Here is a 128,760-nt window from a genome sequence, read left to right as displayed (position 1 = left end):
GGCAATCTGTTTAGTGCACTCCCAAATACTGATGATGGTGATGATGATGATGGTGATGATGATGATGATGATGGAGAAGCAAATCATGTTTTGCAACCTGGTCCTAATACATTATTAGCTTTTTTTAAAATTGAGGGCACAATCTGGCTGAAGTAAAACAGTTTTGGGGCCCACTGAATGCAATGGGAGATATCAATAATGCAAGAGATGCCTGCAGGCAGAGTCTGGTCAAAAAAGTCCAGATGTCTGCTGTGATGTTGTGGTCAAAGCTTTGCTTGTCTGCATGTGCAATGCAGCGTTGTGGCCACCATTGTGACTTCTTTGACCACACAACCCTAACCTTAACCCTGTCAGACGGCAGAACTTTCTCCCTTTTAATTGCATTTAAATTGAATGCCAGCGGAGTGGGGGTTCACGAGCCAAGTAGGCTGGTAGGATTGTGCACCAAAGCAAATACTTAATGCTGGGGAGCAGTGGAGGGTGGAACAAGGGGGCGGAGGCTGCATCCTCTACACCAGGGGAAAACTATATCTTGCCAGGGCTTGGGAGTTTTGTAATCCAACAAGACAAGGAAGCACTTTAAGTTTAAGATACCTCTCAAGCAATAAAAGTTGAGATACATCTTCCTATGGGGAGTTGGATCCCACCCAATATTCTGCGCGTGACCCTCTGCATATTCTTTGGGTTGCAAAGGAGACTCAGAGGAGCAGAAAACGTCCTACATTAGCCAAGACTCCCTATCAAGAATCTAGCCTAACGGGTTTAGCCAGCAAAAAAAAAAAAGATTTCTCTTTCTCTTTCTTCCCTCCCACCCCCATTGTCTCCATTTTCATTGTCTCTCCCTGTGCTGCTCAGCCAGTTTAATGGCGCACCGGATCATAAAACTGTCCGGCATTTTTATAGTCCCAAACTGGCATTTGTGGCCTTTGTATAGTCCCAGTTGTGAGTTCATCCCACCAACCGCCTTGCCTCATTTTTCAGACAGAAGAAATCACCGGACAAATGTCACATCCACCTTTGCCCCAACAGGGTTTTCAGGGGCTGTAGCAGTGCGTGTGTTTACATGACCTGACATGGATGTGCTATTCAGAATCCGATCCATCAGAACTGAGATGAACAACTGCTCCCCCTATTACTCTTTCTTCTGTCCCTTCCCATTTTGGGTGTCTCTAGCCAATCTGTGTTCAATCATTCACAAGAAGACATTATACCAGATGAAGCACTAAGAAGGAAGACAAAATTTGAATATTTTGGACATGAAATGCAAAGGCAAGAGTCCCTTGGATAGTACCTAGTCAAGATGGCTAGATGCTATCACCGAGGTCACTAACATGACCATAGAAGCAGTTGCTAACACAGTCCCAATGCCTATCTGATCATGAAGAGTCAAAAGTGACCGAGTAATTCAACAAGAACTCTTCCTATTTTTGTCTCTTGGAGAAGCAGGTGGGAGACAAGGTTATTTTGGATTGATTTGATCATGGGCCATCAATTCGGTGTTGACTGTTAGCAACCACAGAGATAGATTTTCTCCATAATGATCTGTCCCTAGCCTGGTTTTCAAGTCTTCCAGCAATGCCACTGTAACTGAGTCCCTCCACCTTGCTGCTGGGCGTCCTCTTCTTCTCTTTCCTTCCACCTTTCCCAGCATCAGAGCCTTCTCCAGAGAGCTGGGTCTTCGCATCATGTGTCCGAAGTTGGATAATTGGAGCCTGGTCACTTGTGCCTCAAGTGAGAACTCTGGGTTGATTTGTTCGATGATCCATCAGTTTGTTTTCTTGACTGTCCATGGTATTCTCAGGAGACTTTTCCAACACCAAAGTTCAAAAGCACCAATACTCTTCCTCTCCTGCTTCTTCAAAGTCCAATTTTCCCTTCCATGGAATGTCACAGGGAATACCATGACTTGCACAGTTCCGATCTTCGTAGGTATAGACACATCCCGCCATCTAAATATTTTTTCCAAGGCCTTCTTGGCTGCTCTACAAGTGCTAGTCTTTCTTGACTGCTGGTTCCTTTACTGTTGAAGAGAAGGTTATACAGCTCACTTTTTAATTCTATGTCTTTCCATCACCAATCACTGGAGATAGCCCAGCATTAACCAAAGGCATCGATGGAGGGGGTGGAGCCACAGCATCTGAGCATCAGTGGCCGAAGCAGCACCGTGTCATTGCACGACAAGCTCCACCCCTTTGGGGAAGGCAGCACATAGAGAGGGGTGGGGCTTGTGTCCTAACATTACAACATTCTAACCCAGTGTTTCTCAACCTTGGCCACTTGAAGATGTGTGGACTTTGTGAGAAGAAACTCACAATACACTAAAGAATAATGAATTTTAAACAAATAAGATGAAACTTGGTGATCCAGGCTTTTGAGGAATCAGACTGTGTCTCATTTGACATAAGCCTTGTAGTCCAACTGTATGTGGGTTTACATAAATTACAACAAATTCTGTTGTGTGCTGTGGGTCTTGCTCACAAGTAATGTGCAAAGGGTACATGACAAAAAGGTGTGTTTGTTCTGTCTAATTGTTAAAAAATAAATTGGTCAATTTTAGTTTCTCCAAGTTTCTTATTGTTCCAGTAACCTTTGCATCAAATTTTAAAAAACATATTTCTATACAGGCATACACATTTCTTCTAAAATGCAAATTATATTAGATTTTTTCTTCTAAAATGCACATTATATTTGATTTTTCCTAATATTAGACTGTCTTTTTAAAATAAACTTCCTTTTGGTAGTTGATTTTTATTCTTTCCATTGTTTTGTTTAATAATAGATAGTTTTTATTGTTCATTAGTTTATCAAACTGTTTTAATGAGGATGTTTTAACAGAGTTTTCTGCACATGGTCTGGACTCCTTTGAGAGAAATAACAGTGTAAATAGGATGTTGCTATTATTATTATTATTATTATTTAGCATAAACATTTGCAAAACATGAATATTTTCGTGCCCAATTTCTCTCATATAGGATGTCCACAGGGAAGGGGTCAAAAAGTCAAGATGGTGATGCTAATAAAAAGAGCAAGGCTTAGTCTGCATGGTTGTGGCCACCATCTTGACTTTTTTGACCCCTGTGGACTCCCCTTGCCCTCATCTGTATATTTTTATGCAGCTGTTGTTAGCTGGATCACAAAACATTGGATAGCTAAGATTCAGCTAGCAAGGGGATTCATGATTGCATGAAAACATGAACCCAATGCGTTCCTTCACCACCCCTAAATCTGTTAAACCATGGTTTACCAATGAAGCCATGTTAGCTGCTTTCTGGCCACTGTTGCTTTTTAGGAAATGTAATTAAACAGGTGTTGATTGCTTGGATGGGAAGATTTATCGCTGTTATCGTTCCTTGTTATGTTGACTGCTTTTAATAACAAGCCACTGGGTGAAAAATCACATTGCTGCCTCCCTCCCTTTCTGTCTGCGTTTTTCTAATGAATGGCCACCTTCCGCTGCCAACCTTTTGACTCCTGGAAGGGGGAAAAGAGAAGTTGAGAGTCTGTTCGAAAGGCTTGGGTGGGCTTTGGCCAACACACCCAAAATCAGTTTCATTTGGATCTTTTTCTCTCTCTTTCTCTTAAACAGCAACAGTTCCTCTCCTCTTTTTTATCTTCTTTCTACTGAAAACAAAGAACAGCCCCAGCACAAGAGAGCAGTTCTCAACAAATTCCCATCAGGGTTATTAACCAGAATCCCCTCTTCATTTAGACGGATGATGACTAATGGCTGTTGCAAGGTACGAGAAAGAAGGGGCGGGGGGAATTTGTGTAACAAAGATCCATAAATCATCTTGGAAAACCCAGGGAGAATCCATCACTGGCCAGTGAAATACAGTCAGAGGGCCAAGGGAGTGCAGAGAACCCCTTAATTGTCTCTCAGATCAGCTGGTTTGGGGGGTTGGCCCCCTATTCACAGTTTGGGTGGATCAGTCCTGTTTCAGACGTCCCAGCTGTAAGAAAGAGAGCCTGGATTTTGAAGGGGGTTTGGGGCGTGTATATTTAATTTGTGGGCAGTAGCATGCAGGAAACACAACAGCGGGTCAAAAGCATGAGGAAAGACTTGTCCCCTAACAAAGAAGTTCAAACATACAGAGGGAATACAAAAATCGAAGAAAAAAATGGGGAAACCAACACATTTCTTGTAGAGTTCCCCCTCCCCAGCTGCTTTACAAGCCATGCTGCCAACAAGAATGCCTTCATGCAGGTCCCCAGGGGAGTCAAAAAAGTCAAGACCGGGCTATCTTCCATGAAAGTCACTCGTGCCCTTGTCAGCTCACACCTCAACTACTGCAATGCGTGGGGCTGCCCTTGAAGACCACTCAGAAGCTTCCATTGGTCCAGAATGCAGCGGTGCAAGCACTGATGAGCTTTCCCAGTATGGCCACATGATACTTCTGCTTTATGAGTTGCACTGGCTGCCAGTATGGGTTCTGGGTGTGATTCAAGGTGCTGGTCATCACCTATAAAGCCCTATGTGGCATAGGGCACAGTTATTTGAGGGACCACCTATCTCATGGGTTTTTGCCCAGCCAGCACAAGCCAACAGAGCAGGCACACTCCGGATCTCTTCCATTACACTGTGTCATCTAGGAGAACCCAGGAACTGCCCTTTCTTTGTAGTAGCACCTGCCCTTTGGAATAAGGATTCCCCTGAGATCTGTGTGGCTTGCACCTGATGGCATTCTGGAAGGCTATAAAGACCTGGCTGTTCTCCTGGGCCTCAGGCTAGGATGGATGGAGCGCCTTGTTGGTTGTGTTTTGTGTATGTTTTTCTGGGTTGCTTGGCCGGATTTTCCATGTTGTTCATGATTTATTCTGTACTGCATTTTTTATCTTGAGTTATATTGTGGGCCACCCAGATTCGGTTTGGAGTCTGAAATCAGATAAATAAATAAATGAAAATGAAGACAATGGTCATGACTGTGAGATCAAAGACTTGATCCTTTTTGGCAGGTGTGGCATGTAAAGTAGGAGAAATGGCTCTCTCAAAAACCAGGGAGAGAACCTGTATTAGCATGCAACTTCTCAAGGTGACCTGCCAGCTGTTCGGCAGCTGCAGGGAAGAGTTCCCCTTGGTTCTGCCCTGCTCTTCTCTCCCAGAACAAAAATAAAAGGTGCCAGAGGTAGGGTTAGGCTACCAGATATCTGAACAGGCAAAGGAGGACATGGACAATTGGAAAGGAAGCCAAATGGTGGGGGGCGGGGAGGAAGGACACCCCAACTGTTTGACATTCTTGGCAACAAAAATTACAGAGAAAAGTACTTAGGTCTACCTGTTGATGAACTTACTTTTTCTAGCATCAGAAATACTGGCTTTTCAATCACAATATTTTTCCAACCAATCTTTATTTTCAAGAAAAAATGCTAGTGATAATATAGAATCAACAATGAAGTGCTTTTCAAATTTCACCATAGAAACATATGAGGAGTCATGAGATTTTCAGATTCTGGTGATCATAGATTTGAAGGGGCTGGATTGAAGCCATTGGCTGGATTCAGGAAATAAATGAAATAAAGTAAATCTAGGCTGTTGCGTCTGTCGACGGATGAGGGAAAGAAAGAAGCAGCCAATTTACAAGGTCACAATACACAAAAGTTTCATTAACTACCAAGACACTCAAAAAACCAGACAATATTTGTTTTTAAGGCTGTGTCTGCTGGCCAGAGGACATGAGGACAAAAAGGAGGACATGTCCTCCTTGTGCTGGACATTGGTAACCCTAGCCCAGTGTTTCTCACCCCTCTCAACTTGAAGATGTGTGGACTTCAACTCCCAGAATTCCCTAGCCAGCATGGCTGGCTGGGGAATTCTGGGAGTTGAAGTCCATACATTTTAAAGTTGAAAAGGTTGAGAAACACTGCCCTAGCCAGTGGAGAGGGCCCTGGAACCAAGGGGATGGGGCATGGACAACACTACCCAAAGTAAGATCCGGGCTCATACCCCCACCCCACCAGTCCCTGACTGTGCCACTGCCAACATGGGCAGCCAGGGCTGTCTGCAGGGTGTGGTCAAAAAAGTCAAGATGGCAGAGCTTCAATTGCATTGATGTGACTGCCATCTTAACTTTTTTGACCATGCCCTGCAGACAACCCTGTGGGCTGCAAAGCATGGCAGATTTTATATCCCAACACTGCCACTCATTTCAACCCTGGTGCAGCCAACCTTGACTTAAGGCCATCTCACACCTGGGCTGAAAACACAACATAGGCAACATCACAGGGACACCGCAGAAAAAAAAGAGATTGTCAGGGCATGTTTGTGCCACTGTGAGCTGCAAGTGGGGTGAGGCCTCTTCAGGCAATGCTGGGATACACAATTTGCCTTTAAGCCTGTTTTCTTCCCACAGTGGCTGTGGAACAGCATGAGAAATAATTATATATATGTATAAATAATAATTATATTTAGTTTGGTCCTAAACAGGAACACTGTTTCCAGTTCATTGCAAATTGCTTCCCTAGTCTGGCCTCTTATTTTTGATTCAATACTACCCCTAAAAACATAAGGGGATTATGAGACATTTCTTTTGAGGTATTGGTCTGAGCAGATAAGTATCTAGGAGGAGAAGAGAGTATTATATAATAATAATTATTATTATATACACAAAACCTGAAATCACAGCTGCCAGTTCTTTAGCTGGTGTTGGCCTTTATTCACATCGAGTTCTTCCCAAGAACCTGGGATGTCGTAATGTATTGGCGTAGTATATGTGTGGATCCAAGCAATGTGGCCTTTTGTAATTGACAGATGGAAATTTTGTCAATATGCAGATTTTCTAAGTGCTGTCCAAGGTTTTTTGGTATGGCACACAGTGTGCTGATAACCACTGGGAACACCACGAACACCTATTATTATTATTATTATGCAAATTCTGTTTACAATGTGTAATGAACATCTTCCAATTACAACCCTTTGGCTTATGATACTTATTTGTCAAACCATAATCCAATTTGTGCTCAAGAAATGGAAGGACCATTTTGTAAATTAATATGTGATGACTCAAGCTATTAAAAGGTTAATGGCTGGAGAAATTCCTGCTTTTTCAGCAGAGTTAAGTTTGTTGTATGCCTCAGGTGCCCCCTCCTGGTGCTCAGAAGACTAGTACCAAGAAATGCTTTGCACGAGGCTGCAGCCCTTGAAAATAAGGGGAAACTATCTCCATGAAACCATAAGAGTCCCTCTTTTGGGGGAGATGGACGGTGATTAAATTTGAATAATAAACAAACAAACAAACTTGATTCTTCTGGGTCTCAGTTTAAAGTAGCTGAGGATGTTGCTGTTTATTTTAGATATTCTTGCCACCTTTTCTTGATCTCTTCTTCTTCTGTTAGGTCCTTGCCATCTTTGTTTTTGATCATACCCATCTTGGCCTGGAATTTACCTCCAATGTTTCTAATTTTCTGGAAGAGGTCTCTTGTCCTTCCTATTCTATTGTCTTCTTCCACTTCCACGCATTGCTTGTTTAAAAATAATTCCTTATCTCTTCTGGCTAGCCTCTGGAATTTTGCTTTAATTGGGCATATCTCCCCCTATCACTGTTGCCTTTTGCTTTCCTTCTTTCTTGGGCTACTTCTAGTGTCTCAGCAGACAGCCATTTTGCCTTCTTGGTTTTCTCTTTCTTTGGGATGTATTTTGTTGCCGCCTCCTGGACAATGTTGCGAACTTCTGTCCATAGTTCTTCCAGGACCCTATCTACTAAGTCCAGTCCCTTAAATCTATTCTTCACCTCCACTGCATATTCCTTAGGAATATTAGTGAGCTCATATCTAGCTGATCTGTGGGTCTTCCCTAATCTCTTTAGTCTGATCCTAAATTGTGCAAGAAGAAGTTCGTGATCTGAACTACAGTCAGCTCCAGGTCTTGTTTTTACCGACTGTATAGATGTCCGCCACCTTTGGCTGCAAAGGATGTAGTCAATCTGATTTCAGTGTTGTCCATCTGGTGAAGTCCACGTATAAAGCCATCTCTTAGGTTGTTGGAAGAGAGTGTTTGTTATGCAGAGTGAGTTGTCTTGGCAAAATTCTATCAGCCTATGTCCTGCTTCGTTTTGTTCTCCCGGGCCATGCTTACCTGTAATTCCAGGTGTCATTTGACTGCTCACCTTAGCATTCCAGTCTCCCGTGATGAAAATAACGTCTCTTTTAGGCGTGTTGTCCAGTAGGTGCTGCAGATCCTCATAGAACTGCTCTACTTCAGCTTCTTCAGCATCTGTGGTTGGGGCGTATATTTGGATCACGGTGATGTTAAATGGCTTGCCCTGAATTCGAATTGAGATCATTCTATCGTTTTTTGGATTGTATCCAAGCACTGCTTTAGCCACTTTACTATTAATTATGAAGGCTACTCCATTTCTTCTGTGGTCCTCTTGTCCACAGTAGTAGATCTGGTGGTCATTTGATGTGAAGTGGCCCATTCCAGTCCATTTCAGTTCACTGACGCCCAAAATGTCTGTCTTTAATCTTGACATCTCACCAATAACCACCTCCAATTTGCCCTGGCTCATAGATCTTACATTCCAGGTTCCAGTGGTGTGTTGATCCTTAGAACATCGGATTCGCCGTTCACCACCAGCACCGTCGGCCGCTAGCCGTCCTTTCGGCTTTGAGCTAGCTGCGTCATCACGTCTGGGGCTAGTTGAGCTCATCCTCTGTTCCTCCCCAGTAGCATTTTGACCATCTTCCGACCTGGGGGTCTCATCTTCCGATGGTATACTGACATATCTCTGGTTGTACTGATCCATTGAGTTTTCACGGCAAGAATACTGGGGTGGGTTGCCATTACCTTCCCCAGGGATCGCATTTAGTCTGACCTCTCTGTCATGACCTTCCCGTCTTGGGTGGCCCTTCACGGTTTAGCTCATGGCATCATTGAGGTGCTCAAGCTCCAGCACCACGACAAGGTAACGATAGAGGAATCCAAACAAGAGTCCATTGGAATTGGGCGGCTAATAAGTTCAAATAAATAATAAAATAAAAAAATAAATAAAAAGTAATTAAATTAAATTAAATTAAATTAAATTAAATTAAATTAAATTAAATTAAATTAAATTAAATTAAATTAAATTAAATTAAATTAAATTAATAAAGGGCAGGGCAGCCTAGATGGAGCTGGATAGGTTCATTCTTTCTATATTTGCTTTCAAAGAGAAAGTTAGGAGGTCTTTAACAATTCCTGAAGATGTTTTAGGAGTAAGCCCCACTGAATTCAATTGAGACTTTATAGTTTTACAGGCATACACAGCATTGCACTCTGAATCTGTATCCCTATCCTGTATACCAGTGTTTCCCAACTTCAGCAACTTTTAAGATGTGTGGACTTCAACTCCCAGAATTCCTCAGCCAGCATGTTGGCTAGGGAGCTCTTGGAGTTGAAGTCCACACATCTTAAAGTTGCTGAGCTTGAGCAACACTGCTTTATATACTTGCTTGGTGGGAATAAATCCCATTAAATTTCCATTCATAATTTCCATTCATAAGTGCGTGTCTGAATAGGATTACACGGTGAAATACTTCTCAAGACCTTCCAATGGAAACCGGAAGTCTAAAACTGCCTTGATTATCAATAAGCCTAAGCAGGACGGAAGCCTATTAGGAAGGGGTGGCTCTCTCCCTCACCCTCTCTATGGCTCTTTTCGCGTCGCTTCCTCTTCCAATTGGTCCTTCGAGTTCCCGGTTGCCGGGCAACGCGAGTGCGCTCTCGCGGCCGCGCGATGCATGCCGGGAGGGGGAGAGAGGCAGCATGGATGCCCACGAGCTCTTCCGGAGACTTGGAGCGGGAGCCAAGTTCGACGTGAGGCGCTTCAGGCGGGACGCGGAGCGTTTCGGGGTGAGGGGCAGAGGCCACGGCTTCGGTAGTTGGGCAGACGTGCATAGCTGAGCGAGGGAGGCTGTGGGGCTGGTAAAGCTGTGAATACCCCCCTGAAGCTCATTGGTTGCAGTTCAGTCCTAAAGAGAACGAACTCTCCCCTCCTCAGAAACGGTTTTGCTGCTGCTGCTGCTGCTGCTGCTATTATTATTATTATTATTATTATTATTATTATTATTATTTGACAGCTGTCTTTTCTAAGAGAATCGAAGCGGGGCAGTTAACTTCTCTCCTTCCCCTTAGTTTTGGGTCGCCAACAAAATGGGAGTATTTTTCTTTTTAGAAATAATGTTTTAAAATATTCCCAGCAACCCTGTGAGGTAGGCTAGTCTGAGGCAGAGACTGGCCCATATTTGCCCACTGAGCTTGATGGCTGATTGGGGAGATAAAGAACAGTGGAGCTCTTGGTGGTCTCTTGAGTTTGGTGGTTTGCTTGCAAATGTTTCATGACCCAACTAGGTAACATCACTGGTGCGTGGGAATGTGGGGTTTGCTGCCTGTTTCTGTGCAGTAGCTTGCCCTGCCAGTTTTGGTGGAGGTATAGTTTCCTTCTTGGTGGTTCCTTAATTATTTTTTTCTGTGGAGTTCTTGGTGCTCCTGCACCAAGCAACCTGCAGGCCCCCAAATTATTTTGTTGTGAACGTCTCTCAACCACAACTCAATCGATGTTTGCTGTCCATTGCCTTGCCATTTTGAGGCAGTAAACCTACATGTAAAAATAACATATACCTGGACAGAGACATAACATTTATAAAACAGGGACAGCATGCTAGAGGGCATGACTTAACTTAAAAACTGGTACCTGAATTCACCTTTTTTTCTTTTATGCCATGTCTTCTAAACGGTAACTGGGCAGGAATGTCTTTCTTGTTATTGATCTCACTTAAGCTGCTTCTGTTGAAATGCCTCAAATACACAATGCTTGTGTGAATGAGCTTGTCAGCTTTTGGATTAAGAACTCTCATCGAGGAACCACCAAGGAGGAAACCACACCCCCACCAAAACTGGCAGAGCATGCAACTGCATATAAACAGGTCCCACACTCATTCCTGCTGAACATGCTACCTAGTTGGGTAATCAAATGTCTACAAGCAAACAAGCTCAGAGACCACCAAGAACCCTGAGCTACAGATATTCCCTGCTATTGTTATAGAGAACAGTGTAAGATAAAAATCTCCCCCAAATTGATCTTGACTTCTGGTGGCTTCTTAGACACGTTCATGAAAATTTTCTGTCAAGAAGTGATTGGACATTTCTTTCTTGGGTATGCTTTTTTTCCCCCCACTTCACACTCTTCTGCAGCCCTGGGATTTCCTCCTGGCCTTCCATCCAAGTAGTAATCAGACCTTGCATAACATCATCATCATCATTTTGTTATGATGCCTTTATCTTATATTTATGTATTGTTAACTGCCCAAAGTCATGGATTTGAGATGGGTGGCCGTATTAATTGAAGGAATAAATAAATAATGAACTTCCAAGCACATGCAGAAGAGACTTTACAGGATCACTCATAATTTATGTATGTCTGTGGATATTAATTTGCATCTATATTCTCTTGTCAGGAGTGCTGGGAGATTTGTTACTGTGCACCCCAGTATGTGCAGGAAAAAAATTTTTATGGGAGGGAAAGGTATAATATAAATTCTTAGATATATTGCTAAATTTCCAGTCCGCTGCTAGATAGGAACTCTTAACTCCAAAGGGCTCAGGATGTTTGGACTTGCACCATGTTTTAGATTAGACTGAAAGGGATTTGGAAGATAAGTGATTCAGCTGCTGTGTGGACCAGACCCTCATGTTAAATTATAATATGGACCATTTGTTTGGGGATAGCATGTCATGTGACACAGTAATTTTATTTTGTTCATCTGAGTGTAAGATTAAGTGTCTTGAATGAATCCAGCTAGAGCATTTTTTTTAATCTGTCCAGTTGTGTCTGATTCTCAGAGACTGCCTGGTCAAGTCGCTGCAGTTTTCTTGGCAAAGTTTTTCAGAAGTGGTTTGCCATTGCGTCCTTCCTGGGGCTGAGAGAGAGTGACTGGCACAAGGTCACCCAGCTGGCTTTGTGCATAAGGCGGGACTAGAACTCACAGTCTCCTGGTTTCTAGCCTGATGCTTTAACCACTACGCCAAACTGGTTCTCAGAGCATATACACACATGCAAATACAAAATAATGCTCTAAGGGCAATAAAGTAGGGCAAAGGTGAACTGTTTTGTTGTTGTTGTTGTTTGTTTTGCTCATGCATATTATTAGTCCTTATTTCTCCCTGGGAATAGCAGCTAAGTGGAAACTGCAATTAAGGACTCCTGTAAGTTTTACATTGAAGAGACTGTGTGACTCTGTTTAATTTCAGGTACTCAGAACTAAAGATGAAGCAATTGGAACATCAGAGATTTTTGGATCTCTTGATTTTTTTGGAAAGAAAAGAAAAGAAAATGAGCTCCATGAAGCTCAGACCGAAACACTGGAACTTCCTAATTTGCACCTTGAAGAGGTAGCAGTAGCACAGAAAACACAGGCTGCAAAGAAGAGAAAAGGAAATGGACAAAGCACTGAAGGGAGGAAAAAAAAGAAAAAAGGCCAAGGTACTAAAGGGGTAGCTACCCATTATCTTAAAAAATGCGAAATTACTTTTTATTTTCATTGAGATGTATGGCTGACCTTAATGTTTTGGAAGCTTCTATTAGTGGACCACCAATTTTGAAAGAATTACATTGGCTATTTGCTGTTGAATTTGATTTAAGATGTTGATGCTTAGCTTGAAAACCTTAAGCAGCCTGGTATCAAATACCTCACAAGCCTGTAGTTTCATTCTTGTTCTGTAATCTTAACCTCTTCAGATGAGTCCTTTGTCTAAGTACCTTCAGTATGATAGAAAAGATCATGTATCCATTAAGGAGATGACCTTTTTTGTGCATACATCCCAGCTCTGAAATACTTTTCCCAAACATGTTAGACTAATGGCAGAAGTATTAGTATATTTGGCACCAGGCCAAAACATTTTTCACAGCCCAGGTATTTCATATTAACTATGTATTTTTTGCTTATGGTATGCATTATTTATTGCTTGCTATCCTCCCTTCCCTTCCACCTACCTACTTTATTTTATTACAGTTTTGACCCATGTGGCTTGGAGTTTATTTTGGATGAGGGGTGGTTAGAGTTCTGTTTTATATAAATGTATATCTAGAAGTTGACCAGAACTTATAGGTTACACATTTTCACAGAGCTAGAACCACCACCTAAGCCATTCAATCCCAAAATTGGTGTCTTACACACACACAGAGTATAAAATGTATAGGTAAAGGTAAAGGTTTCCCTTGACATTAAGTCCAGTCGTGTCCGACTCTAGGGGGTGGTGCTCATCTCTATTTCAAAGCCGAAGAGCCAGTGTTTGTCCGTAGACAGTTCCGTGGTCATGTGGCCAGCATGACTAAACGGAACGCCATTACCTGCTCGCCGAAGCGGTACCTATTAATCTACTCACATTGGCAAGTTTTTGAACTGCTAGGTTGGCAGGAGCTGGGACTAGCAACGGGAGCTCACCCTGTCACACGGATTCGAACCGCCGACTTTCTGATCGGCAAGCTCAGCAGCTCAGCGGTTTAACCCGCAGTGCCACCGCGTCCCCCTATAAAATCTATACACCTGTATAAAATGAAGTTCAAGTCCATTAAATCCCAACCAACTTGTGTTGAAGTCCAATGTACTTGAAGGAGACCAGGTTGCAAAGGCTGATAGAAAATATCTTAAATGGTGGCCATGCAACAAATTAGTTTTCATTCTTATTTCAAGTTTAGATGGTGGTGTTCTTGTAACTTTCAGAAACAGTTCCAGTGATTCCTGGTACTGAAAATGATGGCATATTGTGGATGTCCACTCTGGAGGCGAAACTCGACATTCCAAAAACCAAGGGTGAGAAGGAACCCATAGCAGAGAAATTAAAACGTGTCAGACAAGAAAAGGTGAGATGCTTCTCTTTGGCATGTTCTCTGAAAATAAATGATTAGCGAATGAAGATAGATGTTACTGTTTTTTTTTCAAAAGAATACATTGGTTGGTTTACTTGGATGATTTTTAGAAAGAGCGAGATATATTTTATGGAAAAAACCCAGAGATTTGGGTTATGAAAGATATCACAAGCTATGAAAAATGCTTAATTTCTATCATTTTGTAGCCTCCTAAGTGTTTTGAAATTGGTGGCTGTGGAAATTGTAACCAAAAGGGAGTTGCAAAATCAAAGCCCTGAATGAGCTTTGAGGGCATGCTTTCTTTAGTTTTTAATTTGTGATGAATGTATGCAACACACACACATACCAGGTGAATAATACTCAACATTATATAGGGATTGGACAATATATATTGCAGGGGTTATTAAACTTTGCGGCATTGCAGCCCTCCACCACAATTTTGTTGTTGTTTATTCGTTCAGTCGCTTCCGACTCTTCATGACTTCATGGACCAGCCCACACCAGAGCTTCCTGTTGGTCATCAACACCCCCAGCTCCCCCAGGGATGAGTCCGTCACCTCTAGAATATCATCCATCCATCTTGCCCTTGGTCGGCCCCTCTTCCTTTTGCCTTCCACTCTCCCTAGCATCAGCATCTTCTCCAGGGTGTCCTGTCTTCTCATTATGTGGCCAAAGTACTTCAGTTTTGCCTTTAATATCATTCCCTCAAGTGAGCAGTCTGGCTTTATTTCCTGGAGGATGGACTGGTTTGATCTTGCAGTCCAAGGCACTCTCAGGATTTTCCTCCAACACCACAGTTCCAAAGCATCTATCTTCCTTCTCTCAGCCTTCCTTATGGTCCAGCTCTCGCAGCCATATGTTACTACGGGGAACACCATTGCTTTAACTATGCGGACCTTTGTTGTCAGTGTGATGTCTCTGCTCTTCACTATTTTATCGAGATTTGTCATTGCTCTTCTCCTAAGGATTAAGCGTCTTCTGATTTCCTGACTGCAGTCAGCATCTGCAGTAATCTTCGCACCTAGAAATACAAAGTCTTTCACTGCTTCGACATTTTCTCCCTCTATTTGCCAGTTCTCAATCAAGCTGGTTGCCATAATCTTGGTGTTTTTGAGGTTTAGCTGCAAGCCAGCTTTTGCACTTTCTTCTTTCACCTTCATCATAAGGCTCCTCAGTTCCTCTTCGCTTTCAGCCATCAAAGTGGTATCATCTGCATATCTGAGATTGTTAGTGTTTCTTCCAGCGATTTTAACTCCAGCCTTGGATTCCTCAAGCCCAGCATGTTGCATGATGTGTTCTGCGTACAAGTTGAACAGGTAGGGTGAGAGTAGACAGCCCTGCCGTACTCCTTTCCCAATCTTAAACCAGTCCGTTGTTCCGTGGTCTGTTCTTACTGTTGCTACTTGGTCGTTATACAGATTCTTCAGGAGGCAGACAAGATGACTTGGTATCCCCATACCGCTAAGAACTTGCCACAATTTGTTATGGTCCACACAGTCAAAGGCTTTTGAATAGTCAAGAAAACAGAAATAGATGTTTTTCTGAAACACCCTGGCTTTTTCCATTATCCAGCGGATATTGGCAATTTGGTCCCTAGTTCCTCTGCCTTTTCTAAACCCAGCTTGTTCATCTGGCAATTCTCGCTCCATGAATTGCTGAAGTCTACCTTGCAGGATCTTGAGCATTACCTTACTGGCATGTGTAATGAGTGCCACTGTTGTCTTGGCAAAATTCTATCAGCCTATGTCCTGCTTCATTTTGTTCTCCCAGGCCATGCTTACCTGTAATTCCAGGTGTCATTTGACTGCCCACCTTAGCATTCCAGTCTCCCGTGATGAAAATAACATCTCTTTTAGGCGTGTTATCCAGTAGGTGCTGCAGATCCTCATAGAACTGCTCTACTTCAGCTTCTTCAGCATCTGTGGTTGGGGCGTATATTTGGATCACTGTGATGTTAGATGGCTTGCCCTGAATTCGAATTGAGATCATTCTATCATTTTTTGGATTGTATCCAAGCATTGCTTTAGCCACTTTACGATTAATTATGAAGGCTACTCCATTTCTTCTGTGGTCCTCTTGTCCACAGTAGTAGATCTGGTGGTCATTTGATGTGAAGTGGCCCATTCCAGTCCATTTCAGTTTACTGATGCCCAAAATGTCTGTCTTTAATCTTGACATCTCACCAATAACCACATCCAATTTGCCCTGGCTCATAGATCTTACATTCCAGGTTCCAGTGGTGTGTTGATCCTTAGAACATCAGATTCGCCGTTCACCACCAGCACCGTCGGCTGCTAGCCGTCCTTTCGGCTTTGAGCTAGCTGCGTCATCACGTCTGGGGCTAGCTGAGCTCATCCTCTGTTCCTCCCCAGTAGCATTTTGACCATCTTCCGACCTGGGGGTCTCATCTTCCGATGGTATAACAACATATCTCTGGTTGTACTGATCCATTTAGTTTTCACGGGAAGAATACTGGGGTGGGTTGCCATGACCTTCCCCAGGGATCGCACTTAGTCTGACCTCTCTGTCATGACCTTCCTGTCTTGGGTGGCCCTTCACAGTTTAGCTCATGGCATCGTTGAGGTGCTCAAGCTCCAGCACCACGACAAGGTAACAATCCTTTGCTGAAGACCACAATTTTACCCAGGCAAAATAAGGAGGAAATCATGGAGCCAATTCTGATTGCCGTCAACCTGAAATGGACACCAGTACTACTGCAAAGTTTGAGGCCCCCTGTGATGCGTAAGGTTAAAATGTAATTATTAAAAGTAAATTGTGTTTTTTTTGCCTAACCCTAACCCAAATGAAATTACAAGTTTCATTCAAGGGGGAGGGGTTGCATACTTCAATAATTTTAGGGGGTCACAAAGTATGAGTTGAAGGTGTTTTAGAGGAGGATAAACAGCTCCCACTTGAGGGTGGTTTAATTGGTTCTCCTACATATCACAAAGGCTTGGACTAGATGATCCTTGGGGTACCTTCCAAGTCCACAATTCGATGATTCTAGCCCCTGCTGTAGCCAGTCTTAATGACTTAAAATGTCTGAAGTTAGAGATACTTGTTAAATACAAACTACATTTATTAGAGCAGGAACCCAATACTTTAATACACCTTGTGCTTTAATAAGACATTCATCTAAAATGGAGGTGCAATTTTTTTCCTAAGTTACTGATAATATTTAATGTGTAAATTATATTTAACTGAATAATATTTAATATTTATCTTGCCTTTCCCAGATAAATCATTTCAGAAATAAACACAAAATCTACATTCAAGGAACAGATCTTCCAGACCCAGTTGCTTCCTTCGAACAACTTGGAAGAGAATACAACATCCACTCCAAGATCATGCAGAATATTGAAGCTGCTGGATTCCAGATCCCCACACCGATTCAGATGCAAGCTATTCCTGCCATGCTTCATGTGTGTCCCAGATATATTTCACTCTGAGAGAAAATGGTGATGTGGTTGCAAGTGACATGCTTTAGGTTATGAAAGAGGAATTGCACACTTGTGTGCCCACACACATGTGCACACTCACATGTGCTTATAGTAATTTATGCACGAGGAAAGATGGTTCTGCATACCCTTGTTGTGTGTGCAAAGCTGCTGCTGTTCATGGGCCCTGTTCACACCACATGCTTGGCTGAGTAATGTGAACTCCAGAATGAGGTCAGTCCTGGGATGTTAGCTTTAACTATGAGCAAACCAATTTTTGTTTAGAGTTAACCTAACTGCCTGGTCAGTTAACTCCCTGTTGTCTGGACGTTTTACTGCAAGGTTAACTGCTTCCCCTAATATCTGTGATCAAGAGAAAATCCCAGAGCAATTCTGCAGAAATAAAATCCCAGTTTTTTTGTTTCTGTAGTCAGCCCCACACTCACACGCAGTCACTTGAAGTCCCTTTTAAAACCTGACTGCTGCAGTGCCAGCTCCATTTATGCCCTTCATGCATGAATGCACGCTCGCTGCAGCAGAGGAAAGATAGGCAGGCAATCAGACAAACAGCAGCCTCCTTGCACTGGCTTTTTGCATTATGGACTGAGCTATCCCTGATCATGTCCTGTTGGCATGCAAAGATGACACGACCAGGAGAGCGGATGGCTAAATTGCTCGCGTTGAATGAAAGAGGGCATTGAAACGAACAGGGAAAACCCTCCATGTATTGGATCTCTGAGCACCTACTGGGGTTTCTAAACTTGGATCTCACATATGAGCAGCGGGATTAACCTGTCCTTTAATGAAGGAAGACGTTCTGCATGAACGCATCAGTCCGTAGCTGGAAGGATCCTGCACTCCTCCAGCAGAATTGCTCTCTGCCATGCGCGCGCTCCTAGGTCTGTTGTTGTATTTGGCTACCACACCCAGGAGATCTTGTTTTGAAGAAGAAGACTCCTGCGTGTTTGCACTGCACGTTCAATCTGGGTACCGAATACACCCATTTTCTATGTCCATCCTGTACATGGAACTGTAAACTAGCCAAATACATTGAGTTTGCACAACCCACTAAGCTGCAAAATAATCACAGTTGACACTATCCAAGCTTAGTGTGCAACTGATAGGATAAGTGTGTGCTGAAGCCTTTCTTCAACTGAAAGAGGTTCTGGCCAGCAAACCTTTGGGTAAAATTTGTGCTTGATTACAGATGTCCTTGTTCTGACAAATCACATCCTACACTTCCACTGTTAAACATCAAAGAAATATACATACAGCCATGTTAGCTGCCACTGAGCAAACATGGCTACAATAAATATCTCACTGTTGCATTTCTCCTAGTGGAAAGATTGACAGGATCTACAATGCAGGACTGAATTCAGGTTGATTGGCATAATTGCTGCAAGTGCTTGGTGCCCTGTAGAGGATGTTAGAAATGATTACCAGCCTGGAGAACTGAAATCTGCCTGCCTGGTGTGGCCCTTTCTTTGCCACTTTTGGCACACCATTTATATGCACTTTGTGTTCGTCTGAGTCTTGCTGCTTTCGTTTTGCATCCTAGGGCCGTGAGCTCCTGGCTTGTGCTCCCACCGGCTCAGGGAAGACATTGGCTTTTAGCATTCCCATTTTAACCCACCTCAAGCAGCCCATGAATAAAGGTTTCAGAGCTCTTGTGCTGTCACCCACGCGGGAACTTGCTAGTCAGGTAAGGTGACTTTAATCTTCTAAAGTTGGCTCAAGGACATGTTCAAATACGCAGTAGGCTGTTCAGGCGAAGCACAGTAAGAATAGCGGGGTGATGAAGGTGTTAGGCTAGGAGCAGGAAGGCCCAGGTTCATGACCATCCTCAGGCACAGAGGTTCCCTGGGGTGGGGGGCTTAGCCCAGCCACTCTCTTTTTGCCCAGCCTACACTACAGGGTGGTGGTTGTGGGGAGAAATGGGTGGAGACGGTGTTCTTCCAGTGTTCAACTTCCAGTTGAAACCTCCAAAGAATCTTCCCCCATCTGAGAAGCATTTTTTTTATACTGTGCATAGTTTGTGGAAATCGCTTTATTGTATGTTGGTTGCTACTTGTCCTGTATTATCCATTGCCCAGAGTCAGACCAGATTGCAGTAGTCTACATGTATTGTTAGTTGTCATGGGTACTGATGGCGAGCAGGAGGGGGCCTCTATCCAGGGGGGAAAACGCATGCGTAGTACTGAGGAATTAAGCAGCCATTCAAAGAGACACAGATCAGACCCGCCTTAACTTTTGGGGTTTATCTGTCTGGGTTTTTCCCACGCTTCTTCAGTTTGTTAGCATTTTCTGTCTAATGTAGCAGTAATAAAACACTAGAGACCTATTCCTTGTCTCAGCGTGGTTCCTGGCTGTTAGGACATTAGTGGAGTATAAATCTAGCAAAATAAATACATAAATAAATATGCGACTCTTGATTTATTTATTTGATGAATTTATATGGCCGCCCATCTTATGCATGACTCTGGGTGGCTAACAATCAAAGATAGAGTAAAGAAATGGAGAGCCAGTTTGGTCTAGTGGTTAAGGCAACAGGCTAGAAACCAGGAGACCAGGAGTTCTAGTCCCACCCTAGGCCTGAAAGCTGGCTGGGTGACCTTGGGCCAGTTGCTTTCTCTCAGCCCAACCCACCTCACAGGGTTGTTGTTGTGGAAGAAATAGGAGGAGGAAGGCGTATGAGGTATGTTCCCCGCCTTGAGTTATTTATAAAAATAATAAAGACGGGATAAAAAAGAATCTAAGAAAAATGGTGAAAAAAAAACACCAACCAAAGTTAAAAACAGCAGAAATATTATAAACATAGCAGCCAAGAACACTCATTTAATTCAACCATGTCCAGGAAACAGGCTTGCCCATACTATCAGGGCCCCAGGCTTGATGGCAAAACCAGGTTTTCTGCGCCTTGCAAAAGGCCAGCAGGGTTGGGGCAAGTCTCATCTCTGGCGGGAAGATGTTCCAAAGGGCAGGTGCCATGGCAGAAATGGCTCTCTTTCTGGGCCCTGCCGGAGGCCACTCTCTCGCAAACGGGACCTGGAGCATGCCTCTCCTGCTGGATCTCCCAGGATGGGTAGACACCACTGGGGAGAGATGGGTGGGAAGGGTACTCACCCAACGACTATCCCCCAGATAATGTAGCAAACCATAGTTGACCATCATTGTAACCGTCTTTGATCAATATCCAAGTGAACTGCGAGGGGCTTCCATTCCTGGGTCTTCTGCCACAGTGGTCCTCCTGCTGTATTTAGTTTCTGTGTTTGGTTTTTCTGCTTCTGAAAATAACAGTGACTCTTCAGATATTTAAGTCCATATTTGCGTCATGTTCCGATAAATATGTGCCTGATTCCTCTCCCTTTTAGACCCACAGAGAACTACTTAAGTTGTCTGAAGGTATCGGCTTCAGGATACATCTGATCCACAAAGCTGCAGAGACGGCAAAAAAACTGGGGCCAAAGTCTTCTCAGAAATTTGGTAACGGAGGAATAAACAGGGATTGGTATTCAACTCCATCTGCTTGTTTCTTCCAGCTGTTCTTAACTGTTGGTTTTTCTACAGATATTTTGGTGACTACTCCAAACAGACTTATCTATCTGTTGAAACAGGACCCCCCAACCATAGATCTGACCAGGTAAAATGGAATAGAGCCCCCCATTTTTTTCTTTATGTCCGTATTGGCTAATATTTTCTAAAGGATGGACCTGCGGTGTTAGTGCTGTTTGTAAACTTAATTTTGCCTAAAGATGTTAATCCAAATAGATTCCATGCCAATTAAAGTTTAAAATGTACACGTAAAATAAATGTCCATGGAGTATGCATCATTTTGCTGGCCTGTAGCAGGAAAAAACACAGCACTAAACCCCTTGTTTCCTGAGCAGTGAAAACTTGACTCATACCTTCGTTGGACTTCTGAGATTTTAGTCATTGCTATTTTTTTGACTTCATTAAATTCAAAAAGAAAAGCGTAAGAGTATTAATAATGCCAATTTGATATTTTTAAAATACTACCAAACTTGTTGTTGTTTATTCATTCAGTCGCTTCTGACTCTTCGTGACTTCACGGACCAGCCCATGCCAGAGCTTCCTGTCAGTTGTCAACACCCCCAGCTCCCCCAGGGACGAGTCCGTCACCTCTAGAATATCATCCATCCACCTTGTCCTTGGTCGGCCCCTCTTCCTTTTGCCCTCCACTCTCCCTAGCATCAGCATCTTCTCCAGGGTGTCCTGTCTTCTCATTGTGTGGCCAAAGTATTTCAGTTTTGCCTTAAATATCATTCCCTCAAGTGAGCAGTCTGACTGGATTTCCTGGAGGATGGACTGGTTTGATCTTCTTGCAGTCCAAGGCACTCTCAGGATTTTCCTCCAACACCACAGTTCCAAAGCATCTATCTTCCTTCTCTCAGCCTTCCTTATGGTCCAGCTCTCACAGCCATATGTTACTACGGGGAACACCATTGCTTTAACTATGCGGACCTTTGTTGTCAGTGTAATGTCTCTGCTCTTCACTATTTTATCGAGATTTGTCATTGCTCTTCTCCCAAGGATTAAGCGTCTTCTGATTTCCTGACTGCAGTCAGCATCTGCAGTAATCTTCACACCTAGAAATACAAAGTCTTTCACTGCTTCTACATTTTCTCCCTCTATTTGCCAGTTATCAATCAAGCTGGCTGCCATAATCTTGGTGTTTTTGAGGTTTAGCTGCAAGCCAGCTTTTGCACTTTCTTCTTTCACCTTCATCATAAGGCTCCTCAGTTCCTCTTCGCTTTCAGCCATCAAAGTGGTATCATCTGCATATCTGAGATTGTTAATGTTTCCTCCAGCGATTTTAACTCCAGCCTTGGATTCCTCAAGCCCAGCATGTTCTAAACTACCAAACTATCAGATTAAATTAACTGAATAACAGCTATATAAAGAAATATTTTTTTATAAATAGAGAATTATCTAGACATTTCTAAGTAAAGCCCTTTCTTCCAAGTATTGCTGCTATAACTATGTGCCTTTTTCATTTCCCCATCTCTGTTTTGAGGGCTAGAAAATTACTTTTAAAAAAACACTTCATAGCCCAAGTAACAGAGAATAAAGCCGGATCCTGCCATCTTCTACAACAAGGATCTTAAGATTTCTCATGGAGAAAGCAGTTGTCTATAAGAATATGCAATCTTGTACTGGATAGATTAATGGCCTAGTTTGCTATAAAGTTAGTTTCATGTGGCCATGTTCTGAATGCAGAATTTCTACAGCTAACAGTAATTTATCTTTCCTAATGCATTCCTGGGAAATCCTGAGTCCCATATGCAGTCCCATCACAAACCATGTACAAATTGGGCTTTCTAATATTGGAATTCAGAGTGAGCATATCACTTAACTTGGTTCACCTATAATGCACAACACTAAGCCAGAATGTGTTTTGGTTTTGATTTAATGTGATGCGCAACTCATGCTACTCTGAGCTGAGCAAATAAACCAGTTATAAACAGCCTGATTGTAATGTGTGAGTTCAACCACTGGCATGTGTATGCTGCTTGCATTTTTTTTTTAACTTCAGAGCAGTCTTATGAGATAGGCTAAGTGGTCAGACATGATGGGGAAGATTCACAGGGAAAAACTGGAGATTTGCAGCCACGTTCTCCTTGTTAAGTTCAGCAGTCTGCTTTTTATAAGCATGACAGTGTGGTATGCTGGCTGTGAAGTTAAACTAGAATCAGGTATGCCAACTTCAAGTCGTCATTAAGCTGTGGGACTCACTGGCTATCCTTCAGCAAGTTATGATCTTTCAGGGTGGTTGTGAAGAGACATGGAGGAGAAACTGTGTTCATCACAGAGGAGCTTATAAGAAATGTGGGGTATGCATTATTAGCAAATAATTAAATATCCACATCTTTTCATTCTGTTACTCGCTCACTGGCCACCTGGAACATGGCAGTGGGCAGTGGTCTGATCTTACTGTATGTAATACGTGTATCACCTCCTAATAGCAGCCTTATGTTCTGCCCTAGAGTTGAATGGCTGGTAGTTGATGAGTCAGACAAATTGTTTGAAGATGGGAAGACGGGATTCCGAGACCAGCTGGCTACCATCTTTTTAGCATGCTCCTCCCATGTTGTCAAGAGAGCCATGTTTAGTGCAACATTTGCACATGATGTAGAGCAGTGGTGTAAACTCAACCTTGACAATATCATATCTGTATCCATTGGAGCAAGGTGGGTATTGGGGTTAAAGGTTGCCTCTCCCTGACTGAGGGTTGATTGCTCTTGGCAGTGATTGGTTCTCCTCGCCTGGTGTCTGCCACAAGGGAAGTCACTTGCCCATTGGCGTCTGTGAAATGTAACTAACAGCCATTCTGCTGAGAACAGGGGAAGGTCGGCTTTTCTCCCCACAGATAATTCCATATGTATTGCTTCTATGCTGTCAGTTGAAAGAAAGGCATTAGCCCACTATGATTGTTTTTAGCTGGGGAAAGGGGATGGGAAAGCATTTTGATGAAAGATGTTTTCTGGACCCCATGTAAAATTTCATGAATGGCACAAAGCTGATGTAGAAAAATGGTTTATTTGGGAGTTCAACTAAAAAAGTTTCTTAAGCCTGGGCTATCTTCGGAACTGACACAGCTCCTTGACTTCCTGCTTCAGAAATGCTGCAGTCGAGACGGTGGACCAAGAGCTCTTATTTGTTGGATCCGAGACAGGGAAACTGTTAGCTATGAGAGATCTTGTGAAAAAGGTAATTTTTTTTCATGCTGAGACTGTCTGTTTGGGAGCTTTCTATGTTGTATCAACCTGATGTGCTTATAGAGCAGAATAAGATAATAGAACACCTTGAGGGATGCAGATGTTTCAGAAGAGGAGGGTGGAAGTTGTGTTAGAGATGTAGAACTAGAATGGTCTGACCCACTTCAAATGGCAAGTGAGAATATTCTTTGTTTAAGGTACCTTCATGTTGAATGAAGGAGGAAGGGGAGTGGAGGAAAGGCCCCTGCAGACCTCAGGTTCATGACAGTTCATTTTCATATCAACAAGCCATGATTATTTGTTTCATGTGATGGCAGCCTCTGAGTAAATCAAGGCAGAATTTTGGAATGAGCTTTGTTAATCTCTGTATCTAATCTTCTGCCATGTGATGTCGGAAGTAGAGTATCCAGTTGAGATTGTGAGACACTTAACAAATCTCTGCTGGTTCTTGGAGCTCACTGGGTAGTGTTGGGCCACCCTCTTGAAGGATCTTGAGGCTGCAACAGAAGAGGAAATGCTGGAATGCTGCCCTGATCTCCTTGAGAACAAAATATATGTCCTCAGTAACTTAGTTTCTTGATGTATGTATGTATACTCTCTCTTTCACTTTTTCCTTCTTTCTTTTTCCTCTCTCCTCTCCTCTCCCCTCCCTTCCTTCACCTGCCTGCTCTCTTTCTCTTCTTCCCCTTCCTTTCTGCACCAGATTGGGGAAGGCTGATCTGTATTTCTTTATTTATCTATCATATTTTTATCACTGCTCATCTCCCCCATATGGGGGACTCTGGGTAGTTCACAATAAAACAGTTTAAAATTCAATAAAATCATAAATAATATCATTCATCAATAAATAAGTATTGACTGCCAAGGTGTGGACAGATTTTTTTTTTCTCAGACAGGTCCCAAACCCACAGGCCCCACATTTTATAACTAAATTGGGCTTATCTCAGAATACCTTGGATATGGTTGGATTGTAAGATCAGAGTCCTTTCTGAATCTGAGGAGTGAATTGACTATACTGGCTGACAGTCACAGTACTACAGTCCTTCCTGTCTGGGCTGTCACCTCACCCCAGCCCTCTTCTCTCCTTTCTCCTCCGTTGCAGGGCTTCACGCCTCCCGTCTTGGTTTTTGTCCAGTCTATTGAACGGGCTAAAGAGCTATTTCATGAGCTTGTTTACGAAGGCATCAACGTGGACATCATTCACGCAGACAGGACCCAGCAGCAGGTGGGAGAGGCTTTTCTGAGTGTGGAAGAACATTTTATAAGCTCATTCCTACTTTTTAATGCTTTTCTATTGGTGCAAGTACATCCTGTACCATCTCTGAACCGGTGATGGCAACTCAGCCAATTTCAAATCAGCGCTACCAGATTCAAGTGAAAACAGCTTTCATTTAATCATGGCTTACACAAGGATTTTTTTTCCTCCCTAGAGAGATAACGTAGTCCACAGTTTCAGAGCTGGGAAGATCTGGGTCCTTATCTGCACAGCTTTGCTGGCTAGAGGGATCGACTTCAAAGGAGTGAACATGGTTGTCAATTTCGACTTCCCAAGTAGTGCCGTGGAATATATCCACCGGATAGGTGAGTTTGGGGGTTCAGTGTTTTAAATAAGAGCATTTCAGCATTTGACTGAAAGATTTGACATTGCAGCAGTTGAGGCTCGCGGGAAGTCTCCTGCATGTTTTTGTCAAAAAGAAAGAAACGGTACCTATCAGTGTTTGGAAAGTCCTGCCATTGTGTCCTGTTTCCTCCAAGGATTGTCACGCTGTTTCAAACAATGATAGAGTTAGAATGTTCAGACTTGCGGCAGGAACATCCTAAACCTCTGCGTGCTGTTTGCATGTCAGAAAGCCAGGCAGCAAATTTAACAAGCAGAGCTCTGAGTGTGATATATTGGAGAAGGCGCTCTTGTTTCCTGGACATAATTACAAGAGAAACATTGGGGGAGCAGATGCCTTGGCATTTAAGCCTTCCTGACTTAGCGGTCAGCGTTTTTCACTGCAGCCTGCAATGTAAGAACTTGACTTCCTTTTATATGTCAGCCTGTCACCTTGGAACTTTTCTGTTCCCCACCCCCCTTCCAGGTCCATGCTACGTGGCATATCGGGCAGTCCCCATCTCTCTCCTCTTCTTTAGTTCTATTTTTTTAAAGGAAGATAAAATAGTGACCTTGATAAATAAGGCTACAGTAGAGGATTGATCTGTTTTTCTTCAAATGTGTAATCCAATAACTGGGAGATACAAAGTTGGGATGTCTCCAGTATTTTTTAAAATTATTTTCTTTTAGCTGACATCTCCAGCTACCTGTCCAATACAAAGAAAGGAAGCATGGCACTCATTTAGTATTTGGCTACATTTCAACAGCATGCTAAACTAGCTAAAAATAGACATAACATGTTCTCTGGACCTAGTCCTTGGGACAAACAGTGGTATAGATGGAGGGCCTTGCCCACAGTTTTTATTCAAGGAGTGTATAAAGTTAGTCACCATAACCATGGTTCCTAATGTCATCTCATCTGAATCAGGAAGGGAATTTACTTTGAAGTTAACCCTCCAGATACAGACATAGGAGACCTGAGTGTAGACCAAACAAGGCTATTCTATCTTCATAGTCTCTTTTTCCCCATTTTATTTTCATTAACCCCTGAGTTGGGAACAAACTGGGGGCATAAGAAGCTGATTCAGATGGGTGTGCTTTTTCTTGTTACTGTTTTTGATTAAGGTTTTTTATAATTGAAAACAAAATAAGAAGTGTGGTCACAGAAAGACTGCGAAGGTGTGGTTGATACACTGACCAGAACAGCCACTCCACTGCAAACTGGAACTGTCCTTCATTGCTTTGAATGTGTTACACTCAGGCAGTTGGCAGATCTAAGGTTTGTGCCAGATTAGGCTTGGCATTTCTGTAGACACACCCTTTCTTTTTGGAGCAAGGCAAAATTTCTTTCTGGTAAAAAAATTATGACCCTTTTGTTGTTGCTGCTGCTGTTGTTGTTGTGTGTTTATGTTGTGTGCCGCCCAGAGTCACACTGTTTGAGCTGGGCAGCCTTCTGAAATAAATAAATGAATAAATTTGGGGGGAATTAAACTCTTCAAGGAGTAAGCAACTGGTTCATTAAGAGAAGATTTCCACGGAACACTTGTATGCTTTAATTGACCGGTTAGCTTTGAAGCTGCTGCAGTGCTCTTTCGTCTCAGGAAAGGAAAATGGAAGAATTAAAAAGAAAACACTTTCACAGCTTGAAATATTCTGTTGGGATGTAATTGTGAAATCTGGCTAAAACCATGGGCTCTCTTAATCGGGTCAAACTGGTAAGGACTCTTTCAGCAGCAGACAAATGGCCTCCAGTGTGTACCGACATTCTGAATTATGGAGATCTAGTCTTCAGAACTGTCTGTGCTGTCTCCTGCTCATTGTGTCCCTGTGTCTGTGTGAAGAAGCTCCCTCCTCATTGTTACATAGCCAGAGAAGGTGAGCCTCTTCACTGTTCTCTCTTGCAACAGGTCGCACAGGGAGGGCAGGACACACAGGAAAAGCAATTACCTTCTTTTCTGAAGATGACAAGCCATTACTGCGAAGGTACCTCTTCCACCCAGTGCTCTGTTTACCTTTTTCATGAGCTTGACCATTGTTTAGCACGTCATGTTTTGAGGAATGAGTCATGGGCCAGCATGGCAACAGTTCCTCTCCCCTCCTGATCTGCTCTCAGAATGGCAGAAGGCCCTTGACCCCACTGTCTGTGTGAGTTGCAGCAGACCCCGTATCTTGCCTTATGTGTGGAAAGAGGCCGGGGGGTACTTCTCCTTCCTCCATTTCCTTGTATTGTCGAATTACCATTCAAATAACTGGTTTGTGGAGGAGTGACTCTTGGAATGGGATATTTGAGAAGCCATTAGGGCAAGTTCGGGCCCAGATTGCTCCTTCCTCCATTTCCTTGTATTGTCGAATTACCATTCAAATAACTGGTTTGTGGAGGAGTGACTCTTGGAATGGGATATTTGAGAAGCCATTAGGGCAAGTTCGGGCCCAGATTGCCTGCCCCTAATCTCTGCATTGTCAAGGGCATGAATGAGCTTTTGATCCTGAAACTTTCAAAAATTAGCTAGGAATTGTCAGCTTTAACTTTGTTCTCTCTCCTATTTTCCTTCCACCTTTCATCCCTTGTTTTCTTGTCTTCTAGCATAGCCACCGTTATTCAGAGAGCTGGCTGTCCTGTGCCAGACTACATAAAACACTTTCGCAAACTGCAAAGGTATGCTGTTTGGGGGCAAGGTGAATGGAGAAGCTAAGGCGGAAAGGCCACAGTATTCTGGGTGTTTCCTATAGCTTGAAATCACATCACGGCTGAAGCTTCAGGAAGATCAAACAGGTGCTCTAGGCACCCTGCACTTGGCTCTTGAGAGCAGGCAGAGAGGAGATTTGCCAGTGTTAAGAAAAAAAAATTGCAATGATGGCCTAGTTGCTGCTTTACATATTTATTTCAGAGATAATTCTTTGCTGTGTTAGCCTCCTGTGGGGGATTCCTAGGGGTATAGTCCAAGGGAGTGATGGGAACGGAAGCCTACAGCTGCATCCTAAGTGTAAAGCTAGAGCCAGACCTAAGGAACCCATCAGTTAAGAGTCCTTAGAAACCTTGCTTTATGTCTACCAGGCTCCCTGTTCCATATGGCTCTTTTAATTATTCTTTTAATAAAACAAACTAAATAAGAAATGGGCATGCTACAAAACTAAACTCCAGGAGCATCATTATTTAGTTGGCAGGAATGAGCCCTACAGTAGACCCTTTGCGATGGTAAAGTCATGCTGGGCATGGTGGGGACTAATTCTGGTAGATGGGCTCTTTATGACTAACCGTAGCAACCATTTCGTGTTAAGCCAAGTCTTCTAAGGCAGCCGTCTTCTGAGTGTGCTTACCACATGCTCTCAACACTACAAATATGGCCCCAGCAAAAGGTGTCTTTCATTTAGTTATTTGCCTTGAATCCTCCCCAGTTTCCTTTCCCTGCTTAAATAAAACTTAATATTGTTTTGTTTTCTTTTTAGTTTCCAGGGTTCCCCCCACCCCCACCTCCTTTTAGAAAACTGAATGAGTGAGATGGAGAGGCTGATTACAATGGGTGTGATATGTGCCAGTCATATGTGCTGAATATGCCACCAATAATTTCTTTAGGAAGTTAATTCTGTGCACTCATATAAACATTCTCTGTTCTTGCAACTGAATTTTCACACTTACGATGACTGAAACATGCTGTCTGCTTTTACCCTTCCTCCTTCACTCTTTTCCATTTTTTATTTTTTTGTTGTTCTTCAGGTGTTCCTATAACCAAATTATGGTTTGCACTGACTGCCCAGGCCAGAATGAGGAGCTTCGTTCAGATCAGCTCTCTGGTTGATTTGATAGTTTGCCAGTTCAGGTTCACAACAAGGAGCAGGAAAGAGAAAGGGAGCAAGGAAAGAATTTGCACTGTAAACTTTGCTAATGAACTGTTTTTATTTTATCTTTCCTTTCTTTTTCCTCTGGCCTAAATGTCATATTTAGCAAGCAAAAGAAGAAATTTATAAAGAAGCCCTTGGAAAGGGAACACATCCTTACATCTCCTAAGTTCTTACAAAGAAAAGCCAAGAAAAACAAGTAAGTAAACATTCTGTGTCCAAAAGATTTTAGAAAAGGGCTGCACATAGATGTAGATGTAGTTGAATACAGGATCCAATGAAATAACACCATGAAAGTTTAAGAAAATTCTGAGAAACCTAATTAAATAACACCATGGAAGTTTAAGAAAATTCCTAGAGAGACCTAATGAAATAACACCATGGAAGTTTAAGAAAATTCCTAGAGAGACCTAATAATGCAGTGCTTTCAATTTGCCATTTTGCTCCCCACTCCCAGTGTAAATCAGCTGATCTCTCCCCCCCCCACACACACACTCTCTCTGGGAGTCGGGCAGCATACAAGTTTAATTTATTATTATTCCTATTGAAATTAGTACATCCTGCTACAAGAAAGATAGTGCTTGGTTTTTAGAGGTTCAAAAAGTTGGCTACAATCCTTATAACTTGGTACTTGTTCATTTTACTTTTAATAGGACACTTGTCCAGAAAAGGAAAAAGAAAAACTCCAAGGAAGTCCAAACTAACAATTCTCAGGCACAGGCAACTCCAGAAAATTGATTCAGCTGCTTTGTCAAAATAAAAAAGGCCTCTTTGATCTTTGCAAGAAGAATAAATCTGAGGAGCCCCCTTTTGATGGACCAATACTTTGATTTTGTTTCTTTGACATATGTGGGTTGCCTTTTTCTACTGTAGCTTTAGCAGTAATAGTAAGGGAACCTTATCCCCCAGCCCTTGGTTTTGCGTGGGCTTGAATCAGACCGTCCTTATTGGTGGCAGTGTGATGGCACAGGTGTCTTGTCTCCCTCCTCTGACGATAAATGACTCTTAGCTTTTAGTAGAAGGGTGAACTTCTACTAAACTTCTTTGTCACTGAATATGGAAGATCAAATATTGGAATGTAGTAACGGGTTCTGGGGTGGGAATATGAAGATAAGACGTAATTGTAGCGGTCGTCTTTTGCGCCGTTTTTACATGAGGAGGTGAAAAACAAAAGGTGAAAGGTCCCCTGTGCAAGCACTGAGTCACGTCTGACCCTTTGGGGGGACGCCGCTTTCGCGACATTTTCTTGGCAGATCATAGTGGGGTGGTTTGCCATTGCCTTCCCTAGTCGTCACCTTCCCCGGGGAGCTGGGTACTCATTTTATCGACCTCGGAAGGATGGAGGAATGGATTTAAAATCTATGGAAAGAAGGTGTGACCTAGGAAAAGAACTCTTCTGTTCAAGAGTCCACATGGTTTGCAGAAATTAGGAGTCTGGTAGCACCTTTTTAGACTAACATGTTTTATTAAGAGGGAGAAGCTTTCATGCATTTTTATTTCTTAGTCTGAAGAGGTGCTACCAGACTCCTGATTTTTGAATACCATAGATCAGTGTTTCTCAACCATGGCAACTTTAAGTTTTGCTGGCTGGTGAATTCTGAGAGTTGAAGTCCACCCATCTTAAAGTTGAGGAACACTGCCATAGATTAACACAGCTATCCCACTGTGGTTTTCAAAATATTTATTTATTATTCAAACTTTGTTACCACCCATCTCCCCAAAAGAGGGACTCTGAGCAGTTTACAATAAAATTAATACTGTTAAAATATAACAGTAAACGTTAAAATCTCATAAAAAGTAAAAACAAGTTACAAATATAAAATACAATGTAAATAAATATAGAATCCAAGTGGCTATAAAAATTCCAATCCAGTAGGAGGGCTCTCAGGCGTGAGCCACCCCCAAGAATGACTACCCACCTTCCTGCCCCAAGTGAGACAGCATAATTCTCTTACAACTGTGTGATCTTGCGGGTTATAAAACTTAAACCATATTCCATTCAATAAACTGGGTCCAAATGGTTGTGTTGTTTAAATATTAGTTTTTGTATTTTGGTCTGTGTGTGTGTACAATTTTGAGATCGAGTGTTGTACAGGTAGTCCTTGTTTAATGACCATTTGTTTAGTGATGGTTTGGACTTAGGACAGTGCTGGAAAAACAGACTTGTGACCAGTCCCCACATTCATGACCATTGCAGTGTTTTCCCCCCTGCTCATATGATCACTATTTGGATGCTTGGTGACTGGTTTGCATTTATGACCATTGCAGCGTCCCGTGGTCATGTGATTGCCATTTTTTACCTTCCTGGCTGGCTTCTGGCAAGCAAACTCAGTGGTGAACTGCATGATTCACTTATCAACCACGTGGTTCTCTTAACACCTGCAGATTCACTTAACGGCTGCTGCACAAAAAGTAAAATGGGTCAGATTCACTTAATGACTGCTTTGCTTAGCAACCAAAATTCCGGTCCCAATTGTGATTGTTAAGCAAGGACTATCTGTAAAAGGCTGGAGTTTCAAATGCTGGCAGCCTCTATCCCACCATTTGATGGAGTCAGTCATCGGTCCCTGCCGTCTTAATTTTCAGCTAGAATCACCACACATCGGTGAGGTTAACCTTTCATATCCTTGTCTTTGTTCTGGCGCATCTGTGCTTTAGGATGGAAACAGGTGGGAGAAACTGCACCTACATGAATCTCAAAACTGGAGTGCTGCTTCTGTGTGCACATTTTCCCACTTAGATTGATGGAGTCTGTTAGAACGAACTTAAATGGCAGCCAATTCATCTGTGTTAGGTCACCTGACCTGCTGGCTGGGGAATTCTGGGAGTTGAAGTCCCCGCGTCTTAAAGTTGCCAAGTTTGAAAAACTGCGCCCAGGAATGGATTCCGTCCCTGTTTCAGAGGCGCGCCTCATGCAAGCCCAACCGATCGAGCCTACATAACCTTTGCGGCGCTCGCTCCCTTTCCCCCGGGCGCCTGCCTGCAGCCAGGGTGCCTTCCGGAGCAACTCGCTCCCATCATACACAGCCAGCACGGCCCCTGCGATTATGGGGCGAGCGAGCGAGCGCCGCTACATCTCAAGGCTGCAACGACTCTCTCTCCCCCAGGTGTTCGTTGCGTCCGCTTCGGATGGGGGCTGCCGGGGACGCTTGCATCGGGAGTCCTTTCTGCCCCGACCAGAGGGGGGGTGGCCTGGATAGCCGCAAGGGCACCCGGGGGCTCCACCCCGCCGGCCCCAGACTGATGAGCGCAGGAGCCCGCGGGCGACACGCGAGACCCAACCCGCGCGAGCACGCGCCGGCTCTGCCCCGGAAGTCGCTGCGGCGGCCCAGCTGACGGGAGGCGGCGGCGGCGGCGGCAAGATGGCGCTGCGGCCGGCGGGGCTGGGGGCCGGGACCGCCCCCGCCGTTGCTGCGGGCGTCGCGGCCGGGCCGCCGGGGGTGGCGAGCGCAGCGGGCGGCGGCGCCGGAGGAGCGGCAGCAGCAGCAGGAAGCCCCGGGCCCGCCAGGTAGCCAGGCCGCGGAGGGGCGGTTGGGGAGACGAGCAGAGGGCTGGGGGGGGGGGGGGGCAGCGCCTCTCAGGAGGGTCTCGGGGGGCTTCCGACGTGTCTCCGGCTCGCCCGTCGGCGGGCATGTCCTCGTCGCTTGGTGGGGGGCAAGGGGGCTAAGGCGGCGTGGGTCTCCGCTGACACGAGCACGGGTGGGGGGCTGCCTCTGAGGAGGCCCGCATCCGCCCCTGCCTTTGATTCGAGGTGGGATCAGGTGGGGGCGGTCTGGTCCGTGCCCCGCCCGGCTTCCAGCGCTTCCGAGGACCCGTCCGGAATCCATCCCGCTCCGACAGGGCGTGAGAATTCCTTTTACACACACAATTCATGTATGGGGCTCTGTGTGTCTATATATGCATATATGCAGTCCCACTACTGTGGTGGGTGTGTGGACATGTACACCTGCCCGCGGTGTAGACTTGTCGACAATCCACCAGGGTGTTTTGTTGTCATAGGCTGGCTGAGCATTTTTCTGCATGCATTCGTGCACAGTGGATACAAAATCCAATTCCCCCCAAGAATGTGTATGAGTGTATGTTTGTTTATTCAATTTATATGGCCACCCATCTCAGATTCATGACTCTGGCTTGGTAACAACAGTAAAAAAAGCCATTAAAATATGTAGCTTATTCAATTTATGTGGCTGCCTGTGTCAAATTCATGATTTGCCGTCTAACAATTAAAAACACCGTAAAAACATATAGTAGTAAATGCTGTCTCTCTCTGTCTTTGTCTCTTTTTCTCTCTAGGTGAGCATTTTTCTGAATTCATTTAAGCCCAGTATATATGAAATCCCACCCCCATGAGTGTGCTTGGGTATTTAACTTGTGTACACATTTTTTGAAACTCTCAGAAAATTATTCATTTTATCTTCTGGATGCCATATAAAGAGGTAGAATAGATGAGAGATTTCTCTTTCTTTCTCTCTTTTTCCTTCTCTGCACACAAATCCCCAACAAAGAAAAGGGTGAGATTTTTAAATAAAACTATTATAAATAAGCCCAAGGCAGCTCTTATCCATTCTTCATGTCAATCAGAGAGAGAGAAGTGAGATTTTAAAATGTAAATTTACTTACATATAGATAATGGGAAGAGTATATTGTAAGTGATGAGAAGCTCTTAATTTTACAGTCTCCATTAAATAGTATCAGGGCTGAGCCAAGCATTCAAAACAGTTATGAAACCGCCAATTACTGATGCCTAATTAAACATCTAGTTCAAACAGTATTTCTTCTCTTAATTTTATATATGTCTTATTAAGGGGAGGGGGGGAAATCACTTGTTTGCCCCTGTATTTCCTGTACTGGCCAGATGTTTCCTGACAAGTTGATATCAGAACTAGAGTTTAAACTCTCAGCGTAGGCTCAAGGCTAAATAGATCTTAATGTCTTTTAATTCTCTTTTCAATAATAGAGATTGGTGATGAAAATAGTATGTTTGTCTCTCCTTCCTGCAACACATTTGCAAAGGAAGTCAGGATTCCAAATCTTTATAGCAATGCAGGTAAAGTAAAGATCCCCGAGTTGAGTTCAAGTCGTGGTGAGTGCAGGGACACATCCATACAGACTTTTCTTGGCAACACAAAGGAAGTGGTTTCACATTACCTTCCTCCAGGATTTGTGTGGGTGTGTTTGTTTTTTACTTCTCAGTCTAACCCAGTGTTTTTCAAACTCCAGCAGCTGTAAGATGTGGGGACTTCAACTCCCAGAATTCCCCAGCCAGGATGTTGGCTAGGGAATTCTGGGAGTTGAAGTCCACACATCTTAAAGTTGCCAAGCTTGAAAAACACTGTCTCTAACCTTTAGCTCTGGAATTTCTTGGTGGTTTCCCATTCAAGTACTAACCAACGGTCACTCTTACCCTAGTCACCTTACTAATGGACTATTGCAGTGTGCTGTACATGCGGTTGCCCTTGAAGATCAATTAGAAGGTACAGCTGGCCCAGAATGCAGGAGTGTGAGCAGTAATAGGCGTGCCATGGTATGCCCGTGTGACACAAGTGCTCCATGAGCTGTACTGGTTGGCTTCCAGGTGTGATTCAGAGCGCTGATTATCACCTATAAAATTCTTAGGGTTTGGTTAGTTGAGGGACTGCCTATCTCTGATAGCTTCTGTCCATCTGGTGAGATCCAGAAGAATGGATGTGCTCAATTAAACAGTGTTGCCTATTGGAGCCTTGGAGATATGCCTTCTTTGGCACAGCACCCGCCCGCTGGAAACAGCATCCCCTCTTTTGGCTCCCACTTGGATGATATCTGAAAAGTGTTGAAAACCTGGCCATGCTCCCAGGTCTTGGGTCAGGGCAGTGGGTGAACCCTTGTAAGATTTTTAAAGTTTCATGTGGCTTTTCTGGACACATCTCTATTTCTCTGTTTTCTTTGTCTGGCTTTTTATTACGTAAAGCACGCAGATTCAGTTGGAGTGGGGTGTTTTTTAAATGCTAGGAGATTGAATGATAACTGCATATATAAATGAGCTAATATGTGGGGCACAGTATGCATATATGTGGGGTATGAGTGGGACTCACTTCTTCTGTTAAATGGCTATAGAAGATATATCATACTGGTTTCAATATTGGCAACAGTAACAGTGAGCAGTATTTCAAATGGCTAGGATTAATGAACTACTTATTTTCCCCGAAAGAACAACATTGCAGCCCTGTCCACAGTTAAGCTACTTAAAATCCCCCCAAATAATTTTTGCTTCTCATCAAAATTCTTTAGAAAGTTCAGCCTACCCTATTGACACACTTGTATGTGGGTGAGCTAATAAAAGATTTTGTGGGCAGGTAAGCTTTTCAGAGTTTGATTAATGAATATTCATTTCCTTCTATTACAGAGAAATAGATTACAGATGGATTTTTAAAAGTATCCAATCTTCATGAAATGATCTTTAACTCATTAAACAGTCAGTTGCAGATTGTATGTAATTTTATAGGATCTTTGTTGTTGTTTATTCGTTGAGTCGCTTCTGACTCTTTGTGGCTTCGTAGACCAGCCCACGCCAGAGCTTCCTGTCGGTCATCGACACCCCCAGCTCCCCCAGGGACGAGTCCGTCACCTCGAGAATGTCATCCATCCACCTTGCCCTTGGTCGGCCCCTCTTCCTTTTGCCCTCCACTCTCCCCAGCATCAGCGTCTTCTCCAGGGTGTCCTGTCTTCTCATTATGTAGCCAAAGTACTTCAGTTTTGCCTTTAATATCATTCCCTCAAGTGAGCAGTCTGGCTTTATTTCCTGGAGGATGGACTGGTTTGATCTTCGTTCAGTCCAAGGCACTCTCAGAATTTTCCTCCAACACCACAGTTCAGAGTATCGGAAAAATAATAGCTTTGCATTATCTTTTTTCCTTTAACTTTGAGTCTAATTAATATGAGTGTTTTTGTCTTCTGCATAAGCTCTTATAAATAAGTTACTACTTCTTTAGAAAGCCATGTATGTTTAATGATTTATCCTTTATTTCCTTCCCTCATTAAATGGCAATGGGTGAGGCCAGGCTGGGTTGTACGACACTTCAGATCACCTTTTGTGCACACCTGCCGTCCTTTTCCTCCTTGCTGTTGTCACCACCAGCACCGTAAAAATCTCATTTAGGTGTCAGTAGGGAGATTTGAATATACTGTAATATGCAGATGTGAAGTGTGAAATAAGATGGGTTGACCTCTGCCATAGGTTTCATATCATTAATCAAGCTTCCCATGTATACATATAGTTCTTAAGAGCATATTCTACTCTTTTGTATTCTGAATTAGGTCTGCTACACTAGCAGATCAACATTACCTAACCTGATACCCTCCAGAGTTACTGGAGCCTTCAGCTCCTAGAATGAACAGCTATTAATTGGAGCACAGTATGCATATATGTGGAGTGGGAATTCGTTCCTTTCTCTAGATCATTTTGGAAGGTCTTGCAAGAGAGGTGGCTGGGAATTTGAGAACTGAGTCACCATACTTGGGAGAATTGTACTTGATTTTATCATTGGAGAAAGATTTGTTTCCTACAGAAATGTTGCGATGCTTAGATTGAAGCGTACAGTTCACTGCTCTGTGGCTTTAACATCTGGCAGCATTTTACCAGCATCTGGGGGTTGCTCTGTGGTACAACTCAGAAGCAGCTGAACAAATGGAGTAATCTATTCAAGTATAGAGTATGTTGCTTTTCTTAAGCACAAACATTATTAAGGGTAAACTAAGAATGTGTGATGGTGTAAGACTGGTCAGAAGGTAGTCAAACTAAAATGGAAATAGTGTTGGGACAGTCTGATGTTGACCAAGTGGAGTCCAAGTTTGAAGACTTGGTAACCCTTTCTGTGGAAAAGAACCAGTGGCCAGGAAGAACTGGTCGCTTGAGGAACTCCTGTCGTGTAAGAAATTTGGGGGCGGGGGTGCAATCCCTCCTTCCCCCAAACTGGTAATAAGTGATTTAAAGCAGTCATAAATTTTTGGCATGCTGATTAATAGATATGGTTGGAATATTATTCAAGGTCGCTAGACAGTTGAACAAAGAACGTCCATAAATATAGTTCTGCAATTTGTCATTGTGAAACTTAAATTGGAGGAGTGACTGGTCAGTCCAAGAAGGATATGAAATAAAAGGCTGTGACATTTCACACATTCCATGAAGGATGCTTCTGGATACACTTTTCTATAAAGTTTAACCAGAATAAAACATTTCAAGAGCAGTTAAATATTAACATATCACTACCTTTTATTCCTTAAGGTTTTTTCTGCCTTAAGAGGCAAAATCTTGGCTGACAGCTCTCTCTCATCATGCCATTAATTGCAATTAGAGCTGTTGAAATGAATTTCCTTCCTGTCTGTTAAAAAGGCTGTATGATGTTCCTAGAATTTGTTCTTATGGCTTCAGGCTTTTGTGAAACATACTGCTTATTTTTTTCCTGGCTGGCAAACTTTCATGTTTTTCTAAGGGGTGATCCAAAAGGCATTAATTGCACTGACAGCATTGTAATGCAGGGTATTGATGTTATGCTTATGTAGCTTTGGTTAAACTTGCAAAACTTGGAAAAATGCTTTAAAAGATAAATGGGAAAACATATATTAAGTACTCGCATATGATTTCCAATATTCCACATTTTTTTCTTTGGGAAAAAAGAACAGGAAAAATTGTTCTATCCCAAGTTTGTTTGTTTATTTGTTTGTTTATCAGATTTGTCACCATCCATCTCCTCCCACCAGAGGGAAACTGGACAGTTTACAACAAAATAATCAATAAAACAATAAATATATAATGCAATTACAATATATAAAAATACAATATCTAAAAGTACAATTACAAGTCAGCAATAGTTATAAATAAAAATGGAATCCAAATGGGAAATGATCTGAGTCAGTTCTTGTATGCAACAAGCACTCTAGGGCACTAGCCATCCCCAGGCATGACTATTCTCCCCGCCCCAGGCCAGGTGGCAGAGCCAGGTCTTCAAATTCCTCCGGAAGGCCAGGAGTGATGAGGCTAGCCTCACCTCTGAGGGCAAGATCTTCCAGAGGGTGAGAGCTACTGCCGAGAAGTCCCGCCTCCTGGACCCCGCCAGATGGAATTCTCTTACCGACGGGGTCCACAGCATGCCCTCTTTGCATGATCGGGTGGGACGGGCTGATGAAGCGGGGAAGAGGCTGTCCTTCAGGTAGCCTGGCCCCATGCCATGTAGGGCTTTAAAGGTGATAACCAACACCTTGAATTGGACCCGGAAGCAGACTTTTCCAGTTTCATTATCCAGGACTCTGCGTATCAAGCTATGATAGCTGCCCAGTGACTCAACATCAGTTAATATCAGGAACTGATGCTGATGACCAGTAAGTTCAATTGCACACAGTCAGAAACATGGCTCTTAAGATTTATAAGGAAGCAAATGGAATTATTTTACATCTGTGGACTGAGTCACAGACTGGAAGGATTCACACAGTGCCCTGTGTGTGCCTTGTTTAAACCATGCTTTTTTTTACTAAGCCATAATGGTTGGCTGACCTGGAACGCTTAAGTTGTAAAGTGTGGTTGACCACCCAGCCAGTGCTTGGATTCACACATTGCGCTAGGTCAGAGTTAGACAAAGTACTTTTAGGTTTAGCACAATGTGTATCCCTGGTGGCTCGTAAATAAATCATCCTGAACACTGCCTCTTGGTCACAGTAGTAATAACAGAACATGAAGATTATGAAAGATGCGGACTAAATGAGGGGCGAGGGGATTTGTAAAATATTTAAGAGGGAGGAGGGACAGTATTGTCTGTTGAAAAGAAGGTCAGAAGTCATTTATATATTTCTTAACTTTAGTTTTCTTTTTCTTTTCTTGCACTTTTTGTTCTTTTTTAATTTGTCTTTTATTATATGAAAATTCTTAATAAATATAAATTTGAAAAAATAAATTCTGTTTTCTCCTGGGGCTTTCCACAATCTGAAAAAAATGCTTGCCAATTTTTTTCACTGACATGGTATTTAGTAACTAATGGGGTCTCTTCATGGGGGTAGTCATCTGTACTAAGGATTTTCAGCAAGGGGTGTTCTCCTTAAACAGTATGTTGATTTTTTTCTCTCCTCTTCTTGTTTCAGCTTTGTTTTCCCTGTAGCTGGTGGTCTCGGCCCGCAAGGTAAGTAAAAACCCGAAAAGCTACTGGATTTGAAAGAAGAAGGGTGGAGTATCTTAAGTTAGGTGCTCTGTAACTCAGAACTGTCAATATTGGAGTGGTAGTTGGGCTTTTAGAATTTCTTTCTTTTCTACTGTGGGCAAAGTGAGGCTGTGGCTGAAAAATGAGGATGCTGGGAACTGAGTGACTCACCCCCTTGCCCCTCTGCTTAAGACTACAGCTAGTCCTTGCTTAACAACCATTTGTTTAGTGACAATTCAGACTTACAACAGTACTGAAAAACCCAACTTATGACTGGTCCTCACACTTACAACCGTTGCAGTGTCCCCATGGTCACGTGATCACGATTTGGGCACTTGGCAACCAGTTTGCATTTATGGCCGTCGCAGCGTCCCGTGGTCACATGATCACCATTTTCGACCTTCCCGGCCGACTTCTGGCAAGCAAAATCAATGGGGAACTATGTGATTTGCTTAATGACCACGTGAATCACTTAATGCCTGCCACAAAAAAGGCTGTAAAATCGGGTCGGATTTGCTTAATGACTGCTTTGCTTAGCAACTGAAATTCTGGTCCCAGTTGTGGTCGCTAAGTGAGGACTACCTGTAGTTTTTTGGAGAGAAGCCAAAGGACTTGGTAATGTGAGACTGATTCACCATAAGAGTTAACATTCAAAGACCTTCTTCCCCTTTGATTTAAATCTGCATGGCAATTTAACTAAGGTTAATGCTAACTAGCTGCTTTCAAACTCTTACTTGAAAGGTTTAAGCTCTGTATTAATAATATTTTTGGGAGCATCCTGAGAGGTCATCCAGGATGGTCCAACTCACTGCTCAATGCAGGATTCTTTAAAGCCTTTTGGAAGGGAAGCCGGCTATCCAGCCAGATCTTTGTTGGAAATTAAATAATATAGGAACTTGGCACTGCTTGGAGCACTCCTGCCAGGTATGGCTGTGGTCTGAGGAGGAAGCCCAAGAGATATTGCTTAATCGAGGTCCGCCCTCAAAACAAGCATCAGTTTTTGAGAAACAGGAAGATCTGTTTTGATCCCCAGTCCCTTAATTATTAGCTGATAGATTGGTCCAGTCGTATCTGTCCTTGACCTGAGCATCATAAGTTTAGCTGTGGAATTGTCTCAACAGGAATCCTAACCAGTTTTTGATGTCTTGGTGTAGGGATGATTCCCATGCAGCAGCAAAGCTTCCCAATGGTGTCTGTCATGCAGCCCAACATGCAGGGCATGATGGGAATGAATTATGGCTCTCAGATGCCTCCTGGAACGATGACTGTGCAGGTTTGTGTGGAGTCGATTTGAAGCTCTCTGGTTTTAATTTGTATCAGGATTATTAACAGTAATATGCAACCCTTTTGGATTGTTTCCAAATTTTTTGGAACATTTTTGAATTGTTTTGAACGTGTCTGAATTGTTTCCATTTCCATTTTGACTTTGATTCAGATCAAAATGGCCCTTCTTAAGTGTAAAACAGGCAGTTGCTAACATTTGGGAAGTATTTTGAGCGCAGAAAGATAGCCACGGTGAAAAACACTGTGTTCCAACTCACAAGACTTTCAGAATGCTTAAAGCGGCCTGATTTTACACGCCAAAGCCAGGCTGGGTCAGACTGAGAATGATTCAGATGAAAAGCTAGTCGTTAGCTAGATTAGGTTAGTGTCATGATTAGAGGGAGAGAAACATAGGCAAGGCACGTGGCTGGCTTCACATCCTGGGATAACTGTGGCATATTAAACATTTTTATTCATATCCTGTTCTTTCCCCAAGGAATGAGGAAACAATAATCCCCTGAAGCAGAACATCCCATTTTTGGGGGGCCAAGAGCCACCAAGCTACACCCTCAAAAGTGGCAGGGCCAGTACAGAAATCTGTCTGTTCATCCATTAGATTTGTATGTATGTATGTATGTATGTATTTATATTTTGAATTTTGTCACTGCCCATCTCACTCAAAGAGCGACTCGGCGGTTTACAATAAAACTAAGATAAATACAGGTTAAAATACAATAAAAAACAGTATTCTTAAATAAAAATATAAATACAAAATCCAAGATGGAGATGTTAAAATGTTCTTAACTTAAATTCATTAAACTCTTCAGGGTGCTAGCCACCCCCAGGATTGATTACCCCTCCTCCCACCCCAAGCGAGATGGCAGAGTCAGGTCTTCACCCCATTCCGGAAGGCCGGGAGAGAGGGGACCTGCCTCACCTCTGGGGGAAGAGTGTTGCACAGGGCGGGGGCCATGGCAGAGAAGGCCCACTTCCTGGGCCCTGCCAGTCAACAGTTTCTCATGGACATTTGTTGCTGTGTCTCCCAAGATTCCCAGCAATGAAGCCATTGATTGATTGATTAAGTGCTATCAAGTTGTTTTCAACTCTTAGCAATCACATACATAGATCCTCTCCATGACAGTCTGTCCCTAACCTGGTCTTTCAGATCTTCAATGAAATCATACAATTCAAACAATTAAAATGTTTCCAATAGAAGTATAAATCTATAAAAGAATGTGAGGCAACAATCGCTAGGAACTGACCCCACTAAAAAGTGAAATAGGAGAGGTTACAAAGTAAATCAAATAGGAAAATATCAGGTGTAGATGAAATACTCAATGAATTGTTTAAAGCTGCAGGAGAAGAGACACTTAAAGTGCTAATAGCCCTCTGTCAACAACTTTGGAAAAGGATGTGATCTCGAGATTGGAAAAAACTGATACATAATAATAAAAAAGAATTGAAAGAGACTAAACCAGTGTTTCTCAACCTTGGCCACTTTAAGATATGTGGACTTCAACTCCCAGAATTCCCCAGCCAGCATGCTTAGCATTCTTCTGGGAGTTAAAGCCCACACATCTTAAAGTGGCCAAGTTTGAAAAACACTAGACTAACCATTGCATTAATTTGTCATGCAAGCTAAATGAACAGTCTGGTTTCAGGAAAGTTAGGGGACTGTGAGATCAGAGTGCTAATCTAACAGCTAACTAATTAATCTCCCCAGTATTGGGGTAGAAATTTATTTACTTCTTACATTTATAGCCTGCCACAATCCTGAAGGAGTCTCAGCAGTTTACAATCCAAAACAGTAATACCCAAACCAATTCAAAATTAAAACAGGCAAGGGTTGAGTTTTGATGAAATAGATCTCTTTGCAATAGACATGTGAGTCTCTGTGCTCTTGAAATTTAAGGACAGCAGCTGAATTAAACTGTTTTTCAATAGGGAAAGCCTGCTATAAGACAAGCAATCACTGTAGCTTTTCTCCAGCCAATTGTTTTACAAAGCTATACCTGTGTGGGGAATAAGAATTAAGAGCTGTTAATTCTGAACGGATGAATTTCTTCTGTTTTGTAAAAACACTGTTATATCTCATTGGCTAGTGTACCATGCTTGTAACATTTTCAGTTTTTATAGTTCGTATAATTTATAAACATAAAATAACCTGGACAAATAATGGACATTTATTTGCAGATGGTGAGATCTCATTATAAGAAAGAAAGAACGCTCAGAGTTGTCGTTTACGAGATGGGCAGTAAGGAATTATGACAAATAAATGAATAAATAAATAAGTTCACATACATTTTGAATCTCCTGAGATGCACTTTGCTGGATCATTTACCAAGTATTCTTCACCCTGTCTCTTATTTGTCATTTAATATTGAACTGCTAATTTTGTTCACAGGGTGGCATGCCTCTGGGTCCAATGCCAACAGCAGGGATGCCTTATATGGGACAAAGTCCCTTCCTTGGAATGCGTCCAGCAGCTCCCCAGTATACCCCTGATATGCGGAAGCAGTTTGTTGAAGAGCAGCAGTAAGTGAGCCATTCTGTTAACATTGGTCTTCCTTGTTATTTTTTATTAATTAATCAATTTATATAGCTGCCATACTCAACACACGACTCAGGGCGACTTCACTTGATCATGTCCAAGGACTTGATCATCTCTCAGGAGACCTTATGCCTACAGCTATCAGATTTGTGCTGCAGAAATCTGGACCACCACTGAGTGAGAGCAGAGAAATAGATACATAATGTTATTACTCTTTGCTGCCGTCTAGTAATTGTCCAGAATTTTGCAGCCCAAAACTGGTAGGCCTACTTAATCATGAATTAAGATCAAGAGGCAGGATTCATACCTTCTATTCCCTTGTTTGTACATTACATCCTAGTATTGCCTGAAATTTGCACCCAAACCTTGTAGGTGTGAAGGAATGTAGGCCTGGCTTTGGGAATTCCAGGAATGCTATTTTATTATAGTCAAACAGAATAACATAATCTTTTTTTAATAAAACTTTATTAAGATTTGAGAGTACAATACAAAATACAGAAAAGCTTAAATATAGAATTAAAAGAAAAACTAAAAGGTGCAGTAGCAAGAAGCAATAGAAAGAGACTTCCAACCTTCTTCAACACAGATATAAATGCATATTATAATAGCTTAATCTCTTATTCTTAAATTAAACCTTAACTAACATTATTTCTATAAAAGAATAATAATTTAATCGTCAAAACCCAGAATCAAAACTTCATTTTTTTCAGTTTCACGCAAATAGTCCCAAAGTGGTTTCCATAGAATAACAGAACCTTGAAAGCCTCTCCAAGCTTTTCTCTGCTCCATCTTATACTAAACAAAATCAAGGCGGAATTAGTTTGAGTTTCTTTCTCTCTCTTTCCTCCTCCTCAGGACTGTGTCATCTTTCCTCCAAGGTATCTTAGATTGTCCCTGTTAGATTAACAGATTGCCCCTTCCTTCCCCATGCCCAAGGCCAAGTCTACGTTCCTTCGCAGTAAGGTCGAGTACCAAAGTAACAGAAACAGCAGCTAGGCTTAAGGCCGAAACCATGTCTGTAATCAGCATTGATTATATCTCTTAGGAAACGATTTGAACACCAGCAGAAGGTTTTGGAAGAACAAAGAAAGAGACGTCAGTTTGAAGAACAGAAGCAAAAGCTAAGGCTTTTAAGCAGTGTGAAGCCAAAGGTACACTGTGACAAATACATTCAGTGGCAAGCCAGTTGGATTTAAATTAATTTCTGCTGAGGAGAGAAATTAAAACAATGAATAGAATTTTTTTTTTAAAAACTGACAGATACCAGTGTTTCAGCAAAACAGTATATAGCAGGATATTAAATTATTAGCTATTCTTAGATATTTTTTTATGTAAGATATTTTTTAGCTAAGATTTGTTTTATCTAAGATATTTTTTTTCATCTTTTTGCTCATCTGGTTTTCCTTGAGGAATTCCATCCTGAGGAAGTAGTTTACTTTGTTGGGGGCAAGTGATAAATGTATTAGGTTTTCTAAAAAAGCTGAACATTCTGTTAGAGCTGTTTCACAATAGGATATACCAATATGTTTTCAGATGGGTGAAAAAAGCAGAGATGATGCCCTGGAAGCCATTAAAGGGAACCTGGATGGGTTTTCCAGAGATGCTAAACTCCATCCCACGCCAACGGCTCATCCCAAAAATGCAGGTATTCAACTTTGAGAAGAGATCTTGGAACAAAAATGCACACAGCTTTAGGATAAACAAAAACCTTTGGAGAAACCAGCCAAAGAGAAGCTTTTATAAATTCTATTGGTTTCAGTGAAAAAAATAATAATAATCGCCTCTTCAATCACAAACAGCAGGACTTAAATGTGCTTAGTTCTAGTTGGATCAGGATTACGGCCATATTAAATTAACAGCCAAATTATGCTCAATCGATTGAGCATGGGTGCACTTCGAAGGCTGGCAGCATCTTCAAAACGTTAAGCTACGTCCATACAGGTTGCAGTTGCAGATCCTCATCTTTCAAGAGTGTTGAATTGCTGTTTTGTGGCCCTTACATAAAAACGAATGTCCTCATGAAAATAAAGTGCACATAAAAAGAAAGCGGGGATAGGAAAATAAAGATATATATCGCCTGTGCATCACTGAAAGCTGACTTAGAATATAGCAGCGGGGGTCCTTCTGGGTAAATTCTCAACTTTCTCAAGGAGTTGGTCCCACTTCTCTCTCTAGCAGGGAGCCCTCTGCGAATATGCCATCTAACTGATAAAAGTCCTCTCTGCACGCTTCAGCATTTTAAACAGTGAGAACCATGTTAACCAAGGCCCTTCTGGGTGATTTTAATGCTTGTAAGAAGCTGGATGGGGACCACAGAGAGGAAGGCGTTCCTTCTCCTTTTCACCACTTGCTGAAGAAGCGAGTTATTTTCCCTTCTCAATTTGAAATTCAGAAGCTGCTTGTCTGTTCAGCAGTGCAAGCGAATCATAGCATAAAAACGTGGGATTGTACATCGCCAGGCTGCACGGCTCCCTCCTAATACCACCTTCTAGGTCCTAGAAATGGGCACTTCTTTTTTTTTAAGCAACAAGGCTTGTTTTCCTCCTGGGGTTTCCATCTTGTGTGTATGTACATGCCTGTGTTCATTCCATTTCACAGATCATCCCACACCATTTCATTCTACTGTGTCTGTCTCCCAAACTACTGCCTTTCTTGACGACGAGGAGTTTAGTGACTTTATTCAGGGACCTGTCGAAACCCCACCATTCATGCCTCCAATCTCTTCCCAGCCTTTTCGGTCTTGTCATCCTGCTTCTCAGGCTGGGCAGTGGCTTTCAGAGAAGGCTGTGGCCCACGCTCTCCCTCCAGTCCAGTTTCCTGTAACCTCCATCCTCCAGGGTACTCTGGGACCAGTACCCTATTTCTCTCCTTCTCCAGCTTCACAAAACACTCAGAAAACAGGTAACACACCATGTCTTTCGGGGAATAAAATAGACTTGTGCTGAGCCTGGGAACCAACTTTGTGTTTTGCTTTAATTTCTTCAGCCAGATAGAATTCAAGCGTAGAAGGACAGATGATTTACAGATGGGATACTATCTTCCACCCATTTAATTTGGAGTAAGGTCGGCGGTTCGAAACCGCGCAGCGGGGTGAGCTCCCGTTGTTCGTCCCAGCTCCTGCTCACCTAGCAGTTCGAAAACATGCAAATGTGAGTAGATCAATAGGTACCGCTTCGGCGGGAAGGTAACGGCGTTCCGAGTCGTCATGCTGGCCACATGACCCGGAAGTGTCTATGACAACGCCGGCTCCAAGGCTTAGAAACGGAGATGAGCACCGCCCCCTAGAGTCGGATTCGACTGGACTTTACGTCAAGGGAAACCTTTACCTTTACTAAGCCCATTGACCACAGCGGAACTGCTGAATATGTGTTTGTAGGGAATTTTATGGTCAGATTATTTAGATTATTACAGGTTGTCCTTGCTTAACAACCACAATTGGGACCAAAATTTCAGTTGCTAAGTGAAGTGGTCATTAAGCAAATCTGACCCAATTTTATGACCTTTTTTGCGGCGGGCGTTAAACAAATCACAGCAGGTGTTAAGCAAACCATGTAGTTGTTAAGTGAATGTTGCCAAGTGCCCAAATTGTGATCATGTGACTGCGGGGACACTGTGGCGGTTGTAAGTATGAGGACTGGTCATAAGTTGGATTTTTCAGCACCGTTGTAGTCTGAACTGTCACTAAACAAATGGTTGTTAAGTGAGGACTACCTGTATTTTTAATACAAGTACCATCCTACCTTTTATGTGGAAGGCACTCAAGATGACTAAATTGAAGGCATGTGCTTATTTGGCCCCTATCGCAGGAATAATGAATATATCCTCTCCCTCTCTCTAATCCTGAATTCCAGTAGAGAAACAGTACCCCTAATAAATAGATTAGAACCAAAGGTTTGCAGAAAGAACAGCAATCCTAGCCAAGTTGTTCCGTGAAAAAAAAAATCCAAAATTTACAGTTGGGCTGTAGCCTTGTAAGGATCAATTAAAATGGCATGAAAGAATGTGCTTGCTTTTGAGTTTCAAGAGCTCTTTGTCAGGAACACCCCCTCCCCCCAAAAAAAAGAGAGGGAAGGAGAAGAGGGGGGAATTTTAAAGCTGTGTCTATACTAGGTCATGCTGTTGACTAAATTTTAACAGAATCTTCAGGCCCTGAATCTGAGTTTTGACAAATACAGAGCAGCATTAAGTTGACATCAAGACCGTCCCCAAACTTGCTGGGAAGCAAGTGAAAAGCGAAGGACAGCCTCCCCCCACCCACTGCCCCTCCAAAACACTCTGAGAATACAAAGTGTCTTTGGTCTATATTTTTCAAGGCATTTGCAAAACAGACTCCTGACTTGATAGAGAGTAAAGAAAGAAACATTAGCATTTTCAGATCAGAAAAGCCAGAAAGTATTCGAGTAATTTAAGAGTGTTCTAGTAGACAGAAATCAGTCAGTTCAAATTTGCATAGTTGGAATAGTTAGATTATTCTCCTTTACAATCCTTGACCTTCAGAATGTAAAAAATCCTGTTAATTTTTTTTTTCAAGGACAATATATCTCTCCTCCTCCCTTTTCTTCTCCTGCTGAGTTCTGGATACGCTCAGTAGTTGCAGAATATTGTGAGTCAGGCAGAAAGAAAATGTTAAAAGAGGCTGATGGGCCCTGAGTCTGCACCAGTCCTGCTTATTTGTAGGGCGGTTGGTGCATTTGTGTTTTCGTTTTGCCTGTGGGATTAAGGAATGGGGTGAAGCTCCCGACTGAAGTGACTCGGCAAGTCCATCTAATCCCTCCTTTTATTTATCCAGGCCATTTCTTAGAAGACAAGCCTTTGCCGCCTTGTGGGATGAGTGAATTTGGGCAGACTCAAATCAAACGTAAGGTGCCAGAGGCTGAGCTCAGCGCTGCGGCTTCGGCTGTAAACAGCACTGATCCCAAGTTAGCAGCCTGTGGCAGGAAGTCCCTAGGGGCCCTCCCCAAGGGAACCCCCTTTCCAGAGGCAAACAAGGCTTCAGAACAAAACCTGCCAGTTGAAGAGGGCGGTGAGCAAATCTGTTGTTTTCAGCAAGGTGTATGCTGCTTCACTGTTCTGACCTCGTAATGTGAATGCTGGATGATTTTGCTCTGAATCCCTGCTTGAATAATAACAATGAAGCATCTTTTATCCTGACTTAACACATAATATTGGCAAGATCTGTCAGTAATGTAAAAACTCAAATTTAACCAGCTTTTTGCGTAAACTTTGAGCCTGTCGTCTTTTTTAAGTAAAATGTTAATCATGCATGGTGCTGCTTCCTCTTCCTCTTCTTCCTCCTCTTCTTTTCGGTTCTTGCTGTCACTTACCTTGCCCAGGGAGAATTGGTCCTCAGTTGCTATGAGCAACTTTCTCCAACATGGCACTTTCCAGATGTGCTAGGACTACCACTCCCAGAATTCCAGCCCTCTGGCTTTTTGCAGGCCCAGTTTATCCAGCGGGTGCCAGGTTGGTGGAGTTGGCCTAACAATGGTGCAGGTTTGAAGGAAGCAGGTGTTATAGTTGATAAAAGGGAAGACTTCATCTTGCAGTGTGTAATTTATGACCAGAAGTCACATGTCACTGCTGTTGGAAAGGTCACCGAGTGCTACTAACTGGCATTAGGATCTCCAGTGGTGTATAAGAAACTCTTTCTTTCAGCCTTTATCTTTAATACATCTAAGGCTGCTGTCTTCCTACCTGTCTTCTGCCTAAAGGGCTGCTCAGTTTTAAAGATTTAAAAGACTAAGAATTGACAGGAACTTGATGCTGCCCATTAGCATTAGCAGCAGTTGGGCAGCAGGCTTAACCACCAGCAGAGCCATCACCTAATTACATATTGCAAGTTATTCATTGTATATCTGTTTTGACGGTCTTTTCACCTGCACCTATACAGTATGTCAGCATTAGCACATGCAGAGCTTATGCCATTCAGGGTCCTCTTGTTCTCTTTGATCATGCGTAAGCTGCTAACCTAAATATATCTCAGCGTCAAATCCTATTTAAGCACATTTACAAAATGTTCTGATTTGGCAGTGGTATTTCTGCCTGCTTTAGTTATCGGGCAGCACTTGGACTGCTGAATGGATTTTTTTCTTGTTGTTTGATAACAATGGCAATAGGCTTCAAAAGGTTGCGTTGGAATTCAGTGAACCAGCTATTTAATGAGTATACAAACTAACAAAGTCACTTGAATTATTTCTAGAAGTGCACTTGGAATGGACTCCATAAAATTGGAATGGTTTTTCCAGTTTGGAATGTTATACTGTATCAAAATAACAGTGAAGTGCCATAATATTATCTTTGTGATGGACTTTATAGCCATTGGCCTGTGCATGCGTTCAGTTGTTTTCCACCTTCCAGCTCTGATATGGTAGTTGCCGGCTTTGGATGTGAAACCACTTCAGTACCATTTGTTATTTGAACCTTAACCTTTTAAAGTTAGTTCCTCCAACAGAGATGTCTGCGAGATGCGCAGATGATTTTATAAGCAATTAATTAAACAGATGATTATCAGACATTCAGTAAATAAATCCGGCTCTGCAGAGTCTTTCCTCTACCTTGGGAGTGTTTTGCAGAAAGTTACAGCTGTTGCCACTTGCTCCAGAGCGCTGATTTGAATGCAGAAAGTGGATTTCCTTCTTTACTTGTTTACTTTACTTCCTTCTTGAACCAACCACTTTTTATTTATTTAACTGTCTTTGGAGAGCTGGTTCCTTCTATGAAATACTCTGATAGAAGTGTCTCAGATAAGTCGTTTGCTTTAGCTATTTTCTAAATATATGTCTCTCTTTGTGTGTGTCTTTAGGCGTTGGGGTTTTTCCTTCACAGGATCCAATCCACCAAATGATGCCTCCGTGGATTTACAGTGATAATTTAGTTCCAGGTAATAATTAATAAAATGGTGACAGTGAAGATTCAGGCAGGAAATTTCATTTTAGTGTTATTATCAGCTCACTTCCATTTTGTTGCTTACACATGTTGACAAAGTACCGTGCTAAATTTTGATCAGACAACGCTGAATTTTAAGATGGATCCTGTTGCCAAGGATGCCATTTTAGAAGGATTAAAAAAAAAATTTAAAGCCAGTTTGGTGTAATGGTTAAGGTATCAGGCTAGAAACCGGGAGACCGTGAGTTCTAGTGCTGCCTTAGGCACAAAGCCAGCTGGGTGACCTTGGGCCAGCCACTCTCTCCCAGCCCTAGGAAGCAGGCAATGGCAAACCACTTCCGAAAAACCCTGCCAAGAAAACTGCAGGGACTTGTCCAGGCAGTTACTAGGTGTCAGAACTGACACACACACACACACACACACACACACACACACACATGCAGACACACAATAGCAGCTGTCCTTTCAGAAGCGGGTAGTGACATTTGCCTAAAAGGCAAATTCCCTCCACATTTAATGAAAGTGCCCTCTTGGGAGCCGTTGACCTTGGATGCCTGAATTCATAATCTTTGCCAGCAATTCAGATTAATGCTTGTTGGCAGAAAAGGCACAGTGCTTGAATTTGCAGTATTCAGTCTCTTGGACCAACTGTTTCCTTCACAGACCTTTATAAGAAGATTCTAGAAACCACCATGACGCCATCCGGGATAGATACTGGCAAACTCTATCCAGTTCTGATGTCGTCTGGGCTTCCCAGAGAAACTCTTGGGCAAATCTGGGCCTTAGCCAATCGCACCACTCCAGGGAAGCTGACAAAAGAAGAACTCTACGCCGTTTTAGCTATGATCGCGCTAACTCAGGTAGGGTCAGAGGCGACCCCTCTTCTAGGGCTTGCCCATCTCGGGTAATGTTACGTGCAAATACCCATAGCATTTGTATTCAGTCAAGATTACCCAGAATTTCCCCATGGAAAATAAGAGTATAATGGAGATACTAAAACTTTGTAATTTTATACCTGGTAAAAAGATTGGGGACAGGCTTTGCAGAGAAAAAGATGAGCATGCAAGCACCTCAGTGATGAAACATAGTGGTATCATTTTCATTGTGGATCAAAATAAGCTTAAGTTTCTTTACAACCAGGTTTTGCAGGTGGGTTTCATAAATTAGAACAGGCATCCTGCGTAGCAGCGAATAGCAGTTAAGGTTGGTAAAGGGAAGTGAACCCCGAACACAGAACAGAGAGAATTGGGGGAAAACGGCTAGATGCTATTCAGAGCTTCCCTTCTCAGGATCATGGCTCAGAATCAGAAGGGTTAATAATTTGCACCAGTTGAGAGAATGGCTTTAACATCTTCTGAAAGAAATCTGGGGCATGGATCAAGGTTGGCAAGCTATTAGAGGGGTGCAAAGTTTTCTAAGTTTGAAATGCTCCAAAGTGAAAACAGGTTTTGAGGGTTGGCCAGGGAATTCTGGGAGTTGAAGTCCACCCATCTTAAAGTAGCCACAGTTGAGAAACACTGAATCAATCAATTAGTGCGTGAAACTCACTGGCGGGCAAAAAACATACTGCAATAAACTAACCAAGCTGGTTCATGCAACACATGGAGCCAAAACTAAAGTTATCCCCAGCTAAGTTTTACACAGTGTGCAAATGCTTTAACTGGGTTGTGTGAACACTCTATTTCCTTTTCTGTTGTTTTTCCTCACACAGAGAGGAGTTCCAGCCATAAGCCCTGAAGGTTTAAACCAATTTCCCTCTGCCCCCATTCCTACCTTAAGTGGGCTTCAGATGGCCATCCCGGTCACAGTGAGCCAACAGCCTTTGATGCCTCCTGGGCCACCAGTTTCCATGCCTCTTAGTATAGGACCAGCAGTGGTGGGGACCAACATGGCAGCACCAGTGGGTGGAGCCACCACACAGGTTTCCAGCAGTTTCATGCAACCTTTCCCTGCAAACCAGGTTAGTGCTGATATATTCCCCATCATAAGGTATCCTTAGTCTTAGCTTAAGGCAGCTTGTTCTGTTTGCTTTTTATTTTAAGCCATGGAATTCAAGCATCTGTATGAACATATTATCTAGACCAATTATTTTAGAGGAGCTGGTTAAAAGAAAGGGAGACAGACTTGTGTAGAAAAGGACGTGCCTTTCTCTTCTTCAGTACAGGTAGTCCTCAACTTATGATTACAATTGGGACCAGAACTTTGGTTGCTAAGCAGTGCGGTCATTAAGTGAGGCATCACGTGACTGTGCCAAATTTTACAACCTTTTGGCTGCAGTCATTAAGTGAATCTGGCTTCCCCCATTGATTTTGCATGTCAGAAGCTGGCTGGGAAGGTCACAAATGGCAATCACATGACCCCAGGACACTGCAACCGTTGTAAATACATGCTGGTTGCCAAGCACCCAGATTTTGATCACATGACTGTGGGGATGCTGCAACAGTTGTAAGTGCAAGGACCAATCACAAGTCACTTTTTGGCACTGTCATAACTTCGAACAGTCACTAAACAAATGGTCGTAAGTCAAAACCTGTATGACAATATTGTGTGCTATAGAGTACGATTTCTCAAATTGTGTTCTGTGGAACCTCTAGGGTTCTTTTTTGCCTCTTGTTCATGGGTTCCTGGAATTTTTTTGTAACTAACAGGTTCCGCAGCCTGAAAAAGATTGAAAAGCTCTGCTGTAAAGTATATAGACACATAATATCAGCCACCTTGGGTACTTCTGCAAACAGAAAATCAGGGTATAAAGTTTTAAATGCTGGTCATTACCTTTAAAGCCCTAAATGGCCCAGCATCAGGCTGTAACAGGCAGCACCTTGAACTGAATCTGTCCATCCAGTCTGGCCATTGAAAGAAAGCCTGCTGAAAAATCCCTCCCTCATTGAGGGTCATAAGAGTGGGAGAAATGGCAGTAGCTCCCACCTTGTGGAGTACTATTCCTTCCCCCCTCCCCCGCCCACGAAGTACATGCAGCCCCCACCTCGCCGCAATTCTGCAAACAAGCTAAAGCTGTTTTATTTCAACTTGCAGTCCCAGCCGACTAGCTCTCGGGGCTTATCTTGAATTTTATCTTTTTTTTTTTTTTTTTGCTTTTGTGGTTAAGTTCTATTTATGATACTGATTTGGATTTACTTATTTATTATTGTGTTTTATGATTTTGTGTGCTTCCCAGAGTCCTTTGTGAATGGGGGAGGTTATCAGTTGTGTAGGATTCATTAATTAAAAATGAAAATAAATACATCTTTTGGGGTATATGTGAGCAACAGAGCTTTCAGGCTGTATTTGGGAGAACTAAAACGCACCACTTGGCAGTTGGAAAGTTACTGAATACAATTCTATATGTTGTTTTGACCTATAAAAGCCTAAACAAGAGCTGAGGTCATGACCCTCCACATATCATTGGGCTCCAACTCCCATCAACCTCAGACAGCATGGCCAAAGGTCAGGGATGATAGGAGTTGGTGTCCAGCAACATCTGAGGGTTTCAGATCTTCTGCTCCTGTAGAACAAACTGAAATTCCTGGGAAATCCGGATCACATAAACCTGTGTAGTTGTTGAGCGTGACCTCAGAGTCCCTATTCCAACTGAAGCAGGAGACAACCAGAGATGGGATCTTCTATTTTGCTTTGTGTAATTTGTTTTTCAGTATCTGGAAAGGACCTTTTACTTTTCAGGTTTTATAGGTTTTTATTTTAAACTTTAATAATTCAGTGCAGAATTTCTGGCTGCTTCGTACTGTTTTATTGTATATTTATATTGAAGCAAGGTAGCACAAACCATGCCAGTGAAATAGAAAACCATTAACACAGAATATATAAGTAAAAGAATAGGGCTCTTTTCCTCCAAAAGCAGGCATATGCGGTTCTCCACCTGGAAAAAGCTCTCATGTCTCCTACAATCTAGGTTGCAAAAGCAGACGATGACGACTTCCAGGAATTCCAGGATGCTTCTAAGTCGGGGGGACTTGATGATACCTTTACAGATTTTCAAGGGGAAGCACCTGGATCAAACAAAACGTTGGCAGCCCAGCAGCAGAGCAGGTAGAGAATCTGACACTCTCATGTAACTATCAGTTTTTGTAAAACACTTCTTAGTAAAGTAGAGAAGATGCAGACCAGGTCAGTGTTTCTCAGCCTCAGCACCTTTAGGCTGTGTGGACTCCAACTCCCGGAATTCTGGGAGTTGGAGTCCACACAGCTTAACATTGCCAAGCTTGAGAAATACCAGACTAGGTTACCATTCTTAGTTGCACTAGTGCAGTGTGCGGTATTCTCAACTAATGGTAAGGGTGGTAGCAGTCAGTTTTGGACATGTTGGCCAGTATGCCACAAGCACAGCTAAATCAGATTTATCCCAAGCATGCTTATGTGGTTTTATGCAAGCTAGGATCCCTAATTTACAGACTGCCTTGCAAACTAATCTACTGTTGCCTGCATTCCACCATTTACATATGAGGTGCACGCGGTGTACTAATGCACACTCAGAACCCAGGTGATTATCGGTGAATGTTAAATTGATTGTATGATGCAACAAGGAGGGCGGAAACCCAGGTGACCTGGGATGAGGCAGGTCATGTGATGTCTGCATGATTCTCTGCTCCGGTCTTAACTCCTTTAGAGCAGGTGCATGTCCAGGTCCAGAGGTTAGAGATACAGAAGTGCTGCATTTGTCTTGAAATGAGAGTAGCATGTATTCTTTTATATTTACTGAAGGCTGGGACAGACACTCTTTTGGAGACTGGGAGAGGAGTTTTTAAAACCGTTGCTGATACGGGCGTACAGTAGGCCAAGCAGTTAAGTTTCCTTCTGCTGCTGCCCAAGCCAAGGCTTCCACCCTTGATTTAGTTGTTCTCTGTCCAAGAAAATTGGAAGCTGTGCCTACGTTTTGTGGCAATGTTTGGAGGCTTAGTGGGCTCAGGAAGAGGGTCCACAAGTTGCCTGTGGACCATAGGTTACATACCCTTGCTCTAAACCCACAGTTTCCTCAACTGTTGGAGGTTTGGAGAACAGCGTGACAGCCACGTCCACTGATGGAGCACTAAAAAGACGAGTGTCCCCTGCAGCAAAATGTTGCATCGCAGAGCGATTCTGCACATTTTCCGGGGATTCTTTTCCTCGCTTCAAGTTTCCTTTTGTTTTTTCCAGTATGCTTTCAATGTTCGGTAACCACTATATGTGCAGTGTATAATGATTCATACAACCAACTTAATATTTGCATCAAGTCACCTAAACAGGTGATTTCCGATATATATATATGTGTGCGCGTGTGTGAGTGTGAGTGTTTTATAATTGTCTTAGGGTTTCTTTTCTTCTTCTGCAAACCTTGGGGGTTTTCCAATCCTTCTTAAGTATTCTTCCTCTTGGGCCAAATCTATGTTAGTGAAGTTGCAGCTGGGATTTTCTGTATTTCTCTGGATGCTTGGTGGTGGTAGGAACAGCTCAGAAAGCTGCCAGCTTAGAGCAACTGTGGTCAGAGGGATTCTGCAGGCCGTAAAAATGATCCTTCAGAGTTGCGTGCAGCCATCTTGGATAGTGCCAAGCCTAATTTGAGGACTCCGGAAGCTTTCCCAAAAGGACTTTTGCTAAGTCCAGAACGTAAAACGTCGCAGCCCTGCGTTGCGTTTTACTTGCTTCATTTCACCTCTCTCCTATCCTACTTTTCCTCCTTTGTCATTCTCAGGGTAGCTAACAAAGCCGAGCAAAACGACACGCAGATAAATAATTCAGCGACCCAGCAGAATAAGAACAGCATCTAAAGCAGCATTAAAAACAACAGCGCTACACTGGAGGCGTTAAAGGGATTTAAAAGGCCTGGGGAAGTAAAACCAAGGAAGAAATAAAAACTCTTTCCCTGCTGTCTAATAATGCTTGACGCGAACGCCGCGTGTTCATCTCTAAGCTTAGTAAGAAGCTGATGCGGATGATTTTAAAACCCCAATAACATTATCGTCACCATTATCGTCATCGGCATTATCGGGAGTCGTGTTGTGTGTTGATCTGAATGGCAGTCTAAATCGAACGGGTCGGCACGTTTGTCAGATTTGGGGAAGAAGGTTTTCATCTGGAGCCGGTTCTAATCAGTCTCCTTCTCGGGAATAATATCATCGTTTAGTCTAGCAAGATTAATTGCTTAAACGGCTTTTGTTCGGGACTGCTGCAGCGGAGGCTTGATCGGTGATTAACTGTTTGATCCATTATAAAAATATCCTGTTTAGAGGCCCAGCATGGAATTGAGCCACGCTTCCATAAATGCTCCCTTTTGGAATTGTGCAACTTTTCCCCCATTATCAAGCTTCACAGATTGCTGTTAGCATGCATCCAGAAACTATTTGACTTACCAATAAAAGAGAATATTTGACTTGTACAAGCCTTGCAAGCTGCTGATAAGGAGTTTTGAAACAGCACTAGGAAGATCCTTGTTTCTGATTCCTGTTTTTTAAAAGGAATAGTAAATCAGATGCTTCCGGGAGTTCAGATGTTTGCTTGTCTTTACATTGAATGGCTGGGACTTGGGGTGAAAAAAGTTGCTCAGTTTAATGATCAGGGTACTGTGTGGAGCTGTCAGGAGAGAGAGAAGAAGTGGAGGGAAAGGGAAATCACCGTGCTTTTGCTCTGTGAAGAGTTACAAACACAGGTTTAGGAGAATTCTGTACACCTCTGCATAACCAGTTACATCTGAACTGGGAATTGTGGACTTGTTTCATCTCTTAGTCAGCCAGATTAATCAGTCTTAAAAAGCGTCAAAGGGCAAGGAGTTCAGCTTGAAAGAAGGCACAATTCATTGGACTGCAGATCTTTAAAAATGTATTTTTTAATGAAAAAAAGTGAAATCTGTAGGTAGCCAGGCCCATCTAAGCCAAAACATTTCTTCTTAATTGCATAGGAAGGCAGTGCCGATTTTACAGCAGTGGCTGTTCTGTCTGTGCGAACGTGAGCAGGTTTCGTCTTTTATTTTTAAAGACACCCTCCTCTTTTAGAATGATGGTTTTTCAATATATCTAGATGCATGTGGATTTGAAACAACTCAGGATTCATGATCTAAGATTTCTTTAGCTGGTGACAACTCTAATTTGCAGTTCCCTCCACAAAAGCTAAACAGGTAGCATGCAAAATTATGCTTTATTTTGATTCTTTCCTGCAGAACTGGAGTTTGTTTTTTGGAATCCACATACCTTGTCACATGTAAATTTGCCTTTTTCACATTTCCACGTTTCCTGTACATGGGGAAAGGTTAAGGGACTTCTGCGTTTGTCCCTTGCGCTCCTTAGCGGAGCGGAGTAAGCCTCGCTCAGATTCATGCATTAGCCTGATGATAGAACCAGAGGTTCAAAACCTAGAGATCAGAAAGAGCCAGCCTCGTTAAAGAAGAGGTACATGTTTCTAATTTATCCAGTTTAAAAGTGAGCCCCCAAAGCATATTCCTGTTCTCCCTTATTAAATGGAGATGTGATCATCAGAAGCAGCCAAAGGGGGAAAAATGGGTGTGGAGAAAAGAGAAAACAAGTGCATGAGGGAAAGGGGGGGGGGAACAAAACAGAATACAGAGATGAAAGAAATATTGAATGGAAAGGAAAGATGCATCAAAGGAGGAGGATGGATTTTCTCTAAGGAAGGTATATAAATGAAGTAGTATGGCTTCTAGAATTTTTTTCAACCCCTGAAAAATAGCTCTGCTCTAAGCCACGTGAATGTGAAAGAAGTGAGAGAGGAGCTTAGAATGGAGCAGTCAGCAACACAGGAGCCATTACCAAGCTACCTCCCCCATAAAAATTCATCGGGGGAATGTTTCTGTCTCCTGGTTGTTGTTTTTTTCTCTGCAGCCCCCAGCTGGATCTGCTCTGTTTTCACACTTGGTATTTATTGGTTTCTCCCTCCATGGCAAACCTGGTTGTATTGTGTCCTGTTTTGGGAGGGTTGTCAAGTGTGGGTCAGGCAGACGGTCCTGGGAGCATTTGCATGATTTCTTTCCAGCGTTCTGTGGGGTGAGAAAGAATAAGTCTTTCCCCACAAAAAGAAAAAAGTGGGGGAAGAGGAATGTGGCGGGGGAAAGGGATGCCAGAAGTGGCTCCTGCCGTGTTCTACCTACAGGAGACCCCTGCCCCCAAAGCAGAAGACCCCTTTGTGCCCTTTCCCCTAACTCAGATGCAGCTCTGTACCTCCCTGCGTGGTATGATGCAGGATCCAGTCCCTCTTCAAAAATTAAAATATACCATTCAAGAAAAGGGCCATATATTTGGGACAGAATGTTTGTAGGTGGCAAACTGATTTTCCACGTTCTATATCACTTATTCTGAAAATATTTTTGGAGAGTGTTTAACATAAAGGTTGGCAGGCGCTGGACATATTTGTTCTATGTGGCTTTCTTCATTCCGATATATGCCTGAAATATCCACATCCCATATTTCACTCTAAGTAGGGCTGCGTTCAGGCATGACCAGAACTGATCTTGATCATGATTTTTCCCAATTAATTTTTTTTGCCCCATGTCTGTCCTAATAGCTAACATCCCTCCTCTTCCAACTATGCTCTGACTTCTCTTCTTTCTTTTCTTTAGTGCTCCTTCAATGCTGATACCCCTTTCGGGCCCCAAGATGACATCTGCTGTGGATAAATACGCTGTTTTTAAAGGGATTGCATCGGACAAGCCTGCTGAAGGTACAGCTCCACTTGGAGATTTTAAAAAAAGTCACATTTATAAATGTACTTTTCTCTTCCGCTTTCCTTACAACTGGGTTGAACCAAACTGTCAGGCTTCTCTTGACAACTAGGACTGCGAACAGGCACAAGCAAGCATTCAAAGACACAAATCTCTGATAATTAAAAAAAAAAGCCAATCAAGCCCTTAGGAAAGAATAATATCAGTGACTGCTAGAAACAGACCGAGCATAAATGAGTTTTTAAGCCATCTTAGATGGATCAGTCCAAACAGCTCTCATAAGCAGTAGAAACAAGATGATCGAGCTGGAATATCGAGGTGCCAGCCCCACAAGGTAGACCTGACCAGGAAATCAACTCCACAGGAAGGCTAAAATCCTAACTCTAAGACACACTGAACCGGAGCAATAGCAAATACGTTACCAGTTTCACAAGCTTGCCTATGGGTATTCCCAGGATTCTTTTGGTTCCCATCCCCTACTCTGTCATCACCTGAAATGTATCACTTGCAGCACTGATTCACTTTATCCCATGGCAAAGAACCACAGAACTGGAAGATTTCTTAGAGGCCAGAAGATTTCATCTAGTCCAACCCCCTGTTGAGCGCAGGACGCATATGACCTCCAGCAAAATTGAACTTGCCACTTCAAGTGGGAGCCTGTTCTTCTGGCCGCCAGCTCACACTCTCAGGAAGTTCTAAGTTCAGTCCAACCTGAACCTCCTTTCATCTAGTTTTAACCTCTTGGTTCTGCTTCTGCCCTCTACAGCGTTAGAGACTGAATCCAGTCCCATATAGATGATGCAAATAGAAACGCCCAGTGGGGTATCGGGGCCAGGTGATTCCTCGTGCAGGAAAGCCTTCCAATATTGGCCGCCGGCTAGTACAGAACAGTAGCTTTGTGGCTATCGAAACTTTAACTACATTTTTTTTAATGTGCACCATAGATTATGGAGATAAATACAGTGCTTTTCGGGAACTGGAGCAGCCATCTGAAAGTAAATCCATAGGTAAGTTTCATCCAACGCAGAGTCTTCAAGACCAATCTTCCTTGGGCTTTCTAGTGGTCTTTGTCATTGGTTAAATTTGTGTCTGTTGGAGATCCTAGAATACAAAGGGTTTCTTTAGAGGTATGCCTTTCAACAAGAGCAGTGTTTGTGGAGCTTCTGAAGGCACCTTTACTTAGTCATTTAAAGTATTTATATTCCAGCCTAGAGAAGCTCCTAGAATATCCTGCAGGTCAAAAAACTGTTCCCACATGCTGGCTGGGGAATTCTGGGAGTTGAAGTCCACACATCTTGAAGTTGCCAAGGTTGAGAAACACTGAGCTGGATTTCCATCTAAGTCCTTCTCCACCCGCATTATCCAAAGGTGGACTCATATCCACACAGGAGCAGAGTTTTTTTCAGTAGATGGTCCAATTTTGTAGAGTCCCTTCCCACCAGAGACTTGTCTAGCTCTAATTTGTCAATTTTGGGGGGTAAAATCCAGGCCTGGCTTCTCTTAGTGGCTTTTGCTGGTTTGAGTTAGTTGATTTTCTAATTGACTTTCACGCTTCTGAACTGATGTTTTAAATACAGTTTTCAAGTCTTGGCTGTAAATGACAATTGCATTTCTTTTTGCCAGCTGCTTTGAGTGCTTTTTAGTAAAAAAGCGGAATCAAACCTCTTGAAATAAATTTAAGAAAAAGACAGTTTGGTGTGTTTAGCTTGAGAGGTGCTGCAAACACCTCTTGATGTGACTTTCTGCTTGGTAAATGTGTGGGGGTGTTGAAGCCCCCGGTAATGACTGGTTGAGATGCCCAACGTGTACCAAGATGGCAAATGACAAGATTGTTTCTGCTGCTGATCAAGTAGATGAAATCTTACAGAGGCCAGAGAAAGGGATTCTGGTTAGAGAGAAAAAAGAAACCAGGTAGTTTACTTTTTTAAAAAAAAAAGCAAAACACCTGTCTTTCAAGTGGACTTCAGAACAAAAACAAGCTTCCAGAAGAACAAGTATAATTGTCACAATAATGCTATAAAAACAGCATCACACAAACAATAAAACAAAGAGCCAGCAACCTATAAAAATACCTAATGAGCAACAGCAACAGGTCATACAAATCAAATTGTCTTGGCCACACATTTTCCCAGTGACAGGATTTGGAAAAGACCTGCATTTAGGAAGTACATGTTAAAAACTTCATGCAGTGGGAAGAGGCAATATTCCTCCAAAAGGAGGGGTTAGGATTGCAGAGCCTTGACGAGAATAGAGACAACACAGCAAGACTGGAATAGTTAGGAAAGAGTTGGAAGGAGACAAATGGTTGATTATCTTGCATTAGCTGGCTGGAAACGTTTTAACAGATGAAAAGGTTGTCCCAGTTTAATTAAATGGCAAATACAAGCAGTCAGAATCTCAGCTGGTGGGTTCTGTCTTAGATGGAACATCTCTTTATCGTTGTTGTTATCACAGTAGGGAATATTTCATCTGAGTTTTTGCCTACTATGGTATGTCTGCATCCTCTAAAAGCGAAAGCTTAGAACCTTTAGAAGTGAGTGGGTTCAGGTACATCCTCTCAGTAGTTAGCTAATCTAAGTTAGCCTTTCAGGAGAAGGAATCTGAGAGAGGCAGGAAAAGGGGGTGGAGGAATGGGCTCGGTAAAGGAATGATATGGCCAGATGTGGTATAGGCAGTGCTGAAAGAGATCTGAAATAAATTAGCTGTGTGATTGGTTGCGGTTTCAGTTAAGCGAGTACCCAGGAACATGAATTTACAGGAGTGACTGTAGCTAACTGCTAGACAATGTGCATTGAATTCCAGCATCTCCAATGAAAAATGTTCGAGGTACTGGTGCTGGGAAAGGTCTGGAAAGATGGTAGCTGTTGAAGGCCTCTTTGGTTTAGTGGTATATCATATTAAGGCCAAAAAGATTAAGGATCAAATCTAGATTCCACTTGACTGGGAATCTCATTAGATTATTTTAGGCTGGTGATTATTTCTCAACCTAGTTCTATGTTGCTAAGTTGTGAAGAAATAATAATGTAGTGGGAAAGAAAGGTCATATACACTGCCTCAATCCCCAAGGAGATTGGATGAAGTATACCTGCAATGTATAAAAATAGATCAGTGGTACATTTCTTACTTAGCATACAAAAATCCCCGTTCAGTTCTTGTAATTCCTATTACCTGGGATTGGAAAAAAGACTGGATCTATTAGGAAAAGTTTAATTTATTTCTTTAGGACATTCATATATTGGCCTTCATAATCTGCACCAAAGGACAAGATTTCAGTACATATGAAAAATAATGAAATAGAACAAGAGAAAAACCAAGTACTGCTTTTGATTGATGAAGCAGTTTCTGGAGTCAGTAACATAGAAGAATTCTCTTCTTTCCAGAAGGTCCCCAATTTCAAAGCTCATTATCCTCAACTAAAAGGGGATGAAGTGTCCTTCCCATTATGAGACTTTGAGGAACCCCCAGAAGTCAAAATAGACAACAGTGCGACTTCTGATGAGCTTGAGCTGAGTCACTGAGGGAAAAAAGCAGTCTTTCTGTAGGGCAGAACGTGTAGGAAGATGTTGCAGGTCAGTGCCAGTTCTTTGGAATGTGCCCAAAACATTGTAGAAGGCTAATACATCCTATGGCTTAAACAGTCTCCATAACTAGAAGCAACTGCTCTTCAAACGCATTTTTTGTTGTTTGTTGTTGCAAGCTATGGAGAGACACCAAGGAGAGACCCAGCCCATCTCCATTTATTATTTGTGTAACTGCAAGAGATGAGAGGCTCTTTTTTAGCAGGTACCAAGAAAGCAAATCTGCCTAAGGTCTGTGAGGTCAGGTGGCTTGCATATTCTGAGAAAGATGTAATTTCCTTCGTCAGAATCAGTTTGTCCTGCATGGTATGGGGTTTTTTTGGGGGGGGGGTTAGAAAAAGGTTGGCAGCTATCCCATGACTAACGAACTCTGTGAGCTGGTGCAAGTTTGATGCAACCAACTTGCTTTGTATATTTTCAGTTTGGGAGAGTTGCGTTTTTAATCTTGGTTTCACAGCCTTTTTGGCTGTAACACATTCCTGCTACAGACTTAGCATAATAAACAGAAGATATTGTAGAGAGTGAGTCATATGGAGGTGTAGAATGAAATTGCAGAAATCAAGACTGCTTAGCAGATAGGCAGACAGGAAATTCAAGAACATTTTGATTTCTACCATCTGACCAGTGGATCGCACAGAAATGTAGTCCCTAGTGTCACCGTAAGCTTGCAGCATCAACATACAGCAGCACATTTATTTTCCTACCTTCACCCCCCAAAATTAGGGCTAAAATAAATTTTGAAGCCTCTGTTAGGGGCTGAAAGAGGCATGGACCCTCTTTGCCCTGCCATGCCCCTGTGCATGTTGGAGGGAGAAAAAAATACTATGAAAAAGTGAGAACCCCCTCCCACTCCCTGGGTAAGCATAAAGATGGCTTCCATGTTCGATTTCAACGTAATTATAGAAGGGTGGTAGGAGTCAAGAAACAATCTTCTCGAAAATAGTAAAACAGTATCCTCATTGACTCATAATCATTTAAAGTACAGGTTTTAGACTGTGAGTAATGTTAACATGTGTGATGGAATCTGTCCCTGAAGAGCAGGGTGATGTGATGGAGCTCGGAGAGGAGGGAGTAGAGAGCGCATTCCAAGAAGATAAACATTCCCACAGCTTGCACAGTTTGGAGAATGCGGTGGGGGGGGGGGCAAGGAAGAAAGTTAGACTAGCACTGCCCTAGATTCCCAAGCGTATTTTTCCCCTTAGCTCAGTTAAGGAACCTTTAGTCTGGCAAGATTCTGTGTATGGTAGAAACAATAAAATGAACTAGAGTTACATTTCCAACAGCATGGTTTCTTTGCCAATTTTCCTGACATCAATCTTGCCAGACTAAAGTTTCCTTAACTGAGCTAAAGGGGAAAATACTCTTGGGAATTTAGGGAGGTGCTAGTCTAACTTTCTTCCTCGCCCCCCCCCCCCGCACTCTCCAAGCTGTGGGAACAATTGTCTGCCTGGAATGCGCTCTCTACTCCCTCCTCTCCGAGCAGCATCACATCACCCCCCTCTTCAGGGACAGATTCCATCACATCATGCTAGGAATGATGGGTTTGCTAGACATCTACAGACTTGGCTCATTGAGTTCAAAAGTTTTGCAGCAATGTTGGACCCAGTCCAGTATTTCATTTTAACTGCTCAGGAGGAAGAGACAAGTTGGTTTTGAATTGTGGTTTGTTTGTTTTGTCACTTTAAACCCTTTCACCAGCTTACATTTCTAATGGAAAAGCTTGCAACCCATCTGTAAGTCAAGTTTTGCTGTGCCCATTTCTTGGTCTGGGGTACCGTCAGTTTCACAAATGACCGTCTGGAAAAGGTGATACTGGCACCACTTTTCAGGAGAGAGGCAAGGAACGGGCTTGAAATGTCCTACTTGTCACAATTTACATCTGTCTGAAAGACCGATCTGTTGATTTGCTACTGCAGCATCTGTGAAACTGACTTGATGACTGGGTGCTTTGCTCTTTTGCTTTGGTGATGGTAATTTGAATAATTTTTAAAAAACAAAGTGTGTGCTTGCCCATGGATGTGGCTGTAGCTGCATAGATGTAGACATAAAGAACAAGAAAATGCATTGCATTTTAAGTATTTTCACTGCCATTTTGGTGTTTCTGTGTCCTGCTGGTGAATGGGTTAAGCCAAATTTGAAATAAACACCCCATTTTACACTAACCATTCATATATGATTGATTTCAAGGACGTGCCATCAGATCAATGCAGAGTCTTAGTCACCACCTAGATAGCTTTTCTCCGGGATGAACTGTCCCCAGCCTGACTGTTCAGGTCTTCCTACGGTGCCCCTGTCGTCACAACAGCCGAGTCCATCCACCTTACCGCTGGATGTCCTCCTCTTCTCTTTCTTCCACCGAACATTCATACATAGATTAGCCCAAAAGGGCAAACTGGCAGACTTTGGTGCCCACGTTTCCATTAAGGCAAAAAACAGCTTACCCAGGAGGAAGACTGCACCTTCAAATTTGTCTCAGGGCCGTTTGCAAAATGTAGGTTTTCTGTTACAGGCTGGCTGTGGTGCTGTATGCACATTGTCACAGGTGGTGCTGCATGATCTTCTCCCAGCGGTAGGGTCTTTGGGTTTGTTTCCTGCTGGGGAAGGGAGTGTTGCTTTCTTCTGGAAGCAACAGGGATGTTTCTAGCCGGAGCAAACCTTCACCCTATATCTGACTCTCAGAGAGGAGCTTGCTGGCTCGATATACCTCTGAGCCTGTAGGTTTCTACTCCCTGTTCTCAGTCCAGCCCTCAAAACTCCTGTGATTACAGTTTGTGTGTAAACGAATATAAACATAGAGGAGTGAGCAACATGGGGCCCTCCAAATGTTGGGCTGCAATTCCTGTTCTCCCTTGGTTGGGACACATGGAGTAGAATTGAATAGGATCAGGAGGCTCATATCTTAATTACCTCTGCCTTGATAACTAAGGTAACTTGATCATCTGCACTGATAATGTTACCTGGTTGGGTAATGAAACACCTGCAAGCAAACAACCAAGCTCAGAGAGCACCAAGGACTCCATATCTCTGCCTTGGCTGGAGAAGGAACAGATTTCTAACAGGCTCCCACAGACGAGAAGGTGATCTCCTTCCTGGCCTGTTCTTCACCAAAACGAACGACCCTCCAGTTCAGAAATTTAACCTTACGGCTTACACGTATCACATCTTCTCAGGATAAAGCATCAGTCCCGGGGAATAAAAGTAAGGCCTTATGGAACCTGCTGTGATCTCGTTGATGTCATGTGGTAGTAAGAGATGGAGAGAAAGAATGCACATGCAGACATACTCAGACACATATGCACACCATCTTTTTAATGTAAATAAAAAATAAACTGAAATCTTATTTTTTTTAGAAGTATTTCTACTGATCTGTTAACGTGGCACAGGTGGAATATGGAAGCCTTTATAATAACGCTTAGGTAGGTTGAGTCCCCCTTTAAAATAGCCTTCCCCAACCTTCCATTTTCTAAATATGTTGGGGCTTCAACTCCTAGACTTCTTACCTAGGGCAGTGCTGCTCAACCTCAGCAACTTTAAGATGTGTGGACTTTGACTCCCAGAATTCCCCAGCATATTGGGGAATTCTTAGAGTTGTTGAGGTTGAGAAACACTGACCCAAGGAATTCTGAGAGTTGCCTTCCCAACATATCTGGAGGGTAATAACCAGGAAGGCAAGGCCTTCATTTGGAAATTATTCCTCTATTAATAAAGTTAGGTCTGTTGGTCCGTTGCAGCAGAACCAACGAAGGTTGATTTCATATATCGTGTTAAGCCTTGTTTAACTGTGTTTTTAAACAAGCTACAATTCACTAGGTTCACACACCACACTAACCCCTAAACCCTTTTTTATAAAGAGCTCAAAGAGTTATTGCATGCTGATATGGGTACTTAGGACCTTTTCTTGGCACTGAGCCAAGGCTTTTTACAGAAAATTCTCTAAGACTTTGAACTCTGCTGCGTATTTTTGTCCCAATGCAATTTTGTTCAGCAGTTTTATCTCCATGAAGTTGTAGATGTTTTGGGGGCGTTTCTTTTAGTTTTTGCTGCTTTAGCTGATTGCTGTCTTTGTTTGCATGGTTTTTAAATTTGTTTTATATGGATTTTATTGTGCTTTGATTGTATATCTCCCAGAAATGTATTAACTAAAATTAAAGACTTGACAAAATACATGAGAAAGACTCTTTCCCATATGTAATACCAACAACTCACTCCCACTGGGAAAGAAACAATTCTTAACAGAAGTTTGGCTTATGGTAGGAGTCGACCTGAGACCGTTAATCTCAATCACTCCTTGCTTCCTCCAACATTATACTTTAATTTCTCTTTTTTTTAATTAATTGCAGTTTGTGCCTTCAAAACTCAAGAAACTGTGCTTAGTTGCAACAGTGGCTTGTTTCAGACAAGCTACATTCTCACTTTCAATTTTGAAATTTGTTTCAACAAAGCACCATTGAAATTGGCCACATTTTATATTCAGATATAATACAAATATAGTAGAAAACTGTAAAACGGAGCAGAAAGTTTGTTTTCCCAATGGCTGCATTCAGGGCAGGGAAGGGGTATATGAAACCTTGGTGCATTCAGGCTTCTTATCATAAAAGAATCTTGATATAATACGACCTACTAACGAAGGTAATGGGAAAATATCAACAGTATGGATGCTTTTTCTTTACTTGAGGCTCACAAGCAGCATTGAGCAGCTTACACTCCAGATGCAGAAACTGGATTAAACATTTATACAGGGGAAAAGTGACCACCACACACAGTGCTGCATAGATACCACTTTCCAGATAAATTAAAAATCAACCTCATCCCCCAAAGGTCCTCCAGAAGAACCAGGTTTCAGCTCTTTTCTTCCCTGTTGGGGGAGGGGGTATGATATTCCAGAAGAGGGGAGGCACCCTGTGTGCAAGCTACTGACAATATAAAAAGTAGTACAGTGATTAAAATGTAGTTCTGGATGGGTGCTCTTCACTGTTAAAAGCTTTAAGGAAACCAGTTGACGTACATACTTAGTATGTAAAAGGTAATATTGGTGATGCCAGGTGAATTTACCTAGAAAGAAAATTTGGGAGCCAGCATGCCATCATGGGAAAGGTCCAGGATATGTTAAAAGGTCCATCGTCATACAAGCTTTTGAAAGCTGTGGAGCTGTTACAGTTAAAGGCAACCATTATGCTGAGAACACCAAATGGCTGTCATATTGGAATTTGAGAATCTTCCTGCAGCAAATAATGCACTCGTTCCTTTCACCATAAAGATAAGCAACCTGCACCCCTAGGACTTCATGAGGTCTCCCAAATTCTTAGGTCCCTTAGAAACCCCTTGGGTCAAAAATGTAGTTCTGTGGATTTTTTGAGATGGGAAACAGACATACCCTGCAGCCTTCTGGAAAAAGCCACCATCCCCCACCCCAAGCAGTGGCACAGGCGGTTGTGGGCACGGAACCCCTCTGCTTTGTGAACTGTCCTGATTGCCAGTAGGGTCCTGAGTGCCACAAGGTGTTCGTTATCGCAGGAAAGGCCCCATGTGGCAGAGGGCCTGATGATTATTTGAGGGAACATTTGTCCCCCATGGTTTCTGCCCATGCCATACATTCTGACAAAGTTCGGCATGCTCCCGGTCCCAGCACTTAAACAATGTCACCTGGTGAGACTGAGGAAGTGGGCTTCACCTGTCATGGCCCCTGCCCTCTGCAACACCATTCCCCCCCCCCCCTGAGATCCGTATGGCTCCCGCTGTGGTCCTGTTCAAACAAACCATTAAAATCTGGCTCTAACCCCAGGCCCGTGTTAGAGTATGTGATGTTTTGGTCTTTTGAAGGGCCCCTGGTTCATCCAAGACACTCTCTTTTTGGCAGTGTAATTCTTTGTTTTTGATCTTTTATTCTGTATTGTTGTATTCTGTCAGCTGCTCAGAATTGTGACAGAAGATTGGGGCAGTCTGTATATTCCACAAATAAGTTTAAAAGGGGGGGGGGTCAGAAGGTCCATGCATAGCTTATTACAGCCCATGTCCACAGTGGACTGCAATAATTTAATGTTAAGTGCTCTGCCTGGCTACCCAAAAGAGGGGAGGGTGCATAAATACATGCTTTATATATTTTCCCTCAGAATCAAGAGAACACTGAAATCTTTACCTCGTTTATGCTTACTGTCTTTTTGTTATGCTTTTTTTAAACATTCAGAGATGATTTACCTTGAGTCTTTGAGAAGTAAAATGGAAACCGGACAAAATAAATTAGTCTCCCCTGCCCCAAGCCATTTTGAACAGGGTGAATTCACAGATATGCTGCTAGGTTGAGACTATTAAAATGTTCAGAAATCCTGTTGACGTTGCTGTCTGTCCTCTGTTTTCAGGAGACAGCTTTGCAGATTTCAAATCCCCAGGAATGGACGACGGCTTCACTGACTTCAAAACCGCGGACAGCCTCTCTCCACTAGACCCACCAACAAAGGACAAACAGTTTCCTCCGGCCTTCTCTTCTCTTCCTATACAGTCAAAGCAACAATCTCAAGCAAAGCCTTCTCTGAATTTGGTAGACCTGGATCTGTTTTCCTCAGCCTCCCCTGGAGAGAGCCAGTCCACTCTCTTTCCAGCTGTGTACAGTTCCCCCAAACCAGCCCCTTTTGCTGCACCACCTCATGCAATATCTGCCACCACCACTCTGCCAATGCCAGGCAGCAGCTCAGCCCTGGCCAGCGACTTCGCCGACTTCAACCTGTTTGGAGGGTTGTCGAGTTGTACTTCGGCTACCACTCAGGATGAATTTGCGGACTTCATGGCTTTCAGCAACAACGCTGTCTCTCCGGAGCAGCAACTGGACAATAAATACAGTGCCCTCAAGCAAGATGCCAACTCCGTTCCCTCAGCCGGCTCCTTAGTCAGTGCCGTGAAGAACGGGCAGAGTCCTGCTTCCAACAAATATGACATCTTCAAGCAGCTGTCTCTGGACAGCCCCGGGCTGGGATTTGAGGAACTAAAAGACCATACCCCTTCATCGGTTAAGAGCGAAGACGACTTTGCTGATTTCCACTCAAGCAAGTTTTCCTCCAGCTCAGAAAAATCCCTTGTCGACAAACTGGCTGCTTTCAAGCACGCCAAGGAGGATTCGGCTTCTGTCAAGTCTCTTGACCTCCCATCCATTGGGGGCAGCAGCGTGGGCAAGGAGGATTCTGAAGATGCCCTCTCTGTCCAGTTTGACATGAAACTGGCAGATGTGGGAGGAGACCTTAAGCATGTCCTGTCTGATAGCTCTCTGGATTTACCAACCGTTGGTGGTCAACATCCACCAGCAGCAGGTGAGGAACTAGTTAGATTGCTCTGGTAACAAAGGCTAGGGGAAAGTCCCAAAGTGTTATATCATGAGCTGAATTTTCAGTATTCTGTGCTGATCCTCCAGTGGGATAAAGCCTTCTGAATCTGAATTTTTGGCTAGCTTCTAATCTCTTAATCGAGCAGTATTAGTTGGTGTCCTTCTATGTAATTTTTAGATTGGCTGGTTTTTGAGGTAGATCCTGTCCTGCACAGTATGTCCTCTTAGCAGCCCCAGGTTAGGCAAAATACTCTTCTGTTGTGTCACTAACAGTGTAAGACACTAGAACCCGTAAGAGGCTGCTTTGGGTTTAGCTAACTGGTTTGAAAGGGATCCGATCCCATTGTGTGGGCATTCCCTTTTTCCAAGGCACAGGTCTGTCCTTTGAATTTTCCTGCATTTGCAAAGATTTGTAAAATCCCAGTGTTGGAAAGAAATTACCCAGCTCAGGCTCCTAGGGACATAGGCAAGAGCTGGTAAGGGTATATCTCTCTAAGCCAGTGTTTCTCAACCTCAGCAACTTTAAGTTGTGTGGACTTCAACTCCCAGAATTCCCCAGCCAGCATGCTGGCTGGGGAATTCTGGGAGTTGAAGTCCACACAACTTAAAGTTGCTGAGGTTGAGAAACACTGCTCTTAGCTATGAGAACAGCCTCCAACTCCTTTTTCCTTTATCCCAATGAAGTGGTACCTCGACCCCAGTCGTTAAATCAATCAGAACGTCAGTGTAACGGGGACTTTAAAGGCCAGTTTAAGCTACGGTTTCAAATCAGTATGAAATCAAGTCATAGGTATTAAAGTACTGTCTAACCAGATTAAGGTAATGTGTGCTTATGGGGTCAGTCCCTGTTCATTTGGCCACAGTTGAAAATACAGCCAGTACTAACTTGAAATTCTGCCTCATGCAATTTCTGCACCATAATATCCTTTAAATAATATAGCTGCTATATCACATTTGCACAGATCATTAGATTGTCGTCCCTGTGTATTCCGGAAGAAATTAGCAATAATACTAGAAGTTCAGGCCATGGCTGTGTTTAATACTAGAAATTGTGATTCCCCTCCTCCCCCCGCGCACTATGGACGGATGGCTCTCTTGAATTCCAGGTTCATGCAGAGACACGTGATTGCTTTGTGAACCCGGAATGGTGTTATTAGTGCATTTTTTCACTCTGGTATGCAACCTGCAAAGTAGATTCCCAATGCTGGCATTGAAATATTCATTGATGGCCTACCTGTCTCAGTGTGCAAATAACAGACCTTGATATAGGAAAATATAACACTGAGATCACTACTCTAGTGAACATTGATCCATTTGCATCAGCTGCTTCTAAGTTGGAAGCCATTCTTCCATAGAAAGGTCCCACAGAGTGTCAGTGTCTTCTTGGATGCCAGGAATAGAAGGGCATGGGCTTTCTCACATGTACTGAATTATGATGGGTGAGAAGGGCTCACCAGATTGGTGCCTACCCATACAGTCTTTGCATTGATTGGAGCTGCACTGAAAGGCAACAGACACTAATATCTCTGCTAATTGTCCTGAATGAAATGAAAGGCAAGGAATTCTTGTACTGAATTCCTTTTTGTAGGTTTTCTCCTTTTGATTTTCTTCAGGAAGTTAACAGTACTGTAAATGAAGTGGTTATCTCCAGTTTAGTTGTAAATCATTAAACTAATTGCCTTGTGGGGTACAGGGCAATTCCCCCCCTCCCCGTACAGTTTCTATAGAGTGGGGGGATCCCTGAATTTTGTGGCCTTTAAAAACGCAGGGAAAAATCACAGTATTCCAAAACAAAGGGATAAGCAGCATTGGTATAGGTGGCAAGGAAACAACTGCTCCAAAAACTATGTACTTCTACACCAATTGCTATTTCTTTCTCTTTATCCTCCATTCCCACCCCAGGTCATAAGTAAAGAAAAAAAAAAGGTAACTGTACTGTAGTCTTACATTCTATTTTTAAGTAGGGAATGTAAAAACAAACCCTTTGGTGGTTTTAGAAAAGGGGAATTTCTCTAACAGGGTGTGTGAAATATCAGGAATAATTTTGCTTCGTGAAAAATTAAACTTTTTTTGTATGTTAAAATATTTGATCTGGTCTGGTTGGTTGTCCAGTAGCCTGGTACCTACCATGCTTGTTCCTGAAAGTTTTTTTATTATCATTTTGGGTTTTTCAAAAGCACTTTTTTCCTACTATTTTTCTAATCTTTCTTGTTGGTAGTTTGATGAATTAGTTGTCCATAGCAATTCAAGGATTGATGCCTGCCATTCAGTTTGCATGGGGAGATGCATTCTGGATCCTGAGATCAGTTAAGTCAATATTGTGTTTTGATGCTAAACTTTGCAGTGAATGAGCTCCCCATTCCTTCTTTTCAAAAAAAAAAAAAAAAGTATCCATCTAGTTTCTGGTGCCAAGGGCCTGTTCAGGGGTAATATTTCCATCTCCCAACCATGATTAAGGGATCAAAAGTAGGTGTCTCTCTTTTCTCAGTCAAAATCACAGAATCCATACCCACAGCTTGCCATTACAGCTGTACCAAAGAAATGGTTAATGCCAACCAAGATTAACTGCTAAGTATTTCAGCTATTGGCTAGGAATCAAGCATAGGTAGCATTGTCCATGGTTCCTTTTGTTGCAGACTTAATGCTAAAATATAGTTAAGGGATAAGTAAAATTTACACGAAGAGGAAAGGGAATGGTGAATTACTTTTTGATCCCTTAGATCCTTACAGTTAAATGACAAGGAAATAATTTCATCTGCTCTGGCTCCAAAATTACTTCTGGCCTAAACTTTCTTTGAGCTTGCTGTCTACTGTTATTTGTTAAATCAACTATTTTTCTGTCCTGTTGCTTCTCTTTCTCTCTATGTATATATTAGAGCTGCGGAGTGGTCCAGATTTGATTCCAGAGAGGAATCCTACGGGACCACTGTGTATGTAGCACCTCTCTCCATCCTTTAAAGCAGCCACATCTTTTCCCAGATTCTCACAGCTGCTTTCAAGAGTTGCAGACAGGTACTGCAGAGCACCTTATCTGAAATATATTCACAGCCCTAAGGTGCAATACATATAGAGGGGGGGACTTTTCAAGTTCTGAATTGATAATGTTCCATAAATCTCTATAACTTTAATTGAAAGTAGATTTCTTTTTTCTTTGCTTGTTTCTATTTCGTCTGTAAACTGAATTGTCAGAAAGGGACAGTATTCCCTTTTCCCATTCCTTGGATGTGCTTTTCTGTTGGTTTCAGAGAGGAGTTCCTAAAGTTACATTCTTAAGTCAAGAACATTGGCACGTAGGACTTCTTTCATCTGGCTATTCCAGTATTAGCATTACAAACAAAACTAGCTTTTAATCTTTCCATGCTGAGAGTTTATGCAAGCAAAACTGAGTTATCAGGGTCCAGAAGGAATTAATGTTTGGATGGTGAGGGGAAAAGGGATATTTAAATCAATTACTCTTTAGTTAAATACTCTTAACACAGCAGGAATGAGGTGAGAGACTTTTTCTAGTTCTTTCAAGGGGATACTGTCTCTTTAAACTTTGTTCTTTAATTCTGTCAATAGAAGGTAGCCAATATGAAATGTCCTGGCTTGATTGTGGAGTTAACATCTGACAAATGTTTAACCTTCTATGCATCTCTGCTTGTTAATTTCAACCTGTTGCTGCTTTTCTGCCAGATTTTAACCCTTTTCTCGGTTCTGTCTGATTGAATTGTCTGGCCTTGGGGGTCTCTTCCCCTTCCCCCCTTCCCCTGATTTGCCTTCATGGATCCTTTTTGAAACATTGCAGTGTGATTAACAGTTGGAAGATCACCCAATTTGCTGAGTTTGCAAACTGGCAGAAGTTTTACATCCGAAAATACTTTGCGAATCAGAATCGGGGTAGAGATCTTCCTTTCGACTGTCTCTTTTCCTCCACTCTGATGCCTTTATTTCAACTTGACATTTTCCTGTGTGAATGTGCCTTTCCAAATCTGCTTTGATATCTCTCTCCCGCAAAGACTGACCTGCATGCTTGGATTCTGATGATTCCCTTTGAGCTCCTGTATATCATTCTCTTTTGTGATCTGTAAGTCCTGCTGTGTTTAAATAAATATTTATCTTGGCATAATTTGAAAGTCTGAGCATGTGTGGTTTTTCCTTTTTCCCTTTTTTTGAGTCCAGAAATTTCTGGCCATCAGAAAAAATATATATATTTGAAGTTTAAAGCAATGGTATCCCCTTCCATTTGGAAAGTGTCTCTCTCTCTCTCTCTTTCTCTCTTTGGTGGCTAGCAGGGCTAGAAAAAGTAGGAAAAGGAGTTAGGACATTACTCAGAGAAAGGTGGCTGGTCAAGCAACTATGAGTTTGATGACCATGGAACTAATTGCTGAGGTTTGACAATCTGGAACAAAGGTGGCTGCTTTACTAGGACTAAGTGGAAAATGATATCCTCAGGGGTAGAGATGTGAAGACATGGGGAGAAATGGAAAATGTGTGGAAAACAGCCCTTTTATTTATTATTCTCTTTGTTTCGTTTTGTTTTGTTTTCTTTGAGGCCTTTTTTTCTTCTTTTTCTAATACATGGGGAAAAGCGGCTTATGACATGTTTAAATGAGACAAAAATGGTTAAGAAGAGAGTTCATGTATTACCACCCAGCCTCCAAATGATTTCTAAGAGCTGTATGGTAAGGAAGAATCCTCTGTGATACTGTTTATAGTATCAGATAACTATGCTTCCTTTATTCAAGGACAAGCTATATAGTACAGTTCCCAAATGTTAAAAAAGAAAGAAAGAACGCATTTTTTCCTTCAGGGATATGAATATTTATTTTTACAAGAGAGGGGAGGATTTCTTTGCTCGAGGAGATGGCGTCCTATTTATTGCTGATTTGATCTAGAGCTTGGTGGAACTTCCCTTGTCCTTTGCTAGACCTACGCTCCTGGAGGAGAGTAAATTTTGACAGAAGCATCTATTGATTTCTATCTATATAGGATATTAGAGTAATAAGTATAGCATGTATTTCAGTTTGTCCTCAATGTCCCCTTTTTTTAAAAAAAACACACAGAAAAAAGGTGTCTCATTCTTTCAAAACTCATAGAAATTTTTCATCTCAACCTTGAGTTTGCTGCTACTTGCAGTAGTGCTTTCAGACTGTCCTCAGCAGTAAGGCGTTACAGATGACCTCCACCATTTCTGGTGGGCCATCCTGACAGCAGAGAGAACGAGGCATTTGTCAGATTCCTACCAAGTCTTCTTCAGATATTCCTGGATACTCGTGGCTTGACTACATTCCACACTTGAGCTTGACTCAAGGCTCCCAGACACTCAGCACGGGCAAGGGTGCATACCAATCACAGTTGCTTATTAGAAAGTAGCTACTAAAACAATTGACAGGCCTATGTCAATGTGAAGCTATAACACCCTTTTAATTCTGGCGCTTCTTTCTCTCCTACCCTTCCCATGGTATAATAGATTTTTGGTTTTACTCTGCACTTCTCATCTTTTAAGCTATGCAACTATTTGTTTCTTTGTTTGTGCAGTTTTCCTTCTGCCCCCATCAAGCAGCATTGCTGTTGGTTGACCTAACTGCTGAAATAAAGCTTCTCCTCCATTCAAGCGACGGGTAATGGGTGTGTGGCTGGATTGAGAGAAACAGTCTCAGATTTTGTTGGAACTTCCTAGCGTGGAACCCAGGCATATTGTGTGTCTGTTTTGTTTTGGGGGTCACTACAGAGAATGTGTGCTTCCTGGGTCTTGAAAGATGACACTGTTTAATTGAGGGAACCTAGAACATGCCCGCTATGCCAGATCGTACTGGACAGGCAGAAACTGTGGAAGACAGGTGGTCCTGTAAATATCCATGTCCTACGCCATGTAGGGCTTTATAGGTAATAACTTATTACCTATACTATACCTATTACCTATAACTTATCTACGGGACCACCTATCTCCAATAGTTTCTCCCCACCCGATATGTTTGGGTAGAGTGAGTATGCTCCAGGTCCCCTCAATTAAACGCCATCTTGTGGGACCGTGTCTGTAGTGGCACTTGCCCTCTGGAACAGCATCCCCCCAGAGATACATATGGCACCCACTCTCCTGGGCTTCCAGAAGACCTGGCTCTGTCCCCAGGCCTGGGGCTAGTGTATCTATGTTTTTTATTGGTATGGTTGCTTCTCAGTCTAGGCTGTATGTTTTGTTGTCATGTTTTTAACTGTTTTAATAGTATATTTTGATGTTGTAAGCTGCCCAAAATGATTTGGAGTGGTCAGTCACAATAAATCTTAACAACAACAACAACAACAATGGCCAGAACCTTGAATCATACCCAGAAGCACAGTGGCAACCTGTACAGCTCATAAAGCAGGAGTGTCATGTCAGCATGCCAAGACATGTCCACCACTGCCTGCGCTGCTGCACTCTGGACCAGTTGAAGGTTCCAGGTGGTCTTCAAGGGCAGCTCCCTGTAGACCACATTGCAGTAGTCGAGCCATAAGGTGACAAGGTTGTTGGTGACCTTCTGGAGGTCTGTCCAATCCTGGAAGGGGTGCAACTGGCAAACCAAATGGAGTTACGCAAAGGCCATCTTGGCCACAACAGCCACCTGCTCTTTGAGTAGGAGCTGTGAGTCCAAGCGGACCTCCACCATCCTGAATGGGGAAGTGCAATCCCATCCAGTAGTAAAGGTGGAAAATCCCCAGACCTAGGTAGTCCCAGCAACCACAGCCACTCAGTCTTGGTAGAATTGAGCCGGAGTCGGTTTCTCTCCATCCAGGCTTGCACAGCCTCCAGGCACTGGCTCAGAACCTTGACCACATCTTTTGGGCAGCCTAGGGTTGAGATGTACAATTGCATATTTCCAATATACTGATGATACTGGATCACAAACTGGTGGATGACCTCACCCAGTGGTTTCATGTAGAAGTTGACTGTGTAGAGAGGAGGGATCTAAGGAACAACCTCCCACCCTGACTGCAATCCGCTGCAAAGGATGGAAGAAAACCACTACGACATTGTGCCTCCCGCTCCCAACCCCCACAGCTAGTCCAGAAGAATACCATGCTCGGTGGTGTCAAAAGCCGCTGAGAAATCAAGGAGCACAAGGATGGATGTACCATCCCCATCCCGGCTCTGCCACAGGTTATTGACAAGCGCAGCCAAGGCTATCTCTGCTGAATCCCAGCTGAAATAATCTGCTTCCTCCAGGGCCTTCTGTAATGGCAGCCCATCCACCCTCTCAGGTGGACCCTAAAAAGGGAAAGTTGGAGACAGGACAGTACTTGTTTAAAACCGTTGGGTCCAGGGATGGCCTTTTGAGAAGGGGAAGCACCACCCCCTCCCTCAAGGCTGCTAGCACCACCACCTTCCTCAAGGAGACCAACACCATTGCATGGACCCGACTACAGGTCACCTACGTGGCTACCTTAACAAGCCAGGAAGGGCAGGGGTCCAGCAAATAGATGGCTGTAGACTTCCTCAAGAGTCACTGGCTCACATCTCAGATCGCATCACCAGACTATGCCCTTGGCACCTCAGGTGGGCCTGCCCAAGCAGTGTCCAACCTGGTCCAGATCTGAGACACTTTATCCATTGCATAGCCAGGATATTTCTCACAGCGGCCCTGCAGATGGTCCTGTGGCCTATCCCTACCTAGCAAAGGCCAAGTCACATTAAAAAGGACCACTGGGTGGTTATTAGTTCATGTAATAAGGATGGAGAAATCATGATGTTTTGCCACCCTTATCGCCACAAGGTAATCCCTAATATGGGCTCTTAGGTTTGTCAGACTTGCTTTGGGTCTCCAGTGGTGCTCCAGGCCGTTGCTTGCTTATGTTGTTGTTGTGGGAAAACTTGGAGGAGGGAGTGCTACATAGGAGGAAAAGTGGATAAAAATCTAACTAACAAACCAGCAGGACTATGGGCTGATTCAGATACGACATCTACACAGGAGCTGAATCAACTCCCAACTATTGCCAGGGTTCTCTGTATGCTGTAATATGAGCAGGTAACTTGGATCCTTCCATTTTTATTTCGAATTAAATGAAGCATTTTGGGTTCAAAGGGCAAAAAGTATTTTAGAGCATACCGAGAACACGTCTGTAGCTCCTCTTGGCAGCTCCTTAAAGCAGCTTTGCCTTTTCCTGGAGTGGAGTGGGATGGCTGTCCTCCGCAGCTACAGCATGATCCTGGGAAATGACATGTTTGGTTTAAATTGTTGTGGATGGGTGCTGTGTGTGAGCATAAAGCACCTTTTCCCCCTTTGGGTCCAAATATTTATTTATTTGCCATTCTTCCCATCCACTTGCTCTCGGTCAAACCACCACCCAGTGGTGAATAACCGATCAGTAGAGACCAACATCCAAAGTAAAATGATAACAGTGACTAAAAAGCACTTAAAACATTGAAATAAATTAAAAATACCAATGGGCAGGCAGTACAATTCATAAATTGCAACTTTAAGACACTGGGCCATAGTCTTAAAATCATAGATTCTTTGGTTTCTGCACAACCCTGGTTTCTTATCCTTGGCTAAGGGTCACAAGCTAGGCTTGTTGAAATCACATAAGCCTGAGAGAGAATTTCAGGTCTAGAGAACATCCTTTCTCCTCCCTTGATTGAAAAGAAAATGAAATTGTTAAAGCTAAAAAAAAAAAGTTGAATAAGCAGCGTGAAATAAAATAAATGTATTCATTACCAGGATCTTTGTAGGTCACAGAATGGATTTTCTAGGCCAGAATTAGAGGGCGAGGCATTCTGGCAACCCTCCCTATCGCATACATCCAGTACCTTTCCTTGTTTGTTTCTAGCAATGTGCCGATACCTGCATTAAGCCTTCTCTTGGCCCTTGTGATCGTTACTTAGTTCAGATATTTGTCTCTTGTTTTGTTTAAGTAATGACGTTATCAAGAAAATAATCCAGCAATCTCAACATTATTATACAATAAAACTAAATTTACACATGTTGTAGAAGCAAAGTGATCCGAAACAAAAGCAAAGTAAAGATTCCCTCAAGCTTGAGACCTGGTACAATAGAGAAATGGTTTGCCAGTGCCTTCTTCCAGGATGTTTTTCGACTTCCCAGTCTAGCCTACAGGTCTGAGGTGTCCTGGTGGTTTTCCATCCATCCATTAACTGGGTCTGACACTGTTAAGGTCAACTAGATGTTGTCTCTTGATTGAGGATGTTTGAAATGGAACCTTTATCCTAATTCAGCAACCTTTGGAAATGTTAGAAAGTTGGACCTATTCTCATCTCCATAGTCAGCACCTTGAGCCAGCACATTGGTTGGGGATGATGGGAGCTGTAATCCAACACCGGGGGGGGGCAGATAGGAACTGTTGTAGTGCTATACTGAAAGGCAGAGCTCCACATAATCCAGTGGAAGGCAAAGTTAGAATCAGGACAACTTCCTTGAGCGGATACGTACTCTAGTCCTCTTGCTACAACAAAAAAATTATTTCTTTAGGCTACCCATCATATTTCTGGTAGGGGAGCATGGAGGAAGATTTGGGAACTGACCTCCCATGTCTGGGTGGGAGGAGCAACTTGAGATTCTCAACTTCACACACACCAGATAGTGTCTCCTCCTTTGGATTTGATTTGTGAGAGGTTTGCTGAGAAGATTGGCCACCACTGCCTTAACCCTTTGGATTTTTGTTGCTCTTTTTAGATCTTGATGACTTGAAGTGTGCCCCCTTCGGAAGTTATAGCAATGGCTCCGTTCTGAGTAGCTTTCCAAGCTATGACTGGTCTGATAAAGAAGATGCCTGTCAGAGCAGAAAGTCTATCCCCTTCTCCCTTCCTGCAGGAAATGGAGCCTCCTTAGCTACCTCTGTTCTCCAGAAGAAGGAGACATTTTTTGGCAGCTCTGAAAATATCACAGTGACCACCGTTTCCAAGGTAACAACCTTTGCTAATGAGGATGCTCTGCAAGATGTGAAGTTCTCATCCTTTGCAAACGTCAGAGATTCCAGTCCTCACTCCATGGATCAAAGCGATGATGACGTTGAAGACTTTGGAGAGTTCGCCAGACCACTGGGCAATGGCTGTGAGAGGCCAGCCGCAGGCGGACCTCAAGAGGCTGACTCTGCCCCTGTTTCCTTAGAAGCCAGACAAGAGGTTCTTGATGACTTTGGCGAGTTTCAGAGTGAAAAACCAAAGATCAGCAAATTTGACTTTTTTGTGGCAACTTCCCAAGGGAAAATGAAATCCAGTGAAGAAATGATCAAAAGCGAGCTGGCAACTTTTGACCTCTCTGTTCAAGGTGAGAATCCACACTAATATTGTGGTTGTAATTATAGTTAGTTTGTGGTTGGTTATGCGAGAGGAAAGTAAGAGATATGCCTATGAATGGCAGAGATGCTTGGAAAGTGCGCTGCAAGTAAGTCACCCTAACCCTGACTTTTCAGTTGCACATAGCTGAGAAAGAAGCTAACTTATGTTGAATCCCCATGCCGTCTCTGTGGTTAAGCAATGCTGTGTAGTCTCACTGGACCCAGAGCCATTGGTTTCCAGTTCTGCTCATGAGAACTGTTTGAGATTCATAGCAATACGGAAGTGGTGGCGCATGGGAGTTTGCAGTTCCGGGGGGCAGATCGCAAACCTTTCTGGATCAAAATTGGATGCCATCTTCCAGCTGCCAGTCCAGAATGTGCACACTTGCAAGCATAACTTCATTGTGTTGAACTCGACACGTTTGATTCTCGAGGGGCCAGGGGTTCAAGTTCTGCTTTGCAAAGTAACAGGACTTGCCAACATTTTGTCCCTCTGCAGCTTTGGGGTGCCTATATTCATGGAGCTGACCACACCTTTAAGGGCTGTGTTTCCTTCCAGGTTCTCACAAACGGACCCTAAGTTTGGGCTCCTCACCTCTGCCACCTCTGGAGCAGCCCTTTAGAGATAGGTCAAACACTCTGAGTGAGAAGCCTTCACTGCCGGTCATCCGGGACAAGTACAAAGATCTTACTGGGGAAGTAGAGGTAAGGAGAGAACCAACAAAGTAAATGTGGCTTGGCATACCTGGGTTGCAAACAGTTGCTTGGTTAAGCAGGTATGGCAAAAATCCTTGCCTGCAGAATTGAGAGGGGTTGAAAGAGAGGCAAAGTTGTAGCTGCCTTGTTTCCCTGGTATGCAAAGCTTTCACAATGATTCCTTCATTCACTTATTGTTTACAGCAGTGCTCCTCAACCTCAGCAACTTCAAGATCTGTGGACTTCAACTCCCAGAATTCCCCAGCCAGCATGCTGGCTGGGGAATTTGGGAGTTCAAGTCCACAGATCTTAAAAATTGCTGAGGTTGAGAAGCACTGTCTTACAGACATATTTGTATGCTGCCCAATTCATTTCAGATCTTAGGTAGTATACAATCAACAAAATAAAATACAAATTAGAAATAATTCAGAACACCCTAAGGCTTATCTCAGCCAGCCCCTGCTCAGCTGTGTTCTCCAATCAAGGGGCATCGTGTGCCCCAAAGATTCTTTGGAAGCAGCCTGTTTTAACGTTCTTCCAAAATGACAGTAGGAGGGAACCATTTGAGCTAGGGGTCGGTGGCCAAGATGGCCTGCTTGACCTTCACAACTCAGTGGGAGGAGATGCACAGCCTTCCCTCCCAAACTGTTGTGTACTATTATAGAGGAAGGAGAATTTGAAAAGTTTGTGATTTCCCACATCTGAATTTGGCTATCCCATGCAGAAAAAAAAATCACTCATAAAATATCACCCCATGTTCTTCTTTGCAGCCATGCAAAATTGTTTCTTTTACTTTCTCCCCCCTTAGGAAAGTGAGAGATATGCCTATGAATGGCAGAGATGCTTGGAAAGTGCATTGCAAGTAAGTAGACGATCACTGTCTACAGTGGATATAAAAAGTCTACACACCCCTGTTAAAATGCCAGGTTTCTGAGATGTAAAAAAATCAGACCAAGATAAATCACTTCAGAATTTTTAATATAATATAACAAGCTGTACAATTCAACTGAAAAACAAAGTGAAATCTTTTAGGGTGAAAAAATAAAAATAAAAAACTAGAATAGCATGGTTGCATAAGTGTGCACACCCTTAAACTAATACTTTGTTGAAGCACCTTTTGATTTTATGACAGCATTCAGTCTTTTGGGGTAGGAGTCTGTCAGCATGGCACATCTTGCCTTGGAAATCTTCGCCCACTCTTCCTTGCAGAAGCACTCCAAATCTGTCAGATTGCAAGGGCATCTCCTGTGCACAGCCATCTTCAGGTCACCCCACAGATTTTCAATTTTTTTACATCTCAAAAACCTGGCATTTTAATGGGTGGGTAGACTTTTTATATCCACTGTACCTGGATAACTTCCTTTCCTTTTTGATAGCCCGTTACTTGGTGATTTGAAAAGGGGAAAGTTGGACATGACATCTATAGAACAGTGAGAATGCTTTGGAGAACTGCCTTGAGTTTGTTTCAAATGTATCTATGTTATAACTGCTACTAACCAGTAGGAGGCACTATGCAACACATTTCTGGAAACCAGTTGCATAGTGCCTCCTGCTGGTCAATAACAGTTATAATATCTGTAACAACTGTATAAACCTCTTAAGTGGGGAGATCTTAAGGCCTTTAGCATGAGGCCAGGGGCATGAAAACAGTCAGCTGTCTAGTCTGAGAGTGCTTAAGGAAGACGATCCATTGTAGCAAAAGTACCTATACATCACAACCACTGGGAGGGTGGGAAACTGAACTCTTCATCTTTTGGGGTGTGTTCTGGTTTGAATTACAAATAGTGGTGATTAGTAGTCACCTGGGACACCACCAACTGCATGTGGGGGTCACCAGAACGGTTTTGCAACTGTTATAAAATGCAGGGGAGCATGATAAAATGTGATGTTTTATGTAAAATAAGCAGTGTAGGATAAAAACTGGATAAAATTTAACAGCTGAGTTAGTGTGTGACTTTGCATTAAACTATAAAACCTTGACTTAAAGGACTAGCTGGAAAGGAGGTTTCCATTATTCCTGATTGTCCATTAAATACAAAAATATGCAGTTTGCATCAATTTATTTCATTTGCATAAATGACGTCATACGATGCACATGACATAAATTGCTGTTGTAAAATTAACTGCTGAGCTGCTGAGCTTGCCGATTAGTCGGTGGTTCGAATCTGCGTGACGGGGTGAGCTCCTGTTGCTAGTCCCAGCTCCTGCCAACCTGTTTGTTGTTTATTCGTTCAGTCGCTTCCGACTCTTCGTGACTTCGTGGACCAGCCCACGCCAGAGCTTCCTGTCGGTTGTCAACACCCCCAGCTCCCCCAGGGACGAGTCCGTCACCTCTAGAATATCATCCATCCACCTTGCCCTTGGTCGGCCCCTCTTCCTTTTGCCTTCCACTCTCCCTAGCATCAGCATCTTCTCCAGGGTGTCCTGTCTTCTCATTATGTGGCCAAAGTACCTCAGTTTGGCCTTTAATGTCATTCCCTTAAGTGAGCAGTCTGGCCTTATTTCCTGGAGGATGGACTGGTTTGATCTTCTTGCAGTCCAAGGCAGTCTCAGGATTTTCCTCCAACACCACAGTTCCAAAGCATCGATCTTCCTTCTCTCAGCCTTCCTTATGGTCCAGCTCTCGCAGCCATATGTTACTACGGGGAACACCGTTGCTTTAACTATGCGGACCTTTGTTGTCAGTGTGATGTCTCTGCTCGTCACTATTTTATCGAGATTTGTCATTGCTCTTCTCCCAAGGATTAAGCGTCTTCTGATTTCCTGACTGCAGTCAGCATCTGCAGTAATCTTCGCACCTAGGAATACAAAGTCTTTCACTGCTTCTACATTTTCTCCCTCTATTTGCCAGTTATCCATCAAGCTGGTTGCCATAATCTTGGTTTTTTTGAGGTTTAGCTGCAAGCCAGCTTTTGCACTTTCTTCTTTCACCTTCATCATAAGGCTCCTCAGTTCCTCTTCGCTTTCAGCCCTCAAAGTGGTATCATCTGCATATCTGAGATTGTTAATGTTTCCTCCAGCGATTTTAACTCCAGCCTTGGATTCCTCAAGCCCAGCATGTCGCATGATGTGTTCTGCATACAAGTTGAATAGGTAGGGTGAGAGTATACAGCCCTGCCATACTCCTTTCCCAGTCTTAAACCAGACCGTTGTTCCGTGGTCTGTTCTTACTGTTGCTACTTGGTCGTTATACAGATTCTTCAGGAGGCAGACAAGATGACTTGGTATCCCCATACCACTAAGAACTTGCCACAATTTGTTATGGTCCACACAGTCAAAGGCTTTAGAATAGTCAATAAAACAGAAATAGATCTTTTTCTGAAACTCCCTGGCTTTTTCCATTATCCATCGGATATTGGCAATTTGGTCCCTAGTTCCTCTGCCTTTTCTAAACCCAGCTCGTACATCTGGCAATTCTCGCTCCATGAACTGCTGAAGTCTACCTTGCAGGATCTTGAGCATTACCTTACTGGCATGTGAAATGAGTGCCACTGTTTGATAGTTTGAACATCCTTTAGTGTTTCCCTTTTTTGGTATGGGGATATAAGTTGATTTTTTCCAATCTGATGGCCATTCTTGTGTTTTCCAAATTTGCTGGCATATAGCATGCATTACCTTGACAGCATCATCTTGCAAGATTTTGAACAGTTCAGCTGGGATGCCGTTGTCTCTTGCTGCCTTGTTATTAGCAATGCTTCTTAAGGCCCATTCAACCTCACTCTTCAGGATGTCTGGCTCTAGCTCACTGACCACACCGTCAAAGCTATCCCCGATATTGTTATCCTTCCTATACAGATCTTCCGTATATTCTTGCCACCTTTTCTTGATCTTCTTCTGTCAGGTCCTTGCCATCTTTGTTTTTGATCATACCCATTTTTGCCTGGAATTTACCTCCGATGTTTCAAATTTTCTGGAAGAGGTCTCTTGTCCTTCCTATTCTATTGTCTTCTTCCACTTCCACGCATTACTTATTTAAAAATAATTCCTTATCTCTTCTGGCTAACCTCTGGAATTTTGCATTTAATTGGGCATATCTCCCCCTATCACTGTTGCCTTTTGCTTTCCTTCTTTCTTGGGCTACTTCTAGTGTCTCAGCAGACAGCCATTTTGCCTTCTTGGTTTTCTCTTTCTTTGGGATGTATTTTGTTGCCGCCTCCTGGACAATGTTGCGAACTTCTGTCCATAGTTCTTCCGGGACCCTATCTACTAAGTCCAGTCCCTTAAATCGATTCTTCACCTCCACTGCATATTCCTTAGGAATATTAGTGAGCTCATATCTAGCTGATCTGTGGGTCTTCCCTAATCTCTTTAGTCTGATCCTAAATTGTGCAAGAAGAAGTTCGTGACCTGAACTACAGTCAGCTCCAGGTCTTGTTTTTACCGACTGTATAGATGTTCGCCACCTTTGGCTGCAAAGGATGTAGTCAATCTGATTTCGGTGTTGTCCATCTGGGGAAGTCCACGTATAAAGCCGTCTCTTAGGTTGTTGGAAGAGAGTGTTTGTTATGCAGAGTGAGTTGTCTTGGCAAAATTCTATCAGCCTATGTCCTGCTTCGTTTTGTTCTCCCAGCCCATGCTTACCTGTAATTCCAGGTGTCATTTGACTGCCCACCTTAGCATTCCAGCCTCCCGTGATGAAAATAACATCTCTTTTAGGCGTGTTGTCCAGCAGGTGCTGCAGATCCTCATAGAACTGCTCTACTTCAGCTTCTTCAGCATCTGTGGTTGGGGAGTATATTTGGATCACTGTGATGTTAGATGGCTTGCCCTGAATTCGAATTGAGATCGTTCTATCATTTTTTGGATTGTATCCAAGCACTGCTTTAGCCACTTTACTATTAATTATGAAGGCTACTCCATTTCTTCTGTGGTCCTCTTGTCCACAGTAGTAGATCTGGTGGTCATTTGATGTGAAGTGGCCCATTCCAGTCCATTTCAGTTCACTGACGCTCAAAATGTCTATCTTTAATCTTGACATCTCACCAATAACCACCTCCAATTTGCCCTGGCTCATAGATCTTACATTCCAGGTTCCAATGGTGTGTTGATCCTTAGAACATCGGATTCGCCGTTCACCACCAGCACCGTCGGCCGCTAGCCGTTCTTTCGGCTTTGAGCTAGCTGCGTCGTCATGTCTGGGGCTAGTTGAACTCATCCTCTGTTCCTCCCCAGTAGCATTTTGACCATCTTCCGACCTGGGGGGGGTCTCATCTTCCGATGGTATACCGACATATCTCTGGTTGTACCGATCCATTTAGTTTTCATGGCAAGAATACTGGGGTGGGTTGCCATTACCTTCCCCAGGGATCGCATTTAGTCTGACCTCTCTGTCATGACCTTCCCGTCTTGGGTGGCCCTTCACGGTTTAGCTCATGGCATCACTGAGGTGCTCAAGCTCCAGCACCACGACAAGGTAACGATCCTTTGCTGAAGCCTGCCAACCTAGCAGTTCGAAAACATGCAAATGTGAGTAGATTAATAGGTACCGCTTTGGTGGGCAGGTAACGGCGTTCCAGTCATGCCAGCCACATGACCACGGAAGTGTCTACGGACAAACGCCGGCTCTTCGGGTTTGAAACGGAGATGAGCACCGCCCCCTAGAGTCGGACATGACTGGACTTAATGTCAAGGGAAACCTTTACCTTTACTAACATAATTTTAACTCTCTCATCTAAACTACTTTGGGTGCAGCAGACTTGTCCATTACTTTGAAAGGAGTTCTGAACAGAAAACTGAGCCTGCCTGCCTGCCCGCCTTCCTTTATTTCTCACTCAAATTTGTACTAATGCCCATCCCCCCTCCCCAAAGAGGGACTCTAAGCGGTTATACTTGGAAGTCTGCTAAATGGGAATCTGTTATTTATATAGGGGTTCAGCAAGCTGCAAAATTAAGCCTGTACTGCAGGTGGAAAAACACCTCTGACTTCTACTCAAATGTTAGCCTATCTTTAACTCCAAGGATGGGCTACCAGATGTTGGCTGCACCTTCCCAGATGACCAGTAGATGGCAGCAAAGAGAGAAAATTTCAACTCTTTGTTAGTCATCTAGCAGTTTTCTGGATTTTTGCAGACCAGATGTGGTAACCCTATTTTTAGGCAGTTAGTATGCAAGGCTGCCCTATACTAAAGCATATGCTTTTCCATGTAGCCTAGTATTATCTAGTCTGGCAGAAGCTCTGCAGGATCTCACAGAGTTGTTTAGTTCTCAGAGATGCTGGGGGCAGATTATTCTTTCCTTCCTTATAACCTGATAAGCAACCTTGTTAACTACAATTCTTACAAAGCCTGTTTTTTTCCCCCCCAAGAAGGAAAGAGGCTGTCTGTGCACATACAAGGGGAGATTGCCAAGAGCAGCCTGGAAAAAGATATCGCTGTTTTAATAACTGGAAAGAAGATGCTTTGTACATGTTCTCCCACCTTCTAAAGCAGTGTTTCTCAACCTTGGCAACTTTAAGATGTGTGGACTTCAACTCCCAGAATTCCCCAGCCAGCATATGCTGGCAAGGGAATTCTGGGAGTTGAAGTCCACACATCTTAAAGTTGTCAAGGTTGAGAAACACTGTTCTAAAGCAATATCTTTGGAGAGGTTTGCACAGGCCTGCTTGGCATCCTCCACTCAAGCTTCCGTGGATGAAAAGTAAGCCAGAACCATGCTAAACGAACCTCTCTTTTGCTAGGTCATCAAGAAAGCAAATGACATCCTGAACGGAATCAGCAGTTCTTCTGTGTGCACTGAAGTCATCCAATCTGTGCAAGGCATGGAATATTTATTAGGTATAATTTTATTTGACTTCGTATCTCAGTAATACAAACAATTAACTTGAATTTAAAATGCCCAAGAATTTGTGGTGGGGGCTGGGGGAAGGGAGATGTGTCCTTATAGGCATAGATTTCTGGAGCAGTGACTACAGAAGCAATTTTCTTCCCATCTCTTTCAACCATCTCGCCCTTCCCAAAGTTATAGGCAAATTCTTGTCTTTCTTCCTACCTTCCTTTGAAATGTTGCTATTTCAAGCAAAACTGCTTTTGTAAACCATAAGTTTTAAAAAAAACACACACACATCAGTGACCTAACTCATCCAGGGTTGGATCCTCAAGTGGAATTCAAAGTCATCAAGATCTAGGTGATGGCAAAAACCTTTCTCTCTCTGAGACTCTGAAAACCTGTCTCCTGTCCAAGCAAATATTAAGGCTGTCAATGACACATTTAACAGGGTCATTGGGGTGGGGAGTAGACATTCTCTGTGAACAATCTGCCCCTGCCAACTGCTCCATGCAAATCGTACCAGAGATCTAAGAGACTCCCAAATGAACAGTTAACCAATGGGTTGATTGATTTCTTTCTCTTCCATATGATAGAGATGAAGTCCTAGGGAAGTCCTCCCTGCAAAAATGGTGCTTCTCTTGACCATCCATCTCTGTGGCTGTTTTTCACCACCATCACCACTATTTGTGGCCACCTAGGTTGAAAAGGAGGGAGGGAGAAAGGGTGGGACATCTTCCCAACCCTCTCGGTGTGATACCTACCCTGATTGTAACACTGGAGATTTTTTTTTAATCACTCTGGCAAAAAAGTGCCAGGAAGTAGGAAGGGAAGTACCCACCTCTACTCTCCTTTGGGTCTGCTGGGGGGAATGTAGAAATGGCCAATTCAGTGGTCTAGTGTGTGCTGCCAGTACATGGAACTGACGTAAGTATGGTGGATTGAGAGCCAGTGTGTTGCAATGGTTAAGATGTTGGACTACAACTAGGCTCAGGTAAATTCTGGCTTCTCTGGATTTTGAGCCAGTTCCACCCTCTCAACCAGAGAGCCAGTGTGGTGCAATGATGAAGATGTTGGACTAAGAGGGGGAAGGCCCAAGTTCTAGGCCCTGCTTAGCCATGGAAGCTCAACGGAGGACTTTGGGTTAGGCACTCTCTTAGCCCAGCCTACCTAAGGAGATAAAATCAAGGTGGCTTACATGGGGATAATTATTTTTTTAAAATCCCCGTATAAGCCACCATGAATGCTTGGAGGCAAGGTGGGATATATTAAGTACTTAGAAGAAGGGATGTCTAAGTCAGTTGTGTCCTGTGGACATGTGAATTGTTTGTTCTGTTAGAATGCAGTTTCTTGCAACTCTTATTTAGAGGTGGGCTTCAGGAGAACTTCCCACAGCAAACAAGGAGATACCTTTAAACTGTGGAGTGCCAAACCCATCAGAAGAGGGCCAGCCCTGTGTATATGCCCTAAAGAGGACACAAGGTTGAGGCAAAACATATTCTAGGCCAGAATTGAAATTTGCAGAGGGGACAGTGCTAGAATGCTGGTAGATTCCTCTTTGTCTTGGCCATGCCAAGATATTATACTTTTCTGTCTTCTGACTCTTTGCTGTAGCACTGTGTGCAAGCTTTTCTGGCTGAGATTCAATCTCAGCCTCAGCGTGGTCATCAGGGTTTCATTTGAAAAGTTGACACAGCAAGAACTAAATGTGATTAATATGCTGTATACAGCACTAAAATCAAGTTACATAATTGAAAGATAGTCAACGCAATTTGCTGCCATGCACTTAAGGATTGTTCCCCTTCAATGATACTGCAAATTACAATTCAGTGGCAAGTTTTGGACAGACCACTTTCCAGGTTTTGGCGGGGGGTGGCCTTTAGAGGCAACATGAGAAATTGATGCCTCTGCAAAGAGGGTGAACATATCGCACAGGTATGTACACACAAGTATATCAGTGAGGAATACAGATAGCACAGATTTCCAGTCTGCAAACTCCGTTTTTGTAAGAACAGGCTAATTTCAGCCCAGTTCTGCTTCAGTCAAAATGCCTTCCGAGATGACGCTGCAAACACTGTCTACATCTCATGTGTGTTTCACGTAACCCACCCACCCCTGCCCCTATGACCTCCTGGTATGACCCTCTGCTCTTCTTCAAATTCTTCACAGGGGTTGTTGAAGTTTATCGAGTCACCAAGCGAGTTGAGCTGGGTATCAAAGCAACAGCAGTCTGCAGTGAGAAGCTTCAGTTGCTACTGAAGGATATTGATAAAGTGTGGAACAACCTGATAGGATTTATGTCCCTTGCAGCGTTAACGGTAACGTGCTTTTGAACAACGGCCTCCTCTGCTACAGGAAGTGGGTGGGGCCAGGACACAAGTTGAATTTGGATTTAGTTTGCGTATCAGTTCATTAAGCTATTATGATTGCTGTCTGTGTGCAGGTGGCAGCATGTATCTGTGTGTGGCTAATTCCAGAAAGCTAAGTAGGGTTGGCCTTGGATAATGCTTGGATTGTTGTTGTTTATTCGTTCAGTCGCTTCCGACTCTTCGTGACTTCGTGGACCAGCCCACGCCAGAGCTTCCTGTCGGTCGTCAACACCCCCAGCTCCCCCAGGGACGAGTCCGTCACCTCTAGAATATCATCCATCCATCTTGCCCTTGGTCGGCCCCTCTTCCTTTTGCCTTCCACTCTCCCTAGCATCAGCATCTTCTCTAGGGTGTCCTGTCTTCTCATTATGTGGCTAAAGTATTTCAGTTTTGCCTTTAATATCATTCCCTCAAGTGAGCAGTCTGGCTTTATTTCCTGGAGTATGGACTGGTTTGATCTTCTTGCAGTCCAAGGCACTCTCAGGATTTTCCTCCAACACCACAGTTCCAAAGCATCCATCTTCCTTCTCTCAGCTTTCCTTATGGTCCAGCTCTCGCAGCCATATGTTACTACGGGGAACACCATTGCTTTAACTATGCGGACCTTTGTTGTCAGTGTGATGTCTCTGCTCTTCACTATTTTATCGAGATTTGTCATTGTTCTTCTCCCAAGGATTAAGCGTCTTCTGATTTCCTGACTGCAGTCAGCATCTACAGTAATCTTCGCACCTAGAAATACAAAGTCTTTCACTGCCTCTACATTTTCTCCCTCTATTTGCCAGTTATCAGTCGAGCTGGTTGCCATAATCTTGGTGTTTTTGAGGTTTAGCTGCAAGCCAGCTTTTGCACTTTCTTCTTTCACCTTCATCATAAGGCTCCTCAGTTCCTCTTCGCTTTCAGCCATCAAAGTGGTATCATCTGCATATCTGAGATTGTTAATGTTTCTTCCAGCGATTTTAACTCCAGCCTTGGTTTCCTCAAGCCCAGCATGTTGCATGATGTGTTCTGCGTACAAGTTGAACAGGTAGGGTGAGAGTATACAGCCCTGCCGTACTCCTTTCCCAATCTTAAACCAGTCCATTGTTCCGTGGTCTGTTCTTACTGTTGCTACTTGGTCATTATACAGATTCCTCAGGAGGCAGACAAGATGACTTGGTATCCCCATACCACTAAGAACTTGCCACAATTTGTTATGGTCCACACAGTCAAAGGCTTTAGAATAGTCAATAATGCTTGGATGGGACACCTCATTATCTAGACATAAAAGGCAGTGACAAATCCCTTCCCAAAGGTTGCCAAGAAAGCATCTGAACTTCTTCCAGCGACCAGGAATCCAGCTCAACTCAAGGGGGTCGTTTTAATACAATTTTTCCCCTCCTGTGTGCTAATTTTCCTTTTCTGTCACATTAAAAATTTGCAATTTGATGGCAACTTTTTAAGGGGTTCTTAGGATTTCAAGTGGAGCCAGTTTGGTGTAGTGATTAAGGCACCAGGCTAGAAACCGGGAGACCGTGAGTTCTAATCCTGAACAAAGCCAGCAGGGTGACCTTGGGCCAGTCACGCACTCCCAGCCCTAGGAAGAAGGAGGCAACAGCAAACCAGTTCTGAAGTATTGCCAAGAAAACTGCAGGCAGTCGCCCAGGAGTCAAAAACTGACTTGAAGGCGTGCGCGCACGCACGCATGCACGCGCACACACACACAGGATTTCAAAGGCTGCACACAGTCTTGATCCTGGTTAGGCAAATCCTAATTTGGACAAAAGTTAAGCATATGTGAACAGGTCATGGAGGCAGTTCTTGTATTCGACCTTTGTACTGAAGGCTCTTTAGCAGTGAATTGGTCCGGGACCTATAGAAGTTTTGCTCTTTAGGGGAAAAAAAATACACTCACGTACACTGAGACAGACTGAATGGAACAGGAAGTATTGGGCTGGACTTTACCTTGTTTTATCTTCTCCTTTTTTCTCGTTGCTTCACCTCATTTAAAGCCACCTCTGAAATGCCGCTCCTTGTTACAGGATGGGGAAATTCTCTGGATGGTCTGGAACCATCAACCACTGAGCTTCACGGGGTGATCCAGAGTATTCAAATACCCTTCCTCCAAAACTGGCTGTTCTTTATAAGCTGCTATGATGTCCCTTTCTGTGCTGTCTTTGTTCTCTTCTCAGCCTTTCCCAACTGAGTGTCTCAGTTACAGCTCCTGTCATGCTTAACTGTTGGCTCTGATGGCAAGGATGATAGAAATTACAGGCTGGAGCATTTGGATTTTGGTTTGGGAAATCTATTCCTCCAGTTTTTCCATTTTGATGTTCCCTACTGGGAAAGTTGGCTTTTTCAACTCACAATCACTTATGTCCTTTTTTTTTTTTTAATCCGATGAAACCTCATTTTAATGGACTGATTTGGAAGGACAGGGTGTCTGTTATTCATAAATGTTAAATATGAAAGTACATCCTTTATGTTGTGACACTGAGCAAATTGCATATATCATTGGGGAAATTGGACCTGCTGTGTGCAGAGTCTGGTATATTGTCCAGTAAACTGAGGTTTCAGTGTACTATTCCAGGCAGTCCCTGGATTATACAAGGGTTTCATTCCAGGAATCCCTGCCATAAGCTAGTTTTCATGCAGGTCAGGTGGCATGTTGCACACACATGCAAGCCAATAACTGACATTTTTGCAACCCTGTAGTTTGTGTCAGACTTCTGTAAGTTAAGACTTTTGTAACCTAAGGACTGCCTGCACATACGAAAGGAAAAGGAAAAAAACCCACAAAAGCATGCATCACTTATATAATTAAAAAAAACCTTAACCCTACATATCTATCTTAATGCACAATTAAATTAATATTTAAGTCAATTCACCAAGCAATTAAAAAAATATAGGGAGAGAATAAAATATACCATGGTGAAAGGTCCCTTGTGCAAGTACCGAGTCATGTCTGACCCTTTGGGAGGACGCCACTTCCATGACGTTTTCTTGGCAGACTGTAGCAGGGTGGTTTGCCATTGCCTTCCCCAGTCGTCATTTTCCCCAGCAAGCCGGGTACTCATTTTACCGACCTCGGAAGGATGGAAGGCTGAGTCAACCTGAGCCGGCTACCTGAGAATCCGGCTTCCGCTGGGATCGAACTCGGGTCAGGGGGAGAGTTTCGTTGCAATACTGCCGCCTACCACTCTGTGCCACACAAATGGGACTCTTGGCAGCCATGTGTGTTCTAATACAGAAAGACAGGTGAACAGTTCAGGCTGTTGTACATTTGAAAGAGTGTTTGTGTCCTTGCAATTTTCTCATACCGGCTTTTTAGGCCAGAAAAGCACCCAGTATCCATTTCTTCTGTGAGTTTTAAAATTCTTGAGGTATATAATTCCAAGGAATATAAGCATTGCCCAAAACCAGGAATGGGATTAATATGCAAACCACGTTCTGTCCAAATGGAACGCTGTATGGTGCCTAAGCACATTGCATGAATCAGTGCTAGAGATACATATGTTCTTAAATCTTTGCCTAGATACGACAGCTCCTCCCCCCCGAAAACAGTCATTGGAGCTTCAGTTGACTTTTTTTTTTTCGCAAATGAGGAGAAGTCAGTTTGTAAATGTTCGTGCATATCTTTTTTTATTAAAATACATATTACATAAGAAGGGGCTGAGCAATTTACTGAATATTCATGAGTGGGGGCACAGTTGGGTCTGAATGTTTGACAGAATATTTGTGGCAGTTCTGTTTAGGCATTGTGTAACAGCTATTGACAGGCACTTTCCTCTATTAATTTCCTTGGTAAAATCAAATCTTTCTTGAGCCAAGATTGACTCCCAGTGCCCGTGTGAATACATCTTTGGATTTTGTTGGCAACAGTACAGAAGTGGCCTGGAATGGGGATTTTCTTGTGCTCTCCCATCCAAATACTAACCATGAGGCTATAGGTTTATTAAATACATTTTTAAAAAGCCAAATCCAACCTCCTTTTTTTGCGGTCATCATAAAAGATCAACCATTGGGTCACACCTTGGCTGTGACCATTAATTTCCTTAATTCACATCCTGTGAAATTACCATCCCATGAAGGAATGAAGCTCAGAGGAAGACCTTCTGCTTTATATGCAGGTCTCTGTAGGACGAATCTTGGCAGCTCAAGGGAGAAAGAGCAAGTTATGAGAAGGCCCTCTTTCTGTTTGAGATCCTGCTTCCAGGCAGAAGAGGCTATACTGGACTAAAAAGTTGTTTGGCTGTTTTCATTGTTCCTCTGAGAAACATTAATGGTTTTCCTCCTTCCCCCTGCAGCCTGATGAAAACTCACTGGATTTCTCCTCCTGTATGCTTCGCCCAGGAATTAAAAATGCTCAGGAACTGGCTTGCGGGGTGTGCCTCTTAAATGTAAACTCTAGAAGCAAGGCAAGTAGAGTGGCCATTTTTGTCTCTTCTTCTCCCCACCTCCACCCCCTACCCCAATCTCTCTTTAAATTTTGCTGTCTTGAGTTTGTTTTCTCTCTCTCTCTCTGTTTACTATACTCATTTTGAAAGAGATTGAACTGTACACTCATGGACTGCATTCACACAACCTGCTTAGACGTTTAAGTAAGTAAGTAAATAAATAAATAAACCACAACACTGGTTCTGGACTTAACCAGTTTTGAGGGTTTGCACAGTACAATAAACTGAATTAACCAGATGTTCAGGCTAAGCCCCCCAAAATGTAACCAAGTGTTTCACTAACCAAGAGGAACAGTTTGTGTGAATGCAGCCACTAGTTTTGTAACTGACAGGTTGTGTAAACTCAGCCAGAGAATCATAAAGAGTTGGAAGGCGCCCTTGAGGCCATCAAGCGTGGTGATGGTGGTGATGATGATGGAATCCAAACGAAAGTATCCCCAACATGGGAGTCCAGCCTCTGCTTGAATGTATATGGAGAAGGGGAGCACACCATACCTCTGGGTCACTGGTTCCACTATCAAACTTCTCTTACTCTCAGCAAGTTTTTCCTGACATTCATCAGAATTTGCCTTTCTGTAACTTAAATCCATTATCCCATGTCCTTCACTCTGGAAAAACAGAAAGCAGGCCTTTTCTGAATGACACTCCTGTAGGACGTGCAAGTCCATTCTCTCAGTGGTCATTTCTTAAAGCTGAACAGATCTAGTTTAGTTCTAGGGATTTACAAAGGGTTCTGTGCCCCAAACAGCTGGCTTGGGGTGGTCTATGCACAAACCAAAATATGCATGCTTTGGATGTTTGGGTTCCGTTACAGGTCAAAATGTGGCATTCAGAGCTGAAGTGGTTTGTGGGGAGGCAGAAGAGTGACAAAACCCAGGGCTGGCAGAAGAGGGAAAGCACTGGGAAGATAATTGTTTTTACTTACGTTAATTATTTTATTGTTTTAATTGGCTTTATATTCCATTTTAATAGCTGGTTTTATTGTACGCTGCCCAGAGTCCCCTTGTGTGAGATGGGCAGCCGTATAAATTTGAAAAAATAAAATAAAATAAAAGGAATGGTGAGAAATGCCATTCTGGAAGCTTGTTTGGCAAATCCTGATGAGACCGTCACAGTAAGGAGAAGGTAGACAGACCAGGATGGTGGCAAGATCAAGGTAGTGGGCAGGCTGGTGAGATCTGCTGCTCTGGGATATTAGCAGTGGCAAAGAAAGAAGGGAACGCAAAGCCCAGGGAATGTGTGTGATGGGCAGTCTGCCACGGACAAGGGCCGTGCCCTGTCCTATAAAAATCATTCTGGGATCCCTCCCGATTTTGTTGCAACCAAAAGCTGGAGCAACCAGAACATCCGAAGTGTGGCTTCTGCCAAACCATGACAGATCGGGAACAGTTTGGCAGAACTTTGGAATATGGAGGATAAAGCTGACATCCATGGAATTTAGTTTTAAAAAAATTGCCTAGATTTGGCTTAGCATGTCCGCTTAGCATGGCAAGACGAAAGGCGGGATAGGTTGGCAATCCCCAAATCTTGACTGCCAGCAGAGTGAAGGGTCACAGTGTGGAGCAGAGAACCCTTAAAGAATTTGCCAGTCAGCTCCTATGTTTTGGCTATGGTGTTGCTGACTTTTTTTTTTTTTTTTTTTGGTTTTGACATTGTTTTCAGAAAGAAGAAATGCCTCTGGAAGAACAGCCTAGAGAAGTACGAATTCATAAACCCTGTCTGGTTTTTCCTCCCCAACCCTCCACCCCCCCTTTTTTTAACTGTCTGCCCAAAGCAAGATGTTGGCATAGCTTTGGGCCATTGCTCTCCAACCATAACCTCTGTGACCTTCTCACTAACCTTTTGATTTTAATCAACTAACGTAGCGCCACCCAAGCCAGAGCACCTTCTTCCTCTTGGTCTTGTCAGCATGCTGGTTGCTTTGTGAGTTGCTTGTTTTGTGCTGGTGTCTCTTGTGCGGTGACCGTTGAGTTACTAGATCTGTAGCCTGCGTTATTGATTCTTGTGGGTCTGTTAGGGAATTCCTGAGCTTCGTGGTGCCTCCTTAATGCCCAGAGAGGGGTGGGTAGAACTTTTTACTCTTCTTTCCATGGGGGGGGGGGATGCTTTTCTTCTTTAAAAATCTTAATTCTCAGTGCCTTGTTCTTGCACTATTTCAATTGCCATTTATTGCCTAAGCTTGCTGTTGTAGGGCATAACATTGGTTACAGAGCATATAGGCCAAAAAAGCAAATAGCATCCATTTCAGAAGCACAAGAATAGTAATGATGAGTCAAGACATCTAGTTAAAGGTCCCTTAATTTTGCAGGGTTTTTTTTCTTTCTGTTTTTAACCCTCATTGGTCAGTTAAATATTTCCTGCCAGTGGGGAAGGGGAGTATTTGGTCCAACCTCAAAATGGGACATCCTGTTTTTAGTTTTATTTTAGAGAACCATATAATGGAAAAATTGGAGGGATCCTGGAGAACATGTAGTCTAACCTTCTGCCCAATGCAGGAATCCAGTAGGACATTATCCTAATAGATGGCCGTCTAGCCTCTGTTTAAACACTTCCAGAGAAGGTGTTTGAGCATCATTTTGTTTATAGGCTTTTACCTGTACGAACCTGCATCACAGACATCTCTCACATATTCACACACACATACGCACACATTTTAAAGACACCTGTTGGCTGATTAAAACGGGGTCATCATGAATTTTGGCATGGATTTTTCAACAACACAACCTGATCAGTTCAAGCACTATAATTCTACTAGGAACTAGTTTGATACCTGAACATGCTTATTCACCTCACCCTGAGACATTCCACCAGTTTTCCTGGTCTTTTTCCATTTTGGCAGATGATAGGTAACTGGGCAATCAATAATAATAACCAGCTGTTGTCTGGATTATGAGAGTACACCTTGCATGATAGACCAGTCAGCAAGTCTGAAATTGTGTGTAGAAGGCCTAAGAAATGGAAAGAACATTGCCTGACACTGAGAAACCAAAAAGATTGCAGGGCAGTCATCAGACTTTACCAGGGTGAGTCACCAAGATGGACCTCCAGGTGAGCTTACCTCACCTCACCTGGCAAGGAATACCTTCAAATCTGCAGTAGACCTCTTTGTCTTCCCAGTTTTATTTGGTAGAGAATCTCTGGATTCAACTTAGATTACATGCCATTGAAATTCGGGGCCATACTTGGTGGGCTTCATCCCTGAGTGGTTCATTTAGGTTAGACCCTTGCTCAAGAGCACCTTGAGAGAAGTTGGAGTTCTGAAAGCACGTATGGTGCCCATAAGTAGTCGGCCCTTCCTCCCTTTGAGGTCAGTGAGCCCAAAAAGTGCCACAAGGTATTTCTCACACTGTGTTCTCGTTTTCCTTCTCTCTAGGCCTTTAACTCTGAAACGGACAGCTTCAAGCTTGCTTATGGAGGGCATCAGTACCACGCCAGCTGTGCTAACTTCTGGATCAACTGCGTGGAGCCCAAACCTCCTGGCCTACTGTTGCCTGACCTCCTTTAAGCAGACTGTTCTTGCCCGGCCTTTGGTCTTAATAGGGGAGCAATACGCTGGAGCGGGGCACTGGGGGAACTTGAGAAGCAAATGTGAAACTGTGCTTCAGGTGCTCAGGGTGCTTCTAAAATGTTCATCCTAGGCTAGCTATTCTCTTGTAAAGGGTGAAGCCACTGTTTTTTTTTTAATCTGCAAGAGCCTCACAAAGACATTGGCCAGGATTTGGAGACAGACTCTGACTTTTTGGGTGATTTTGCACTAAGGCACAAGGTCTTCTTGAGCGGAACCAGACCCACACTGTCTTTCAGGTGTGGCAAAGCACTGATTCTTTTTGCTAAAGCTAGTGGTATTTTCCTCAAAGGAGTGACTTCTGTCTCAAATATCGCAAGGCCTGAAAGAGCGAGGTTTCATTTGCTTTTTAGCACGCACGCCCTTTTAAAACCGAAATAGCTCTGGTGGCTTTTCCTTATTTTTCTCCTGAAAAGGAACTCTCAACTTTGTAGGGTTCCTAAAGAGCCCACTGATCATTTCTTGATCGGGATTATCCCTGCTAAAGAAATTCTCTGGAATAGATGGATATATCTGTTTTCTCCCTCTCTCTCTCTCTCTCTCTCACACACACACACACACACCCTTGCATCCCCATGTGTACCAGCCTCCCCCCCCACCACCACCCCTGCCTTGCCTTGCCACATGAACAAGATCCCCAGTTGGGTGGAGAGATCCAGTCACGCTTGACTTCTGTCCTTAACTCTTTTTCAGAACTATTGTTCACTTTTTTTGTGGGGCCCAGCCACGGAAGTGCCGTGGCACCTTAAAACCAGCTTACATTTATTACAGTGCAGGCCCTTCTGTTGGCCTGTGGTCCCTCATTGTTTTCCAGTAGGAAAAGCGCAGGTAGGAAGCGGTGATGGAGGGAGGGGAGAATCACCTAGTGTGCAGTCGCATGTTCTCTTAGATGGCATTAATACTGTACAGGATTGTTAGTTGCCAAACGGGATTGGCAGAGACATTCTGCAGACCTGTTGTGGAAACGCTTTTCACGCATCCTCAGGCTGTGGAGGGGCGGGGAATCCTCTTTGCCCCACTTCCAGGCCAAAGTTGATATTTTGGTCGCCGCCTCGGCAGGACGATGATCTGCAGCGAAGCAAAACACCGCTGCCTGTTTCCCTCTTTCCTACTTCCAGCCGTGGCGCTGAAATTGAACGGGGCCTTTTTAAAAATCAGGTTTAATGAAGCAAGAGTCATAATTATAACTCTGAACCATGACTCATCTCCCCTGTTTAGAAACTGGCTTACAGGTTGATAATGCTTTGATCGGTGGGGTGGGGGTGGGGAGGGGTCGGTCAGAGATAAGCTTTGCATCTTTTTCTCCGCTGTCTGACGTTCAGCCATAGCTGGCAAGCAGATGGTGTTCTCTGTTGACCCGAAATACGCAACGGCCCAGCCGTTAACCCCGGCTCCCACCGCTCGCCACTCTGATGACTTTCCTCTTCCCTCCGGGAGAGTTTGTTTCTGTGCAGAAGGCTTTGAAAGAGCCTCTCCCGGCCTCCGAGGGCTGCCTTTGCCCCACTTTGGCCAACGTGAGAATCAGACCTGCAGAAACCGCCCCGGTGTTGTCGGGGCCTGGCGGCCAGGGGTCGGCCAAGCCCAGGTCTTTCCCAGCGCGGTGCTTCAGAGCTGAGGAAAGGCCTGGCAATCAAGGATCTTCCCCCACCCGGCACCCAAGCTAAAAAAAAAACAAACAGGAAAAGGTCAAATGAATTTTTGGCAGGGGGAGATTGCAGCATGGGATTTTGACTCCTGTGGAGTAAGGAGCATTTGAGTTGCTCTTTTCTTTTTCTTTTTAAGGAGGTGCCCCCACCGTAAGCCGATCAAGAATCACTCTCTCGAGTTCACTTCCACGTGGTTGGGTCTTACCTGGGTCTGGCGAGGCGTGGTTGGAGAGGGGTTCTCTCAGCCCCTTCGGGGTACATTCAGACAACACACATGCTCCTCGGTTGGCACGGGGTCCCCCTCCTGTGGGGGCTTTCACCGCATCTCCCAAAGCCAAAGGAGAACGTGCTTATGTGTAATGAAGCTCTGGCCACGGGGCCCGTGTAGCTGCTCGCCCACGAGTGGGTGGCCCTGGTTCTCCTAAGATCCCACGACTGAGTTTTCTTTCGCTTTGCTCAGTTCCTGCAGCGTGTGACCTATTTCTCTTTATGTAGACCCAAAACTGTTAAGCCCCTGCAGCATTTGAAAGCAAATCTCCCCCCAAATGGGCCTAAAATTTCATCCCTAAGCCCCTCCCCTCAAGGATGGGACTACATCCCCACCATATCCCTAGCAGCCCTTGGAGACTGGAAATTATTATACTGGCCAGAATGGAATGTCCACCCTTCTAATCAAGTGGGGTGGCTCAGATTCTCCCTTGGTGCTGTAGCACAAACAGTACTCGCCTCTTGGAAATTTCTCACATCAGAGCCAACGTCCTTCCCTCCCTCCCTCCCTCCCCCAAAAATTCACTACTTCCCAACAGGTTCACCCAGGTAGCAAAGTTTGGCTCTTCACCACCGAGGTTCCTGTGGGGAAATTGTGAAGTGTGTTGGCAGATCCAACCAGCATATATCCTGGGCAGGAAAATAAGCTCCAGGCTTGCTGAAAGGGGCCAATTTGCAGCTAGCGGGAAAAGGAGGGACTGCAATAAACACGCTCTTCCAGAAGAGCGTTCACGTGTGTAATGGAGAAAAGCTGAAGCCGTTTTAGCTGCGGCTGGGACAGTCACAGAAGGCTGCTCCAAGTTGCTCCTCGACTTCTTACACAGATCTTTTCTCTAGGTCAGTGTTCTTCCAACGTGGCCGCTTTAAGATGTGTGGACCGACTCCCAGAATTCCCCAGCCAGCCACGGGGAATTCTTGGAGTTGAAGTCCACACATCTTAAAGCGGCCACGTTGGAAGAACACTGCTCCAAGGCATTGTTTGCATTGGGAGCGGCGGAGAGGGCAAAGGGACTTGGGGTGCTCCAGTTGGATTACAGGCACATTTATTGAACTGTGACTGTGAAGACCCCAGACAGGTAACAGGAAGTCAGGGTTACTAGCATAGCAAAAGATCTCCCAGAGAAAAGCAAGCATGAAAGAAAAGAGGTGGGAAAGATGACAAAACAAGAAAACTCTCTCGCTTTGTGGGGATTGTGCATGTGTGCGCACACGCACGCGCACACACGTTGCACTGGGCCAGGCTACTAACGCGGCCTTCCTCATTCAGCCCTCCGCCCCCGTGTCCTTGGAAACTGTATCCAAGGTTACGGTATTTTCTCAGACCTCATTATGTTCTCTTCTTGCTTCAAGTCCAGGTTTGCAACTGGGAGAAGGGTGGTTTGGTTCGTTTGTGGGGTTTTTTTTTAAACCCAGGGTCTGTTTTTTGTACTTCTACAGAAATCATTTTGCTTAAACCCACACAGCCCTCTACTTTGGGGGGAAGGCAGAAGGCCCTGTCGGTACGTGGTGAACGGTTGTTTCTTTTTTCAGGCTGCCACGTATCTTCCGCGCCGTCTGTAGCCGGCCAGTCTTTCCAATCCGGATCTAAACTGCGGCTACCCTTTGCACCCATTCTCAAGGGGGACTTCAGCACCGCTCTTCCCCAATTTCCTTGACTCGGTACGAACCCCAGCCTAATTCCTTACGGCTGTGCCTTGAAAACACTGGAGTCAGACGTGCTTGTTGTGACCTAATTTTGAGGGCGGGGGGGGGGGAACAAGCCACTTTTAAGCCTTGGATCCATTCCTGGGATAAAAGCACAAGCGTCATGTTGGACCAATGGGCTCCCTCCGTCCAAACCGTGAAGGACAGGAAGGGGGTGCCGAACCCTGATGGCCTGCAGCCCGCCTGAGAGGGCCAGCTGCTTGGGAGCCAACGCATTTCCCATGCCTTGTGAGTGCTGGAGGGGGCTGCGCGTCATCTGTGCAGAGCCCGACGCCAAGCAGGCCTTCCAGAGGGGCCTCAGGCTCTTCCATAGTAGACTTCCTTCCACTTCTGCTGTAGAAGTGGGAGAAGGCAGCCCGACAGGGACGTCGTCGCCTGACCCTCCTGGAAAAACAGCTGAAGTTTTCTGCGTTTAAGTCCGTGCCATTTGGAGCTGCGCTCACGGAAGGCTCATGTATCTCCCCATTGGGTTGATCCCCTATTTTCTCATACGTTTTGAGATTTGCAACACGGTGGGAAATAGTTTGAGCCAGAAGAGGGGAATTAACGCTTCCTTGGCCAGCCTTGTGGCAAATACAGAATGGCAAAAGAGATGAGAAACCTCAAACTCCATGTATGTCCAGTTCTATTCATTGCGTGCAAACAGCATACGCTATAGAATTGTGTAGACTATAGACTCAGATGGATGCCACTCCACCTTCCCTAAAGCAAAACGAAATAAAGCTGCTATTTGTGTTTGACTTGTATAGGCCCTAGGTTCCCTGCTCTGTTGTTTAATTTTCTCTTTTGAGATTTTTTTTTTTTAAAGGGCCACTTGCTTGAAAACAGCTGCTGTATCTCAAGCAAACTCTTTTTAACACGTCTGATCCTTTGGTAGCCTCCAAAATGGTGTTTGTGGTTAGCATGACTGTATTGTAATGTCTTGCTTGACTTTGCTATGCGGTGGTGTTGATACTTTTAAAAACTGAGAATGATCGTTTTATTTATAACTATTTATATATACATGCAGAGACACATATATAAATAAAATACACAGAGAGAGAGAAATACACTTTCCTTCATGACCTATATTCTCTATTGATTTCTGTTAAGTTTTCAAACCCTCAATAAAGTGCTGTTTCCTCTCTCCTCCTCCTCGTTTCTTCTCAACGGTTGGTGAGCTGCTGGAAGAGAGGTAGATGGTGGTCCTTAGCCAAACAAAACCCCCTTGGATGAAGACCATGTGCATCTTCAATACCAGGTGGTGGAATCAGATGACCAGAGAAAGCTTGTTCTTCTCTGTAACTTTCTAGAGCAGGGGTCTCCGGCCATAGAGTCACAGGCAGCATCCAACTTGATTTTTGTGGCCCACAGCAATGCTTAAAGTCAGTTTGGTGTAGTGGTTAAAGCACCAGGCCAGAAACCAGGAGAAGGTGACTTCTCATATGAAGAACCTAGGTATGAAGCCAGCTGGGTAACCTTGGACCAGTCACTCCCACTGAGCTCTAGGAGGAAGGCAAGGGCAAACCATTTCCACAAGTCTTGCCAAGATAGCTGCAGGGACTATTCTGATGTGATGGTACGTGGGAATGACCTTGAGGGAAGAGATGCTGCTTGGGGAATGATCAGATAAAAGAGGGAGGAGCCCACAGCAGTTTAACAGAGAAAGAAACTTAGGAAGGATCCACCTTAATTGATCAGGCTGTAAAAAGAGACAGGACATTTGTACTTTCAGACTTACGAGATTCTCTTAATGTAGCCTTACAACAAAGTAGAATTAGCCCATCTGGTCGTGTTTCCCATCTGGTTACCTGGGAGGGCTGACATCCAGGCAGTCACCAGGAGTGAAGACTGCATGTAATCACATAATAACCTTAGCAGACACTGAAGGTGCTGCCCAGCATGGCTTTGGCACTAAGGCACAAGGAACGGATGGTAGGAAGGGATCCATAAGGAGGAATGGTCTGACAGTGATGGCCTCCCACCTCATCTTAGCCTGACTCAGTGGTCGTCAGCAGGACCTGGTCAACCAGGCCAGGCAGACAGCTGGAACTGCCCATGAGAAGCAAGGAGCAGGTGGCAGAAGAGGAGGGTCACGCCTGGACACCACACCTTGAGAGTCTCTGCCGGGCATGGGAAAGACCATGAGGGAGGAAACGAGTAAGATCTTTGCTAGGCAGAAGAAGGAAAAATGGAGAGAAAGAAAAAAGAGAGGCATTTTCCTATACAAAGAAAGAAAAAGGAAATGAAACAATAAAAAGACGTGAAATATCACTGCCCAGCAGGGAGAGAGAAGAAAGGAAAACAGTATGGGATGGATTTCCTGAATTATATTCTAGATACAGTGTTGAAAACAGTTACTTATCAACCCAATGATAAAAATATTGGTGTTCTGGTTAATGAAAAATGCTGTCCGCTGGAAACGGGTCAGTTCCACAAGTTTTGCAGTGAACTTTCCTTTGTATTTAATCCATTTATGTTTAATGGCATACCATGATCCTCTCTGTTTTCCATCATTTTTGATGCCCTCAAGACTTTTGCATTAGTATATGCAAAGGCTTCAGGGTTGTGGCTCTTATGCAGTATTTGTGACTGAGTTTGACATCTGCCCTAGAGCGCCCTTGACTTCTTGCTGGAAGTCAAAACTGGACAAAAAAAACCCTGTTAATCTGATGCACCTGGGTCTTGGATTTTCCTTTTTTTTTTTCCACCTGCAGCCAAACCACAAGGGCCCTGTTTCTCCCAAGCACCAGTTCATGGAGGGGTGGTCAACAATTGATCAGCACTTGCACAAGTAGCATTAAAATCCATGCACGGCCCAAAGTTGCCATGCTGCAGTTGGACGGAACATCACCACTCATGTCCCTTTTTTTTTTTTTAACAATGCCACAACATTTGTGTCGCCATTTCCTACAGCTCTTAGCAACCTGTGCAAAAGACAGCTTGAAGGGGTCAGCTTCCTCACTGCATCCTGTAGCTGCACATTCAGAGATTCTTATTTGGAATCTGCAAACAGCTATGTGTAAATAGTAAGTGTGCGTTCAAATCTGCAGAAAGCTGCCAGATTTCACTTTGTGCCAGCACGTTCACTGAAACGTGCAATTATTCTTGGGGTATCAAAACTTTTGTAGGCAACTGGAAGGTTGAGTTCCTGGTGCCAGCTGTCCCTGCCCCAGCCAGCATCCTCTATTCCCAGGCTTATGTGACATCATTCATAAGCACTAGAAACTTGTTCCTCAAAAATTGAATTACAAGAAACTGTCACAGATCCAGCATAGAATTGCAAAAACCTAAGCTTAGTCACACCAAAGCTCTGTACTTGCTTATTTATTTACACTACCTTGGAAGTTACAAGCAGTCTCTAAGCCAGTGTTTCTCAACCTTAGCAACTTTAAGACGTCTGGACTTCAACTCCCAGAATTCCCCAGCCAGCTTGGCTGGCTGGGGAATTCTGGGAGTTGAAGTCCAGACGTCTTAAAGTTGCTAAGGTTGCAAAATGCAGCTGTCAGCAAAACAAATGCTCCTTTGGAGCTTTCATCAACTCTCACTCATTTCAGCCTGCAAGCTTTGATCTGCAATATTAGAGATAAAAACAGGTTGGGCAGACTATAATACAGACTCAGGAGGGCCTTTCAGCGTCACAGCTGGCACTGCCCAAGTGTTGACAACAGTGGGCAGCAATGGAGGAACAGGAGTGTGCGAAGGCAACATGAAGAATCATTTGGAATTCGAGTGCCCTTCCTCAGCAGGCGGCTTCGCTCAAGCACAATTACCAAGGGTGTTGCAAATGTGGCAGCTGCATCCGCACGACATGCTGAACTGGGTGAGTGTTCATCTTGGGTAGTTGTTTTTCCACTTAGTTGTGTGAATCCAGCTTGTTTGGTTTGTTTATTGTTCAATCTATCGCACAAATCCAGAAAAGCAAATCCATTTAGTTCCCGGGATAGGTTTTTGAAAGAACACGGTCAATCTCTGCTCTTAACGGTGCCCAACGCAAGTACTGTTGTCCCTCCCAAGCATATAAAAAAGGTAGTGGTTGTTTCCAGTCAAGCAAGGATAGGTAGGTTTTGCCTGGATACAAATGTCTTGGCACACCCCTCCTGGGCATCTTGTTTTGTCTGACTTCAATTTTTAACATTTTTTAATTAGGAATAATTTAATAATTATTAAATTTAAGTCCAAGTTCTAATCCTTGATCAGCCACAGAAGCTCCCTGGGGGTCTTTGAGCCAGTCCCTCCCCGCAACTCCAGAGCCAGGATAGTGTAGTGGTGAAGTGGGGAGTGGGGAGACCCAGGTTCTGGTCCCTCCTCAGCCATGAAAGTTCCCTGGAATTTCCCTCTTTCTCAACCAACTTCCCTGAGAGGGGGCGGAGCACTGTATATATTTCCTTGTATTCCATACATTTATATGGAATATAAAATCAATAAAGTTGGAAGTCAAACTCTTCCCTTGGCAGTATCTTTGTTTCCCAGCAAGTGCCTGAGCTCCACAAGGACCTCATAGCCCCTTTTGGAAGATAAGACTGGTGGAGAATTTGTAGGGAGATGTTCCTATCAGCCCAGAAGGAAAGGTCAAGGCTGTTGGAATTATCAGAGGTCAACTCAGCATTGTCTCAGAAGCATAAGGGGGTCTCTCTAGCAAACACATCTCTATTGTGCTTGTGGGTTGTCACATGGGTCACCTGATTTCCACTTCCTCCTCCTCCTTGGGCTTGGGGATTAACAATCTCCATTACTCTTCTGGCAGACTTGCAAGCAGGAGCTGCTGCAGGAATGCAGCCCTCCCCCTACCATCTTGCTTGCACGCAGACTCTCTATTCCACATAGAAAGTGTCTGCAAAGAACCAGTGATGATTAAGTGCTTTCTACTATGAATCTACCTGTATCCAGGTCTACTGAATAAAAGTAAGCTATCTCTATTTTTCTTCATCTAACTACAGTGTGAAGACTGAATTTATTTCTGAACGTAATTAAGCTGAATGTGCAAGTTCTCTTTTGGTTCACGCTTCTACTCTGCAAGATTGCTGTTTGCTGCTTGGAGTTCTTTTATTAACCTTTAAAAACTCCATCAAAGGCAACCTGCTTATGTTTGCAAGCATGGCTAACTTCTGATCTATCTTGTTCTTTGTGTCTTCGTTGGAACAAATGGTTAGAAGAACATTATAGTTCTCCTTGATTAGCCAATCACGACTGTAGAATGATAATCAAATTGATAGGTGAAGAATAAATCCAATTATTTACAATACAATAGAGATGATGATGATGATGATGATGAGCCATCCCAAAAGAAAGTGCCACCAGCCTGTATGTCAGGGTCAGTCTCGCTTCGCAGTAAGGCACGGATTCACTTAATAGGTATTAAGGATTTCCGGTTTATTGGAATGGTGGCTGACAGAACGAAAAACGGGAACGGGGTTGCGGTGGTGAGGTGCCCTGTTTATACCCTCTTGCAGGGTCCCGTGCTCCTCCACACTTCATTGTCCCCAATCCCTCTTGATGGGCTCCTTGATGGCTGCGTGGGCGTTTTCCCGGTGTCTTTCCTTGTCCTCTTGGTTCCAGTATGTCCTCCAGGGCACCAGGTGCAGCTTATCGCTCCTTATCTGAAGCCCTTCTTTTCAGCTGTATATGAGTCCATGGGTGTGGGTGCTTTGGGTGCTTGGTTTAAGCACTGTTTTAATTATCTCCTTCCCCTTTTCCTTAATGATCATGATCCACGTTGTGAGGCTCTTTGTGCCTTGCAACGGGGTCATGACACTGTATCAAAACTGGTCTATTTCTACCTCCTAACAAACATACTCTTGATCAAGATTCCAGGCTTTCACCTAATTATGTCCTATTCTGGACTATTCTATGCCATATTATGCCCTTTTACCATCATCCCAATGTTGTCCCATTACTGTTCAACATGGCCCATGAACACACCAGATTCCATTAGTAATTTGGGTGGGTGACAAGACTATGTTCCTAATTCCATCTCACCCACCATATTTCTAAACATCTTGGGGTTCTCCAAGAACCTATGGATCCTTTCTCTTGTTTCTCAGGGGCTCCATTTATGGGTTTATTCCAACCCAATCAGTACTCACATGGGGATGACAATTTTGCCTGGTGCCACTTCAGACAACAGGAGAGAACTGTCTATTTGAATAAATCAGAGCAGGGCTGTTTACAGGTCAACAAAGTCAAGATGGTGGTCATGATGGAGGTAAAAAAGTTGAGACTTCAGTCACATGGTTGTGGCAGCCAGCTTGATTTTTTTGATCCCACCCCACTCAGATACCCCTGAGGCAGAAGAAGGCAATTTCCACCACCCTGTCTTTTTTTGTGGCCTTCATGAACTTCCTGAGCTTGCTTGCTGAAATGGCGTTGTTTCTTGCCCTTTTGAAGTCGACAGGAGATGGAAATTGTAAGTGCAAAATTAAGCACATTGCAATTAAAACATGAAAAAGCCAATATTCCCTTTGAACGCATACTTCTCCCACTCTTGTGATACTGATGCACCATCTCTGAGGCTTTCATGCAATTCACCAAATGTTAAGTACAGCTCTAAAGAAAAGATTTTCTGCATGTAGTAATTTAGCACCTCAGGAAAAAAAACAGTCCAGGAGTCGACTTCCTGCCAGGGGTGTCTGCAGCTGCAGTCAAAAAAGTCAGTTGACAGCCATAAGGATGCAACTGAAGCTCTGCCCACTGGCAACACACACAAAAATGGGTGGATGTTCAATTGTACCATCTTGAATCTTTTGACCATACCCTGTCGGTGCTCCTTGCTATTCTTATTCATTACATGCATTATTTTGTTTTATTTGCTCTTCAAGTAATATATTAATTTAAATTGTGCATTAACAGCCAGTCACAAAGACTAAAGGTGCCATATCTATGAGCATTCTGGGACAAGATGCGATACAAAAATCTCTCATCCTAAGACTCTTTGTATTGATGGTATGTTTTTTAAAGCAAGTTATTGGCTATTAGCTTTCAAAGTTAGGCAGTATCTATGTATGGCCAGCTCCTGGAAAACTGAGAACCAAAGGCAGGACTTTCCAGTGGTGATGCTCAGTGACCTGCGCAACTCATATCCCTTCCATGCAACAAGCAGAAACTCGTATTATTCAAAAGCTGTATGTGATGTATATGGCTAATTAATATCCATACATTGCACACCTTCTTGGCTTTTTGGTGCAGAATTTAAAGAACGTGGTGAGTCTGCAACCATCATGGAAAGACATTGGATATTCTGGATAGAAAAACAGCCCAGCATGAAACCTGGTTGCCTGCAGGGACAGCCAACTATTGCTGCTCAAGCCAGCCCAAATTTTCTAATTTTTAGTCCAACTCCCACTGTCATCCAAGGTTTGGTGGCAGCGACATGGAAAATTATGCTTTCAGCCGCTGAAAAGCTCACCTTAGACCTCCTCCATTCTCTTTGGGGCACCAGGAAATGGGCTTTTTTTAATTAAAGAAATAATTGGCCGGGCTTTTCTGCACATCAAAAAGATCATTTTAATTGTTCACCCCTTTCTACTGAATGAATGCCACTGTTTCCCTCTTTCAGCTTTTACTGCAGCGTTTTGTTGAACTACTTTTATTCATTTCATTAACTATACCCTGAGAATTTGCACTTGAGCAGTTCACAAATGTTCCAGATAAAATAAGTCAATAGATTAAAAAAAAAAAAAAAACTAAATCCCTAATGTAGAGCAGTGCAAATTCAGGAGCAGCTAAGAAAGAAAAAAAAACAATGTAATAGCTAAATTGTCTAAATTATTTTATTTGTGGTAGATTGTCCAGTTGACATTTCTCCCTCCCCCCCACCCGATTTTGTCCCCAAAACTGAAATTCAAAAGCTGAGCTATACATTAACAGAAAGGGATGGAATACCTTTCCGACTAAATACTTGTATTTAAAATAAATGCCTTCTTTCCTCTGTATTTGGAGATGGACCATTACTTTCTTTAAAAATCCCAAATTTTACAGAGTACAGTCACTCCTTATGCAACTGTTGGCCAAGAAAGCATCTATTACAAGTGAGAAATAATAATAATAATAATAATAATAATAATAATAATAATAATAATAATAATAATAATAGCTAGTACATGGGTTGTTTCTTCCCCCATTTAAGTGGTTTGGTGTCATGAATTCTTCTCCTTGAAATGGGCTCGCAAAGTGCGCTTTACAGATGCTAAAGCCAACTTTGCTATGCAGGATGTAGGATTAAGGCCCCCCTGATTAAGAGGTTGCTGGTTTAGTGCTTTGAAAATGCTTCTGAGGTTCAGCTGACACGGAAGAAGCTGGCCCCAAGAGGTGGGGCGCCCTCCGAATCGAGGTGGAACGTCCTCCGTTCTGGACAGTTTGGGTAGCCCCCACCTCCTGCTCCGGCTTCCTCTCCTTAGATCCCCCAATAAGGCACAAAGACCCTCCTCTCCCCCATGTAAACGTCCGGCATCATCCCGTAAGGAGTTTGCACCATTTTAACGCTGTTCCTCCCATACAGCTCCCACTCATAGTCCATCAGCTGCCTCCAGAAGCCCACGTTGGGGCGTATGATGGGGCGCCTTGCCTTCACCCAGTGGTAGGCCTCGTACAAGGTGACGTTTTGGTACTTCATCAGGTATGCAATGCACAGGGTGGCGGATCGGCTCACGCCAGCCGCACAGTGGACCAGAGTGACACCATTCTTCCGGGCAATGCTTTGGATTTTGTCAGCCACGCTGTCAAAGTAAAGGGAGATGGGGGCACTGGGCATGTCGGCCACTGGCACTCGGACATACTCGAAGTTGGGGAAGTTGAGGTTCGGGACTTCGACGGTGGCGTTGATGATGCAGGTGATGCCACGTGCTAAGAGCAGTTGGCGATTGGAGGCAACGCTTCCTTTACTGAGGTACAGGAAGGGTGTGATTTGGGCAATGCCACCCATCGTCCCTTCGGAGTACAAGCGAGGTGTTATTAGAGTTCGTGGGAAAATATAGTGCCTTCGCGCGGTCATAGGAACGATGGCCTGGCTGCTCAGATGTTCATGCTAGATGGACTCCCTTGGCTTTTGTTTTGGTTTGGGTTTTTTTCCTTGATAACCGGCCACGTTCTGCTTTCCTTCACCTGCCAAATGCAGAGGAATACCGACTTTAGAACATGTCTGCACACAGTGGGAAAACAGCCGTAGCTTCATGTCAAAATCGTCCCTGCCTGGTTGTATCTGCCAGCTCTGATTCATGGAAACAATCCAGCCAAATGTGCCAGGCCCTGTGGCAACTGGAAACTATGGGCTTGGGAAATCAGTGGTGCTGGTGGCTCACACCTGATCTGGGATAGTAAAAGCAGAAGGGCAACCAAACAGACCCCTGGTTTCTCCACTCCCTTCCACAGATGTGAACTGAACTGTTTTTCCTAGTCTCACTGAAGCCGTTCCCTGACCCATGAGGACCAAGAAGCATCCTTTAGTTCTTGTTGGTTATTGGGAGGAATGATGTTTCCCTCCACTGTTTTCATCATTTCAAGACCTTCTGCTAACTTCAGGGCTCTGCAAAGGATGCTGCTAACTTCTCATTTTCCAATGGCTCCATTTAGAAGCCAGTTTTGTTGGCACAGAATTCAGCAATAAAGAGATTGGAATAAGTAAACAGTATTTCTGAATAAACAAAACTAGACTGGCCTCAGGGTCTTAGATTTGGGCTAATAATTTGTCCTCCTCTCCCCCAGCTCCCCACTGTTCTCCTTGTCTTAATTTATAGACTTTTCCGATTTCTCAAATAAAAACATGCTATTTTTATCCAGAGCACATCATCAGCCACAGCTACCTGCCTGCTGTGCATTGCCACGACTGACCCGTCTGCCTCTGATCTGTTCATTTATGGTTGCTTGTTCTCTCTGAACATGTTTGTTCTTTTAACTTAAAGGTCCACAAGGAAAAGAAAACAGTGTAAGCCAAAGGGTTACCACCTTTTGTTATCTACTAAGTGTGAAAATTGGCAGGTTCTTTATCCACAGTGATCACCGTGCTAACAAAGCATTCCCTGAAAAGTGAAAGTGTTACATAATTTTAAGGAGGCTTGAAGTGTTTTCTTTCAGGGGTTTTCAGCTGTGATGCTCTTTAGCTCATCTGCTAAGGAATCACCTAAGCCAGCTGATGTCTATATCTCAATACTGCACCTGTTGGATTTATATCTTCCATACAGCTGCTAGAGGAGAAAGAAAACCTGAACCAATATTTATTTGAAGAAAGCTAACTCTGGATCAGATCTGCTCAAATTTTTGAGTTCAGCCAAGGTCAAAAAGGTGCTGCAAATTTTTATTAACACTCCAAATCTTGATAGTTAAGTCAACTTCATTTGGACAATCATTCACACCATGACTGGGAGGATCCAGACTAAACCATGATCTTATGAATGTTCCTTTCTTCTCTGTTCTTTATTTTTATTTCCAATCTTGGTATGCATGGTGCCTACATACCCATCTGGCTAAGAGAAATTTGAAATACATCTTCCTTTCTGAAGTTAGGAGACTTCAGGGGTCTGCATGGGAATCAAAAAGCCTAGATGGCAGCTTTACTTATGCTTCTGTGGCCACCAGCTTGACTTTTTGGACTCCTCCCCCAGACACCCTGGAGACTCTTTTGCTTATACATCTAAATCAGTTTTTCTCAGCCTTGGGAACTTTAAGTCATGTGGACTTCAACTCTCAGAATTCCCTATGGTGGCAGCAAGAATTCTGGGAGTTGAAGTCCACACGCCTTAAAGTTGCCAAGGTTGACAAACACTGATCTAAAAAACTCAATGAGTATCTCAGGTCAAAGCATGCCTGTGCTAGAAAAAGGAGACAACTCTCAGTGTGGTCCTTTGAATTGCAAAACTAAGCTTCTTGTGCTGACTTTCTGATTATGTAACGTTGGTGTCAATTTTTAGTTTTTTATCATGTTTATACAGATAAACATTTTCCAGAATGATCTGGCCCCAGTCTGACCTTTGAAGTCTTCCAATATTATTTAGATTGTCCAGTGGCACCTATCGCAGGGATAAAATAAAATCATCCTTCCCACCAGGGTCAGTCTAGAGCAGTGACTCACACAGAGTTATAATGGGCATTCCTCTCTCTGCCAGGGTGGTGCTATTTTGGCTACATAAGAATTCCCACCAGTTTGTTGTTAGTTAGCTTTACTCATTGACAGTCAAAGCAATACAACCAGCATGTTGTTAAAACATGTGCTGGGTTATGGATATAACTGAGACATCCCAGAAGCATAAGTCATAATCTCTATTTCTTTTTTACCCTTTTAATACAACCTAAATGTAACCTAAATCCTACGAAGGAGCAAGAGGAAATAAATTCTTGACTGAGAGGGGAAAAGCAACTTTATCTTCATGCATTTATTCTTTGTAAGCTGCATTCTTAAATGTCTTCAATTTGGCTTTGTGCTGATGGTGAACGGTGGAGACGTGGAGCTGAGATTTCTGGCCCAGGTCTGCCATTATGCTACTCCCTGCACCCAAAAAATCCCCTGTATAAAAAATGTAAGCCATTGGAAATAAACTGCCAAATTAACACCTACAGTATACCTATTTGGTTGTTATCCAGGCCTCTGTTCTGGAAGGGTGGTTTCATTCCAAACTGAAGTGGCTGCAGGACCAAGAATTTGCATAAGCACCTCATAACTGCCCAGAGTCCCTCTGGTGAGAGGAGATGGGCAGTGACAAATTTGATAATAAAATAATAAAATAAATAAAATAAAATAAAATAAAATAATGGAGGGCCAAGGGCCCAACCTCTCCCCTACCAGCTGTCTTGACTAGACCAGCCTGCTCAGAAAGGAATAGAACCACCATAATACAGAATCTTCAGTTCCCAACCCTCACAGGTGGTCCAGGAAGATATGGTAGTTGACAAGTCTGGTTGTGCTCCCTCCATCCAAGCTCTGCTACAAGTCATCCACAAGAGCAAACAACCCAGGTTCTGCTCCATGCCCATGTCTGAATCCAGAATGCCACAGGTCCAGGTGATCCATATCTTCTGGAGACCTCTGTATCTTTAGGTCTACCAGCTTCTCAACAACTTTCCCCAAGAAGGTTGGAAATGGGAGGGACTTACCCATTACTAATGGATCCAAAGCTCTCCTCCTGAGATGGAGGCAAACCAACCTTTCTTTCAGAGCAGCTGAAATTTCCCCTTCCCTCAAAGAAGGTTGACTGCTACCTGGATCCAACACCAAGTCCACTCCCTGGCCACTTTCACCAGTCAGTTGAGACAGGGATCCAGTCCATGAGTGGTGGAGCTCATATCCCAGGGAGATCCACAGGTATATAAAATGTCCAGACAATATGCCAAGTCATCTCTGCAGACTCCATCCAACTGATTTCCAACTGAGAGGAAATGTGGATGATTTTATCCATGAAATTCCTCACTCACACTGCTGTATGGGACACTGCAGCTTTGAGGTGGACAAACAATGACATCACCCTCATCATTTCCAAGCTTAGCCTCCCATTTACAAAGTACATTATATTGTGTTCCTTGGGAGGTGAATGTAATACAATTAGAACTGCATTAAATGGAATATAAAGGTCATAGCAAAACAGAAATGTTCCATCCAATAATCAAGGAATCTTGACCCCAGCACAAGAATGTGGCACGTGAAAAATTTAGTAAATTCTTGAACCAGGGAGAAATTTTCCCATTCTTCCTCCTTGTTATATTATACGAGTTCTCAGACTTACTAAGGCCCCAGAACTGCTCATAAACTTTGTCCAAATGCACTGCAAAATTTCCATCCTTGAAGGATTGGCGGAGAAAAATATATGGAGAGCTTAGCCATTCATTGACTATTCCAAGAATTCATTCAATATCTTGGGATTCCATGCTTCTAAAATATCAATTCAAAATATTCCATACTTCAAAAGGTATGGAACCTGGGGGTGGGGGAGGGGGACGTTGAACTGAAAAACCAGTCAGACTGTACCACAAAATTTCTAAAATTATTAAAAAGTGATGTCAAACAGCACCACCGTTTGCAGAACACTTTTAACCTGGTTACTCAATTAACCACTTTTCTGCCTTCAGAGAATACACTGAGCTATAAACTAATCAGATGGGCTTGGCTGGAACAAATGAAAAGCTAATGCACAGAAACGCTATCCAAGCCACACATGTTGTGAGAACCCAGCCTCTACAATTAGAACTGATCTGGCTAAGCATGTTGTGAGAACACAGCCCAAATGTGGATTCCCACACTTGGAGGCCACCAGCCATGCCTGCAGGGAAGTAAAATGGTGAAAGCAACTTTACACCACCCACCAGCCCCCCTTCTTATAAGTGCATATGAACATACCTAAAGGGGCAAAGCAGGGTTTCTCAAGCAGGGTTTCGTGACACCCACAAGAGGTCACTAGGGATTCCCTGGGAGATCACGATGTATTTGAAAAATTATTTCAAAGTCGGGCAACTTCACATTCAAGAGGTAAGTTTCACTCTTTCTTTTTAGTTTAGGAACACTGTTAATGCATCTAGACAGGCCTACCCATGAAAGGAATACAATAATTTTGTAACCTCTGGCCTATATTTGAACCTGAATGTGCAGGGGTTCCCCAAGTCCTGAAAAGTATTTCAGAGGCTCCTCCAGGGTCAAAAAGTTGAGAAAGGCTGGGGTAGTTTATAGTGTAACAGCACAGCTGGAAATGGCAAGAATTGAGACCAAGATCATTTTCACAGGGAGCCACACCACACTATTGGTGAACACAGCTGCTCTGGGCCAGGGGCTACAGAACAGAGAACAGGAAATGCCAGCAATGCTCACAGATACAAAATCCTATATTGAGGACAGTCACTCATGGCATCTCTCATTTAGATTACTGTTTCTCGTTCCTACATGGGGCTGCCCTTGAAGACTACCTGGAAATTTAGCTGGTCCAAAGTGCAGAAGCTGGGGTGTGTTCACCTATTATGCCATTGCTGCGGGAGCTGCCGTATTGATCAGCAATATGTTTCCCAGGGCAATCGATGGTTCTGGATGCTCCTTTAAAGCCCTAATGGTTTGGGGCCTGGGTGTGTCAGAGACCATCCTAGGAGTCAGAGAACACCTGCTTGGGATGGGACAGAAGGGAGTCCAAAGGGAGGTGTTCTCTGTAGCACATGGTGTCTGCAGGGTATGGTCAAAAAAATCAAGATGGCAGCCTCAATGGAGGAATCAAGCTCTGCCTGTTTTTTGTGTGTATCTCACAGCTGGGGAGTACCAGGCTGGAGAAGGGTGCTGGATGTTGTGCTATGAGGTGACTGCATGCAAAGAGTTTTAAAAATCAATAGATAGAGTTACTGCTGTCCAAATCATACAGTGTATGTGTGTAGAGAGAGGTTTGAAAAGCCAATAAATACGATTTCCACTGTTCCTTCATCAACAGATGGGTGTGAGAAGGTCACCACCTGCAGTTCCATGATTTGCCATTTGAAAAGACACAATGCTTTTGACTTCTCACAGACGCACACACCCCACAATTCATTGTGCGGCTTAGGCTCTGTGTCTGTTGCTTAGCTCCTTTGTTTGATGCAATTTGATCCAGAGAGCGCCACTGGGTACAGCTTTGCCTCCGAGGAGAATCATTTTAGTTTGAGAATACGAGACTTGGGATCTATGCCAAGCCGAGAACCAAATGCTATCCCTGGGATCTGGGATTAGCAGGGATAGAAATAAACCCCAGACAACAGAATGAGCATCTTCCCTTATTTTTATCTTTCACACGCATGCTGCAACAGCAACAACAACAACAACACAAAGTGAGAAAAATCTGCAGACTTTTAAAATAGCAAATTTGGTAAGAATGACTGCATTTGGTTAGTCCCATAGTCTGGCAGCTAGCCTAGAACAGTGTTTTTCAACCTTGGCCACTTGAAGATGTGTGGACTTCAACTCCCAGAATTCCCCAAGACGGCATACTGGCTACAGAATTCTGGAAGTTGAAGTCCACACATCTTAAAGTGGCCAAGCTTGAAAAACACTGTCCTAGAATATGGAGATTAGTTTTCCCTAGCCTAGCTGGGTTGGGTTTCCTGGAGTTACACTTCCCATTATCCACAGCCAGGCTGTCTTAAGTAAAGAAGTGCAGATAGTGCCTACTTTTAATTCCATCACACCCTGCAACCCACCCAAAGACATTTCCGTGTCCCATGAGGTTCTTTGTTGTTTCCCCTATGAAGTCACAGGAAGGATGTCCTAGGCCCTGGAATACCTGTGTAAAGAAGTCCATCCATACTTCTTGGCAAGGACAGACCATTGGTTCTACCCCACTAGTTTTAGAAAGGGAAAATAAAATCTTTTTGGATTCAACCAGTGTTCAAAATCCAAGCCCTACCCACCGCAGTTGTCCTAGCAATGTCTTATGCCAGCTGTACTTTGATTACTCATCCCAAAGAAAATCCATCTAATGGATGGATTATCCATCCACCTCTAGATCTCACACCAACTTCCTGGCACATAATCAATCAATCAACCAACTTTATATTACTCTCCATTGACTCCCCGTGGGTATGTCCATGAAGTTAATGACGTCAAGCTTTACTAATTTACCTGGAATGTTTCAAGATGTAGGAGGACCTAGCCTAAAGTTGGTTCTAATTAGAACTTGTATGCCCATGTCTGTAGGCATGGGAAGAAAAATCCTGGAAGAAGACAATGACAAATCACTTCTACACTGTTGTCAAAAAAACTCCTGTAGGGAAGTATCCATCAAGTCTCTAGGACTTGGAGATTTTCCTATTGCTCAGTTGGGTGGTAGCACCTAACCAAACTTGATTGTTCTAAAAAAGCTAAGCAAAGTTGGACTTGGTTAGGAGACACCAGGAAATGCTAGGACTGTAGGCTAGACTGATTAGTAAATAAAAATCTGGAAGAAGACAGTGGCAAATCATACTGTCGCCAAAATAATTGGATGCTTTCCACAAAAGTCAGACTTGACTCATGGGCCTCTTTAACCTTTACCCTGTAATAAATGTCAGTTCCTCTGTGATGAAACTAAAGCTATCCTTTTAAAAAAAATAGATCAGAAGGAAGACGACTCTTCAGGAGGCTTCTAGGCTGCAAGTCAGCAGCTTTCCTACACCTGCAGCTTCCAGATATTTTGAACTACAAGTCCCATCAGCCTCCAATGGGAGATCTGGGAGCTGAATTGCCCAATTGGGAAGTAGCTGCTGCCTGCATCTTCCCCTTTACTGCCTGTCTCCCTCTGCCAACCAGACATAACTGAAACTCCAATAAATGGAAATCGTTGACTTATATCCATTAAAAATCCATGTTCCTGGGTTTGGGGGAGGTATGGCAAACTGAAGATGGCTCTGCAAAGCGGAGCTGACGACCACAGCAAAGACCAAGGAACTGGTGAGCAGACCGGTCCCTCGGAAACTCTCCGGATAAGGAGAGGACAGGAGATTGTTCACATGTGCTCCAGATGGCTATTCCTTGTGAGGAGACTGCTGGACAGTGGTTTGCCATGGGTTTGAGCGCCGGGAGATGATTATTAGCCATCTTGCTTGCAACTGCGGTGGACACCAAGTTTGCAAACCTCACTTTCTAATCACTTTCAGAAATTGCCTGTTAACTATTCTAAAGCTATTAAAGACCTTTGGAACAACTTGAAAAGTCTTCATTGGGTGAGTTTATCTTCAACTCTGAACAAAAGAAAATTAATTACAGGCTTAAGAACTTAAGGATTTGAAATAAACAGCAAAAAGCTAAATAACATTTTGATCTAAGAAAGTTACAAATGGATTAAGGGTCCAGATAAATTTGGAATATTGACTTTTACTATAAGATTTTGGAATTAACTATAAAAAATAATGTCTCATGGGAAACGGACTTATTTTGGTTATCCTGGCAATTGCAAGTCATAACAAAAGATAAGGGATGATTTTACAAACTGGACACCAGAAGGGACTAAAGATTTTAAGCAGAAGAAAAAAAATGCAAATCTGATGTCAATTAATACTGGGATTTACAGAATGATACAAAATGTTGTAACATCAGAAATATTAAAGGAGATCTTTGAAGAATGGAGTCAGAAGTTACTAACTACAATATCACCACTGTCAGTAATGATGTCTGCTTCCATGAATAGACTATGTCTAAAAGTTGAAGGAATGTCAAATGTGAAACAAATTCTATCTGATAAAATAGAGAAAGTATAGAATGTGGAACTGCAAGTGACAGGCCAAGAGAATGATTTGGAAAAGGATGCTTTACTGGATATAGAAAAGAAACTGGCTGAAGTTTTTAAAATTAAAAGGGAAATACAAATGATAAGCCAAGAAAATGTTTTCTTAGTGGATCTACAAAGAGGCTTGTTGAAGCCTTGAAGAAAGTTGTGCAATGGGATAAAGAAGAATTGAAGAGAAATCAAATGCTATGACAGTATTTGATTGAATTAAAGATTAAGACTGTTAGAAGTAAAAGGAAGGAATATAAAATTGGTTTATTTGATTGAGGTTAATATAAACCTTTTTTTCCCCCCAATGTTCTGCCAACCCTGTATGGACTTTTTGCTGACACCAGGACTGGAAAGATGATGTTTTATGGATTTGCTTATAGATAAGGGATGGAATATGGGATGAAGAGATATCTGTTTAACTTTATAGGGGGTGAAGAATTACTAAATTTGTTTATACTTGCGATGAAGGTTGGAAGTCACTTCTTTCTATATTCCTTTTCTTTTTCTTTATTATATTCTCTCTTTTCTTTTTTTCTTTCTTTTCTTTCTTTTCCTTTTTTCCTGCACTTTGTATTCTTTCTTTCCATTCTCTTCTCTTTCTCTAAATTTAGTTGGTATTAGTTTTTACCATTGTAATTAAAATTCTTAATGAAATTGTATTTTTTTTAAAAAAAATCCCTGTTCCTCTCTTTCTTAAAGATAAAGTTTGTGGGTTTTCTTTAGCAGGAGAAATTTGCTTTTTAAAGTAAATGACAGGAGGGCTACGGCATCTAGGCTGCAATTATCCACATGACCACAAGATGAGTAAAAGCATCGATTTTCTGGATTTGTCTACTGGTTGTTTGGAATTTTGCAGCCAAGATTTGATCATTCTAGAAGGGAAATCGACTCACGGCTATTTGATAAAAGAGGAATCAGGTCTTTCTGAGGACCGAGGTGAAATAGTATTTAAATATGCGTATATTTAAGTATGGGACATTTGCAATTAGACGCGGAATATCTCAGCTGCAATACAGAGGTCTGACTAAATGAAGGATGAATATTGGTATGGCCTAGTTTAGCCATCACAGCACAATCTCTTCCACGGCTGCTAAATGAAAGAGCAAAATCTGTTAATGCCACAAAATAAGGAGATTCATATAGATTCACGGTTTCTTAAATTCATCTGTTTGGGTTGGTTTAGAAAACCTGTTTGTTGCCCTCTAGCTAAAACTCCTAGGACAACCTGTGCATTACAATCATAAAATACAGTGAGTAATACCAATTAGAAGAACTTAATTTTAAAACCATAAAAGAAGAATAAAATTGTGCACATCAGTAAAAGTATCCAACTAAAGGCTTCGCCTGTGCTGGAAAGTTTGGGCACATTTAAACCAGAAAACATTTGCCCCAGACTGACTTTGAACCTGGAGTCTGAGACGTTCTCGGGGGTCGACATTCTGTATTCGGAGCGTTCCAGTTTTCCAAAAATAGTTTCAGACTGTAATATGAAATGACAAAGCACTAATCCTGAAAAACACACTTCTTCCCCATCTTTCAAAGCCACAGGGAGATCTGAACAATTGCCTTCTGCTTTTAATCCAATCGCGCTTTTCCTGGACAGGAAACTTGAGGTATAAAGCGCAGAGAATAGAGCCTGGCAAATTTTGTTGTATCCAACCACAAATTAAGATTTTTTTCCAATTTTGTTGGGCATTGTTTTTCTGGAATCCAGTATGAAACCCTGCCTTCTACTACTTAAAAGCACATTCAGGATCTTTTTTCAGAAAGCAGTAATGTGCACTGGCTTAAGCATCTACCCAGGACATTTTAAACTCTGAAGGGCCTAGAGGCAGAATATTAATATGAATCTTCCCTCCCTCCCTCCCTGCCCACAACTTTTTTCTCACGGGAATACCTGTTGATGCAGAGGGTTTTCTCAATTTTCTTTTGTCCGTGGAAATCAGTGACCCAGTAACTAAGAGTGAGTGGACAAACCCAAAATCCTGAAATAACACTCAGGTTACATCTCACACTAACCTTACTGTTTTGCTCAAAAAAGGATTGATGCAGCCCTCATTTCAGATGCTGAAACAGATCTTGCTCATTCCACTAAGCCAGAATAGTTGCCCCTATTAAGATAAAGCGCCTCGTGAGTCAAGTTCAACTCCTGCTAAGTATATGTTGCTTTCTTGGAAACAGGGTGTGTGTTTTGACAGTGTCTTCTTTAGGAGTGGCTCTGGAGTTCCTAGTGTAGCCAAGACCACCAAGTGGTCTCCCATCCAAGTACCAACAAGATCCTTCCTGACATAGCTTTTTCAAGATCAGCCAAGTTTAGCTAATTGCCACTGCTTATTACCCTCTGTTGTTCATCTGTTTAAAAAAAAACGATGGGGAAGCTTAGATGTGCAAAGCTGGCAAGCTAAAACTGGTCTCTTCTATAAACAGTCAAGGAAGTATGCACACTATTCACACACACACACAAAGAGGGTTGCAAACAGGTTGTCCACAACAGTGGGAGGTCAAAGAAGTCAATCAGCCCTTTGCATGCAGCACACACATAAGGGGCAGGGCTTCGATCACGTGGTCACCCACCATCTTGACTTTTTTGACCCCCTTCCAGACTGCTCCTGGTTGGTGATGTAGTAAGACTGTGAAACAGTTTTTTTAAAAAATGGCCAATTGCAACTGACATTGGCAGATACATTATTTCTTCAGCGTGCATCTCCTGTAGAGTAATCCTGCATTACTGATAGGCATGAAAGTCAAAATTCTGAAACAACTTCAGTATCAGACATTAAATACAAGTTTAATCCACACACAGCATTAATACACCTTCCATTTCCAGTTTGTCACCCAACAAACTCCTAAATAAGGAACATTTTAAGATTTAACATATATTACGTGTCAGCACATAAAACTACTTTATTAGGCAGTAGTTTATTAAATTTATTAAATGTATTTATATACTGACTTGCTTTTCTAAGCAAGTCATCCCTATAATTCATGGGAAGCATCCAGACTAAGCTGCACTGAAACTAATTAATGAGATTTAAGTTCATTATTATAAGCAATTGCCTCAGTGGTATTTCTCATGAGTAACTCAGTTAATAAACAAAATAGCCATTTTGAAATAGCATTAAAAGACAAACAAACCTTGATTTCAACAGCATTTCAAATAATTCAATGTCTGAATTAAAGTGGTTTCCATTAAATTTAAGTTTGAATTAAAATTCTTTTCTGCAACTAGAGCGCATCTCCAACCAGGCCTAAAAAAATTGAGTGGGAGGACAAAATATTAACTGCACCACTCTTAATCTCAAATAAGGAACAGTTATTTAATAATATATAACTTATCTATTCTTGTTAAGTAAATTAGTTATTAACAGAACTGGCTGCAAGTCTCAGTGGATTCACACAACCCACTAACCAGGGTTTCTCAACAAGGGTTCCATGGACTCCTCAGGTTCTGTGAGAGGTCACTAGGGGTTCCCTGGGAGATCACAATTTATTAAAAAAATTATTTCCAATTTGGGCAACTTCACATTAAGGAGGTAAATTTCATTCTTTATTTTCAGTTTAAGAATACTGTGAATGCATCTGTACAGGTATAATTTTGCAACTTCTGGCCTATAATTGAGCCTGAATGTGCAGGGGTTCCCCGAGGCCTGAAAAATATTTCAAAGGTTCCCCCAGGGTCAAAAGGTTGGGAAAGGCTGCACTAACCCCATACTTTGATTTTATAAAAACAGTGGCTCTGTTCTCATAGCATGCCGAATTCTGCAGTGGCTTGAACCCAACGGCCAAGTTCACCCAAGGCAGGAAGGTTGTATTCCCACAATGTGCTGAGCTAGAAGCTCATAGCATCTTATGGAAATCCAGTTTTCTGTTAACAACAAGTCATGGCAAAACTCTGCCCTTGTGGGAGCGTGAGTGTGTGCAGTTTGCACACTTGAATCAATTACAGATGGAGAAGCAGAAGATTCCTACGGCAGATCACACTCAACTGTCTCTCGATGTGGGACATCTCTAGATAACACGACCGCTGCTGAGCTGGCCCTGGCTGTTGGAGGAGAGATGGATCTTATTTAACTCTGGAAAACAGGTCTTATTTTAGAAGCCAAGCTGTACATGTACAAATGCCACCTTTACTATAAACCAGGGTGTGCTTTGCTGATTGCCAATTTCTCTTTTATCTAAATTGAAGGAATCTTGGAGTGGGAGAAAGCCCTCTTATGGGGGGCACCCAAAGAGAGGTCTGTGGGCTTGGCAATGCCCATGAGCACCCATGTTTCTGCTCTAAAGCATTTTCGCAGAGCATGTGGAAGGCTGGCTGCAGAAGAAACTAATAAAAACCTGGGATTCCCCACTCCCGTTTTATTGATACTATTGTAATTTCTTTGTTTGATTGGGGTGAGCCACCCAGAGTCATTGAGAGTTGGGTGGCATGCAAGTTTAAATAATAGCAATAGCAATAGCACCGTATATCCTTCCCACCGAATAAGAACATTGCCCCTTGGGTTTGGTATTTATTTTATTTTTATTTATTGGTGTATTTATTGTAATTTATATTTTATGATTTTAACCTTGATTTTATTGTAAACCGCCCAGAGTCCCCCTTTCCTGGGGGAGATGGGCGATAATAGAAGTTTGAAGAATAAATAAATAAAATAGCAGTAGCAGTAGCAACAATAAAAAGCGTAGCTCACGAGAGCACTGGATTTGACAATATGGATTTTGTTTCAGAACAACCTCTGGCCCATGGCCTGTTTTATCGATGAAGAGTTTTCTTATCAAGTAGTCGAATGCATTCATCAGCTAAGCACTGCAATCGCACTAAAGCTGGATAGAATAGAAACAAAACAAAACCATCCCCCAAACCATCTATTATTTGAAAAGACTTAAATTACATTGCAGAAAAGGAAAACAAAAACAACCCTAATGTTGTGTGTATAAGAGAATGTCCTATTTCAGTGGTCATCAAGCTCCAGTAGGTTGGAGCAGTGTTTCTCCACCTTGGCAGCTTTAAGCTGGGTGGGCTTCCACTCCCAGAATTCCCCAGCTTAAAGCATGCTGGCTGGGGAATTCTGGGAGTGCAAGTCCACCCAGCTTAAAGCATGCTGGCTGGGGAATTCTGGGAGTGCAAGTCCACACAGCTTAAAGTTGTCAAGGTTGAGAAACACTGGCTTGGGGGACTCTGAAACTTCCATCTTCTAAATGGTACTGGGATGAGATGTCTAAATACATCATTATTTATTAAACAAATGTACCCTGAGCTGGATATTACAGTCGAAAAATGCACCTCTTTCTTCCAGTGTCATTAAAAAAGGGGAGAGTCTCCTTTGACTCAGCTCCTGATGACCTCATGGCCGTGTCCTTTTCTAAACAATAATATGGAAATGTTTTGCCTTCTTCCAGGATGTTTTTACACTGCCCTTTCTAGCTAAAGGCCCAGGATTTCCTGGATATAACAACTTGCACTATAAAGGGAAAATGCCATCTACGTCCAAAAGCCAAACATGAGGCCTTCCCTGCCACCCAAAATTAGAGTGAGCAAATCCATCTCATTTGATTTCTACTCAGTTTCCCATTTTTAAAGTCTTCAGTTCAATCCCTTGCTGTGAATAAATAAGATAGGCTCCCTCTGTGTTGGCATTTTTAAAAAAAGTTTGCATAAACAGATGTACATAGGCACATAGGCTCCTACGTCACATCATTCCAAGGATGTGCACGTTGGGTTGGGGAGTGCTTTTCTCAAGGCTCATTTGTTGCAAATGTTCGCCGTTCCAATGTCTCTGAGACATCCTAACGTTTCTCATGTCATTAATTGGATACGTGTTTCATCTTTCATGGGAGGATGGGTGTACTTATCTCTTGGCTTGGCTTTGGAATGTTTTCCTCTTATCTGTTATGTTCAAGGTTAGTTTCCCATTCTGCATCCCACCATTTGGAAAGTTATCTGCTTCAATGTACAGGTAGTCCTTGCTTAACAACCATAATTGAGACTGGAATTTTGGTTGCTAAGCAAAGTGGTCATTAAGTGAATCCAACCTGATTTTACTACCTCTTTTGTGGCAGTCATTAAGCGAACCATATGGTTTTTAAGTGAATCACATGGTTCTCCATTGATTTTGCTTGTCAGATGCTAGCTGGGAAGGTCGAAAATGGCGATCATGTGACCATGGAATACTGTGATGGTTAAAATGCAAACCGGTTGCCAAGCACCCAAATTGTGATCATGTGACCATGGGGGATGCTGCAATAGTTGTAAATGTGAGCACTGGTTGTAAGTCAGGTTTTTCAGCACCGTCGTAAGTCTGAACGGTCACTAAATGAATGGTTATTAAGTGAGGACTACCTGTATGTAGAATGGAATGTACTTTTCTTTATAGAAGGCACCTTTGGAGAACTACATTACAATGTTGGTGACAGTTGATTGTCAGAATAATTGCATTTCAGTTCGTGTAGGGTTGGGAAAGGCGTGCTTTGGGATTCGCTCACTTTAAAAGAGAATGGCACAGTTTTTCTCAACCACCTCTATCAGTAATAATAGGCCAGAAAAACAGAGGGGAAAAGCTACAGTTTTCAGCCCTCCCAAACTTTAGCAGCCTGCAGATATATTTTGGGTTACAGCTTCCAAAAGGCTTGAGCTAAACCTGGTTTTTGATTGTCAGCCTGAGAACAGGGCCCTTTTTTAAAAAACTGAATCAGTTTTGGAAACAACAACTGAGTTGAGAAGGAGGATAACAATACAGTAAATCAGTGTTTCTCAACCTTGGCCACTTTAAGATGTGTGGACTTCAACTCAGCATGGCTGGCTGGGGAATTCTGGGAGTTAAAGTCCATACATCTTAAAGTGGCCAAGACTGAGAAACACTGCAGTAAATCATAAATATATGTGTATATTGAAAGAGTGTTCAAGACACATTTTTACAGCTTCCAATCCTGTAGTCCAGATGCCAGGGCAAGCTGTGACTCTCCAGATGTTGTACTCCAGATCCCATTAGCCCCAGCCACAAAGTCAATAGCAAGGGATTGAAGGCGCTATAGTCCTAAACAGCCCAAAAGCACTAAGTCTGTCTCTAGTCAAAGCAGTTCAGAACATGCAGAAGAGAGTCAGTGTGGTGTGGTGATGGACTAAAAGTGGGGAGTCCCAGGTTCAAATCTAGCCTCAGCCATGGAGGCTCATGGGGGTGACTTTGAGCCAGTCATTCTTTTTCAACCCAGCCTCCCTTGCAGGGTTGTTGTGGGGAAAAGTAAGAAGAGGGAGCCCTATGTCCACTGCCTCAAGCTTCTGAACAAGGGACAGGATATAAATCTAAGAAATAAATAATATTTTAAGATACCCCATCATTTGCATTCCTACCTCACTCTAATTTCCTGATCTGTGTTTGTTCCCTCTTCGGCTGGATTCTCACACTGAAACAAGCCATAGTGTGTCTGATCTGGCATAATGGGTTGGGTGAACCTAGCCAATTGTAAACCATTGTTTGTGACTTAGCAAGATGGCTTATTTGACTCAACAAAACACAGAATGGGTTGACACAATGCATCCACTCAACCTTTTCCCCTTTGGCTCTCACTTGATAAAATAAAATGGTTTTTTCCCCCCTTCCCATCTTTCTCTCCTACCTTGCCTCTCCAAAATGGGACGATTGACCTTTATTCCCAGGATTTTCCTGAAAGTCAGCAAGCAGGATAGAAACCAAAACAGCCTTTTGGTTGAGGGGATTCTCTATTCAGGATTAAACACTGGTTACTGAAAACAATAAACGCAAACCTTCCTGGAAAGTTTGTCAGAGGCTGGGGATCGTGAAAAGAGCGCCATTCTGCAACTACTGAAGTCAGTAACAAACAACAGATCAACTGCGGTTCCTGGACTAACGCAAACAACAACAACAACAACAGCCCAGGATGGATTGGAGCAGGAGGGGGGGGGGAAATCCAGCATCTCTAAGATACCGTGCTGTTTCTATTTTTTTTAAAAAAGGCCGTATAATTTAATTTTAATTCTCTCCTCCTTTATGCCAGGGAGCAGCAGAGGGCTCAGAAATCTGATCGGGCTAAAACGCTGCTGCTTTCTCATTCTCCCCTCCCAAAAAGTCATCACAAGGAAATGAATTCCATCTAAGAGCTCTACTTACTTTATTAGCTCTTTAAAAGATTTGGGGCAGCCTCTCCCCGCTCCCCAAGGCAGGCTTGAAATAGCCTCCCCTTATCACAAGTACAGGGTATACCCGAGGACCACGTTGCCTCCCCCCCCTAATAAAACTCACGACAAAGAAACAGGCTAGTGAAGACGGAGCAAATGCCCTCTTCCCGCACATCCTGGATTCTTGCCGTGGGAAGCCTACCCAGTTTCACATCGAGCCCTGCTACTTGAATGTTTTGTTTTTCCCAAATCAAACTCAAGCGTAACAACATCGCATTTTCTGCGACCTTCCCGCAGAGCAAACGACTCTGAGATGGAGGGATCGTCAAACAGCTGGACGGTGTTTGCACATGAGAAGCATTCACGCCCCGAAAACCCCCCTTTTCTCCCTCTTCCCTCCCCCCCGACATACTTCCACTCACACCGCCGCTTCCCAAAGCAGCTGCACCCAGCCTTCGTGGGGGAGCTGCATGCATCTGGGGCAATCCCCGCACTTGTCAACACACAGCTTCGCTGCCCCTCCGCTTCACCCCTGCCTGGACTGGACAGAGGTTGACTTTGCTCTGGCTTGCCTGATTTCGGGGGAACGGGGCTCCCCCTTTCACAGGACCCCCCAAGTCACTCGCCCCGTGCCTTACCAGTCCTGGAGATGCGCTGGCCGAAAGGTCCTTCTGTCTCCCGGCTCCCTGCAGGGGCTTATGAATGGCCGGACGCCTCTGGTCTCACCGAGCACTTGGGAATGTGCTTGGGGTTGGCCCTGGCAGCTGACAGCTCACCTCCCTAGCTCCGCCTCCTCTCGCCGCTCTGAATGTGTTTGTGAGTGTGGGTATGTGTCTGAACTACCCAGGGTTACTAAGAGACGGCTGTTTGCGCTGAACCTGGCAAGCGGCCACAGCAGTAGCAACAGCCGGGTGGAAACATGAATAGGATGAGTCAAAGCGAGTTGAGCGATGTTTTCCATCGATATAGGCAAGGTTGGCTCTCCCTATCTCTTCAGGCCTCCGTCTGAAGCCACACTGGCCAGGGCTGAGCCCCAGCAGCTGCTGCAGCATCCCAGGGGCCCCAGCGGTGAAGTCATCCAAGTCCCCTGAGTTTTGACAGAATGGCAGCCAGGTGAGGTCTTCGTCTTCTGTGAATCAAGGATGTGAGGACATCCTTTGTCTGCTTGAGGTGGGAGATTGAGCTGCTGAATTCAGGTGAGAAGCAGGCAGTAGTCTCCCCCACAAAAAAAAAGACAGACACACACCCCTTGACCCAACTCACTTGTCTTGCACGATAGAGATGGAAGAGCCTCTGAAATAATCTCTACAGGTGGGACAACCAACAAGATGATGCCGTGACCAGATAGACCATACACTCAGTCAGGATCCTAGGATGCCCTTTAAACCTCGTTTCCTCTTCCTCCCCCAGTTTCCCACCCCCCCAAATGAAGACACAAAGTCATTCAGCACTATTTCGGGCACTCTTAACATGCTGAGACCTTCTTGAGATACTTGGGTGTTCTCCCCTTTGGTTTTCTTGCTCATTCACAACTTTGGGGGCTCTACCCCCCCTTCCTGTTAACTTCTCATGGATGGATCATGCTATCTGAGCCACACTGGGATCCTCAAACAGAGAACAGATTCACTGTTATTATATAGGATGTGGTAAAACTCATCTCTGCTGGTGAAAGCCTTATGTTTTTCACCCTTCATTGACCATCACATGGAAAGGCTGTCTTGCAGATGAATAAAAGGAGCCTATAAGCTATTAAAATAATAATAATGCAGCTTGAAAAACCTGGAATTTGGTCATTCCAGGAGGACTGCAGGGAGGTGGAGAACTTCCTTCTTCAGCGATGAATTAAAATTCCCATAGAAATAAGAAAATGTCGCACAGACATCTTGTGGGAAGACCAAACCCTTTGGTGCCTAGTGG

At 43.2% G+C, this 128,760-nt stretch overlaps 3 protein-coding genes across 5 annotated transcripts; 2 read left to right on the top strand and 1 right to left on the bottom strand.

The window, feature by feature from the left end:
* The first annotated feature begins 9,643 nt into the window (after nt 1-9,643).
* On the top strand, nt 9,644-30,268 carry DDX52 (DExD-box helicase 52). The gene is made up of 15 exons (XM_063296786.1): nt 9,644-9,823; nt 12,221-12,452; nt 13,693-13,832; nt 17,075-17,260; nt 18,834-18,977; nt 20,647-20,758; nt 20,843-20,915; nt 23,281-23,484; nt 23,914-24,004; nt 25,115-25,237; nt 25,443-25,593; nt 27,517-27,592; nt 28,194-28,265; nt 29,553-29,645; nt 30,100-30,268. Exons 1-15 carry the CDS (start codon nt 9,737-9,739, stop codon nt 30,182-30,184), a joined length of 1,869 nt encoding a protein of 622 aa, XP_063152856.1. The 5' UTR covers nt 9,644-9,736; the 3' UTR covers nt 30,185-30,268.
* A 2,528-nt stretch (nt 30,269-32,796) lies between these two features.
* SYNRG (synergin gamma) lies at nt 32,797-102,679 on the top strand. 3 transcript variants are annotated; one of them, XM_063296761.1, is made up of 22 exons: nt 32,797-32,954; nt 39,554-39,591; nt 40,764-40,882; nt 43,277-43,407; nt 44,469-44,574; nt 44,957-45,068; nt 46,022-46,324; nt 50,226-50,303; nt 50,972-51,168; nt 52,020-52,268; nt 54,216-54,352; nt 58,866-58,966; nt 59,912-59,974; nt 68,902-69,843; nt 79,508-80,101; nt 80,671-80,816; nt 81,616-81,669; nt 87,484-87,580; nt 89,739-89,887; nt 94,222-94,332; nt 96,034-96,069; nt 97,745-102,679. In XM_063296761.1, the coding sequence occupies exons 1-22, from the start codon at nt 32,809-32,811 to the stop codon at nt 97,874-97,876; spliced, it is 4,041 nt and encodes a 1,346-aa protein (XP_063152831.1). In that variant the 5' UTR covers nt 32,797-32,808; the 3' UTR covers nt 97,877-102,679. The 3 variants fall into 3 exon arrangements, with proteins under 3 accessions (XP_063152831.1, XP_063152843.1, XP_063152834.1); XM_063296773.1 differs by lacking the exon at nt 46,022-46,324; XM_063296764.1 differs by lacking the exons at nt 94,222-94,332; nt 96,034-96,069.
* Nucleotides 102,680-109,283: 6,604 nt separating this feature from the next.
* Nucleotides 109,284-127,578, bottom strand: DUSP14 (dual specificity phosphatase 14). Its single transcript, XM_063296760.1, has 2 exons — nt 127,482-127,578; nt 109,284-110,631 (listed from the first exon to the last, which is right to left on the bottom strand). The coding sequence occupies exon 2, from the start codon at nt 110,519-110,521 to the stop codon at nt 109,925-109,927; it is 597 nt and encodes a 198-aa protein (XP_063152830.1). The 5' UTR covers nt 110,522-110,631; nt 127,482-127,578; the 3' UTR covers nt 109,284-109,924.
* Nucleotides 127,579-128,760: the final 1,182 nt, after the last annotated feature.

This window comes from Candoia aspera, chromosome 1 (assembly GCF_035149785.1).
Source record: "Candoia aspera isolate rCanAsp1 chromosome 1, rCanAsp1.hap2, whole genome shotgun sequence".
Lineage (NCBI taxonomy): Eukaryota > Metazoa > Chordata > Lepidosauria > Squamata > Boidae > Candoia > Candoia aspera.
The sequence above is the reverse complement of the archived record's forward strand: the minus strand, read 5'-3'. Positions and strand labels throughout refer to the sequence as shown.

What these genes read in the sequence shown, in the direction of transcription:
- SYNRG (XM_063296761.1), top strand. Translation starts at nt 32,809, where the DNA reads ATGGCGCTGCGGCCGGCGGGGCTGGGGGCCGGGACCGCCCCCGCCGTT. An exon ending in TTTTGACCTCTCTGTTCAAG is followed by an intron (nt 80,102 to 80,670) that starts GTGAGAATCCAC and finishes GTTTCCTTCCAG; the next exon opens with GTTCTCACAAACGGACCCTA. An exon ending in TGGAAGAACAGCCTAGAGAA is followed by an intron (nt 96,070 to 97,744) that starts GTACGAATTCAT and finishes CCTTCTCTCTAG; the next exon opens with GCCTTTAACTCTGAAACGGA.
- DDX52 (XM_063296786.1), top strand. Translation starts at nt 9,737, where the DNA reads ATGGATGCCCACGAGCTCTTCCGGAGACTTGGAGCGGGAGCCAAGTTC. An exon ending in AAAAAAGAAAAAAGGCCAAG is followed by an intron (nt 12,453 to 13,692) that starts GTACTAAAGGGG and finishes TGTAACTTTCAG; the next exon opens with AAACAGTTCCAGTGATTCCT. An exon ending in CGCGGGAACTTGCTAGTCAG is followed by an intron (nt 18,978 to 20,646) that starts GTAAGGTGACTT and finishes TCTCCCTTTTAG; the next exon opens with ACCCACAGAGAACTACTTAA.
- DUSP14 (XM_063296760.1), bottom strand. Translation starts at nt 110,521, where the DNA reads ATGACCGCGCGAAGGCACTATATTTTCCCACGAACTCTAATAACACCT.